At 59.4% G+C, this 139052-nt stretch overlaps 2 protein-coding genes across 6 annotated transcripts in view; one reads left to right on the top strand and one right to left on the bottom strand.

The window, feature by feature from the left end:
- Positions 1-26683: 26683 nt before the first annotated feature.
- PTPRE (protein tyrosine phosphatase receptor type E) lies at positions 26684-127622 on the top strand (the record flags this gene model as incomplete). 5 transcript variants are annotated; one of them, XM_084245763.1, is made up of 20 exons in its annotated part: positions 26684-26736; positions 99444-99562; positions 102819-102918; positions 103158-103231; positions 104595-104731; positions 108006-108096; positions 111228-111304; positions 111929-111965; positions 113066-113163; positions 116161-116280; positions 116804-116964; positions 118833-118968; positions 119229-119378; positions 119691-119784; positions 121835-121911; positions 122530-122664; positions 124214-124339; positions 125184-125350; positions 125878-126013; positions 127548-127622. In XM_084245763.1, 20 exons carry the CDS (start codon positions 26684-26686, stop codon positions 127620-127622), a joined length of 2163 nt encoding a protein of 720 aa, XP_084101889.1. The 5 variants fall into 5 exon arrangements, with proteins under 5 accessions (XP_084101889.1, XP_084101888.1, XP_084101891.1 ...); XM_084245762.1 differs by having other exon boundaries at positions 116801-116964; XM_084245765.1 differs by lacking the exon at positions 26684-26736 and having other exon boundaries at positions 99451-99562; positions 103164-103231; positions 116801-116964.
- Positions 127623-136267: 8645 nt separating this feature from the next.
- Positions 136268-139052, bottom strand: part of MKI67 (marker of proliferation Ki-67) — a gene marked incomplete at both ends in the record, with an annotated part of 20179 nt that continues 17394 nt past the window's right edge. The window contains 2 exons of the mRNA XM_084244525.1: positions 136268-136699; positions 137653-139052. The exon at positions 137653-139052 is cut by the window's right edge and continues 3871 nt beyond it. Coding sequence (XP_084100651.1) covers positions 136268-136699; positions 137653-139052 — 1832 coding nt within the window. The remainder of the gene's footprint in view (positions 136700-137652) is intronic.

Here is a 139052-nt window from a genome sequence, read left to right as displayed (position 1 = left end):
GCAGCATTTTTTTTCCTTACAAAAATTAAACGTCACGCCCCTCAGGCACTAACTAAAGACACATCTGTGGGTGGGGAGGCGGACCCTGGGCGGTGCCCGTGCTTGGCGCTCGTCCGCGAGCCTTTCCTGCTTGGTTTCTGCTGAGCACACGCGTGTGGCTTCTCCGCCTGCAGACACCTGCCGGGAGGCGCCCTTCTCCTCCCGAAAGGTGGAAAGTGGTTTCATGCATCTGATTTCTGTTGAACTGTTTCCTGCAAGGTTATCTGTGAGACACAGATTAAGCCAGTCTGTGCCCTGAAGAAAGCCCAGATGCCAGGCGGGAAGCACAGCCCCCCACTCCCAGCACGCGTCGCCCGAGGCCGCGGGGCGCCCTTCCTAGTCACAGCCTCCTGTGTGGGTTCGCTGCCTCATCGGCTTCCTCTTCATTACTTGAGACTTGTCCACATCAGGACCAAATTCTGACGTAGAAGTCAAGCCTTCAAAGGAGAAGAAGCCTGAGCATCCCATTAAAGCTGCGCGGTTATTCCTTGGGGGGACAGGGTGGGGGCAGGGGCCGGCTGTTCTGAAGCCAGCGCTGGACCGATGAGGGGTTTTCCCGGTGAAAGAGAACCCGGGACGTGGCCACCCCCTTTGTGGTCCCGAAACATTGTGACAAGAAGATAAAGTAACACAGATCACACATGTTTTTAGCTGAAAGAATTTAGAAAAATGTGAGAATCAGATTTTTAATGTGTTCAAAATGTCAAATAAGTTAATTTCTAGGGAAACATTGACTTATAGGACTTCAGGGGAGGCTGTAGAGAACTGGCCTGTCAGAGAGTGGACACGTGTGCAGCGGGACACCCCCTCATGAAATTTAGTAACTGCTTTTCCAACGTCTGCCCTGGCAGCGGGCCAGTCAGCCCCCAGGGCGCAGCGCCAGGCAGGCGACAGAAGCCAGTCGTTCTTGCATGGAAACATCGATTCTGAGCGGACCATCGCAACAGGACAGGTGAGAAGGGGCTGCGAGGGTCTGGCAGGATCCTGCGGCCACTCTCTGCCCACGACGCTGCTGCCCGCCACGGCTCACAGAGGATTCTGCGCCCTGCGACCCCGCTCCCGTCCAGGCCTGGCCGGGATGACCTCCGTGTCCAGCCTGCTTCACTGTGGGGTGACGGCGCCCCGGAAGGACATCCCACCCATCAGAGTCGGCTGGATCTACTCTGGCGCCTCCCCTGGTTTCCCAGGTGGCCCGTGGTTTTCTCGCGAGACCGAGAGCCCAGCATCAGGCCTCTGTTCTTCGAGGGCGCCCGGCCTGTGCCCCACATCCGCCTTGGGCTTGGGGACCCCCGATCAGGGGGCACTAGCCATCTCTTCCTCAGCCACCAGCTGGTCAGACGTCCCCGGGGCGGGACACGCCCTCCTGGCTAAGGTCACCCGCGTCCGCGGCCCGGAGCACGGGCTGGAGATAGGGCCATTGCTCAGGTTACTTTTCCATTTTGCCCGAATGCACCACAGTTCTTTTAAAACAAAAGTAGATTCATCTTCCTCGGCAGCTAGGCCTAGGGGTCTAATTTTTAAGCTTCCACCGTCTTCTCACTTTCTAATCTCTTCCCTATGGGAAAAAAAACAACAACAAGCCTCACCTTGGGCCCTCAGAGAGGAGTCAGCTGCGGACACGCCAGGTGAGAGCTGCGTCCACAGCCGGGTCTGTTGTTGGGCCAGGTCGGGCACTCGACCTGCGGCGTCTAACACCTGGCGTCGGCTACACGCATCTAGGTGGCCTTGTGCCTGGACGGCTCCCAGCACCTTTGGGTGCCATCCCTCTGGCGAGGCGCAGGCACTGAGGAGCCCTGGGCTTCTCCCGGTGAGGCCTCTGTGACAGCCGAGCGTGCGCCGGGAAGAGGAGCCGGGCCCTCGCGCTTCTGGGGGTTTTGGTGCATGGACTGGACGCTTCCCCTGCATCTCCCCACCTCGTGGAAGATCCCGAGTCGGGGGCAGCGGCGACTCAGTGTGGCGGGACACAAGAGGATCAGAGGGACAGTCCCGGGCCGGCCGCTCTGCGCCGGTTGTCCAGAGAGGCGCGGGAAGCAGGCCCGGCGGGAGATGCGGCTGCGCCCTCAGAACAGAATCCCGTCCCTGGGGGCGTGTTCCATGGGCTTCCTCTGCTCCTGCTTCCGCTGGTGTCGCGCCTTCTGGTAGAACACGATGATGACGGAGGCACCTATGTCCAGGCAGATGATGAGCAGCAGCAGCCAGAAGGACACCCCGTAGCTGTGGGTGGTGCCCCGGTGGGTGGAGGCCGGGTAAAACGAGTAGAGCGTCTCGACCAGGGCTTCGGAGAGCCGGTTGGACTGTGTGTTTGCCACGAACAGGATCATGGTCAGCAGCGTGAAGAACGCTGGAGAGAAAACAGAGTCTCTGAGTGATACGGTGACGTTTCCGACGCCACCTTCCGCTTTACGGGACACGTGGCCTGGGCACGCGCTGACCATTCCTTTAGCACTGGGGGAACGTGACAGACCCCGGGCGGATTCCAGGCCTCAGCGCCAGGATGACGTGGAGCAGGGGGACCCACAGTCCCCCAACGCCCCTAAGGAGCCATCGGGCAGCCAGCCGGGGCCTGCGGGCAGGTGTGGGGAGCGCACGAGAGCGCACGAGGCGCGGGAAGTCGTCTGCAGGGCCGGCTGGATGAAGACTCAGGCCGAGGAGGGACGAGCTTTCAGAAGGGGCCGTGCGGTGAACACCCAGAGGGCGGGGAGCCGGGCAGATGAGCCCTGCCGGGGTGGGGAGGCTCCTGAGGACCCCACGCTGGGCACAGAGGAGGTGCCCTGGGGTCCTGACAACTGCCCCAGCGCAGGAGCTTCATTCCGGGCACCGTGGGGTACAGCGATTAGTCAGACTCTCAAGCTCCCTCTCTCCCCCTTTCTCTCTCCTCACGATGCCCCCGCCAGCGGACACGCCTCTGCTGGGCTGGAGGCCACCGTGGCCCAGTTTGGAGAACAGGGTTCTGGGATCTGAGTGAACAGGGTCGGGGCCCAGCCATGAGTCCTGGGAACATGGCAGCTTCTCTGAAGCAGGGTGTCCACTTTCCCAAGAGGTGAAAGAGACAGAAAGCAGACCGGAGGCGGGCTGGGCTGGGCTGGGCTGGGCTGGGGGCTGTGAGGGGGGACAGCCTTGCTAGGGAGCGCGGGTCCTTTTGGAGGTGATGGTGATGTTCTCAATCCCACCAGGCGGCCTGGAACATGGCTGAGGTGCGCACCGGGCCGTTCGTGAGTCACCTCCAAGCCCTGCTGCAGAAGGAGGGGCGGGGGGGCCACAAGCCCCAAATGAGCACTCGGGGCCAGACCCAGCCAGGCGTCCTTGGGGTCCCTGGGACGGATGTCCCTCCGGACGCTCTGCGGCCTCCTCCCACCGACCTTTGCCCAGAGGCGTCCGGCAAGGCCCCGTTGCAACACGCAAGGGGGAACTTTCCAAACAGCTCTAATTAGAGGGTTTTGTGTGGGGAGAGGCTTTGGTGGCCCTGAAGACCCACTTTCATCCTCAGCGTGATGGTTTTATTTCTTCATAATTTGTACGTGCGCAGCCCCCTCCTCGGAAGCCTCACACGTCTTAATGACCCTTCATTATGCTCCTGTGAAGTCGCCTATAAAAGCTTAGTCATAAGAGGCAGGGTGAGGACAGGGTTAAATCCTTTTCTCCAGAGTGGGATGTGCCTCACTTTGATTCATCGGGACAGGGGCCAACGCGAGCTGCGGATGCTGACCGAGTCCTTTGGGAAGGAGACGCCTCCAACTGCGTCTCCTACTTCCTGGCACCCGGCTTTCGCGGGGGGCGGGGGGCCTCCTAGGGCTCAGCACGCTGCCGGCTGCCCCGGCCAGTGACCACAGGGCCGTGTGACCTGCCGCCTCCTCTCTGCTTGAGGGACCAAAGTGATGGAGTGAGCCTACCAGAACCTTCCACTGCAATGTTCCTGGTGGCCAGGATGTGCCCACCGAGTGGGCTGGGGCCCCAGGCCTGGGGAGTGGGCGAAGTCAGGTGATGTGGCCCTTTTTTTCCTCCTCAAAGAAGAATCCCCATCAGAAACAGTCTAGAAAACTAGAGAACCTGCTTCCTCTTCCTGCAGCCCAGGAGAGCTCGCTCCAGCCTAGCCCAGCTGAGACTTAGGGCTGACACGTCCCTCCGGCTCCAGCCCTCCCACCTCAGAGACCCCATCTCTGTACAGGAAATCTGAACTGAGTTTCACTCCAGCCTCCAAGCGCCTGTGGAGAGAGAAGGGAGTCGTCAGCAGGCTCAGGGCACGCGCTGGCTGCACAGGCCTGGGGATCCCGGGACTTTGAGGACCTGCAGGGGGCAGAGCAGAGCAGAGGCAGCGCTAAGCCGGCCCCAGTGCCTGACACGCCAAGGCCCGGCTCCTCTCCCACGCGCCCGAGGGCCTCTCCTGCCAGAGCTTGCCCCAGCCGGGGAGGAATGTGGCAGCACCCGGCTCTGCGCAAACAGTTCTCTGTTGCCGGCGGCGGCCAGTGGGCGGGTGGGGGGCTGGGCCCTGCGCTCGGCTCCTCCACGCACGCCCCGGCCTCGTGGGCAGGTCGGCTCTTACTCCACTCCGGAGCGAGAAGGCCAGATACTCCAGCTGCTCAGAAACCGGGTTTCCCTGAGCCAAGGCCATGGGCTTTGAGCTCTGGAGGCTGCGCCCCGCTGTGTGGGCCGCGCCCACCCCCACTCTGTCCTCCCTGGCTCCAGTGTCTTACCTTCCTCTGGGAGGCCCTGCCCAGCCCCTGCTCACAGGGTGCTGTGTCCTGAGCCAGCGGGTGGCCCACCTGTGACGTCTCCCTTGCAGGCCCCGGGGCAGGGCCCGGGGAGGAGGCGAGTGCAGGGGGCGTCAGGGCCAGCATTTCCCTCTGCCTGGAACCTGCGCCTTTGCTCCCGGGTCGCCGCCATCGCCATCTGCCACGAGCCAAGAGCAGCTGGCAGACACCCCGTCTTTAGGAGGACCAGCCCAGCCCCGAGGGCAGAGGGCCGGAGAGAGCAGAGCTCCAACCGAGGGAGCAGAACTCCCTTTCACTTTTTAACTACACAAGCAAAAATGAATTCCTAAATTTTCAGCCCTGGCGGTGAGTGCCGGCTGCTCTGCCTTTGGCTTGTTTGACTCAACGGTGATCACAGGCGTGTCCTGACAAAGGAGGCCCTTGGGTGACGCTCTGAACTTGTCACCAAGGCCCTCAGCCTGCGTCCCACTGTGGAGGGGGAGCAGGGCACCCCCCACGGGGCTGTTCACTTGCCCACCGTGGGTGTCGGCGAGGTTGGGGTTGGTGTGTTTTAGCCCAGGTGCTGAGGCGCAGAGGGGAAGGAGAGGGAGCCTGCGCGAGGCCAGCCCGACCGCGTCCTGGGCGCCGCCTGCGATGCAACCATCAGTGCAGGTTTGTGGGGGTGCCCGGTGCCCGTCTGCCGGCCCGGCCCGTGGTTAGCAGTGGCGTCTTAAAAGCATCCCTCTTTGATCCACAGGGGCCTGGCCTCCTCGGATCCGTCCTGAGCTGAGCACAGGGCGTGGGCAGCCTCAGCTGGCGCGGGCGGGCGCGCGCCGCAGCCGGTGATGTTTAGCTGACCACGTGCGATCTGTTTAACTCTTACTTCAGGCGTTCCGTGCAGACTGGCTTGGGTCACATAGTTTCACACCCAACACCCCTGCTCACCCCACTCCTGGCCCCTCACCAGGAAAATTTCACCTGAACCGTGTTTCCCAAGATGTTGAACAAATGCTGTCAATTTGCAAAAACAGCCGCCGCCCCCAGCGCGTGCGCCAGGAGCAGGCCCGGCCCTCTGACTCCTGCGTGGTCGCGGGAGAGCAGCAGGGACCGCCACGGGCTCGCTGACCCCACAGGGCTCCTGCTACTCACCGCCAAGGCCGCTCCAGGTGTACACCCCCACGGGCCCCAGGAACGTCTGGTAGGGGTTGCTGACGCTGTTGTAGAAGGTGAACCCGGAGCACAGCAGCGAAGTGAGCAGACTGAGGGCCAGGGTCAGGATGACCACCGAGTGCAGCGTTTTGGTGGAGGACGTGCTCAGTAGGTCTAGGACTGAAATGACGCTTGGTGAGTGCAGGCCACCAAAGGCCAACAGCGTCCCCAGACAGAGTCACACCCCACGCGGGCACAGCTGCCCTCTGTCTCCCACCCCCCCCCTCCAGGACCAGGGCCGGAAATTGCCAGGAGGTTCCCCCGGGCCCCCCAGCATAGCCCGGCTCCTCCCAGCCCCCCAGCATGGCCAGGGGTGCAGGCCTCATGGCTGCAGCCCCCCTCAGGCCGGTCATGGGGTCTGAGCTGGACCAGGGCAGAGCCGCCTCGCCTTTCCCATCCGCTAGGGAAGAGCCTCGCCCTGGGTCAGCCACTGCGGGGCTGAACAGCGCTGAGTGCACTTTGCCCCCAGGTGCTGGTCAGAGGGCGGCGTCGCTGTGTCTCCTGGGAAGGTTCCCTCTTGCTCTGAACCCAACTCAGCACAGCGGGGGACACTTCCTGGGCGTGCCGGCCTGCAAGGCCATGACTGGTCTCTGAGGTCACCGCACTGCAGAGGTCAGAGCAGAGGAGCCAGCAGGGGAGCAGGGCGCCGGGAGCCCGCAGCTGGCCAGAGCCAGACAACGACGAGCCCGCACGAACCGAGGCAGGCCCTGCTGTGGGAGCTGCTTCCTGGCGCCGGAGGGTCCCGCGGCCGGTGGCCGGAAGCAGCAGGGGCCCCGGTGACGCCTCAGGCTGCTTTCCCGCTCCCCTGCTCCGAGTTCCACTGGCGCTTGACAACACTGGCGGATGTCTGAGGTGAAGCGGACCTGCAGGGAGGGGTGTGCCCCGTGGGGAGGAGACGAAGCTGCCCCGGGCATCCGGCCTTCATGCCAGCTTCAGCACCCCCCGCCGCCTGCCCCTCCGTCTTGCTGTCTTGCTGCGGCCCCAGGGGCGCGTCGCCCCGCCCGCGCCTGCAACCTCAGCTGTGCAACATTTTTTAAATCAAATTGTATGAATTCGCCGTTTGTCTCTAAAACTCTGTCATTTCCGGGGTCCGGCCTCGCACCCCAATAGGTTCATATCGTCCCATGTCCCCCGCCAGCGCCCCGGTGCATCGGGCTGCCCGCTGGCCTCTTCCCCCGACCCTCTCCTTCCCTCCACGTTCTTCACAAAGCCTAAGACTTATTTTTGTTGGGTTTTGCCAGTTTGTTTTCTTTCTTCATATCCCGCGTGAGCTTGTCTCCAGCGTCAGGGGCTTGTCTCCCTTTCGGACCGCGCTGAGCGCCCGCTCAAGTCCCAGCCGCTCCGTGGCCAAAGGCGTGACTTCATCTTTTAAAATAGCGCTTATCTCTCATCGTCTCTGAGGGCTGCGGAGGGCCGGGCCCTTCCATCGGCTCCGATGCTACCGTGCAGGCCCGGCCGCTCCCCCCGTGGGGCATCTGCATTCTTCACGTTTTCTGTTTTTCACCAGTTGTCCTTGTGAGGCAGGTACACGGGCTGTCATGCCCACAGTGGTTTGGCGCCAGTCCACACATCGACGTCCCCAGCATGGGTGTCTTGCCACAAAGACCCTCGGACATGGGAGAAGCCTCCCCGAAGGCAGTGTCATGAGGTGGAGTCTGGGTCCACCTCCCATGGGCAGGGAGTGCAGTGGCAGCCCTGGGGACAGTGGCAGCCAGGCTGTGGCCGCAGTGGCAACACCAGGAGCAGAGAGCACAGGGCTGTGAGAGCAAGCGGAACAGATGGAGGTGGGAAGAAACAGCTGGAGAACAGACAGGAGGACGTTGCCTCCTGTCAGCATAGACGCCCACCCCTTGAAAGCCCCTAGAAACTGGGGAGGCCGGAGGGAGGGATGGCAGCGCGGGATATGGAGGCAATGGCTTTACAGACGTTGATGGAGAATTCTTTGCTTCTCTCAGTGACTGACCGCCCTGGGAGCAAACGTCACTTCCCAGAGGTCCATGTGCTCATGCCCAGTGGTTGGTGCACTGTTCACGATTTCTTTGAATGACCCAAAGGTGGGTACATTTTTAATACCTCTCTGTTACGTGTCGTGAATAAGAACTGGAGCAAGGCCCTGCTTCAACTCAGAACCTAGTCCTGCCAGTCTCCTCCTGTTGCCGTGGTGGGGCTAGGTGGGGTCCCTGACTGCCACCCTGTGGGGGGAGGGGGCTGTCAGACCACTCTGGCTAGACCACTCTGGGCCTGCTAGACCATTCTGAAGGTCCTGGCTTTGGTCCAGTCTCTTGTCCCTTCTCCAGCACTTGGTGGTGATGCAGCAGATAGGGGCCCGGGCTGCTTCCCTTTAGCGCATACCTGTTCTGAAAACAGTGGAAGGTGAGGTCAGGGAGGAAGGAAGAGAACAACAGAAAGTGAGCCACACCTGTTCGGCAGGACAGGGTTGGATGCCACAGATATTTGCACATTTAGTCACTGCCTGCGGAACTGCTTCCCGCCCACACACACCCTGCTGCTCCTGAGCACCGCGAGGGAAACTCGGGCATCTCGTCAGAAGTTTGTTGCACTCTGGCCTGAGCCAATTAGAAATAATTTGAAAGGGTTGTTTTGGTAGCTCCTATGCTAAAATTGGAACAATATAGAGAAGGTTAGCATGGCCCTCGTGCAACAGTGACATGCAAATCCATGAAGCATTTCATGTTTTTAGACGGAAAAATACAACCTATGGCACCTGGAGCCCTCAAGGAAACATGTCACCACAAGGAGAGAACAACTTTCCAAAGCGCAAACACAAAGATATGGAAGATCTTTTCCGATTAGCTACAGGCTTCAAAATTTCCGTGGTAAAGAAACTCACAGAAATGGAAGAAAACGCAAAGTCCTCCAATGTATTTTTTAAAACTCTGGAAAGCAAATGAATATCATTAGAAATAAAGTTAATTCACAGAAGCTAGAAATGGAAGCTTCAAATAAGAAAATAACAGAGATACAGGACGTAAAAAGATCACTAAAGGAAATAAAAAATTCTGGAGAAAGCTATGGAAGCAAAACAAACCAATGGAAAACTAAATCAGTCACCTTAGAGACAGTAAGGCACAAAGAATCCAGGTGGGAGAAGAAAGAAAAACACAAATAAAAAAATGAAAAAAAAAAAAAACCACTTTGAGAATTACCTAACTCAATTAGGACAGGCAATATAAGAATAATGGGTTTTCTAGCAAGGGGACAGAGAGAAAATGGAGCAGAGAACTTTTTCAAAGAAATAATTGAATGAAACTTCCCAAACCTGGGGGAGGAACTAAATATACAAATCTGTGCAGCTGAAATCTGGTTATCTAAATGTAATGTGACTTACATCAAGGCACATAGTTGAGAAACTTCTGAGAGTTCAAGACAAAGAAATAATACTGAAGGTGGCGAGGGGAAAAAGCAGAGAGCCTATAAAAGTACAGGCTCACATCTGACTTCTCCCAGGAAACCTGACAAACAAGGAGAGAATATTCAAAATACTTAAAGAGTGGCAGCCAATAATACTATTTCTTGCAAGACTTTCCTTCAGATATGAGGGAGAAATAAAGGCCTTCCCAGACAAACAGAAGTTGAAGGAACTTGCAAACACTAAACTTCTCCTACAAGAAGTGCAGAAAGCAACTAATTGGAAAGAATAACATCCACAAAAAAAAAGCTGAACAAGGAAATATAACCAGAAAAGTAAAAAAAAAAAAAAGTCAGTATCAGATCCTCATATATCAATAATCACCCTAAATGTAAATGGACTAAATTCGCTCTCACCAGCACAGAGTGACTCATTGGATCAAAAAACAAAGCCCCACTTTTGTGTGTCCCCAGAAGACCCAGCTAAGCTCCAAAGATAAAAATAGACTCATAGTAAATGACAGGAAAACAATCATACAAGCAAATGGGGCCATACTCTTGTATGGACGGCCATACTCTTGTCAGATAAAGTAAACTTCCAACTAAAAAGAGGCAGTGATGGGCATTATGATTAAGGAAATAATAATCAGGATGACATATATATGTGTGTGTGTATGTTTGTATATATGTATGTATATATTATATGTATATATATAAAAGAATTAAATACCTAGAAGTAATCTTAACAAAGGAGGTAAAGGACCTATACAACATCAAAAATAAGACGTTGTTAAAAGAAATAGAAGACACACACCAAAAAATGGAAAGATATTCCCTGCTCGTGGTTAGAAAAATTAACATTATTAAAATGATTATCTTACCCAAAGCAATATATAGGTTCAGTACAATCTCTATCAAAGTTTCAATGACATTCCTTGAAGAAATAGAACAAACACTACTGAAATTCATAGTGGAACTATAAGACTGTGAATAGCCGAAGCAATCCTGACAACAAAGAATGGTGGTATCACACTCCCATACTTCAAATTATACTACAAAACTATAGTAATCAAAGCAGTATAGCATGACACACAGACCAATGGAATAGAATAGAGAGACCAGAATTAAACCCACACTTATAGGAACACTTATATGAACGTGACAAAGGAGCCAAGTGTTTTCATTGGAGAAAGGAAAGTATCTGCAACAAATGATGTTGGAAAACCCGGAGAATCACGTGCAAAAGAATGAAACTAGACCACTCTTTCACACCATACATAAACATTAAATCAAAATGGATTAAAGACTTGAATGTAAGACCTGAATATGCAGAAGAAAATATGCAGAAGAAAACACAGGCAAAACACTTCACTTTGACATTGGTTTCAAAGATGTCTGTAGATTTATCTCCAATAGCAAGAGAAACAAGTAGCTTAAAAGCTTCTGCATAGTAAAAGAAACTATCATTAAAACAAAACAACACCCTGCTGAAAGGGAGAAAATATTTGCTCACCATATATCTTACAAGGGGCTAATATCCAAGATCTATAAAGAATTCATAAAACTCAACAAAAAGAAAACAAATAGCTCAATCTCAACACTGGCAGAAGACCTAAATAGACACTTCTCCAAAGAAGACACACAGATGGCCAATAAGTACACAGGAGAAAAAATGTTCATCACCACTTAACATCAGGGAAATACAAATCAAAACCACATCTTTCAGAATAACCCATATCAAAAATACCAGAGGCCATAAGCGTGCTGAGGATGTGCAGGAAAAGGATCTCCAGTACACCATTGGAGGGAGTACAGTCCCCGTGGAACACAGCCTGGAGGTTCTCAAAATAGTAAAAGTAGATCTGCCATATGATCTATCGACTCCACTCCAAGGACCCATGAGGGGATTAAGATGCGGTATACTTAGACAATGGAATACGACTCAATTCCGAAAAAGGAGCGGACCAACTCTTGCCATTTGAGACAACATGGATGGAACTGGAGGGGATGGTGCTAAGTGAAATAAGTCAAAAGGAAAAAGAGAAAAATACCTGGTGCTTTCACTTTTGTGGGCAATATAGAGAAAGAAAACAAAGTGTCAGACAAACCCAAACCAATAATAAACCCCCGAAGTCTGTAGAATTGAGGCTGCCTGATGGGGGACAGGAGGAGAGAGCTAAGTGTGAAGTGGGCCCAGGGACTGTGGTGGAGACTGTAGGTGCCCTGGCGGTGGTGTGGTGGGGTCGACATACACCTGCTGGGTGAGAAGCTAAATCTCTGAGTCACATACAGTGTTGGAAAGCAGTGTTACTGCAATTTAAGAAAGAATTGAAGAATTGAAGAAAACAGAAATTTGCATGTGAGAAAACCTGTGTCTAAGGCACCTGACGAGCCCTGGGGAATTTCTGTGTCTATACACCTGAAGTCACAGAGGGATGTTTATTCGTAAGTGACTAGTCTTCCACTTTTTCAGGGTGACTTAGAAAGTGAATCAAGTTGAGCTTCACCTTCATCTTGCTCTAAGACTGACTAGACTTGATATTCCAGAAGGGAGTCAGTTGGAGCCTGTCGGCTCGTGCTGACGTGTACATTAAGTGACCATGTATCTCCATTTCCACTGCCATATTTAAACACCGTATTTCAGCATCCTGAATCCCTTGCCTCACAGGTGCAGCAGCCGCCTCCCGCAGCCGCCCTCCTGGCTCAGAACTCAGGCGATGGGTATGGGAACTCAGAAAAGTTCCCAGGATGAAAGAACAATAAGCCCCACGCATCTGACAGCTGCTCTCTGCCTGCAAAATTAGCAAATACACTGTGTTCTTTTTTCTTCCTTTTAGGGGCCAAGCATCAGAATCAGGAAAGCCACATCACAATTAGAACTGATTGCCTGGATCCTGGCAGCCCCAGTTAGGAGACCAGTGAAGCCCACAGCTGGGAAGCAGGAGCGTTTGGGGGTGGCTGTGGGCAGTGTGCAGAAAGAAGGTCAGCCTTTCATCCAGGCCCTCTGTGTGCTCTGTATGGAGATTTAATCCTCCACACCCCACCGCTCCCTTCTTGTTCTGGTTCTGAAAGTCCTCGGAACGGAGGGACAGCCAGAGACGTGGTGGGTGTGTTGGGGGGAACTTCCTACCCTCTCTAGTCGCGTGGAGCCTGACCCAGGGCAGTCCTCAACCTGTTGACCACAGCAGCCCTGACAGAGTGTGGTGAGTCTGTGAGGTTGGTGAGTGGCCTGGGCCTCTCCCAGGAAGTGGAGCTGAAGTCCCAGCCTCTGGGCAATCCAGCCGGGGGCCTGGGGAGAGGGGTGGGGCATGGATACCTTTTTGCTCCCTGTGCTCCGCCCGCCTTCCAGCCTGGTCATGTGTCAGGGGCTAATGAGAAGCTCTGTCCCTGGGAAAGTGCTCCATGCGAGAGATGTGTGAGGTGGGGGCGGGTGGAAGTAGTAAGGAAGGGGCTATTTGTAAGTTCTGGAGAAATAAGCAACATTTATTCTCTTCTTTGCAATTAATTGATTTTGCAGGAGATTCTCTTCCAAGTTATTTTTAGCTTGCACTAATAGTACAATTGTGAGTTCCCTGAGAACAAAAGAGGCAGGTGGCAAAGAGATGGGTGGGCAGAGTGGGGGCGAAGCTGGACTGGGGTAAAATTCTCCATGGCAGGTAGATGATCGTTAACTCAAAGGTCGGTGGGCTGGGGCTTTCTCTCATTCTGGTCCAGAATGAGACCAGACCAGCTGGTCTTCATTCACGTCCAGAGAGTTCTCCAAGAGATTAATCCAACTTCAAGCAGGCCACATCCAAGGGATGTAAAAATGGTTCCCAATATAGCACATCTTCCTGTCAGTCTAGTCCCTGCGTGGCGGATGCTGGTGCTCTTGGGGTGAGTTAGAATCACTTACCCCGGGAGGATGCTTTAACTCGGCAGGTCAGTCCCTGCACCTGAGATTTGAATTCAGCTGGTCTGTCTGGGGAGGGTCCAGCATGTTCTTGCCAGCACTGAAGAAATTCTGCCTCCAGCCCAAGATTCACAGTCACAGATATGACTGCTGAGAGTTCCTCTTCCTACAAACCCCATGTTCTAAGAGCCAGAACAAAAAGGCCCCATGGCACATGCACAGAAATATCCTAATTACAACTTCCCCTGCCGAGCCGATTCTGTGACACTCTCTGTTGTGGTCAGCATGTAGGCTGAGTAATACTTGAGATGCCATTCACGAAGCCCAGCCCCGGTAGGAGTGACGTGTTGGCTACTAGTGCCAGTGCAAGGAAGGCCATATTATGCTCTTTGGACTCTGATTTCACTTTCAAAAAAATAAAGTTAAATAAAGGAGGATCTTCACTTCGAGGTCCCTGTTTACACTGCATCCAAGATCCAAAGCAAAGAAGGTGAATTATGCCAAGAACATGAATCAGTGTGCTCTGCCACCTCATTTTTCAGGAACTGTCTCCTGCTGACATGGCCTCCCTGGTTCCCACAGTGACCGCCACACATCTCTGCCCCAAACTAGTGCAGGGTGTCAGCTTTAACGATGGTGGCCTTCCTCTGGAAAGGCTGGCTGGGGGGTCCACTAAGCACAGTAGCCACGGGCAATTCCGCTCATCGTCCAAGCCCCTCGTGCACATGCCAGGGGCTCAGGAAAGGATATTTGAATGGAAAGTTAAATATCCAGAACTTGTGGCCTAGCAAAGTGCCAACCAGTGGAAGCAAATGACTGTTCATCTGGATGCTGGACAAACCCAGGGGTCTGTGGGTGAGACCAGCAGGTTCTTGGTCAGTCTGAGGTGCCAAGGTTATTAGTTGCATGCTGGAGATTTCCTTACCAGGGCCAGCTGCTTATTTCTCTCATCAGTTGATCGATTGTTGGCTGAATTCTCTTGGCACTTTGAAATCAGCCATCATCGTTTCGTTCTGATCTTCCATTCAAAATCTCCAGTCCAAATTGGTGCCATGTGGTCACTCTCTGCCAAACAGCACAGCTTTGCCATATTCATCACTCAGGAAATTTTCAGTGGGGCCTCACTCCCAGCCAAAGCCAACATGGTTCTCCTCTCAAATGGAAAAGCCAGTTGCCACTGCTGGGCAGGGTGGTGGCGTTTAAACAGATCACGTAGTGCTGCCCGTGCCGCTCCCTGGAGGAGGTTGGCCCCGCATGCCACCAGGCCCCATGGGACAGCGGTGGGATCACACTGTGGGGTTGTGGCTCTGTATCTGTGGATCTGCAGTGGCCAGGCCCCACCGGATGTGTTCTAATAATGTGACGTTTCCCCCCAGAGAGGTGTTGACAGATGTTCCCTGTGAAACCATCCCTGAAACCACCCCGGGCCCGGCGGGTGCCCAGCAGATGTGCACAGAGCCCTGGAGATCCCTCTCTGACTGGGTGGCATTTATCCTCGGAGCACCTGGAGGCTGGTAGTGACGTGGGGAGGTGGCTCCCGAGTGACAAAGAACAAGTAGAGTCACAAAGCAGCGGAAGTTTCCCCCTCCCCCCTGCTCCCTGGGGGCTGCAGGGCCTCCGTGGGCACCTGGGCTGGGCTGTGGCCCACTGGCGCTCTCACCACCACCGCTTCCCGCCTCATACCGCACAGGGCAGCAGAGGCTGCCCGCGCCACCCCCTGGGCTCCCCTGGGTGCGGGGAGTGGAGGCTCTTCTTGAAGCTGTTGACCTCAAGTTGGAACCCACTGGTTTCAAACAGACACGATAGGAAAGCCCAGCACTTCCCGGGGTTTGGCTAGCTCATGTTTCAAACATTCAAATGTGTCTGGAGAAGCAGTGCGCTTGCCCGTCCCGAACATGCGATCCACATAACTACCAGCGGGACTGACTCTCCGAGCATCTCAGTTCCTAGCTGCTGCGAGGCGCGGACTGACTGCACGTTTCTCTGAGGAGCGGAGGCTGAGCCCTGAGGGCGTGCGGCTGCCCTGCGTCCCCAGGAGACAGGTTCTCTTGCTAATGTCCCAACGACACAGGTAACGTGACTTGAGCCATATTGGTCTGGGTGGAAGGAAATCATGTCACTGGTAACGCTGGCGCTCCAACCCAGAGCTCGTGCCCCAGGCCCAGCCGTGAGGCAGGAGGCCCGAACACGGGAGTGCAGAGAGGTCACGACGCACCCGGCCAGGGTAACACCGCTGTGTGATGCCCTTTACAGAAAATGATCATTTATGGTTCTAAATAATCTGTAAACGTTGCTTTTAAAACAATGGCATAAAACATAATGGCATCTACTGAAACTTCAAAATTCAGATAAGTAGCTATATTCAACTGAGCGTCCTCAGTGAATTCGCACTTGCCACCTGTTGAAACTAGGGTGCTCTTATGCAAGAAAAGAGAAAAAATATTAACAGACAATTAATAGAATTAATAGAAATTTAATATCATGCCCAACAACAATCAGCTCTCTTGGAGGTAAGAGTGCACTGTTAAGTCAGCTAGAGAAATGAACCTGAGATAGAGGAATAGGAAATTAATTTTATTTTCTGCGTTTATGCTGCCACGAATGAGGTTCTGAGCAGAGGCTGTGCCTCCAAGCAGAATTCCACGGTCAATACAGTGAAAAGCGCTGCTCCTGCCAACCATTGCAACAGATGGCTGGTGCATACTTTTACTTAATTATTTACTCGTCACTAAGCTTAGTAGGTTGGCATGGAACACAGCCTCTGCTAGAATGATCTAGACTGTTGTGGAAATAGCCACATGAACCGAAGAAGCGCAAATAAGGGATTTTCAAAATTATACTGTCTTCTCCCATCTACAAGCAGCCTGAAACCTACAAGAAACCTACTCTGAATGGGCCTGTGGTCCGAACAGGAGATGCCATAAGTCTCACCCAGTTAATTCGATGTCAAATCAGTTTATCATTTACCTCTAAATTCCTTGTCGTCTTGTCCAATTCCGTGACTCAGTTGCTGGTTGCTGAGGCCGCCGAAGAGTCCGTAGGTGACGATAATGCTGCCGTTTGAGGAGTGGTCGCTGACGGAGACGGTGCTGCGCACCCACCCCTGAGTCCCCAGCACATAGCAAATCATAACGAGAGAGGCGAGGCTCAAGGCAAAGCTTGATAAAAACATCAACGTTTTCCTCGTCGTAGGCATCTTCTCAGAAAATTCGTGTCCCAGGGAGCAGAAACAACAGCGATTTCCTTGTAGTCGTTTTAGACCTTATCATTTGGAGCCCAATGGTTGGAAATAAGAGTCTGCTGCTTTGTCGTAAAATATAAAACCTCACGCTTCACAGAAAGGGCTAGACCATTGAACGTTGAACCGTGGTCATAAAGATTTACAGCAGCTGAACTTTGGGCTGGAGGAAGGCGTTGCTATGGTTACAGCTCACCAGCGGGAACCTTGGGCCTGGCTTCCCAAGGACTCCTCAATCGCACGATTAATTTATAACTCATCGATGTCAAGTGTCCTGGAGCGAGCGGAGCCTAGCAGGTCAGCCCGGGACTCGGATTCCTAAGTAACGAGAGAGCGGAGGAGGTGGGGCCCACGACGCCTCAAGGGGTGCTGTCCTGGCCAAGGACGTGACTCTAACGACTATTTCGAGAGGGGATTCCAGGGAGGGGATGCCTTTGAAAAACGGTGTGTGCCGAGAAAAGAGAAGAGCTGCACGTCCTGGCGGGAAAAGTGCACCTCTAGGGCCCTCGTGTTCCTGCACTGTTGACATCCGTCCTTGGAGGCGCATCTTACTTCCCTGGAGGGCTGCGGGGGGCTTCTGAGCAGCAGAGCTGCAGGTGTCTCCCCCTTACCCACCCTCTGTTGGTGGCTAGTGGTGGAGAAACTCGTTTCTGGCCCCAGAGAAGCGCCCCTCTCGTCCCGGAGATGATAACTAAATAGCCACAGCTGCTGGCGTTCCTCTTTTTACAACGTTCCTCGTCTTGTCATGAGGTGGTCCTGAGTCTCCCTTCCACTCCCCTGCTGCTCCCGGCCGGCTCCAGACTCTCTTGGGAGCGGGCCGTCTGCATCCAGAGCAACGGCGAGACTGTCCCATCGGCACAGCCCGGGGCCTCCGCAGAGCGTGGCCCAGAGCAGACACTGGCTGAACCTGGCCGAGTGGGCCGCTGGACAGCCGTGCAGGGCTGTGCCGCCGCCATGGACGTGCAGGGTGTTCTGAGTTCCGAATTAAAATCGAGAAAGGACAATGTGTGAAAGTCCTTCTATGTCCTTCGTGTCTCTGCGCATTTCCTGGCTCAGATTCCTGAAAGTCAAGTCACTGAAATTACCGAAGCTGTGGCTGCACGTTGCACGGGGGCTCCTTAGAAAAGGTCCCTTCGTCTGGCCCGCGGCCCTCACCAGCGAACATGTGCGCCTCCGTGTGCGCCTCCGTGTCTGCACAACATTGCGTGTTACTGGGAAATCACGTTTCCCCCATTGAAGCTTTTCTACTGTTGCTGCTTTTCTGAAATGTGGAACAGAATTTCAGGAGTTTTTTTCCTTTTGGCCACTTGCCAGTGTGAAAATAATTTTGTGCCAGCATGTAAGAAATATATATGATAACTGCAAAAAAATATCAAAGGGAACTACAAAAATAAAAAAAAAGCAAATAAAACTAAAAATTCATCCTAGAAGGAGTAATTCTGCTCTTACTCCAACAAACACTTTTATGCCCGTATCTTTGGCTCATGGACACATTTACATGAAAATCAAGTTTTTCTTCACGTTCTACTTCATAATCTGCTCTTACAAACCTCAGGTTTGCCACAGGCCTCCTTGGATGGTCATGAGGCAGGTTTACCGTCACACAAAGTGGCCATCACTCATTTAATGTGCCTTGACTCCCCCACTGCCCCCTGCGCCAGCCCGCGTGCCATGCTGTTCCGTGTGTGTGCAGTTGGCTCTCCTTTGCAGGTGTTTCTTCGGGATAAATTCTTGAAAGCAGAATTGTGAATCAACAGTTGTGCACACAGACAGTTTGGACCATTTATTTATTTTAAAAGTTCATCTATTTTTGGTTTATTTTTGTGTAGAAGACCTGGGGTATAGACCAGAGGTGTGGGGGGTGAGAGGATTCTCCAGAGCCAGAGTGGGGAGCAGAACAGGCAGACTGACTGAAACACACTGCTGAGGGGAGCAGCGGGCGAGACCTGAGAGATCTGCTGTGCCATGTGGGTTGCTTCCTGGCGAGCGGGGGATTGGACTCGTGCTGCAGAGGCTGCAGGTTGCCTCATAGTGCGTTGCTTAACCCCTGCGCCAACGGGGAGGCCCTCGTTTTTTTAAAGACCATTCTGCCTGTGATGTGGAGTGGTAAAGGTAGGAGAGCCGGTAGAGGAGTAAATTGTTGATGAACTAGGGTTCAGTGGTAGAATGGAAAGAAGGAAAACTCTTGAGAAGGTTTAGGATATTGGAAGCCAAATTTTTTTTTTTTAAGATTTATTTATTTATTTTATATAAGAACCAGGGTACAGGCCAGATGCGCGGGAGGGTGAGAGGATTCACCAGAGACAGAGCGGGGAACAGAACAGGCAGACTGACTGAAACACACTGCTGAGGGGAGCACCGGGGAGACAGGAGAGGTCTGCTGTCCCCTGTGTTTAGCCCCCTGGCCGGGGATTGAACTCAGGCCATTAAGGGGGAAGTGCTGAGATTCAGCCCCTAGGCCCCCAGGGAGGCCCAGTTTGGACAATTGAGAGCCCTATTTTCTCCACAGCACTGTTAACACTTTCCATCTTGCACAAGCTGCCAAAGAAGTGATTGTACATTGGCATTGTTTTCTTGAAATCAGTGAGGGTTAACATTTTAATGCGTTTATTATTCATTGGTGTTTTTATTTTCACTGGCTTTCTGTTTACATTGCTGTCATCCGTCTATCACAAAGAGGGGCTCTTAATGTGTGCATTCTTCTTGCCCATAAGGATATTTGTGAACCCACATTTTGCAGGCAATTATAATCATTGTACATATCCTCATTCTATAATTATATATCTCCATTTTGTTGTTTGCATTTCAACTCTATTTGTAGGTTTTTAAATTTATGTAGATTTTTTGCTGACGAGGGAAGATTTTGTAGTAAACTATTTACAGTCTTATACCCTGTGCTCTGAACCTGGTATCGCGGCTCCAAAATCAGTAAGACCTTTCACATATTGAAAACCAATTCAAGCTGCTTAAGACAGAAAGGTGCTGCCCTGCGGATGGACGCGGGGTCACCTCCCAGTTCCCAAGTTCAGAGTGACCGCGAGAACTCAGGGTTCCTTGAACAAGGGATTTCTATTTTGTTCTCTTCTCTCTCCATATCTTCTAGGTTATTTACATTAACTTCTGGGTTTACCACTATTCTATTGATGTCTTTACACTTCTCTTGCTTTTCTGCTGATTTTCTGAAACAAAAATTTTATTTCCTTCATTATTTGTGGTGAATAATGAATATGTTTAAGGCTGGGAATTTTCCTCTCAATATAGCTTTAGTCAGATCCCACAGCTTTTACACAGTCTCTTGTAAACTGTCACTTAACACCTTGAATTGCAATTTTTATTTCTACCTTGTGGAGGAGCAAGTTTATAAAAAATAGGCATATAATAGCATTGTTTCTGTTTTTATTATTTATTTCTACTTTTCTACAAATTTTCAAAGTGGCCTTATTTACTTTATGTTTTATTAATAACATTTTCTTTGTAGTCAATTCATAATCTATTTTTATAAATGTTTGCAACACTTTACGTCACGATTCCATGTTGTGAATTCGCCAGCACTCATTTAATAATGCTCTGTTTTGGACATTGGTAGGTATTATTAAATTTTTTGTTCACATAAACTTGCTTGAGCAGGTTGTTAACTATAGTCTTAGGATAAATGCCTGGAGAAGAGTCACTGTTTCAGACAGACATTTTTAGGTCGCTGATAGCAAATTTAAGTTGTCCTTCCAATTGGCCGCTAATTCATTATCCCAGCCATAGACGGGCAATCTCTTTTCTGCAGTGCTGGAAAAGGTAGGCTATTACCTTTTTAGGTTGGCTATTTTTATAGGTAATATTGTTACAGTTTTATGATCTGCTTTTCTGAGACTATACTGTTGCCTTTTCTACAATTTCATAGAAATGGAATATAGTCTTGGGCGTGGGATGAGTCTTCTGTTTTGAGATTCACATCGGAATTCATCCATCCAGCGGTCATGGGCACCTGGGTGATCCGAGACACTGAGTGGGGAAAAAAGTGGTTGTGAGCGCTTGAGCACAAGTGCGCGTGGATACGAGCTTTCCTCTCTCGGGAGAATAACAGCAGGGAAAGTGCGTGGCTGTCTGCACGTGAACTTAACTTTAGAAGAAGCTGCGGCAGTGTTTACCCCAAGCCCTTGCATGGAGGTGCATTCCCAAGACACGGCCAGTATTTCCATTGCTCCACGGAGTCACCCAGACCGGCTGTTAATGGTCCTTTGAAATTCAGCTTTATCTTGAGTGCTTAGGTGTCCGCCAGGGCAGGGCCTGTGAGCTTGTTTCGGGTCCAGACCCTCCACCCACTAGGTCTGGGGCTCCGGCAGGGCATGGCATGGAAACTGCCCCTCCCCCACCCGCTGGGCCTGAAAAGAGGTGAGGGACTCCCCTGGAGACTGCATAAGGGGGGCGAGGACAGACACGGCTGCGTGCGGGAGGTGGCGAAGAGGCCACAGCAGGCAGCGCGGCCTGGAGGTGCCTCTGGCTCCCAGGGCCTCCTGTCACTCCAGTTCCAGTGCTGCCATTTTCGTCCTAGACAATTGTCCTTTCTATTTCCTTAATCATTTTGTTTAAATTAGTATTTTCTAAACTAACTGCTCACGATAACTACCTGGCATCTCAAATGATGTACCAGTATATTTTTCTAATACATGAAAACAAATAGGCAATGAGGTAAGACGTAGCCACCGTTGTGGTTCTGCAGTCAGCGACCGGCTGCGCGTGGCTGCCGCGGGAACCTGACTGCGGGAGCCGCGCCCAGCTGGTGCCAGGAGAGAAACTGCGCCCCGATTGCCAGGGAGGTGCTGGGTTTTCTTTTTCACTAGTTTGAGGCTGCTAGTTTGTCTTCTGTTTACCTTCCAGCTTATTAAGTGTCAGGTTTTTAAAATAATAATAACAAACATGCACCTTATCGCACTGGAGCTCTAGAGTATATAATGGGATTTATTTTAATAAATGTATTTATTTTATAAATTTAATTTATTAATTCATATACATTGGTGTTTTTGTTATAACAGGCATGTAGCTTATCTGTACTTGCACAGTGATAGAACAATGGCCTTGATCTGATTATTTCCCACTAAAGAGGCGATTTTTAATAGATAAAATTCTCTCCTAACATTGCAATGCTTCAGGAAATCAAATAATTTAAAAACTGAATCTTTACTCTACTTTGATAACTGATAAGAAATAACTGCCTATGTCTTGTTTACCAACAGAGTTTCTTTAGCATCAAGTACTGTGAGCGATCCTACTACTAACTTTCCCCTCACATCCTAAAGCAAACTGAAAAGACAGACAAGGGCAAAGCCAGGCGAACCATAAGGACAGTTCACGAGGCAAATGGGCTGTGCACCGCAGACGCCGCTTTCGGGACAAGTGAGGAACAGGAGGGCCTCAGAGTCGCACTCGGAGTCACTTGAAAGGTCTCGGAAGCCGCGTTTATGCCATTAATCTGGTGTTCCAGGGGTATCGACGCTAATTTCTAGACATCAGTTTAATTAGAGATTGAATCAAATTTTCTGAATTATACAAAGAGAGAAGCAATTAATAGTCTTGTCAGTACAAAGGGAATGGTCACTTTCTTTCCCACTTACATGCATGAGAACTTGTCTCCAAAGGAATAACACACACACACACACACACGCATGCACTGCAATGCACACAAATACACAAACACATGCACCGCAATGCACATAAACACACATGCATACACCACGTGTGTGTGCAAACACAGACACATGTCAGCTGTGCACATGCACAAATGTGTGTGTGTGCACAAACACGTGTACACGCATGTTCACAATGCATCTTTCGTCTATTCAAGAAAACCGACGGCGTCTGGTAGTAGAATTCTGCCCCCACTCCCTCTTGCAGGGGCGGGCGGCACGGGAACAAGGACACTCCTCACAGGAAACCCCCAGACCACCCCATGGCCCACGGCAGAGCATTGCTAAGTGGGGTTGGTGCATCCACATTTTGACATCGGAGGCTACAATGAACGAGTCACTCGGTGAGTACCAGTGTGGAAAGATACTCGGACAGGGCCGTGCAGGAGCAGGAAGCCCAGACGTAGATGTGCTTGCAAGTGTCTGAGGTTCCCCGGGCAGTTTGAGAAGACGCAGTACCTGTGTCTCAGAAAAGGCAGGCTGCTTGGGAGACAAGGAAGGAGGCAAGACTTAAGTTCTCATTTTGCATTTAGAACCATGTATAAGTCCCCCCTCTTGAAAAATAGTATAACTTAGCTAACTACCATTTAAGTAACAAACCCACATAATAATTTTACTAGGCGCACCAATCACAATGCCGAACAGCGCGTATCTTGAATTCTTATTTTGTTTATAATGTATATAATATGAGTTAATTCATTCAAAAATCACTCCATGGCAGGTGCAAAAATGACAGACTCAGCCTCCGAGGAAGGGATTCGCACAGGTAGTTACAAACTAATGAGTATTTGAAGTAAAGTTGGGGGGCCCAGCGATAGTCTCAGAGTAATGAGCACCACACTCACGCTGCGCCCATCAAAACATGTAAAAGCAGAAAAAATCTGTGTGTGGGGTGGGAGGAGGTGAGGAGGCCTCGACCCCTAAGAGAAAGGGAACAGCTGAGATGGTCACAGCCTTAACCCCAGCTTGTGTGGAGGGCAGTGAAGGGGGCCCCAGAGCAGCTTTGCCCCCGAGTGAGGGCGTGGACGTGCCAGCATGCAGCTATGGGGGACAGGGACGTGGGGGCGGGGGCTCCACCATAGAGCGCCAGGGGCTTTCGGGGGTCCCCAGGTCTCCCGTCTAGCGCTAGGCTGTGCACATAGGCAGCGGCGCTGTGCGCCATCTCTGCACTTCTACAGGGGGCCGGAGCTTCCAGGACATTCCGGAGGCGTTGGTGTCTGGGAAAGAATCGAGTTCTATCAGCCCGAGTGGGAAGAGCTCAACAAATGGCTTACGTGTCCAGCGCAGAGCACAAAGAGACTGCGCCTTTCACGGCTGTCCTGGCCCGAGTAAGGGTTTCTACAGACACAGCCCCACAGAAGCGAAACCCCTTGTAGACCCTCGAGAATGATGCACCCAACAGATGCTAAACAGAATGAGACATGCAAAGAACAGGAAAACAACCAGGACCAAAGTCAGCAGAGTCACCTGCATCCATGATACAGATATTAGAACGAACAAGGAACGCAAGTGTCATCCATACACTCAGGAATGTAAAGGAAAAGATGAAGAGACATGTAAGGAAACTTGGTAGGGGAGAAAAATGATTTTTAAAATAACCAATGGGGCCTCCCTGGCGGCCTAGAGGCCGAGTCTCAGCGCTGTCACCCCTACAGCCTGTCACCCCTATGATCCCCGGCCAGGGCGCTGACCCACAGGGCCCAGCAGACCTCTCCTGTCTCCTGCTGCTCCCCTCAGCAGCGTCTCTCACTGCTGCTCCTGCCCTCCTGACGGTCATTCCCCAGACCCCAGTGTATCTTCTAAAGTTGAGTAATTTTAGGTGATGTGTCTGTATGAGAAAATATGACCTAAGTGGAGCCATTTTTAAAATGGAGCCGGGCAGCCGTTACAGAGACACAGCGGGACCGATCTTGTCTGAACCGAGCCCAAAGCAATGGTTTTAAGAACCATCAGCCAACAATTGCCTGCCAGCCATCGGGGTTCGGGAGACTGATGATTATGGACTTCTTGCCGGAGTACAGAGCCCCTAGGCCATGTGGACAGCCAGGAAGAGCTGGAGCTTGGTGATGTAATTAGCTCTTTTCTTTAACCACTTATCTCATCTTCCCATAAAAAAATCCAACATTTATCCCTTATGGAGGTACCTTTTAGGTTTCTGTCTCAATCAGTGCACCCCAAATTGCCCTTCTTTGGTTCCAAATAAACACTTTGCCTTTTCCGATGGCCCCCTGAGTCTTTCAGGCTGACATGCATGTTTAAAAGCGAAGTCTGATTTGCCGCCTGCATAGCTGGTCTCCCTCTTTGGCCAGACCTCTAGAGAGCATTTCTGGCCTCAGCGTTTTCATTTACATGGACATATGTTGAGCCCGAGAGCAGGACCAGCATCATCTGGGTTCCGCAGAGAAATCCCAGCGACCAGGCCTCCAGCGAAGTAGAAGACAAGACACCAAACCACAGCTGCTGGTGGTGGTGCCAGGGCAGCGCCCCGAGCTCTGTGGTAGAGGAAGGGGCTGCAGGCCTGGCGAGGAGGGTGAGGGCATGGCCAGCGGGCAAAGGCCCAAGTGGGGCCCAAGGCGGACTGGACGGGAAGTGCCTCAGGGAGCAGAAGACGAAGCTGGAGCAGCAGGCTGGGTCCTGGGGCCTCAACCATCCAGGGGCCTGGGTGTTCGGGCGGCAGGAGGCTGGGGAAGTTCTGGAAGCCGAGGGTGAGGACGGGGAAGTGGACGTGGAGCTCCAGACAGGCAGGACGGAGAGGGATAAGACGGGCCCGGGGCACAAGCCTGTTACCACTGCCTCCGACGACATGCTTCTCGCGACCGTGATGTCTGTCTTTGGATGACAGAAGAGTTTGAGGGGGATTGCTTAGTTCCTGGAAGAGTCTTTGGGACCCAACAGAGAAGATATTACGGGGAGAGAAGAGCCATCTGCCCCTCATCCTGTTCGCAGGCTGTTGGCTTTCCAGGAGCAGATGTCTGACAAAGGCTCCGTGTTTCTCTGCCACATCACCGTCCTGCCTCCACGGCCTGCCGAGCGGGTCAGCAGCCGGCTCTGCCCTGACGGCCTCTGTGTGCAGGAACCGGGCTCCGAGGTCACCGCGGTGGTGAAAGCTCCCGCTCCAGCCACCCAGCCCCGGCCGCTGCAGGAGAGTGTGCTGGGGGAGCCGCCGCCTGGGCCTGCCCGCGGGCCCACCGCCTCTCTCCTGCAGGCCGCCGGGGTGATTGGGAAACTGGTGATGGCTTTGTGCGGGAGCGCAAGACGGAAAGGAGCTCGGGGGACCGCCGTGGGCCCGAGAGGCTGCCAGTCAGAAGGGGGGCGCAGGCCGGGGCGCTGGCAGGAGCCGGGGGACGGTGGCAGCTGTGCCAGCAGGTTGGGGCTCAGGGCCAGGACCCCTGCGTGCTCCTGGCGGCGGGTCTGGGAAGCGCAGGCCTGAAGCTGGGGACCATCACCCGGGAGGGGAAGGCGTCGGGAGATGAGGTGCAGCCAGGGGGACAGGGTGGGGGTGGGATGATAGAGGGGTGCGGGTGGAGGCAGGGACGCTGGGTCTCCCTTCTGTCCTTCCCATGGGGTCTCTGGACTCCGGAGCCTCCTTAGAGCGTAGAGGCTGCCTGGGAAGCAGCAGGCCCGGTGCGGCCTCCCGGCCTCTGCCCGCGTGAGGGCTGCCAGGTGCTGCCAGGTGCCCACCAGGCGGCGGAACACCCGCCATCGGCCCCGGCGGCCCTTGCAGGGCAAATGGTTTTCAGGCTTTTCTGCCCCGGCCATTAGGCTTCCCTGCCCCGGGGCGCCTGCTGTTGTCAGGGTCTGGGGCTGGGTTGTGTGTTCTGCGGGCCAGGCGGGTGCTGAGATGCAGGGGCCCCAAAGCCGAGGCAGGGGAGGGCAGGGGAGAGAAGCAGAGGCAGGGGAGGCGCAGGGGAGAGAAGGGCAGAGAAGCCCAGAGCGGACACCTGCTGGGGGCTTGGGGTCCTGCTGCCTGCCCGCCCCGCCCGCCCGCCGTGCACCTGCTGCCACGCGCCCTGGAAAGCCCCATAAAAGCCCGAGAAAGCCCCGGGGGCTCCAGGACTCCCCTCTACTGTCTCCTGGGAGCCTCGGAGCCTGCCCCGGGCCTTCCCACCCCCCCAGCCCTCGCTGCAGCGGTGCCCGGGCCTGCGCCGGGGGCGCGGGTGTCCCGGCGGGGGCGCGCGCCTGTGCCCGTCCCCCCTGCAGCCCCGCCCCGGAGCCCCCGCCCTGGGGCGCGCGGGCGGGCGCGGGGCAGGGCCGGGCCAGGCGCGGGAGGCCGGCCGGCCTGGGGTTGGGGGGGACCGGGCGCCCCGGTGCGCTCCCCGCGCCGGACACCAGGCGTCGCCCCGCGCCTCGCCGCGCCGCCCCCGCGCGGAGCCGGAGCCGGAGCCGGGCCCGGAGCCCGCGGAGCCGGAGCCGAGCCGAGCCGCGAGCGGAGCCGAGCCGGGCGGCGGGACCGGCCGCGGCGGCTGCGGCGGGGCGGGAGGCGGCGCCAGGCCCGGCCGAGCCCCCCGCGCCCCCGCGCGCGCCGGCGGACAGGGACAGGGCAGGCCCCCGGGCGCGAGCGGAGCGGGAGATGCGGAGCCGCCGCGGGGGCGCGACCGGCGCGGCAGGACCGGCGCCCCCGAGGTGAGCGCGCGCGGGCGGGCGCCCTCGGGTGGGGCGCGCCCCGGGGGGCGCCGGGAGGGCCGGGGGCTGGGCGGGCGGGACCGGCCTCTCCGGGCCGCCGGCGAACCGGGTCGGCCGCCGGGACCGCCGAGCCAGGCCCGCCGCCCGGCCCGGCCCGGCCCGGCCCGGCCCGAGGTGGCGACGCGGGCGGCGCGCGGGTCGCGGCCGCGGGGAGCGCGGAGGCCGGGGGCGCCGGGGTGGGGGCTGCGCGCCCGGGAGACCGGAGCCTTTTTGGAAAGTGCCTGGAGTTGCACCAACTCGGGGAGGGGGCGGCGCTCCGGGTGCGCCCCAGGAGCCGCCGCGGGGGCTCCCGGGGCGGGGAGGGGCGCGGGGTGCAGCGGGCTGGGATGCGGCCGGGCGGGCCGGGCCGGGCTCGGGAGCCCCGGGACTGGAGGTCGGAACCTGTCAGCCGGGCCAGAGGTCACTTAGCACCGTGCCAAGCTCCAAGCTCCGCTCCCGGCGCCCGGGAGGCTCCACAGCCCCGGAGCCCGCGCACTCCTGCCCAGGGCTGCACTGGACCGCAGTCCCCGGCTGGCAAGGCGGATCTTTCCAGAAAGGTGAAAGGGGTGCGCGTGCAGAGTGCGGTGTGGACGGTCTGGGCTCGGACCACTGCGTCCAGGTCAGCCCAGCAAGCTCGGGGCAAGAGGCGGGTGGCGCTGCGCTGCTGGTCGGGGTGCAGGAGGGCTGAGCAGGAAGAACCCTGATGGACGGCCACTACCCACAAGCCACTGCATGGGCGCCCCAGTCCCAACCCGGGGTACCCCAAGGCCTTTGTTCCCCAGGAGCTGGGAATCTGCAGCATAAAGACCCATCCCCATTTAAACCGGGGGACCCGGGGAGCGGTGCTGACGGAAGGGAGGGCAGGCACCTCTCCACAGCCGGTGCACTGAGCCAAGGAGGGCTTGACGTGTTGGGGTGACGTGGCCAAGGCCAGCCCCTGAGCACCGCTCGGCCTGACGGCGTGCATGGGGCAGAGCCCCAGTGCAAGCAGGCCGGGGTCTGGGCTTTCTGAGCAGGGGCTCCAGGCTTTCAGGGGGCAGCGGTCCAGGTGGTGGCATGGAACAGATTCAAGAGGTCCAGGCTGTGCTCTCAATCAGGGGGTCCTGTTGCAGCACCCCAGCCCTTCCCAGATGTGGCTCTGCCTCTGGGAGCAACCTCGGGGGCAGAGGTTTCTGGTCAGTGGTCTTACTGACGTCTGTGCACACACCCCCTCAAAAAACCAAAAACCTGGGACTTTCCATGTGTGCTCACAAGCTCAGGGCTTGGTGACTTGTCCCGCAGAAGGCAGCTCTCGGTGGTGTGGTGGAGACACCCGCGGATAGATCGCCGGTGGCCCCCAGGACCGAGTTCCTGTTGCTTGACTCCAGGCCGCAGAGGCACGGAGTGGGGTGCTGACTGATGGCACGGCTGATGGACAGCCATGGCCACCGGCCCCGGCGGAGGTCGCCGCTCCCTTCTGTGCAGGGCCGCGGGCCACAGGGATGTGCGCCGGTAGCTGCTCCCTCTGAGGGGCTGTCCTGGGGCCTGTGGGCCAGGAATGATGCTCCCCCAATCCCCGGGGTCACAGCCTGTGCAAATCCAGCTGGAGCTTGGAGACACGAGAGGGCCCCCTGGGGCGCCACCGGCTCTGGGCCTGCCGAGCACGCGGGCTACTGTGACTGTGAGACCAGAGAGCCCGGGTGAGCCCCAGGAGGCAGGTTGGGGAGCAGTGAGGGAAGGGGGGTGGGAGAGCTCTCTCCTTCCTTCACTTGATGCTGCTTCCATCCCAGCTTCCATCCGCAGCCCAGAGGGTCTGCAGGCTTGGATGTGTCCTTGAGGGAGAGGCTGGCCCTCTGAGCCTGAGCGTCTCACCAGGGGGAGCCTGGGTGTCAGGGGCACTCTCGTCCTTGGCCGGCTCCCTTCTGCCTGATGACGCCCCCGCCCTGCACCTCCTTCCCCTTCATCACGTGTTGGGCACCCCACTTGTGCTTCCAGGGCTCCGGTCTGCACCGCCTCCAGTGTCGCAGGCTCCGGGCCCCACTTGGCCGCAGGGGTCTGTCTGTTAACCAAGGCCCGTGCTTCTGGCGAGCGACATGTGTCTACATGTGGATCCGAGTCCGGATGTCAATCCTGGTTCTGGTGCCGCCTGAGTTCGCGGGTCAGGCCTCTGCGCTCCCTTCCCTGGAAGGGGCTGGTGTCACCTCCTGGCCCCGCTGGTGAGAGACAGATGCATCGGGAGGCTGGTGCCCAGGAAATGGCGGTCCCTGTTCCCCGAGCGTGTGCGGGCTCTGGGTGGCGGGGCCGCTGGCGTCACGTGGCCCACGGTGATGGGCGCCCGGCGGTGGCTGCGCGGAAGTGCCCGGCCGGTCAGTGTGGCGGCGTGCCTGCGTCGGCATGTTTTGCATGTTGGTTTGATCGTGTCAGTTGGTGTGATTAAGTATTTTAATCTCAGACCATCACCACTCGCCTGCCCCGGGAACACCCCCCCTCACGAGTGCGCTCTCTCCGGGGGTGAAGTTGCCCGTGAGGCAGGGATGTGGCCTTTGATGCTATTACCCGAGGCTCGGGGACTGAATTAAGGGGGCTGTAGGGACAGGGTGCCCTTGAGTGAGCCCAGCACCAAGAGGCCGTGGGGCTGGAACTGGGCGTGGAGACCGGGGTCAGGAGAACAGCTCCCAGGCTCCCCCAGAAAAGCCTGCAAGCCAAGCATGGCCCATGGTGCCCTCAAAGCCAGAGAGAGCGGGTGACAGGAACTGTCCCCGTCTCTCTGCACCCCCCACACCCTCTTCCTGGCTGCTCCAGGCACCACCCACAGCTCACCCAGGGGCCTGTCTCCCTCATCACTTGGGCCGCACCTGTCTCTGCTCTGGTGCTGGGCCTGCCTGGAGGAGGGAGACCCAGGGCAGGCTGTTTATTTTCACCCCATTTATTTGGAGGGTTAACTTTTCATTATTTTGTCCTTGCAGTTTCCAGAAGCAGAGGGTTTTAGAGCAGCTGCACACGTGGTGACAGAGGTTCCTTGAATCCTTGAATTTTACTAGAGTCCAGGTGCGCCGTGTGTGTGTGTGTGTGGGGCGGGGGGGGGGGGGTCCTTCTGCCGGATGCAGGCTGGGAGAGCCCTGGTTGGGGATTACCCAGCCAGCTCCTCTTTCTTCTCTCCGTTTGCGTGCTGCTCCTCGGTGCCCCCGTCAGGCCCGCCCCGCCAGGTGCTGTGCCCACGAGTTTTGATGTGGTTCTCAGCCTCTTTGAACTGAGCCCGGCTCAAGGCCAGCGCGGGGCCTCGTGTCTTGCTCCGAACTACGCAGACTTCAAAGGCGCTGACTCAGCTTCTGAAATGAAAAAACTCTTAACAATATGTTTCAGAAAAACAAGTAAATACACCCTTTCATATCGATTCCCAGGGAAGGAGTCACTGAATAAATTTTTGCTCCGGCGCCCGGCAGGCTGGCAGGACCCCTGGCCCGCGTGACCGATGGCTGCGGTGATTTAGCCGCTGCCAACCCACCGGGTCCTCTCCAATATTTAAGCTAAATACTCTGTTTTCAAATGCTTCTAGATACAGCCAGAGTGCATTTTCTCCCCGCATTTTCTATCCCTCTGGCCCCTGCTCCCTGCCTCCAAATAAATATTTTTAAAGGAAAGGAGATCCCTTTTGAAAATACGTTTTAAACACAACCAAGAATGTCCAGGGAGTATGGCCTGGCAAGGCGCAGTGCGTCAGATTGTCAAGACAGTGAGCAGGTCCCGTTTCTTCTAGAAACAAATACAAGCTCTGTCCGGCACAGGGGACAGCGGGGAGCATGCGCTGAAACCCTGACGTGCTGTTGGTGGGGCCTGCTCAGTGGGTGAAAATGAAAACTTGCTGGACCCCAGGCCTCCTGCCCGCACCACTGAATCTGGCCCCCCGCAGGCATGTGGCTGCGCCTCTCTCTGGACGTGGAGGGCGCTGGCTGGGGCGAGGCCGTGGAGGCAGGGACTTCGGGCGCCCCTAAGTGCGCTGGAGGAAGGATGGACCCACAGACCCCGGGGGTGTCTTGGAGGTGCCTTGGAGGCCGAGGAGGCTGCGTGCGTGCGCTCAGCCCTGGCTGTTCTCTCTGGCCACCAGGAGCGAATCGCATCCACGGGGCCTTGTTCTCCGCAGACGGCGCCCAGCACGGGGCTCCAGGGCAGAGGGACGGGGCCAGAGGGAGCCTCAGGACACCGAGGCTCTGGGTGTCACTTGCCCTTCCCATGTGTGCCACCTCCGCCTGATGACATCCCCCAACCCCACAGACGGCGGCGTGGGCCTGGACAGCGTCCTGTGGGAGAGACTGGCCTCCCTGACCCCTGGGCGCTGGGGCTCATAGGCCTGGCTCTCACAAGGAGTCTCGGGCAGCCTCTCGCACCCGGCCGAGCCCTGGGCCGAGCCCCGTCACCTGCTTTGTCCCCCAGGCAAGTCACTTAATTTCCGTTCTGTACATGCAGACGTAATTTCTGGTCATTAATGTCCTTAGCTCTCTTTGGACATTTCCAGCTGAACATTAGTCACCGATTTCTGCACCAGGGAGCTCGCTAAGTCCATTTTTCTTTTCAGCCACGAGTTTCGAGTGTCCGGTCACGGAGCTGCTTGATTGCGGTGTGTTATCCGAAGTGACCTTGGTGCTCAGTCTTTTTATCTTGTCTCTCTCCAAAAGGACGGGGTGTCTTCTGGGCTGAGTCGCTGCCGTGAGTCTCTCACAGGACAGCCAGGCAGAGTTCAGCTCTGGCCAGACCTGGCCCTGACCCCTGCCAGCACACCCAGTGCCCTCGGAGGATGGGGCACACGTGGGGGCTGAGCCCAGCAACGGGAAGCTCTGGTTCTAGCACATTCCTCCTGAGACCCCAAGAGCCCTGGCCTTGCTTTCTTGTCCAGTTCAAAAGGGCCAGCTTCAAAAGTGGCACCAACGTTCATGATCTGCCCCCACCCGTCTCCCTCCAGCTTGTCCGGTCGTGTCACGTCTGAAGTGTGGCCTGGTGGGGGTCAGCCTTCGAGAAGCACAGTGCCCCTGGTGGGCGCGCGCTGGTGTGGGCCCCTCGCTGGGGGGCGGGGCTGGGGGTGAAGGGGACAAGGAGGCAGGAGGCCAGCTCCTCTCATGTCCTGTGTTTGCCAGCCCTCTGGCTCCGAACCCTTCTGCACTGACCAGACGCGACAGCTCATGCTCTTGGGCTGAACTGACCTGAGGGAGGAAGGCTGGGTCCTGGACGCGAGAGAGGCCATCCTGTGGCGAGAGAGGGAATCCTCCCGGCGGAAAGCTCTGACCTTCTGCAGTGGTGAATTCACTCGAGAGGCTGGTATTCAGCGCAGAACCCTTCCTGCAGGTGTCCACTCCTGGCCTTTCCTACCTTCAGCACGCTGGCCCTCTGCTCTGCGTGTCAAAGAGGAAACGAGAAAATGAGAGAGAGAGAGACAGAGACAGAGACAGAGACTGAGAGAGATACGCCTCTGGAATACGGGACCTCTGGCTCACGCCGGTCACCTGCGAGGCCCCAGCTGTCCCTTCCACCCCAAGTGGGACCCCGGCTCCTGGGGGTGGCCCCGGGAACTCAGGCCTGGGTGGCAGGAGGTAGCTTAGGTCAGGGCACGAGCGAGCGTGACTCAAAGCCCGAGTCGAGTCTCTGAAGCAGAAACTCACAATGACGGGCGCCAAATCAGTATGAATTTTAAAAAGTCAGAATGTCTGCGTCTTTGTTTTATCGCTAAGGATTTACTGTAGCTCACCCCGGGCTCCTGCTTCGGCGACTTGAAACCATGGCAGTGTTTTTCTGAAGAGAAGAAAATATTTTAGCTTCTTAAAGATGCACAATAACCCCCGTCCAATCTTAGAGGAGCTGGCTGATCAGAAAGGAGCTTCGTTGACAGCCATGTCACGCCAGGTCATCTCAGAACTGCCTGTCACCAGTAAGGCTGTTCCTTGGAATTCGTGCTTTTTGTCAACAGAAGGTTGCTCTGGCCGAGTGTGGGTGGCCTCGGTTTCATAGGCCGTTGAATGAGTCGGCACTGGACAGGAGACACTGAGTTGGCCGTACCCCCTTCCTGCTCCCCCCCCACCCCCGACCCAGGCACCTGCTCTACCTCTCGGGCAGCCAGCGATCGGCCATTCGAGAAGCTGCTCTCTGCCAGGGCCGTGACGTCTGCTCCGGCCAGTCACCTGCGGGAGGGGGTCAGTCTGCCCGTTTAAATTCCTTTAAGCAAGTCCTGACTTTGGGCCAATGCAATGTAAAGTGCAAGTGCCAGAAATTTGATAATCTTGCACGGCCTTGTGCCAAGCCAGGCCTATTCTTAGCCGGCCAGCATTATTCTTTCAAAGGATAGTTCTTGGACAAAATGTGGAGAGTATTTTAGTCTGGAAGATCATTTAGAAGGGACGCTGGGGAATGTTAAGCTCTGACTGAGCACCTGTGGTGTGCCCACGCTGGAGTTGGCGCTGCAGTTACAAAGAAATCAAGACACTTGTCCTGGGGGGGGGGGGGGATCTGGGGTTGGTGGGGGAGGCTGGGCACACAGGGTGCTCGCTGGGTGCAGCAGTGGGATGGAGCTGCTGAGATTGGGTGGGGTCGGCGGGGGGACTGGCAGGACTTCACCCAATAGAGCATGTTGTTTTGGGGGGATGTTTCCTTGGCAGCCAGTGGGGCTGGGACATTCCAGGGGGGCTTCCGTGAGCTTCTGCAGCAGCGAGGGGTTGCCTGGGTTCGGGCACAGCAGGTGCGTGAGTGAGCTGCATGCGTGGGGCCAAGTGGAGAGATCGGCCGGGCGAGGAGCGAGAGCTCGGGGTCCTCAGCACTCCTGGCGTCTGGATCCGCCTGCGGGACCAGCAGTTCCTGCTCCCCGCCAGCCCCTCGTCCCCTTGGGCCCTCGCTCCCTGCCCCTCTGTCTCAGCCCCCGGAGCCGCGTTTCTCCTGTGAGTGCGCTGGCTGCTCTCATCCTGCTTTCTCATGGGCTGTGCCGCCTCGGGTTTCCTCTGGCACATGGAAATAGCCAACGTTTGTCCTCAGTGTCCTTTCTGACTTGCTTTCCTGCGCACAATTCCCTCAGCTCCTTCTGTTTTGTTGTAAGTGGCAGCATTTTGTGTGTGACAGCCGCGTTCCAGGGTGCGGACCTGCCCCTCTCTTCCGCGCAGCCCTCCGCCCTGGGCGTCGAGGCCACGTGCCCCAGCGGTTGTCACAGCGCCCCAGTAACACCGGGGAGCGCAGGCTTGTTTGAGCTGATGGTTTCATGTCCTTGGGATCGATGCCCCAGGTGGGGTGGGGTGTCTGAGCTGTGTGTGTTTCTACTTCCAGTTTTTAAAGATGATTCTAGATCGTTTTCCAAAATGACTGCTTGCGCTGGGTTCGCCTTCCCAGCAGCGGTGAGCACGCCCCGCTTCCTCCTTGTCCTCTCGAGCGCCGCGGGGTCTCCTCAGCATGTGCCGTTCCCGCGGCCGTGAGGTGCATCTCACTGTGGTGGGGAACGTTTTCCCTGTATCCGTTGGCCTCTGCTCCTCTTCTCTGGAGAAGTGTCTGCTCGCGTCGGCTGCCGGTGCGGTGGCGGCCGGGTGTGGACAGCAGTTGCTGACGGCGTGAGGTCACAGCTGCCTCTGGCCTCTGGGAACACCTGCGCGCAGATTCAGTGTCCGGCGCGACCCACCTGGTGAGGGGTGAGGGATGCCACCTGCACCTCCCCAGGCGGGTTTAGGAGATGACGATGATGAGCCCCAGTTCTGGGTTTGAGGCGCATTTGGGGGCACCAGGAATCCCCAGGGTAGACGGTTCGCGCCACAAAGGCGGGGGCCAAGGCTTTTCCTCTTGAAACCGATGCGCCTGCGCTTCCCTGTGCGTCCTTTCTTTGTTAAAAATCTGATCACGCTGTGCACTTGGGGGGTTGGGACACGCTCCCTAATAATACGGACTCGCCTGCGTGGTGGAGGCTGTGCTCTGCCGTGGGCTGGGGTCTCTGACCAGCACAGCCTGGAGCCGCCTGCCTGCCTGGAGCCGCCTGCCTGCCTGGCACCTGGAGACTGGCCTGAAGACCTTCCTCTAGCTCGGGCCCCACCCTGAAGTGACCTTTTCAAGCGGGGACAATCCATAGGGAGCAGCGGCGGCCGGCAACCGTAGGAGGCGAGCACCGGGGTGAGGAGGAGGCCGAGGACGGTGCGGTCACTCGCGCAAACCAAGGCTGCGGGGCGGCCGGTGCTGCTGGCCAAGCCCAGCCCGTGCGTCCTGGAAGCCAGCTGGCGCCGGGCAGAGGGAGGCAGGATGCCCGGGGAGGGCTTCCACCCAAGAGCCAGCTCTCCCGAGTGTGTTCGCTGATTTCTCAGCTCGCTTTTAAGAGCCTTTCCTGGGGGTTCAGGGACCCGGCGGCCGGGAGGCCCAGGGCCCGTGTTCCGTTTGGGGTGGGGGAGCTCGACACGGCCCCTTGGGCTGGAACGCATCCCCAGAGCCACGTGGGCAGAGTTCCCAGTTGCATTAAAAATCCACTCGCTCCTTCTGTTAAAAAACTGAGCGCTGGCCCGAGACTGGGCTCAGCTCGACCGCACATCTGCGCCCGGGCACCGGCCCAGGCACACGCCGCCCTCGCGTCCCGTTCCCAGGAAACGCTTCCCTCCTGCCTGGTGATGTGCTCGACCGTGCGCGTCTTGGCCAGAGAGGAGGTTTCCGTGCGTGTGCTTCAGTTTACCGGACGCCGACGCCCGTCCGTCGACACTTTGCTCCCGGCGTGAGCCCTGTGGGCATCTTGGGGACCATGTGCTCCTCTTGCTGAGTCGGGGCTGCTGCCCGCTGCCACCGCGGGCTGAGACTCACTGGTCACTCGGTGGAGCCTGGCGTGGCCCCTTCCTCCACCCTCGCTGCGCCTGCTGCCCGGCCGGGCCCGCCCTCCCGCCCTCCCGCCGGCAGCTGAGGCACTGCTGGCGCCCAGGCCTCAGGCAGAGGAGCCCGTCGCCTGCTGCGGCCACCAGAGAGCCCCGTGCATCTGTCTGGGTGGAAGTGCAGGGCCCCGAGGCCAGGGGTGTCACCTCTCGCTGCGCCCCCTCCTCCGTGGTGGGGGCAGCCACAGGGAGGCTTCTGCAGAGAGGGAGATGCAGACGGCTAGGCAGTGGAAGGGGGTCTGGCATGGGGGCCAGGGCCGGGGGAGGCAGGGCAGGTCCACTCAGGCCAGGCGGCAGCCATGGGGACCCCGCCTCTGCCTGGGAACATGTGTCCAGGGGAGGGCCTGGGCCCCAGCTCGGGGCTGGGAGGCAGCGGAGGGTTCTGGGGAAGGGAGGTGCCACTGGAAGGAGATCTGACAGGGGAGGGTCTGGGGGTGCAGAGCTGGGGCCACGGGGTTCCCTGTGCTGCCCTCCTTGGGCATGGTGACTGCTCCCTGAGATCCTGGAGCTCCCCTGCATGCCGCAAGGTCAGGGAGCAGCACTTACTACCAACCCCCCAGGAAATGCCGGTGTGGCCTGCTGGAGAATGTTGGGGGCTTTTTCAGGGCCCGGGAATGAGATCTGGGCTTTCCCCTGTGGGGGAGCCTGGAGTGGTGGGGGGGGGGCGGTGTGGCAGCCGACTCGGTGTTGATGCTGGACGGTGCTGGACAGTGCTGGACGGTACTGGATGTACCAGCTCTCAGGAAGGGGATGAGGCCATCGGGAGGTGCTGGGCTCGGGTGCCGTAGCCACGGGCCACCCCTTCCTCGCTAGCCCAGGCCTCTGAGCCCTTTCAGAGCCTGCTCTGGCCCCTGGCGCCCAAGCGAAGCCTGGGGGAGGGCTGTCCGCACGCTGTGCTGGTGACTTGATGAGGCCACTTAAGAGGGGTGAGTTTTCAAACACTGGGGAGGACAAGGTGATGGTTTCAGGCTTCCGTGGGCTGGGGGTCACCCGGCTGCCAGCAACCCCCTGGTCCTCACGCGTGTGTGGGCCGGCTGACAGGTTTCAGCGCCAGACCCACTGTGTGCTGAGGCTGCAGCGTGGACATCGGGCAGCTGTGTCCTTTGGGGGCCCAATTTCCACTTGGGCGTTTGTGGCTGAGCCGACGGCCCCGGAGCCACAGCTGCTGCGTGTGATGAGCTCGCGTCTGGGCGCTTGGCCAGGTGTCCCCGGAGCCCCCCCTTGGGAGCCGTGCTCAGTGACGGTCCCCGCGTGTGCGTGGAGGATGGACTGCGAGACCCTGGGCTTGGCCCGGCCTTTCCCCCCTCACCTTCCCCATCTCTCGTGCTCCCCAGCCTCAGCTTCACCAAAAGGCCTTCTGCCTCCAGCCCCAGACCCCACTGGGCCCACCTCCCGCAGGCGTCGCGGAGGCAGGGACCCAGGAGCGGGGGCATGGGGTTCCGACCCCAGACACCAGCCCCCGTAGGGGCGACGGCCCTGTCAGCAGCCATGGCCGCCCCCTGGGCTGGCAGCTTGCCCGCCTGCACACTGCCCAGGCCGAGGCCTTGCGCGCGGGCCCCGCCCCTCAGCGAGGCTGGCGTGCCATTCTTCTGAGATGAGTAATAGCTCAGCCGCTCCAAGAAACATCCAGTGTTTTCTCCCTGTCGTGGCCCCAGGGCGCAGAGATGATCCATCCCCCTTGTCACATGAGGAGGCCCAGGGCACAGGCTTCCGGAGCCAGCGCTGCCCGAGACCAGGGCGGGGGCGTCAGCGCTGCCAGCCAGGGAGGAAGCCAGTCTGGAGAGCCTTGATTCGCTCCTGACCTGAAAATCATGTCTCCATGGAGAGTTTCTGCTTCAGAGACATCCCATTACGACACCCCACGTTGGAGACGCGGCCTTCTTGAATGCAATGTCCCAGCCACACACTGAGGCCCCTTCCTCCTAGCTTTGGCTCTCTGGCAGGATGGGGACGGATCTGGTGTTGGGGTAACCGTCGGAAGGGGTGCCTGCCTCCTGCTCTGCTGTCCCCCAGCCTGATTTCTAGTTGGTGGAAGCTCAGCTCTTGAACCAGCAGATCTGAGTGAAAATGGGGTGACTGCTGGGCTGTCTTGGCTGCCCAGAGGGTGACTTCCATGCAGGAGGCTTAAGCTGATGAGTGCAAGGTGCATTCGGGTGGAAACTTCAACGTGTGTCAAGGTGTGTAAAAACTGTATTAGCCGGTGTGAGGTGCAGGAGGTCTCAGGGAAACAGTGTCTGAGTCAATCTAAGGAAAACGAACTTCCCTGTTTTTGCAGCACTTCTCAGGCATCTCCATCCCGGGGAACGGACCTCGTGGTGGACGGTTTATAGTCTGCCCGTGGAGGGAACACTGACTTACACCCCTGTGTGTGTCTCGGGGTACAGTCACCCCTCTGCAAATGTGTGTTACCACCGACAGCCCCACCGCCAAAGCTCAGTAACCCCCACATCGTCCACTGGCCTGGCCCCTTGGCTCCTCACCCCCCACCTTCCCTCTTTGGTACCCTCAGTTCTAGGTTAGTTTTGGTTTAGTTTGACCTGCTGCTTTATTTTGCTCTTTATATTCTGAAACACCTGAGTGAAATCCTCTGGCATTTGTTTTTCTTCTTCTGACTTCTTGTGTTTAGCTTAATCATTTCAAATCCCATCCATGTTGTTGAAAATGGTAAGATTTTATCTTTTTTTTTTTTTTAATAAATACAGGCAAGCCTGAAGAACCCTCACAGGCAGTCTGTCAGTCTTTTATTTATTTATTTATTGATATTTATTTATTTATTTATTTATATATGCACTGGGTACAGTCAGAAGCGCGGGAGGGTGAGAGGATCCACCAGAGACAGAGCGGGGAGCAGAGCAGGCAGAAGGACCGAAGGACACTGCTGAGGGGAGCAGCGGGCGGCAGGAGAGGTCTGTGCGCCATGTGGGACCCTCCTCTGGTGGCCGGGGAGCAGCTGGGGATCGAACCGGCGCCGCAGAGGCCGCGGGCAGCTTCGCAACCCAGCGCTCAACTGCTGCGCCACCGGGGAGGCCCAAGATTTTATCTTTTTAATAGCTGAGTCGTATTCCATTGTGCCCCTCTTAGCCCACCCATCTGTCGAGGGGCGCTCAGGTTGTTTCATAACTTGCCTATTGTAAATAGTGCTGCGGTGAACACAGGAGTACAGATGCCCCTTCAGGTTAAGATTTCGGTATGCTCGATCGATACCTGGGAGAGGGATTACTGGATCATACGGCAGCTCTTGGCACTTTGCTGAGAATCCCATATATTGGCCCTATATTGCTTTTGGAGAGATGGCCATTTTAGCAAAGTTAAATTCTTCCTGTCATGGCTCATGGCATAACTTTCATTTCCTTAAGTTTTCTTTTAACGCTCTTTGAGCTTTTCTTGTCTAGATCTTTATCTCCTTTTAAGTTAATTCTTAAGCACTTAGCTTTTCTGGGTGCTGTTGTCAGTGGGACTGTGTACTTGACTCCTAGTTCATCATTGCACGTAGGACATATGGTTTTATTATTTCTGATAGTTTCTCAGTGGAGTCGTTGAGATTTGTTTGTTTGCAAGTAGCGACTTTTACATTTTTTCCACCTCGGATTCCTATTACTCCTCTCTTTTGCGTAATTGCTCTAGCGAGGATTGCCAATATTATGTTGAAGACTCGTCGTGGCAGTGAGTGTCCTTGTTGGTGCCTGACCTGAGAGATCGTTCGGTGTTTCACCACTGAGTATGATGTCAGCTGTGGGTTTGTCGTACATGGCCTTTATTATGTTGAGTTTGTTCCTTCTAGACCCATTTTACTGGTTTTTTAAAAATATAAATGGATGTTGGGTTGTGTCAGATGCTTCCTCGGCATCTGTCAGTATGGTCATATGATTTGTAAATTTCCTCTTGTTGATGTGGTGAATTACATTGATTTGTGCAGGTTGAACCATCCTGACACCCCTGGAATAAGTCCCACGTTGTTGTTGTAGATGATCCTTTTAATGTATTACTGGATTCGCTTGGGGAGGCTGCGTGATTCTGAGGATTAGTCCATTTCTTCTAGATTTTCCAAGTTTGGGGCATAAAGATGTTCATCCTGGTCTCTTATGTTCCTTTGTATTTCTGTGATGTTGTAACTTTTTTTCTTTCATTTATAACTTTCTCCCCTTTTTGTCTTAGTGAGCTAGCTAGAGGTTTGTCCATTTTGTATATCTTTTCAAAGAACCAGCTCTTGTTTTCCTTAAATTTTTGGACTACTTGATTTCTATTCTGTTTATATCCGCACTGATTTTTGGGATTTCCTTCCTTCTACTTACTTTTGGTTTCATTTTTTCTTCTTTTTCTGGTTCCTTAAGGTGTAGGCTAGATTGTTTATTTGAGATCCTTCTTGTTTCTTGATACGGGTTCGTATTGCTCTATACATCCTGCCTAGTACCACTTTTGCTGCACCCCATAGGTGCTGACGGCTGGTGTCCTCATTTTTAGTTCTTTAAGGAATTTTTAAATTTCTTCTTTGATTTCCTCATTAACCCAGTAGTTATTCAGTATTGTATTGTTTAGTCCTCTTGGATTTGAGGTTTTCCCCTCTTCATTTTTGTGGTTGATTTCTAATGTGTTGCCATTGTAATCAGAGAAGATACTTGATATGATTTCAATATTTTTAAATTTATTGACAATTGGTTTTTGACCCAAAGTGTTTTCCTTCCTCAAGAATGTTCCATGTGCCCTTGAGAAGAACATGTACTCAGCCTTTTAGTGGTCGAGTACCCTATAAATGTCTTTTAAGTCCAGTTGTCCTAATTTTTCATTTAATAATGTTGCTTCCTTGTTTTTTCTGTCAGGTTACTCTCCCCATCGATGTAAGTGGGATGTTGAATTTCTTACTACTAGTGCGTAGCTGTCGATAGTTCTTTGTAAGTCTGTTAACACTTGCTTTGCGTATTTTATTGTTCCTTCATTTGGTGCAATTTTTCAGTGAGTATTAATGTCTTCTTGGTGTATTTATCTGTTAATCATTATATTATGTCCACCCCCATCTCTTTCACTGGCTTCAGCTGGAAGTCTATTTTATCTGATGCAAGTATGGCTGTCCCTGACTTTTTCAGAGTACCATTTGCTTGTAGGACTGTTTGTCAACTTTTTATTTTGAGCCTCTGTTTACTTTTGAAACCCAGATGGGCCTACTAAAGTCGGCAGGAAGTTGGGTTTTGGTTGATGATCCAATCAGTCACTCTGTGCCTTTGATATTTAGGAAAACTATGCATCGATAAGTATTTATTGCCATTTTGTTATTTATTTTCTTGTTGTTTTTGCAGTTTGTCTCTGGAGAACAAACTCTTAGGTGTTTATTTCTTTAATAAAGAAGGAGCATGTACTCTGCGTGAGGCGTTACGGAGTCACAGACATGGCTGATTGTCAGGAAGAACTAGAGAAAGGGAGTGAGATGTTTTTAAGAAGCCACATCAGACAGATGTGTGATTGTCAGCAGGATTTCAACATCAACCTATGGTTGGTATATCCTCCCCTCTGACCGCCATACCTCCCTGTATACACGGAATATTTAATGACCCAAGCAATAAAAACTGAAAATTCACCAGGACAATCTGGATAAATATTCAGTGGGAAAAAGTGGCATGGACCCACACTTAGCACTTTTGTCTTTGCTGAAAGTTCTTCATAATGTTTAAATTTTAAGTGTAGAGGTTATGAAGCATTGATATGACAGTTGCTGAACTTGCTAGAAAGTCGTTATGATAATAAAAAGGAAAGCAAGAACACTCTGACGTTGATGCCATCTCGGTTCTAAGCAGGCATTTGCAGGGGCTCCTGGGATACTTGGAGGTGCACATAGGCCGGCTCGCGTGAACTGTGCTAACTCGCGTGAGGTGTGCAGCACACACCTCTTCTGGAAGCTCTAAAGCAGAGTGGCACCTGTGTCCCAGCACACCTGTCTGAAACCAGCACACTTGATGGCTTGACTGGGACTGGACGATCTGTTTTCACGGCTGCAAGCTGTGGGCGAGAGCCTGGTCCTTCCCACGTGAACCCAGCCACGGGACTGCTTGAGCTTGAGCATTGCCATGGCCTGGAGGCTGGCCTTCCCCAGAAAGAGTGACCCCAGAGAAAGCAAGGGAGAGCTGTAGCATGTTTCAGGACCATAAGCCATGCCGTCCTTTCTGTGATAGCCTGAGGGTCACATGGTTTAGCCCTTCTCATGCAGAGAGAAACCACCAGCCCTTCCAGACAGTAGATTGGTTGTGGTTTTAGCTGTGTGCTCTGCATCTGACTCTGGTTAGCTTAATAAGAGGAAGAACTTAACAGAAAGTGAGTGCATAGTTATCAGAATCAACTGGAAGGCTGGCGAACCAGGTTCAGAAAAGGGGCAGGAGCCCCAAAGTGTGGCAGCTGAACCACAGTCAAGGCGGGCCCCAGGAAGCTTTTTGTGAGGATGTGGCCTGTGGTCCGTGGCTGCTGATGCTGCTGGTCACTGCTGTGCCGGGATGCTCACCACGGTGGCCTCTGCAAGAGTTCCATGGTGCTCCTGGTCCGGGTCTCGCCCCGAAGGGTCGCAGTCTTGGGAAGCCTGGATTGCTGGTCTCTGTCACCTCCCTGCAAACTCTGACAGCAGGTGTGGGGTATGGGCCCCCAGTGGGGAGAGGGGGAGCCCTTTGAACCACAGCGGTACCTGGTGGGGGTGGGGCCGGGGGTGGAAAGGCAGATGGCGGGGTTCAGGCGCTGAGGGCAGCCTCATTAGCACATTGTCTCAAGGGGTGTTTTGCTCCAGAAATGCCCGCTATAATAGTGTGAAGATTTTCCTGAAGAGTTTTCATTTTGAATCATGGTTTATATACACGGGCTAAGCCCCGTACCTTTTCAAAGTCTGTGGATAATCCTTTCATAAAGCAGCTAGTCATTTTAGAGAAGAAACGATCACTTCTTAACCTTTTTTTTTTTTAAGGTCAGGCCTCTAGATTGCGTTTTCCCAAGGCAGGACCTCTGATATTTAGGCTTCCTCCCCTGCTCAGAGTGGAAAGTGTTACAGCTCCGTAGATAACGCCTCGCCTGGGCTCCTACTGTGTGGGGGGAAAACACTGAAGATTTTCATTTTTCTTCCTCCACTGTAATTGATTGTTTTCGAGAAGGAAATACAAGCTATTAAAAATCTTAAAGAGCTTCTATTTATTTTATCTTACATACAAGGCTGTTGTGAGGGCACATTGAAGAACACAGAATGGGAGCAATTGCGTGAGTGAGCAGCAGGCAATCTGAGCTCTTATACCTGCTAAGTCACATTTGGAAAATTCACCTTTAACACTATTTTTTTTTTTTTCATTAAGAGGCTTTCACATTAGAGCAGAAATATTTTGTTCCGTTTCCTAGCATTGCTTTCACGTTTCCTGGATAACAGAGTGCAGGGAGCCAAGGCTGCTGGGTGCAGCGTGTGCTGAACCGCCGGCGGAGCAGGGGCTGCTGGGGACGGGGCTTCCACCATCCAACAGGGATGCAGGGATGGAGAGACCGAGACAGAGAATCACAGACAGACAGAGACAGACAGAGCTGGCCAGAGACAGAGGCTAACAGTAGCGGCCGTTCAGGTGTCGGCGAGGCAGCCGTGTTCACAGCTCCGTCTGTTGACCCGTGGAGTCGCCACGCCGGGCAGGTTGTCGCACACCTGAGGGAGGTGACCGTCCACTGGGGACCTGGAGTATGTTTCTCAATACGTCAGATTCCCCGACTTTCTCCTGTAGCATGGGAGCCGCAGGCATCTCTGGCTGACCCTGGACGCGGTCGTGGCTTGTATGTTCAGGTCTGTGTTACTCAAAATAAACACTGGACTCAAATGCTCCTCCTCTGAGAGGACGCAGGAGGAAAGGGTGGGCGGACTGTGTGGCCGGGCTATTTTGTTTCATCTGGAATGTTCTGGAATGTTCTGAGATGTTCACATCTTTGAATAAAATATGTGGCTAGAGACAATATCGTAAGTGACATTTCTTGAGTGGGTTATTTTATTTATTTCTATCAGAACTCGAGTGATTCTGAGTCCACGGTGGGGCCTAAAGTGAATTGCTTTGTTGATTTGATTTTACTATCAAGAGAGAATAATAATTTCTTTACCTGGTACATTTGACGCATCGTTTATTGTAGTTACCATCACGTTGCTATTACTGTTTAAATCATGAAACTGCATTCCTTTAAGATTTCTCCCATACTTAGGTGGTATTTGGGTATAAAACAGCAAAAGCCTCATCCTGTCCTGAGAAAACTAACACCCTCTGCAGAGACTTTCAAAGAGAATATTGATCTCCTGGCCCCAGTAATCCTGAGGTGCTTCTCAAGATTCCTAATCTGCGTTCCCAGAAGCCCTTAGATTTATGGTCAAAGCAAAACCTCAAAGAGGCTTTATTTGGGAGATGGTGAACTTTCCAAAATCCCACGTTTGCTGTTCTTCCTCTTCTTTGTCCGGCTTATCTCAGCGGGATCAGAACAAACTTGAAAACCCCTTTATTTTTGCACAGAAACCGCCATCCTCAAGTTGCCCCTGTTTGTTTATCTGGCTGCTTTCCGCGTGCGCCTTCCTGTCCCGCTCTGTCTCTCGGTCAGTCTTGTTTGTTATTGACTGTGTTTGCTTCCTCAGGGCCTGGGATTTCTGAGCAGGGAGGAAGGAGCAGAAACCTAATGCAGACGCCACAGCTCTCTAACTGCCTTGAAATGCACGCACAATCGCCCCCTTGTATTGATTCCCTCCGCCCCGCCTTGGATGCAGTCCGGGGCCATCCATTTCCTCTCTCACGTCTTTAATGGTTTTTCTCTGGACACCTAGAGCCATTTCCCCCGCGCGTGTGACAGATTTACTGCCCTGGCTTGGGTGAGCGTGCTTGTCCGCGCCCGGATCCATCTGGGAGGCCCCGGGAGCGAGCGCCAGCCCCTCGGCCGCCGCGGGGAGGTGTGCGCCGCGGGTGTGCATCTGCCTTTCAACCAGCATCTTGCCGAGCCCGGGGCTGCGCTGATGGTGCCATGTTAGAAAACAACCCCGCGTTTGGTTTCCTTTCGCCCTTCTTTCAGCCCGACTTTCTCACTGAACAAAACCCGGAGAGTGTGTCAGAGGCCAAGGTCTCTGTGAATCAGTTTTCATACTTGCAAAGGAACATGAACGGAACGGCCGCCCCGAGTCACGTGCCCGGGAAGGGCAGAGATGCCGTCGATGTCTGCATCCATTTGCTGGCAGGTGTAAGACCTCGTTCACGGTGCGCCCAGCGCCACTGCTCACCGTCTCACTTTCAGATGACACGCGTGCATTTAGAGCAAGGGTGCACCCTGCGTTGGTGCACAAGGTACAACATTGAGCCGTGTGCTGGGGCAGGGAGTCGAACGTGCATTGTAAGGTCAAATTAGGAGGCACCCCGCATGTGTGGCGGCCTAGGTGGCCACTGTCGTTTTTCAGGCTGATTCCCCCTAAGCTGTATGCTGTGTAAATAAAAATGTTACAGTTCCTTTCATACGTCTAAATTATTCTATAAATCCTTACTAATGCAGTAAGGTATTTTAAGTAAATTACTCAGAAGTGTGGCTTGCATGTAAATTTGATTTTTTTTTTTTTAAATCAGCAAAGATCGATGATCTATTTCTTTAACAAATACAGGTGTGTATCAGGTCTCTACCTGGGTCAGGTGCGGGGACTACACAGGTCTGGAAATCACAGTCCCTGGCCTCACAGACCCGTTGACCTGAACTGACATTTCCAGAGTTTGGGTACACTGTACCCCAGGAGCCTCAGCAGGCACCCCTGAGAAAGTGGGGGACACCAGCCTTTCAAACTGTGTTCCACACGTTCCTGAGCATGCTGGCTAGACCCAGGAGAGTTGGTCTGGGGTGTCTTGATAGATGGGGAGAAATTTGTCCTTATTTCCACAAAACTGGCTTCCTTTTCATTCTGTGGGCCTCAGGCCATGATAACATTTTTAAAGAATTAATGCACATGCAGTACAAGCCACCCGCGGGGTGTTCAGTTCTATGAGCTTCAACAAGAGCCCAAGATGGAAGCCCCTCTCGTCCAGACGCAGGGTCCTCGCCTCTCCGGAGAGAACTGCCCTCCCCAGCCCCCTCGGTCAGACCTGGCGCCTCCGCTGGCCCTCGCGCTGCTGACCTCCACTCAACCCTGCCGCCTGCCTTTTCTAGAATGCCATAGAAATGGGACCCCGCGGGCTCTGGAGCCAGCTCCTTTTACCCGCAGGAGGATTGAAGCAGGGTCCCTGCTGGGGTGTGTCAGCCGTTCTTCCCGCCCTATCGCGGGGTGCTGCTCCTTTGTGGGGTGTCCCCAGTGCGTCACCTCTGCCGGGGGCGCTAGGGCTGTTCCCAGTTAGGGGCACGGGTGAACAGCATGGCCCTGATGTGTGTGTATAGCTCCTGCGTGAGCCTCAGCTTGCCTGAGCCGGTGGCCTCCTGGGTGCTGCTGAGCGTGGTGAGGAGCCCCGCGGCGGAGCCCCCCAGCCGGCTGCCCCTCTGCTTCCTACCAGCGGCAGGGTGCTCCAGCCCCCCTCCACCCGCACTCCACGTGGTATCGTCGGGTATTTTCCCTTCCTAATTTTTTTGCACGCGTGTGGGTGGGGAGTGGTTTGGGTTTGCCTCTCCTGAAGCTGGGTAAGTGTCCCCGGGGGGATTGTGTGTCCGCAGGGCTGGCTTCCTGCCCAGGCTCCGGGAGCAACTTGCTTCCGAAGACCATTCAGCTGGTCCCGTTTCACGCTGGCTGCCGGTGGGGGTGGCCGTGGGGGGGCCCTTCCTCTGTCTTCAGGGCCAGCCTGGGCAGGGGCTCCCCTCATATTGGGAGCACTCCTGTTCCCCTTTGGCCATGTCTCCCTCCCTCCTCTGCTCCTCTCCTGCCTCTAAGGACCCCTGGGACCCTGATTTACCCAGAGAAATCTCCTTTTAAAGTCAGCTGATGGACGTCATTCCTCCACCGAGCCCTCCCGGCGGCACCTCGGCTCACGTTCCATGGGGAAAGCAAGGGCGGAAATCTTGGGGGACAGTTTAAGACTCTGCCCCCCACCCCGGGAAGCACATTAACAGCCAAATAGCAGCGCCCCGTTTGTCCGGCGTGAGCAGTGCAGCCGTCCCTCGGCGCGTGCCGGGCCTGCTGGGACGTCTGCACAGTTGGTGTTGATGCCGCGAGGACTCCTTTATGGAGATCTTTAGGAATGCTCTTTACATAAATTAAGATGATTTTTCTCTTTCCTGTAAACATAGCAACCTGCCACACATTCTGGGTGACAATAAGGAGCTATTTACACCCAGAGCCAAATTAAGACTCTGGCAGGTTCGACACAGAAGAGGCGGCCTCGGTGCTCGGCACTTGGGCCTCCTAAGAGTCTCCCAGCAAGCATCGCCGCAAGTTAATATCTGAAGCTATTTAATTATACCATGAGGAGTGTATCTGAGGTCCCTCGGCACTGGGTGGAGAAAGTAGCCCAGAACCCTCCGCGGGGTGCCCGGGTGACCGCTCGCCTGGAGAGGGGCGCCCCAGTGGTAGCGGAGAGCAGCTGGGGGTGCGGAGCCGGGCCCCTGCCCTCCGGCTGGGCAGTTGTGGCCCCTGTGGTGTGACGATCCCTGCGGGGTCTGAACCTCGACCACACATTCAATGATGTGACGTCTAAGAAAGAATGTGTCACCTCGGAAGAGCTGCACCTGCGGGTTAGAGAAAAGACAGAGAGAGGAAAGACAGATGACTAGTGTCTGGGGATTATAGTTCACTCCACTCTCTCAAACTTGTTCTGGAAAATTCTGGGATCCTAGTAAAGTTGTGAGTTCTGAAATGAAGTTCTCTGGAGGGGATAATCTGGGAATGCAAAGCAAAGAAGCCAGCGGGTCAAGTTCGCCTCCCCTGGCCTCGGCCCCGCATGGCTGCACCCGTGGGCCTGGCTCACTCACCAGCACCAGTCCCTCGCCGATGGTCCCTCGCCGATGGTCCCTCGCTGCTGGTCCCTTGCTGCTCCACTTTGGCGCTCAGGCCATGTGCGACTGTAGAGGATGTTCTAGACCTTTAATGGGCCGGAATATTTATTTGTGGGGGGAAAGAGGCCACACCGCTGCCTGGGGCACGTGTCCTTGAAGTCTACCCCTTGAGAAATAAAATGTCCTTGAGCTTGGCTGTGAACAAACCCGACAAGCCGGTGGCTCGATGGCTCACGTTTGCAAGGGCTGACGTCCCCTCAAGGACGCACGCGTCTCTCGGGGTGATGGGTGCTGGGGGCCAGGGGTGGGGAATGGAACAAGAGCCCCTGGGTCCCATGTTAGCTTTAAGGGGGCAGGAAAGCCCGGCCCGGCCGGCGGCCTGGTGCTGAGAGGTGGGGCGGCCATTGCTGCTCCTGGGCCTCGCTGGCTCCTGGCCACGGCGTCCACAGTCATGCCTTGGGCTGCTGTGTCCCCCACTCACACCATTGCAGAGAAGGGTGCACGCGGGCCCCGCGATGACCACCCTTCCTAGAGAGACCAGCCCCCACACCCCACCCCTGCTGCCCTGCACCCTGTGGCCCTGGCCCGAGGGCCCGCCCGTCTCCAGGGAGAGGCTGGCAGCCAGGATGCATGACCGAGGGTGCCATCCACTCTGCTGCGGCCCCTGAGGGTGCTGTGGGTGACCCCTGCCCCTGACAGTGGGCGAGACTTCCCACTCCCAGCGTTGGGTGGCCCCCTCACGGCTGGGTGCTGTTTGGTCACGAGTAAGGTGAAGCTTTGGTGACAGAAATCACCCGGGTCATCTCAGGCTCTGGGCTGGCTGGGATGTGCGGTCATCTCAGGCCAACCCACTTCCGAGGCCCATGCCAGGGGGCACCCCGGCCAGCCTCCCGTCCTTCCGCTGCTGGTGATGGACACCAGGATGCAGCCGGCTGCTCTGACAGCTGTTGGTGACACAGGCCCTGCTGGCCTGGGCTGGGTCAGCCCCGCAGCACTGTCTGTCCCTCCTGGCTCTGCCCGGAGCCCCCCGCAGCCACCTCTCCTGACCTGCTAGAGTTCACCCTGCCCTCCCCGGGTCTCGCTGGCAGCCCCTGGCACCAGGTTTCCCTCTAGTGCCAGGACAGAGTTGGCCGAGCCCCCACATCCCCAGGACCCCCCAGGTCCTCTAAGCCAGGGGCTCCTGGTGGGGGCAGGGTGGGGACCCGAGTGGTGTTCCTTCAGACTCACCTCGAAGTGGCGCAAGATTGCTAGATTTTACTACGGCTGCCAGACACCTGAGGGCAAGACCTTTCCTGCTGCCCCCGACGCCGGTCCAGTCACCTTCCACCTGGTGTGCAGGTGGCGGGTCTCAGGCTGCAGCCGCGCGGCCACACGCCTGTGCGACAGGGTGCGCCCGGCCCACCTGACACGGAACACCTTTGCTCTCTTCGCTGCCTGTGGGAATCGCGCTCTTCCTGTGCGATGCCCCGGGGGTGGGGACCCCGCCTTTGACTTCAAAAGAGGAAAGTCACGACCTCGGGGGTCACGGCACCTGGGGGTTTGAGGTTTGTTCTTAAAAATTAAATCACAGCGTTTGAGCTGTTCATTTGACACCGATGGTGTTTAACTAATAGTCCCTGGAGTATATCTATATAATACATATACGCTCATATTTATGCCTGTGTTTTTATATTTACTTATTACGCCCATAACTTTATCCCTGCGCACAGCGCAGCTGCCGCGTCTCTAGGACCTGTCTGTATCACCGCAGCATCTGCGCCTACGTCTCCGTCTATGTCGCTATCTTTTATTTATAAATATATAGTAGATCTCGCCCATATTCATAGCTGCTCCACACCCGTGCCATGTCTCTCTGCCCATATCTTTATATCGGCACATCTATGTCTGTAGCTCAATTCATGCCGCGTGACACCCACAGCCACGCTGCATCCACACCAACGGCACGTCTGCCCGAGGCCTGTGCCGCCTACATGTCGTCCTCTCAGCTCTGTCTCCACGTGAAGCCGGCTTGGCAGGGACCACCAACCCCGCCTCCTCAGGACGGCTGTCCCGACTGCCCCGACGCACCTTCTGGCTGCCCGCTAGCCGGCAACGTCTCACTTAGCCGCTGGGAGGGCTAGTCTCTCCCGCAGGGTGCGTAGTGACTGCCCGGGCAGCACTGCCCGCAGAGATGGCCAGAGGCCTGGACGCCCACACGTCCCACTGCAGGGTGGGCCACGCTCCTGCAGATGGAGCGGGATTCGTGTTCCTGAAAACGCTTGGACGAGAAGCACACGCTGGGGTGAAGGTGCCGACCCCGTGGCCGCCGCACGGCGCTTGGTGAGGCTGTGTGCACACATGGAGGAAGACGACCTCAGTTGAGTCTGCTTACACGACGGTGCTTCTTCAGAAGCCGGACTCCCCGGACTCAGAGAAAAACAAAGAGGCCCCTTGTGAATCAGCTGATCGAGCTTCCTCTCCGGTATCCGGCACCTGCCCGCCTCCCTCCCGGGCTGCCGGGGGACAGGTGATTCACGCTGCGCTCACCGGCTAGCGCGCGCGTGTCGTCGATAATTAGGATCCTGGGTGGGCTGAGTGGAGGGAGGTTCTAGCCATTACCCGAGCCACAAGGGCACGTGTGGATGAGGACGCAGGTTCCGGGCTCCTGACCCAGCTGCACTCAGTGTCTCAGGAGGGAAAAAATGGGGAAGTCCTGGTGTGTGCGTGTGTGTGCATGTGTGTGTGCGCGTGCGTGCGTGTGTGTGTGTGTGTGTGAGAAAGCGAGCAAGCGAGCTCCGTGACCCTTAGCTAAGCATGTGGACAGGCTCTTCGCGGGTGCTCCGCAGGTGCCGGCCCTGGTGCACCTGGATTCAGAGCCCCGCCCGCCGCGCCCCGCCTTCCGCGCAGCGCCAGCCCGTCCTGCTCTCCGCCCGGGGCCGCCACGACTGAAAATCACTTTCTTGCTGGGGACCCAGTTTCTTCCCTGTGAAGGGAACTGACAAAAACAAGTCTCTCGATGAGGTAATGTTGTGAGCCAGCCGGCTTCGCGCCCTCATCGCCGCACGTTCTGTTGAATATTTTTCGCTTCTAATCACAGAACACGGCTCAGCCCTGAGCCCAACTGTTGTCTCAATAGACAGTCGCTAAACTAGCCGTGTTTTCTTCCATTCAGGATCCTTTCAAAATTGATGTTTTCGTTGTATGTATTTAAGATGCGCGGCACGGTGGTTTCACACTTGTACACGTTATGAGATCATGATCACAGCGGCCTAATTAACACTTCCACACCCCCTCCCACCAGCGTGCGTGCGTGCGTGTGTGTGTGTGCGTGTGAACGAGTGGGATCTCTCAGCAAACGCAAGTGTCTGGTACGGTATCGCTGGCTGTGGTCACCACACGGGCTGGCAGCGATGGGGACAGGTGGCCAAAGGCCCCGGATGTTCGGTGAGAAGACGAACGAGCTCAGAGGAGCCGATGTGCCCCCGGCAGCCCGGGAGGGAGGCGGGCAGATACGGATACCGGACAGGAAGCTCCATCGGCTGCTTCACAAGGGGCCTCTTTGTTTTCCTCTGAGTCGGGGGGTACATCGGCTCTGCCCCCCCGCCCCCGACGGGAGGCTGGGTTGCTGCCACCTGCCGGGCCCCACTCCACAGTCACCGGGCCGGAGGTCGGGGCCGCCGGGCCCATGCCCACCAGCAGGGGAGCCTGGTCCTAGAGGCCGGTGGCCGCAGAGCCTGCTCTGCTTCTGAGTGTCCCAGATGTCACGGTCAAGAACTGCAGGTTGCATCTTCCCTCCCGGGGAGACCCGCGCATCCACCTTCCTTGCCAGGACCCCAGCCTTGGTCCCTCTGCGCTCGCGGGAACGACTCACATTCACGGGGCGCCCTGCCCTCCAAGCCGGGCCCGGCGGCCCAGTAGGTCACAGCACAGCGGTCAGCAGGCGAGGACCTGACCCGGGATGGGGTTGGGGGGTGGGGGGCCTGCTCAGCTTCAGCCCAGGCGGCGCCCAGAAAGCAGCGCCCGCGGGGATGGTCTGGGCGTCTAGATTCGTGTGTGTGGAAAGCTACCGCCTAGGTGTGGACAGCTGACCAGAGGAGGAAGCCGCTGTGTCCTGGGCGCCACTGGTCTCTGCGGTCACTCTCCTCCGGCGCCTCCGGTCCCTTCTCCCACACTCATGCCCCTGCTCTCTGCACCCCAGATGGCCTGCGCCGTCCCTGGGGCACCCTGGAAGTCTCAGCCTCTAGGACCAGGCTCCCCTGCTGGTGGGCATGGGCCCGGCGGCCCCGACCTCCGGCCCGGTGACTGTGGAGTGGGGCCCGGCAGGTGGCAGCAACCCAGCCTCCCGTCGGGGGCGGGGGGGCAGAGCCCCAGGGAAGGGGGTGCCCCAGCCTCATCAGCACAGCCCGGGCCGTCACCCAGGAGAAAGCAAAGAAACTAGCAACAGGGCCTCCCTGGTAGCGCAGGGGGTTGAGCGCAGCGCTGGGAAGCTGTCCAAGGCCTTTGCACTGCAAGTTCCATCCCCGGCTGGCCGGGAGCAACCCACAGGGCGCAGCAGACCTCTCCTGCCTCCCCGCTGCTCCCCGCAGCAGTGTGTTTCAGTGGATCCACCTGTTCTGCTCCCCACTCTCTCTGGTGAATCTTCTCGCCCTCCGGGACTCTGGCCTACACCCCAGTTCTTAAAAAAAAAGAAAAATTTAAAAAAGAAAAAGAAAATAGCAGCATGTTGCGTCCTAGCTGCTCAACCCACGGGCCCTTTATAATACTTCGCAGGGGGAACCGGCTGCATCTCCTACAAAGCAGGCGCGTTTTCCTGCAGGCCATCGAGCCGGTCAGCTGTGCCGCCCGCCAGCCGGCGGGGTGGGGGTGGGGGCAGCTGCGGTGTTGGATGTGCCAAGACAGGGGGATGAACACGGAGCCGCCTGCAGGGAGACGGCTTACGCGAGGGGCCGAGGCGTTGTGCCCTCCTGCTGGCACGGGGGCCGCGAGACCATGAGGCGCGGCCAGGATTGGGGGACGAGGGAGTCGGGCCTTGGGGGTGGTGCTGCAGCCGGTCTGAAATGACATTTACGATATAAGAATGTCTGTCTCCACTGAACACTCCCTTTGATTTTGCAGAGCAAATGAAGTAGCAAACCCGGGTCCTGGTGGGTCCCACTTGAGTCTTAGTCTTTAGGAAAGAGTCAGATGACACGGAAGTGCCCCTGGCCAGCGGAGGCCCAGCCGGCACCCCTGCTCCTCCTGCGGGCTGCTGTCCACACTGGTGGCCTTAACGGGGTGACGTCCTGGCGTGCGTCACGCCACAAAGCCGCCAGAGCACCGACCGCTGCCGCGGGACAGCCCCCGCCAGACAGTCCTGGGCGCCAGGTCCGGGTGCCCGAGGCCCCTGGGGAAGAGTCAGGCGGGAGGAAGGTGCTGCCAGGGCTGGAGGGGCAGGCTGTGCTGAGGGGCAGGGAGGGGGAAGGCAGAGGGTTCGGGGGACAGAGCAGTGGGGGGGGGCAGGGGCTGGCCCGAGGCGCCACTGAGACGTGGGCACCCCCTCTTCACCTGCCGGATCCCCGGCACGTTCTGCTCCTCCCTCTGCTCCGGCAGACTCCCAGCCGCCTTCATCTCTCCTCGCTGTGCCGGGCGGAGTCACACCCACCCTGGGGGAAGAATAGGATTCCCGCAGCCCGGGGGAGGTCACTGGGGGGTCCCTTTGCTCCACGAGTTCAGAGCAAAATGTGCTTGTTCATGGGGCTTCTGCACACGCCTGTCTGTCTGTCTGTCTGCCTGTCTGAACAGGGGGTGTGTGCCTTCACCCCCAGCAGCCGGGACATGATGGCGGGGCGGGGGGCGTTTAAAGCACATTTCCGGGAGTGACCTGCCCCCGCCTCTGCCTCTCCGGGGCCCTGCTCCAGGGCAGCCCCGCTCGCCCCTGTGCCTGGGGCTTCCGCGCCTTTCCAGGCCCTCGGACTCCCGAGTTCCCACGCGGAAGGGCAGGGCTGGAGCTTCCTGCCACTCAGCTTGCAGGTCTGGGGGAGCGGCAGGGTCACAGCCCCTCTCCGCACAGTGGACTCTGATTCCGCCCTCTCGGGCCAAGGGCGGTCTCGGAGTTGGTCTCAGAGCTGTGTCTGCCCCCAGATCTCATTCTCCAGGCCTCCCCACCCTCCCTCCACCAGCCCAGGGCAGGCCTGTGTGGTCCTCAGCGTCGGGACAGCGAGCTGGGGGATCGGCGGAGCAGGGTCTGCCTCTGGGTGGGCGGTGTTGGCTGGGGTGGGGGAGGAGGGGCAGATGCCCCCGGGCCTGCAGATGCCAGGAGGAGCACGTGGCTCCCTCCCACGGGGGTGTTGGGGCCTCTTAACACGTTGGGGAACTCAGCACCGTGGAAGCCGAGAGCAGGGGAAGGCGTCTCAGGAAGTGTGTCAACCGGGCCAGCATGGGGAGCAGCAGCAAAGCGGGGTGCAGCTGCCGGGAGAGCTGAGGCCCGGGGTGAGTTAGTGCCGGCCCCGTGAGGCCAGGGCCCGGGCCGGGGAGCAGTGGGGCTGGAGGCCAGAGTAAGAGCAGGCTCTGGCAGAAGTGACCGTGGTGGTCAGGAAGCCAGCAGTTCTGGGGTGCGCAGTAAATGTTGATGGGGTGGCGGGGGATGGACAGGCAGCTGGTGGTCACCTGTGCGCTGAACGGTTGATGAAGGAGTGAAGAGGGCAGCAGGCGGCCGTGGAGCTACCAGGAGGGGCCTGGCTGGGAAAGCTGCTTGGCGCTCGAGCGGGACACGTGGCCCATTCTGCAGGACCGCGCAGACCCGGCATGGAGGCGTGCGGAGGCCGCGGCGTGAGAGGTGCTGGTGGTCTGGATCGGGTGCCTGCGGGGCGGAGAACGCGGCGATTCCACGCGTGTTCAGAGAGCACGCCCCTCAGGAAGCCGCGCCTGGCTGGACACCCGGGCCGAGGGGGGTGCCCAGGACCATCCCGGGGATGGTCTGTCCTGGCCGCCTGTCTGTCCTGGTCGCCGCTGTGCTGCTGGACTAGGGGGCTTTGGGGCTGGGGTGGCACAGCCGGCCCCCCACGGCTGTGCTGCTCTGCGGTGTGGCCTGGGCAGGGCGGCCAGCTGTGGGGGTCTCTGCGGGCTTTGGCCAGCGTCCCGACTCTGGCCGGAGGGCTCCGGCCTCGCGTAAAGCCCGCAGACACGGAAGGGGAGCGCCGTGGCGGGCGTGGCCTGCTCCACAGGAAGGGGGTTGGCAACACACCAAAGACTCACTGTTGCGCACGTCCTGGGGGAAGTGGGTCCCATGTCCTGGCACAGCCCGGGGGAGCTGCGGGGACTGGACGGGGCTGCGTTCTCCCACAGCTCCGCGGGCCGGGGTGGGGCCGTGTTTTCCTGCCGTGATGTGTTTCCTCCCCCTCGCCTGCCCGCCCTGAGGCTGTGGACACACACAGCCACCCTCCCTCCATCCTGCCCGCCCTCTAACTGGCCCCGGGGGCTGCCTGCCAGCTCCCTCCTGGTCCCACAGGGTCACCTGTGTGGACTGTGGCGTGGCCACTGTGGGGAGAGGCCAGTGTCAATGACATTTCAAATTCCACTGTTCCTTGCTAGTATTTAGAAAAACAATGAACTTTTTCCTATCAACTTTGTATCTGCAAACTTGCTGTAGTTGCTTGTTAGTTCCGGGAGATTTTTTGTTTGTTTCTTTTAGATTTTTTGCATAGACCCTGTGACCTATGAAAAAAATTTTTTTTCGTACTTCCCAACTGATGTACCTTTTAATTCCTTTTCTTGTCTTATTGCACTAACTAGAACTTCCAGGGCGAAGTTGGAAAGGCGTGTGCGCGTGAAGGCCTCGCCTTGTTCCTGCTCTAGGTGCGAACACACCTGGTTTCTCACCACCGCGGAGGGTGTTAGCTGTTGGGTTCTTTGTGGAAGTTCTTTATCAGGTTGTGCAATTTCCCCTGTCGTCTCGTCTCCGTTTGCCGGGTGTATTTATCTCAGCGGGGGTTGGAGTTTGTCGGTTGCTGTTTCTCTGCCTCTTAGTCTGATCGTGTGATTTTCTTCCTTACCTTTTGAACTGATGATTGATTTTCAAATGTTGAAACTGCCCGGGGTAAATCTTACTTGGTCCTAATGTATAATCTTCTTACCTATGGTCGGATTTGACTTGCAGATATTTTGTTGAGGATTTTTACGTCTGTGTTCATGAGGGATGGCGGTCTGCAGTTTTCTTTTTTTGTGATGTCTTCATCTGTTTGGTATTGGGACACTTGCTGGCCTCATAGTAGGAGTTAGGAATATATTGCCTCCGTTTCTGTTTTTTGGAAGAGACGGTAGACAGCTGGTGTAATGTCTTCCTTAAATAATTGATGGGATTCTCCCATGAACCCATCACTGAATTCATTGATGATCCCGTTTGTGCCTGGTGCTTTCTGTCTTAGGTTATTAATTATGGATTCAGCTTCTCTAATAGACAGAGTCCTGTTCAACTTGTCTGTTCCTCTATTTTTTTTTTTTTTAAAGAGAAACCCAGATTAACTACAGGTTGGGGCTTGAGGGAAGTGGAGAAAGGCATCCTCGCAGGCTGCCCAGTTCATGCCCTTGCTCACTCGCTTACTCACACACTCGCTCACACACTCACTCACTCATTCATCCACTCACCTGAGCATTAATCCCTCCGCAGCAGCAGCCACCTTCTGGCCCAGCCTGCAGGGGATCCTCTTCCAGGTGCCAGGCCCTGTGTTCCTGGTGCCTTCCTGTGCTTTTCCCTGGACTCTTTATGTTTTTTGTCTTTAAAGTATAACTGCACACCCCCTGTATATAAACCCCATCACTTTCTATTTTGTAATAATGACTGGAATAAGCTTTGCTGCATCTACACAGAAAGGAATAAAGGCATGCCCAGAGCACTGGAAGCTTAAGTCCACCGCAGGAACGCCGCCGTGCTGGAAGGACACGCTTCCCGATGACCTTGAGCCCATGCCCTGCAGTGCCCAGGGTGTGACCCTCCCAGGCCCTGGCTCAGCCCTGGCCAGCAGGGAGGCTGAGGACAGGACGGCTCCTTGTCTCTTTACTCCTCCTTCCTGTCACTTGCAAAATGCAAACTGTAATGCCACCCTGAGGCTCGCGGAGGGGACGAGATGACGCCCAACATGCCCAGCACCAGGCAGGCTCCCGGCGGCGGCTCCGGCACTTGTCCATGCACTCCGAGGGCGGCGTGTGCGTCTCCTCCTGCTGCACGTGGCGCTGGCGGCTGTGCCCCGACAACACCATGTGCCCCGCAGGACACGTGGGGGTGTTGCACAGAAGATGGGAAGTGGCCCAAGACCCAGGAAGTCCCATGTCGCAGGAGTTCCCTGGTCAGCTCCCTGCGGTGCCCCGAGGCGCCGGCCTGATGGGCGAGGCGGGCGGGTGCGCGTGGAAGTCTGGGCCCGCCTGCCCCTCGGCCAGCAGCGCCTCCACTGCACTGGGCACAGAGAGAACAGCTGGAGCCGGGCCTGCAGGGACCCGGGAGGCGCGGGAGGGGCTCACCCAGGCCTGGCCTCGGGCCTCTGCAGGGTGTCTCCGCCTTGCCACTCAGGCCTCGGGGGCTCCCTTGCTCCTCCGCTCCGACCAGCCGTCCTGTGTCCTTGGGACACAAACACACACACACACACCCCTCTTCACAGCCGTAGCTTTGTGTCCCTGGAGCCGGAGGGAAGCCAAGGCCTCCTTGGTCCCGCTCAGCGAGTGAACCGGGCTCGCCCGGACTTGCTGGGATTTGTGAGCCTTCCGAGCCGCCAGCCCACATGCCAGCCCCCTCACCCCGGGGCACGTGCAGCCCGCCGCGCCCCATTCTCCAGACCAGGCTGGGCTCTGCCCCCCCGCCGGGCCAGCATGCATGTGCCTCCTCCGGGGCGCATCAGTGCGTTTTTTCAGCTCACACAAATGAAAGCGACTAGACATTCAGCAAAATGTCCCAGCTGCAGCCTGATTATTTCGTATCGCTATCGGGGACAGCTCTCCCTTTGGAGCAGGCTTGGCGGGAGGGACGGTGGGAACAGAGCTGGCTTGTTGGGCAGTCGGAGCTGTTTGTCAGCACCCGGCCGGGAATTGAAAATACTCTTCAGAGGCTCCTCTCTGGGCGGGGGGACAGGACCCAGAGGGCGCTTGGTAAAGGCCAACAGTGGCCTCGGCATTTCTCTGCAGGAAAATGCCTCCCTGCTCAGGGACTGGGCGCTGGACAGTGGTCAGGTGGGGACACGGTGCTGGACGCTGCGGGGTGCCTGGAACTGGAGAAGGAACCAGGGCCAGGCATGGTGTGGGGACCTGCCTGTTAAGGGGGCTTAGTCTGCTCCTTGATGCCTGCACCTCCAACCTGCCAGATCAGGCCAGAGGAAGCAGGGCCCTGCACAGCCGTCCCTCACGCCTTGAGCTGCATGGATCCCAGCACCTGGCCCCGCCCAGCAGGCCCCGCCTCTGCAGGCTGTCGGCCACGCTCACCGGGGCCTGGTCTGAGACGCCACCCCCGGGCCCGCGGGCACCGGCAGGAGCCTGTGGAGTGAATGAGTGAGCCAGTGGAGAGGACACCCAGGGCCTGCCTGGCCCCTGATACCACTCGGGAAAGCCTTGCTCTGGGGCTGGGGGCTGCTCCTGTATTCCTTTCTGTGTTGTTTGCACATCACTGGGCCATACGCACGGTGCCTTTCGGTTCTAAGAAACAACAGGGAAGCACAGCCGACGCCAGTCCCTCCCCCGGGGCCCGGTGGAGGAAGTCGGCTGGGAGGGAGCAGCCTCTGATACGGCTGCCGCGGCAGGACGAGGACCGGCCTGCTGGTGACACGCGCCTCCCCCAGCAGCTCGTGGCTCCCAAGGCAGGGGTGCCTGGCAGCATCCCCAGCTCACAGGCCCGGGTGAAATGGAGGCCCCTCCTCTTGAGCTTGCATTTCCAAAGCAAACCTGGTTGTAGGCCATGCCCCCTCCCCCATCAGCGTCCCTCCAGCGCGGACCTTCTGGGACAGGCAGTGGTGAGGAAGCGGCCGCTGTGTTGGTTCCAGGTCAGTTCCAGGTAAACACGGGGTGAACCAGCTGGTTTGGAGAAGTCCCGACTGCAGGAGGCCTGGCGTGTCTCAGCGAGGTCATGGCACGACCAGACCAGCGTCAGAAAAAGATCACCCGTGGCCAGGGAGATGAGGCTGCAGCCTGGGCGCCCGCTCCAGGCCCTCGTTGTCCAGCCGTTTGCTCCACACGGCCGACTGTGCGGATGTGCTGGTCCCCGAGCGGGCGAGTCTGGATGGCGACGCATGGAATCGGACACAGAGCAGAACCGAGTCCAGAGCCGGGTGACTTTGCCCCGAGGACGTGTCTGATGGTCACACCCGGGGAGGGATGTCGGTCTTTCTGGAGTCATGTGGTTAGAGACAGGGATGCTGTTAACACCCCACAGTGCACAGGCCAGATCACAACGCACAGCATTATTTAGCCCAAAATGTCGGGGTGCAGGGCCTGAGAAACCGGCTTGCTGACGCCCCGCTGGGCTTGGAGTCTTCTGCTGGGCCGGGCCACCTACTCCGTCGAGACCCTCCTTGCAAAGCTGCTGTGGCTGGAGTTGATGCGGCCCATGTCCACAGTGGGGTCTCTTGTACCTTTTTGAAACTTTTGTAGAGATGGTGCTTCTGGCCACCTGCAAAAATTAATGAACTCGGAGCCCCAGTGTTTCTGCCCTTGGCTAACCGTGGACACTTCTCAGCTTTAGGGACAGATTTGCTTCTTTATTCATGAACCCAAGTGTCTCAGTAACGGTCCACAGGGCGGTAGCACTCGGGAATATTCCCTAGGGAATCAGGCCGAGTTCAGGTGATGGTTGCTTCACAGCAGTGACACCAGCGGCTGCTGGAGCCTCCCCAGCCGGAGAGCACACTGTGGCACGGGGGATTCAGAGCCCGGCCTCCCTGCACCCCTGGGGGCCCTGCATCTAAGGGCACGAGACTGTGTTGGGGTGGGAGACCAGCGGGGACCCCCTCTGCCATGTGGGGGAGCGCTGGCTCTCGGCCTCTCTCCCGATTTCTCAGCGTCCATTCAACGCCTCGAGTTTTGGGCCAAGATAGATTTCCCTAATCAGTCTGCACTGCTTTGTAAGTGGGTTTTCCTTCTGCAGAAGCTTCTTTAATTTGAACTTCCATAATGATATTTTTATAATCCTCAAATGGCAGGAAAGAGAGGCTGGCTCCCTTTACTTCATCATTCTAAATGTCACAAGGATCTTTGGAAGACAAAAGAAGAGCCTCAATTAGTAATTCCCATGGTAACTAATAGCACTGTCTTTCCCCCTTTCTGTGGCTATTTTAGGTACTGAAATTGATTTATATCCCTGTGGAAATGTGGAAAAGGTGTGGATCCCATGTGCTGGCCCTCAGGCCCCCAGGAGTTTTTTGGGGGGGTTCGTTGTAAACCCTCTTCTTCCAGGTCCTCCCCAGGTATTTGCAGTGGAAGGGGAGTCAATCCCCATCAGAAGTGTTACCTTAAATTAGGAAGAAGGCAGGTTGCCCGCTGCACTCCTCTGACAGTTACATCAGCATGTCGACATGGCCGTATCTTAGTGACCAGGCTTAGCTGACGAAGCTGCGTCACTTGAGCTAAGTGTGGGGCTCCTGCTGGCCTGCAGGGGTTGTCTGAGCCCAGAGCCTGTTTCTGCCTGGCCTCCATGGACAACAGTCAGACCCCAGCTGCTCAGGACCTGACAGCTCCCCACTGGCCCTTGGGGATGGTGGCACTGGCCCCTCCTCTGGTTGCTGTGGTTTCTTGTGCTGATGCCATGGCCTTTGCGGTCTTCCTCTGGCCTTGGGGCTGATGTCCTGGGCCCCAGGACACCTCTGCGTGGTTGCTGGCCCCCAAGGTGGTCCCCACAGTGGTCTGCAGGCACCCGAAGAGTGAGGGGGTGTGGCTCCCACATGTGCAGAGCGGGCATCACAGCCACCCTGAGCAGCCAAGGGGCGCCGAGCCCTCGACGCGCAGCGAAAGGGGCTTAGGCCTGTGGGGTCAGCTGCCCCAGCTGCATCCGCTTCCCAGCCAGCGTGTGAAATTCCTCTTCTGGTAGAAAATGCTGCAAGGTAATCAATAAGGGAGCTGAAGGCAGGTCAGAGCTGTGGGAGGGGAGGCGTATATTGGCAGACAGCACCCCAAAACGCCCACAGAGACACTTTCTGAAGACACTGTGGTCACGCTCACCAGACACCCCTTTGCAGGAAGAGTTTCCTGGGACATGGGATTTTCAATATAAAACCGGAAATGCCCAGCAAAGCAGGGCCAGCATCCCACCCCCGCCCGGGGTGAAGGTGGACATGACCTCGTTTAGGAAACGGACACCCCGTGGCTCAGAGAGTGACACTGCCTGCTCGGCGCCTGCACTGGCCCCTGGACCCCATCCCTGTGCTTGCACCACAATGCCCCCCGCACAACCGAAGGCCCAGCCGCATCCTGAAAAGATTTACGTGCAAATTTGAGGTTCCCAACACCCTTTAAGAAAACCAACATGGCGAAAATCAGAAACTCATTTTCAAATGAACCCGCCTCAAGGCCGCAGACTTGTTTGACCAGAATTCAGACGTCTGCACCCAGCACTCCAGGGCAGGGCAGGCCCCCGGCTGCTGCTCTCTGCGGGTCTCCCCGAGTCTGCTCACGTGAGGAGCAGAGGGTGCAGGGACGGTGTCACCTGGCCGTGTTTGCAAACCGAGTGAAGGAAAGTGATTGGACTTGTCGGCATCTTTATAGAGGTTACAAAGCGATGATTCAAAATAGCACACACAGAAACACCACGTACAGAAACACAGACGCGCACGCGGGGTGGCGTGCGGGGGCCCTGGGGCTTTCACTGAGTGAGCCGCGTGTGGCCACACCTGGCTCAGGGACACAGGGCCCTGGCCCCCGCCCAGCTGCTGCGTCCTCTCCCTGGGGTGCCGTCCCACGTGTCTACTGCACTCCGCTGGCTTTGAGCATCATGTGCGTGGAATTTCGGCAAAGTCCTTTCGCAATGTTCACCAGGCACCTGCGGTGCACTGGCCCTTTGGAGTTTTCGGTCTTTGGAGACACCCCAGTGAGTCTGAGGGATGCTCAGAGGCCCCACAGGCCCCAAGGCCCGCAGCTCGCCTGGGACCAGCACGCGCTGTGTGTTCAGGACACGCCGCAGTCAGAAATCAGCCGTGTCAGACCCGGCCTGGCTGGTGCAGCAGGGCTGGAAAGTCTTCTGAAGGCTGAGCCCCAGCTGGCAAGTCAGGGCGTGAGGGGGGCGAGCCGCGATTAGATGGGGTGGTCCGGATGTCGTCTTACCTGTGACACCTGCTGTCCAGGTGGGCGCAGCCGTCTCAGCAGACAGCCCCCAGGGTCTCCCCACAGATGCGCCGGGCCTGCCTCGAAGGTCCTGGGGTTGAGCCAGCGCCCTGGACAGGAAGCGCCCCACATCTGTCCGCAGGTTACAGCCCCTGTCGGTCAGGTGGTCTGCGCTCTGAAACCAAGAAGGGGCAGAGTCCGAAGGCCCCCATCCCGGTGGGTGTGGGTCTGGACGCCTTCCCACCAGTGGAATGATGAGCTCTGGCTTCCCCGGCCCTGCGCCCCAAGGCTGTGAAGTCAGAGCACAGCTGCCATCCGGGAAGCTCGGGGAGGCCCTCCCGGGGGGCTGGCCTTCCCCTCTGGAGGGGAATAGAGGGGCCGTCGTGCCTTCAACCCAGCGCTTAGCTTCCTGGCTGACAAAGCAGGCGAGCCCACCGCGGCTGTATTGTTCTGGTCTGGCTAGAAGAATGTCCCCAGTTTTTCAGGAAACACAAACACTTTCCTGGCAGGGGCCGCTCAGACGGCTTTATCTGAAAGGCTGACTCACCCAGCGCAGGGTTGGCCACGGGGACATCCCCCCCAGAAGTGGGGAGAGGTCGCCCCTCCCCCCAGGCACACACTGACCCCCTAATTGAGAAAATCCCGTTGGAGGCAGTGACGCTAACTTGGCCATGGGAGCTCACGCCTCGGCTAAGCTTCTCCTTGTTTCTTGTCTTCACGGGGGCTTGTGAGGGACGTGGCCTGAGGGCAGCAGCCCGGAGAGCGCCGGAGCCACTGCCGCGTGCAGGGAGGAAGCCACTCCGGGAGGACAGGGCGGGAACACCCCTGCGGCGTCATCTGTGTTCTTGGCATCACATCGTGGCCAGGGTCTCCCTGGGGAGGGTCTCCTTGGGCCCCTTCCTGCTGTGAAGGCTCGAGGGGTCAGCGCGGCTGGCGTGAACCCAGGGTGTGTGGACGTCTCCCTCCAGGACACCGTGAAAGTGCTTGGTCCCTGAGCGTGGGCTCCAGATGTGGGGTCCAGGCCAGGGCCCCTCAGCACACTCCGAGGCCGCCATCCAATGCAGGCACCTCCTGCAGCTCCGTGCTCCTCGCCCAAGCTCTGCGTACAGAGCTCCTGCCTTTCCAGACGCCCCGCCCTGCGCACAGGAGCCAGTCTTGCTCTGACTGTGCTCGTGGATTTTTTTTCTTGATTATTTTTTGTTAATTTGTCAGTTTACGTGGCTCCTTCAGGAGCACAGCCTCACCCCACCGGTGACGTCCACACTCACCCTCCACCACCTCTCCGGGGCTGCCACCCCTGCCGCCTGCCCATCCTCACCCCCTCCCGCTGCCGCCCCACCCTCTGCTGGCTGCTGTATGGTTCACAGACGCTAACAGTTACTTTCGCTGGGCTTTGCCAGCTCGGTCGTCTTTTTCATGGCTGAGTCGTGCTCCGTGGAGTCTGTTCCGCAGCGTCCTGAGCCCATCGTCTGTGGCGGGCAGGCGGGTGGGTGTGTGCCTCGGCCGTGGTGAATGCTGACTCTGCTCGCGAATCTTGGATCTGACTTTGGGATTCGGTGGGAAAACTTTTCAGCCTCCTTGGCTGACACATCAGGAAATGAAGGGCCTTTTAGGGAAGTGGTGCTTCCTGACCACAGGACATCCTGAGCCTGGTGTGCCGTCCAGCCTGACCTTCCTGGGGGGGGTCACCACCCCTCCAGTAGCCACAGTGCGGGGACTGCCCTTCCGTACCAGCTTGTCTCCCAGACGTGGGGTTCTCCTGAAAAGGGTGTTGGCATCCAGAGGCGGGGAAGGGGCAGCCGGCTGGACCCCATGTCAGACTCTCACTGACCGCATGACTGTGTGCCACCTGCTCCGGGTCGCCCCGAGGATGGCAGCAGTCGCTGTATGTGGAGTGTCCGGCACTCGTCCAGCCCAGCAGCGCCTCCTGGATCCCCGTGCATGTGGCCACCCCCACCCCCTCCCGAGGGCCTAGCAGTGGCTATGCTGGCCCTATAGGTCCCTCATCTCTCACTGTCACCCACAAAGCCATGTCACTGGATCGTCATTGAAGTGGCCTCTGACCTCACCTGGGTCACCAACTCAAAGGTCCCTGCCTGCGTACAGCCTGGCAGGGGCAGGGCTCTGGCATGGGCGCGTCCTCGCTGCCTCCTCCTCCCTGGCGCTTGTGTCCTGGGGTGACCTCAGCCCTGCGTGGGTGCCCGTCCACTGCCAGAGCAGCCCCATCGAGTCCCCCCCCACCAGCTTCTCGGTCACTGCCTTGACCCGGACGCTGGGAGCCGGCAGACCTTTGGACGAGGCAGCTCAAGTCTGCGTGCTTTCAAGGTGAATCCCCGAGTCGCCATGAAAGAAAACGACGTTCCTTGTGGAGGGCAGGTGGGCGCCGAGCACGGACGTGCTGGGGGGCAGCAGAAGCTGCCCCTGCTGCGAGGGGAGCTGCGTGCTTCTGTGACAATGCGGTGTTGTTCCCGGTGAATGCTGCAGTGTTCGTTCTGTGGAGGAGGGATTCGGCAGCCTGCACAGAAGCTTCCCGGGCGGGCGGGGGGCCTGTCCCCCGCCAGCCTGGGAGGCGAGTTGCGCTCAGCCACGGGTGACCTCGAAGGCTCATGCGCCGGGGCCCAGTGGTGAGACTGCAGGCCTTTCCCTCCAGCCTGGGGCTCGGGCTGCTCCTGGCTTTAAAGCTTCTCCTCTGCCCCCTAAGAAGCTGGGTTCTCAGCAGTGAGTGGGTTCAGCTGAGTCAGATTAGCCAGAGAGAGAGAGAGCGAGAGAGCGGGGTGGGGGGTGTCTTTAAGCAAAGTATTTGAGGATTTTTGAAAACATAACAGGTGAACGGCAGATCCTCCCGCTATCTGATCCACTAGCTTTCAAAATCCTCCACAGAAACAGTTAACAGACTTCCCTGTTCTAGTTCCGGAAAAGCTTTGTGCTGTTTTCAAAATGCTTTTCTCCTTTCTCGCCGAGCAAGTGCACTTGCCCATGTCTCTGTGGCCTCTCCTGCATCTGGGGGGACGCCAGGCCAGTCACTGCCAGCCCCTGGGCCAGGGCCCGCCGTGATGAGCAGCCTCTACCCAGGCGCAAGGACACCCTGGACGTCACCGCCCCTTCCTTCCCGTTCAGGGACATCCCCGACCCCCCAGACCCAGCCCTGCTGCCCCCAGGTGCAGCCCTGTCCCTCGCTGGGACCATCAGAGGGGCCCCTATCCCTGGGCCCCCAAGGCTCCTCCCTGGGTCCCTCCCACCACCCCGTGGCCTCCAGGTCCTCCCACCTCCCTTCCACTGGGCAGCAAGGGCAGGCCCAGGCCAGCAGCTTCTCGTCTCAGCAGTGGGCCTGGCCCCAAGTAGGACGCTCTTCCTCACGAAGCCGCGGTGACTGGGCTTGTTCTCCCTGCCTGGGCCCCGAGGAATCCAGCCTCAGAAAGGTCAAGCGACTCCTTCCAAGGTCAAAGCTGGGACCCAGCTTACTTGGCCCTTCCAGAATGTTCCCTGCATGCTCTGGTTTCCTTGACTTTGTTCATGCCGTCGGTCTGGGAGTCTTGTTCTTGGGACAGACCCGCTCACTTCTGTCAAACCCGGCTGGGGGGCTGCTCCCTCCTCCCCACCCCGCGGCTGCCTGGACACAAGTGTGAGCCCCGCGCCTGACGGTGCGTGACGAGTTTGCCTTCGAGACTTGGTTAGGGCGGAGGCCGTGAACTTCAGTCCAGGTCTCGTGTCTTCTTTAGTCTGTCTGTCCTCAGTGTGGTGCCTGCACACAGTAGGTGGTCACGCACCGGTCATGGCTGGCCGGGCGTGCTCCTTGATCATCCACCGGGGCGCCCTGGGGTCTGCTCGCGCAGCCTTTTGTATCAGGCAGAAGCTGAGTTAGAGCGAGCAGGGATTGTGTTCGGGAGACCCCTCGGTATCTCCGGGCGAGTCCACACCCGCTGTCCACACCTGTCGTCTGCACGCGCGGGGGGCTGAGAGGACGGCGGCCCCAGGCCTCCTAAATGCCGTCTGTGTGGTGCTGCTCCGGGGTGGGGTGGAGGAAGAAGACAGACAGGCAGGCGAGGGGCCTTTGGAAAGTTCCTGCTCTGGGCACCATTGAATGCAAGCAGGCTGGGCTTCAGGGGGCTGCTGACAAGGGGGTGCGCTTAGAAGGGGATGCCCAGCATCAGAGGGTGCGCTGGCCCCTGTCTCTCCCATCCTGAGACGCTTTCCTGGGAAGGTCCACGGTGTGCTGAGGTCCAGGGGGCTGCCCGCCTCTGCACCCGCTCCGGGGCCCGGCAGGCGATGGGCAGAAACGCTGCGGTCCTGCCCCGCGCTCGCGCACCCGGATACCAGGGAAGCAGCGCGTCTAGCTTGTCCCTTCGCCACTGGCATGGGACGGGCGGCAGCTGGCATTCTAATGAACAGCAAGGATTGATATTTTTAAATGAAGAAACGTGGTATCGTTTCCTCCCACTCGGGGCCATGGGAGTCATGATGGTCCTGAGTAGTTGTTGGCTGCCCCGGCGGCGCCTCCGTCGCGCTGCCTCGGGGACCGCCACGCCGCCCTGGGCCTCTGCAGACGGCGGCTGTTTACAGGGGTGTCGGGCCGCCGCCAGCCCACTCGACCAGCCGCTTAGCAGCCCGGCCCCGGCAGCAGCCACCTGGAGAAAGGTGGGCGTTTCAGGTGGGCGCGCCGGGAAATAGCGCCGCCAACACTGATTCACTCTGGACGCTGGAGCAGCCATGTTCTCTGAGCTCACGGAACATTAATTAATTCCCCCCGAAGTCTTTTGAGTTAAATTTAGTGTTCAGTCGCCATGAGCATTATGCCCCCAGCGAGTCCTGAACGCCTTCCCGGGCCCAAACCCAGCGGGTGTAGCGAGGGCGAGGAGGAGCCAAGGGAGCTCCCTCGAGGCCCCTGGTCTGCCCGCCCCGCGAGCCAGGCAGCAGTCGGGCAAGGTGTGCTCGGGACTCCGGCTGGTTCTCAGGTGAGGTCTCACTCCCACCTTGAGTTGTCCCGGGACCTGAGGAATCCAGCCTCGGAAGGGAACCCCGCCCCGCCTCTCCCGTCTCACCCGACGGGCGGAGACATTCAGGTGTGTTCAGGGATGGTCCCCGGAGCCCTTTCGTCCTCTGCGGGTGCCACATAACACCCGGCCCCGGCGCCCGCCTTCTGGGTCCTGGGGCATCCCCTGGAAGGTGAGAATGGTCTCCAGGCGTTGGGCAGCGGTGCGGGGTCAGGGACTTGGGCTTCCTTCAGAGCCTGTGAAGTCCACCGTCTGTTTAGCAAAGGGCGGCTACGGACACACGGCCCCCCTCCCCCCAGCCAGCCTCTGGGCACATGGGGTGTTTCTTGGCCACTTTACTAGGGGGGACAGAGCCCCGCATCTCTATCATAAAGTCACACCTCAAGCATGGAGGCCCCCCAAATAGGCCGGGAACCTGCCGCGGCTGTGGTGGGCTGGCGCCCAGGGCCCCGGGTACACTGATGTGCCGATGCCCGTCTTCCAGGGGGCGCGTACCAGCCGCGGCCGCGGTGCCGGGAGAGGGAAGTGAGAGGTTGTACCTACTGGTTTTATTTTTCTGCAAACTGAAAATAGATGCTTGATATTTTTAGGCAAAAGTCTTAAGCCGGTGTAAGAAGCTGGGATTCCCTGGGGTGGTGTCCCTTCTGCAGATGCACGCCCCCCGCCCCCCCAAGCAGAGGCCCTTGGCGTGTGAGTGCTCAGAACCTCCAGTTCTGCCCGGGCAGCGAGGACAGGTGCTGGGCCCTGCGGCCTCCCTGCTGCCCTGCCAGGGCCTGTGGCGAGCACCTCTTCCCTGGGCCTGTGCAAAGCAGGTCTGAAGCAGGCGCATCGCGGGAGTCGGGGAGCAGTCAGCGACCCCTGTAAGTGCTCAGCGGGCGGTGGCACACACGCCCATCCCCTGGCGGCCGCTTTCTCTGGGATGCACCTTGACCCTCCCTGCCCGCAGCGGAGCCGCCTGGAGGAGCTGTGCAAGACCTGATGAAAGCTGGCAGCTGCGACTGTCCTACCTGAGAAGTGTTTATGCCAAGGAGAGGCCGGCGGGAGGGCGAGGGAGGGGTGGGCAGGAGGCTGGAGCAGGCCCTGGGGCGCCCTCCTCACACCTTCCTGCAGGGCTGGCTGGTGCTGGCCGCGGGAGGAGCTCGAGTCTGTCTCAGGCTACACAGATGGCAGAGCCAGGCACCCTCTGGGCCCGGAGGGCGCCCCACGCCTCGGAAGGGAGCGGGGAAGTGGTGGCCTAATTCCTCACCACGGGCACTGCCAGGACGCTGGGACACGGCGGCGGGGCTGGCTGGCCGATGGCCCCCAAGGGGTGATCAGAGGGCTGCCCTGCTCGTCGGGGCTGGGGCTGTGCCTCAGAAAGCTCCCTCCAAAGCAGGCAGCCGCGTGCGCTGAGCAGAGGCTGCTGAATATTCTTAAAGGTTGCCCCTTATTTAGTCCAGCCTGTTGGTCATAGGTTGACAAAATGAGGGGGCTGAGAAAATGGAGTTTTCCAGCTTCACAGCTTAGGGTTCACACCCCAGTCTTGCAGGGCGCCTCAGTGGGATGGGCAGGGGAGGATTCTACCACACACCCCTCACTTGGGGAGCTTCCCCCTCCAGCTCGCATCTCCCCCATCCTCTCTCTCAAGCATCAGAAGATCCAGAAACCAACAGCTTTGCTGATCCTGGAAGGTAAACAAGGGAACTGCGAGGCTCAGCAGAGGGTAGCCCCGTGCGGCCCTGGCTGACTCAGGGCGCTGTGAGTCCCCCATCCCCGCTGCCCTGGACCGGGCCGGCGGTGCTCCCGCAGAGGGCAGGCCTCACCCGTTCCCTCGGTCGGCGAGTGGCGGGCCCGGGCGTCCCCGTGCTTCGCAGTCCCTCCAGGTGCAGGCTCCAGGGCTGGCGCTGGCGCGTCCCCGTGACGGGGCTGAGGGTCTCCGGGGTCTCCCGCTGCCGGGTGGCCGGGCGCCCTGGGAGGCCATGGGCAGAGCCAGCCCCTCCGCTCGTGGCCTAGTGGGATTTTTATCCGTGCGCCCTTGACCTGTCCCACCCAGTGCAGCTCTCAGCCCCGCTCGTGGGGACGCCTGTGCTCAGACAGGTGGCAAGATGCTGCCCGTTTTAACCACCAGCCTGAAGACAGCCCGGCGGCAGCAAGCGCCCAGCGCCCAGGGCTGTGGCTTGGCACAGGCATTGGACTTGCCTGCCCTTCTGTCCGCTCCACGCCAGACCACTCAGAATTTTGATTTTTCCCCAAATTGTAGCCCTTCCAGCAGTTCGGTTCTCAATGCTGTGGTTTTCTTTTCTTCTTGGCGAGCCTCGGGTGCAGGAACAAGTGGGGTGTTCCCCTATCTCGGGAGCCATCGGGGCAAGCCCAGCGGCCGCTTCCTGCAGGAGCCCTGCCCGCCGACCGGCCGGCCTCCCTCGGTGGATTTCCCGCTCCCCGGCCTCGCTCAGCCCTCCCCAGGGGCGGCCACGGCCTCGCTCTGCTCCTGGCCGCGGCGGAGGCCAGGCCTCCCAGAGACCGGCGCCCCTCGCAGGGTGTGTGTGGCCAGCTGGGCCTTTCCAGAGCTCCCTGGCTCATAGACCAGGGTGGACCCCCCGTCCAGTTAGGGGATCATAGGAGCTGGCCCGTGTCCGTGCCGTCCTGGGCCCTCCCGGCTGGCCGTTGGTGCCCAGACCCCAGGGGACCAAGGAAAGACCTGCCTGCCTGAAGGGATGGCCTTGGGGCGAGGGCGGGGTGGTGGTGCAGAGAGGAGAAGCCAGCAGCTGCCATGTGCAGCCGAGGGCACAGCTGCCCTTTCAGCATCCCTGAGCACCCCCTTATCCGTGTCACTTGGCTAGGGAGCCCCCCACGCTGCCGTGTCTGCCTCTTTAACTGAGACTCAGCCTGCCTCGTGGGATGGCCTTGGGCTGAGGGCCACCGAGGCACCCAGAGGCCCAGTCCACCCAAAGAGCTGTTCCCCTGCCCTTTCCGGAGGGCGGGCTGCTCCAGGAAGGCCCAGGAAGCCACCCAGCGTGTCCCTCTGCCCACTGTTCTCACTCCTCCGTGACACCCCCGGAGCCGTTTCTCCCGGCACCGGCCTCCCACCCCCTCTCTCTGCCCTCTCCCCTTTGCCTGGCTCCGCTGGGCCCCCCATCAGCCTGAGCCGCGGGGCTCGGGCTGGGGCAGTGCTGGTGGGGGGCGGGGGGGGCCTCTGGAGGACGCAGCTTGGGTTTTGCTCTCATTCCGCCCTAGAGAAACGATAGCTGTGGTTTCGGGCTCGCAGGTGCAGCCCCGACCTCCCACAAGGGAGCTGCTCGTGGGCCCACGGCTCGGTGCATCTTGCTTTGTTGCAAAATAAATAATGAAGGAACTCGAGTGCCAAGTGCGGGGCCAGTGTCGGGGCGCGCTTGACTGGAATTCCATCCGTCGTGCTGACGCCTTCCTTGACGCCTCTGACGAGGGCGCGCCGGGCCTCCCCGGTTCCTCCTCGCGGGTTTGGTCTGGTCACCCTGGAGCCGCCGGCTCTGCTTCCCCGGGTCCTCAGGATTCGTGTTGCGTGGAAGGCCTCAGCACTGCAGCGTGGCTCTGGAAAGTAAATCGATGACTCCAAACACTCAGGGCCTCCCTCCTGGCTCAGGAAAGGGTCACCGTTCACCTTTCCAGCAGCTCCCCAAGTTCTTTTGGGGGATCGGAAGGGGAGAGCCACCAGGGTGCTCCCTCAAGTCCCTGCTCCCTCTACCCCGGGGCACCCCTGGGCCCTGTGAGCTCTGCCCCTTTCTGTGTCACCCAACAAAGGGTCCCCAACTGCCTCTTTGTAGATTCTTCGGAATTTCCTATGCAGACAGTCATGGCCCCTCGGGATAAAGAAGTCTTACTCTCTCTCTTCCAATTTCTGCCTTTTATTTGTCTTCTTGCCTCATTCCCCTCTAGGACACATGCAGTACCAGGTTCAGTAGGAGGGTGGGGCATCCTTGTCCTCTTCCCAGTGGGGGGTGGCATGCGGACCTCCCCATTAAGAATAATGTCAGCTGTCGATTTGCACCGAAACCCCCGAGTATTACAAGAACTGCTGCTTCTGCTTCTTTGGCTTCAAACCTACCGGACAGGTCAGCTTTTTAATTAGAGCAACAACTTGTTACAATTATGTGCTGCAGAGTCTTGATTGTCATTGGTTTAAAATAGCTCACCTGGCCACAGCTAAAAGGAGAAGTAGGCTATTTTGGTGGGAAAACCTTGTACCACATCAGCTATTTAAAAACGGTGGTGATCACAATGCGATTGCACCAGCAGCAGCTCCGGTGACCGCCGACTGGGTCTCCGGCTGCAGGTGGATGCAGCCTGGGCTCCTGTGTGAGGCCCCTTACTGGCCACTTGTATAAGAACAAGAGCCGTGTCTGCCACTGGGGAGTTAAGAGGCAAAAGGTAGTGTGTCTGTGTGAGGGAATAGTATTCAGCCCCGAAAAGGAATGAAATCCTGCTACTGATGCAATGTGGGTGACACGCCAAGGCGACTGGTCATTCACTGTGGATCCCATTTATGGGGAAGGGCCAGCAAGGCAAATCCGTGGACATAAAGTAGGTTAGTGGCTGGCTGGGGCAGGGTTGGCGAGGGGATGGCGGCGTGGAGAACGCGGCTGAGGAGCTAGTAAATGAATGGGCGTGGCGTTTCTTTGAGGGATGATGAAGATGTTCTAAAATCAGGCTATGGTGATGTTGCAAAACCTTGGACTGTGCTAACCCACTGACTTGTCCTGTAAATGCGCGCTCCGTGGCACGCGGGTGAGAGCGCAATAAAACTTTCTTTGAAGAGAAGCACGGGGCTAAAGTAATGGGAAAGGAACACGCTGGAGAACAATCAAGCCGGAAAGTGGGGGAGAGGCGGCCTCACAGGCAGGTTTGAAAAACCTGTCTCTGGAGAGATGGACTGGGGGTCGCGGCGAGGGTCATGGCAGTGACAGCAAGGAGGGCCGAGGGACCGCCTGGGGCGCGGGCGCCAAGCCCTCCGGTCCTGGGCAGCCGCTCCCCAACACCAGCCAGAGCTCCAGGGGCGCTTGGGGGGGACACTGGTGAAAGCTGGTGCTTGGGAGTGAGGTGGACCCGGCACATACACGGACGCGGCAGGGAGGGTGTGGCCAGCGACCCGTCTCCCCGAAAACTGACACCTTTTTCTCTTTCTCTTTCAGACTCTAGCCCCGCGTTCCCTCGGTGAGTACTGTACGGCTCTTTTTCTATATTCCGGGTCTTTCGCGAGCTGAACAACAGCGCGTGGGATTGTGTTGTGAGAGGAGCGTTGTCTTCCAGAGACGGGAGGCCAGATGGCCAGCGTGTTACGCTCGGATCTTATGCCTCGACTTGCGCGCGCGGCTGGTATCGCGCTCTTGGTTACGCCATTGCACACCATGTCGTTCCCCCGCATAGAGCCTGGCCCAGCTGTTGAGTGTCCTCAGATGTAACGTGGAGCTCGCGGCCTCCACACGCTCCCCTCCCTGGGACTCGCCCCCCTGTCCGAGGACCCCCCTCGCCTCCCTGGGGTGGGGTGACGAGCAGGGAGCGGGGACCGTGGAGCTGTTTCTGGACTCGGTCAGCTGACAAGGGGCTTTTCCAAACTGCGCTGTTGTGAAAGATGGTGTCTTTGGGGCCGACTCACGTGCCTTTTGAGGCCCAGCCAACTTTGATGGCCTCGAGGTCCTGGTGAAAAAGGAAGCTCCGCCGCCTGCATGTTCTGTTTATCAACCTAATGGCGGGAAGTGTCCCGAAAAAACAGGGGAGGAGATCTAAGAACATTGAAGTGGCTGCAGTGTGGGCAGGTAGCGCGTGTGCGTGTGTGCGTGCTTGTGCGTGTGTGCGTCCGTGTGCTCACCTGTAGTGAGTGGCCAGGATGCAGGTAACTAGGAAGCTGTTTCCTAAATGCATCACCTTGTTTGAAACACCTGGACTCTGTCCTGAGTTATTTAAGGTCCATTCTTTTGCCCGGGCTGGCCTCTCCCGGGGGGTATGCCCTTCGGGTCGCTGTCTCCTTTGGGCACAGCTGTCCCTGGCGTGGCCAATGCATGCCTACTGCAGGACTGCTGCCCTGTCTGAGGGCGCACGGGCCACTGTCAGCTGGAGGGTAGGAGCGCCCCGGGCACCGCTGAGCTGCCCGTGTGTCCATGTCCCTGCTGGTGTCTCCATCGGCTGCAGCCCATCCCGAGTGGCTCACTCTGCTCGAGCAAATGTCAACGGTGGCATCAAAGAGAAGGGTCACTCAGCGGGACAGACGTCATTACAGCAGTCTGCAAGCCCGCACTGCTCGGAGGCACTGGTGTCTGTGTCAGCAGGGAGGGAGGTTCCACCGGCTGCCCAGTCAGAACTGGGGTCCCACTCGTGGGCTCAGGCCCCATGGACGCATCTCCTTCCCGAACAGAAGGCGCATCCAGGACACATTGAAAGTGGGTGACCCCGGTCTCTTGCCTCTCTGCCCATCACTCTCCCCTCCACACCCAGCCTCACCACCCATGGGGTCTGGGATGGCCCAGGCTCAGGGTTGGCCGGTTGCTGCCCAGTCGAGAGCGGGTCTGCAGGCTCCGGGGAGATCCATGCTCCCGGGACATGATCTCAGAGCCAGCCGCAGAGCCAGGAGCCAGCACCCACCCAGGACGGCTCCCTCCCTGTTTGTCCCGACATACAGGAGCCCGGCAACTCTGGGCCGCCCCGTCCCAGACCCATCCTCTGCCTCCCTTTGGACATCAGGGAAGTCCTGCCTGCTTCGGGCAGCTGGGGGCTTTGAGATTCAAAGTGCTCCTGATTTCAGGGTCTTCCTCCCTGCAGGAGGGGAGGGGTTGGATACATGAACCCCGTCTTACCTACTGCCCATGTGGATCTCCTGGCGGGGTGCACAGGAGGACCCCAGTTCACCCTTTCAGCCTGCTGCGCTTTCAGACTCATGCCAGAGCTCCAGCAAGTCAGCTCGGAGAAAGGAATGGCTCTCGTTTGGGGGGTTGCAGATTTTCTTCAGAGTCCATCAGAGCTAAGAAAACAGCCCACCTTTGGGCTGGGCAGCAGAGTGTGAGCGCCCAGGGCCTGGACTTCTAGGCCTCATCCACATGGGGGCCGGCGGCAGGGCGGGGCCCCACGATACCTGCTGGGGAACCTTGTCTCTGCTCTGCCGGCCGCTTCCCAGGATGACAGTGACCTTAAGTCAGGCGACCCAGTGGACGCCTTTCATTACTATTTTACCATCATCGGGACATTGGCCCTGAACAGGGGAGTGTCGCTGACTATCAAAAGCGCGTCCCTTTGCTCGCAGTAGTGCCTGGTCTTCCATTACAAAACCCTCAGTTAACATTTGACTTTTTAAACTGCATGAAGCCAGGTGTTTCCAGCACAGCCGGTTTGCTCTTTGTTTTTCTTTCTTTAGTATTTCAAACTAGCTGGGGGCGCGGGAGCAGGGAGCCCTTTCTGACCGTCAGAGTGAGCCCAGCCCCTCCCGGCGGAGGCCTGGCGCCCGGGGTCTCCTGGCACGGTGTCTGAATAACGCAGCGGAATTCAGGCTTGCAGGCGTGCGGGAGCCTCAGAAGTAGCTTCTCTCTCCCCGGGCTCTGCCAGGCCTTGCATTGTCGCGGCCCTGGGGGCCCGGCTGCCGTCACCTCCACTTTGATTCATGGAGATGCCAAAGGAATAAAAGAAAACGAAACAGAAGGGCTGCTGTTAAGTGACAGGGAAGTTAACTTTTAAATTGACTCCGAAATTCCTTCTCCGGCCCGGGCCTCCTGTGTCAGGCCCTGTGATTTTCTCCTCCGAAGACTTCTTCCTTGGTGTTGGTTTCAATGGCAGGAAAAATAAAAGGAATCTGCTGGTGTTTAAAGTGGGGGGCTCAGGCCGGGGCCCCTCGAACAGTCCCCTCCCCCATGGCTGGGGTGCCGCGTGTTCTTGGGCTTTCGTGGGCGCCCAGGCGTCCCTCCCAGCGAACCCTCGCGCGTCTCCCAGCAGCGAGTTATTCTCCCGCCGACTGAACTCAGAGCCTTTGGCTCTGAGGGTGACACATGGATTCACCCCGCATTTGTTTCCACTTCCCCCAGGAAAGTCTCGACCTTCTTCCAAGAAGTGCCCCCCGGGGAGCTCGGAGGTGGTGCTTCGTCAGGGGCCGCGTCAGCGCTTCCATGCAGGAAATGGGAACACGCTTCCCTACAAAAGCCGCGGGCCCGCCGGCGCTCGGCAGACCCGGCTCGCGCTGGCAGTTCTAGAAATTCTTTCTCAGCCGACAGGAAACATGGCTTCTCCCCGGCCAGCATGGCTCCCCGGTGCTGCTGCCGCCCCAGTCCAGGAGGTAAAGGAAGCTTTAGAAGGGGACCTCCTCGTCCCTTTGGGCTCACGGCGTGGTCGCCGTCCTGCCGTTCCTGGGCTTTTCTGAACTCAGATCCCAGGATCTTACCGGAAGCCTCCGTTAGAGGGAGCGCCGGCAGGCACTGCGGTTAGCTGGGTCCAGCCCCGGGCAGGAAACCTGGGGTTTGTGATGCAGGAAACCATTTTAATCTGCCAAGTGGTGCTCTGCGGGCGGGGGCGCGGGGGTGGGGGTGTTCTGCATGGGGCCTGGGGCCGCTCAGGCTGCCAGGGATGCGAGGTGAGGCTCACCTGTTAGGGAGACAGCCCCCACTGTTGTTGTGAGCTGGCTCGCTGCAGGACACGTGGGGGCTCCGCCCGGAATGTGGGACATTTCCTATTTTTATCACCAGACACCTGATTTCCCGAACCACGAGATTTGGGAAGTGGCATGTTAATTGGAGGTGGCGCGCCGAGATGGGGAGCGGCCGGAGCGGGCTCAGCCTCAGAGCGGGCCCACCAGGAGCCCGGCTTCCTGCTCTGCCGGCGTCGGGCACACGTAGGCAGGCTCAGCAGCCAGGGGTGCCAGGGGTGGCCCCGGGCACGGGGAGAGGACAGAGCTTGTGAGAACTGAGCTGTCCAGGATGCGAGTGCGGCGCAGAGATGGCCAGACCCGTCAGGCGGGGTCCTGGCTGCGGCCCAGCCGGGCCATTCCCCTGGTGGACCAGGACCGGGGCTCACGATTGCAAATCTAAGTGACTTTTGGAAAGTGCTTTTTGTAATGCAGAGTTTGGCATAAAGTGTTTAAGGTGCCGGGGAAGGCACTCCTTGTGGAATTGCTGAGCAAAGTGTGTCCCAGTGGCAGCTTTTCTCCTTATTTGGAATAAAAATGGGCATAGGGTAAAACAAAAACAACAACAACTTAGATCTGTGTTCTTTGATGATGGGGTTGATTAATTGCTCACAACTTTTAGAAAACGTGCTGTTGGCTTTTAACTGATATTAACGACTCGCCGAGGCCGATCTGTCAGCGAGGCCGGGGCTGTGTCCAGGGGCCATATGGAGGCAGAGCTACTGGAGCAGGGATGGAGACCTCCTCTGTTTGAGTTACTGGGTGACCATGTCACTGCTGCGAAATTAAGTTTTTAGATATCTTGTAGATGGAATTATAAAAATAAGACTTGACCTATTTCCTATTAAACGTGTACGCTGATAACATGCATCGTATTTGCGATAACACGTTTGCACGAAGAGCACTTTACAGTTTTCAAAGCATGCTCCAGTTCACGCTGCCGCGGGCCTCGGACACACCTGGCAGGGTGGAGGTGTGCGTCCTGACCTTCACCTTTGAGAGGAGAGGACAGGTCCAGACATGGTGGGACGTGGCTTGGGGAGACAACAGCGGGCAGGGACTCAGGCCCTCGGCACTCGGGCCAGGGCTCTGCTCGCGCCTGCAGGCCACTCGGTGAGGGGCGGCCGAGCCAAACAAAAAGAGTAGCAGCTTCTGCTGTGAAATGTGCTGTTTCAGAGAGCACAGGCCATGGGGCATGTGGACACGGGAGCTTGACCCTCACATTCTGCGAACAGTTTGCTGGGAGGTGACCATATTTTGGAACAACCTAGATCACTTGAGTTGATCTTGGCCAGGGTTCCAGCCCATTTCCGCTTGCTATCTGCTGACCAGATCCAGTTTTCTAATCTCACTGCACACACTGGCTGGGTTTCCTTTGAGCGCGCCCACACTCACCCACCTCAGCACCAGCGTCTTGCGGGTGCCCCAGGCTCGGCACGGCATGGTCTGTCCCACGCGGGTAGATCCACGGCCGGTTTCAGGAAACATGGCGTGGGAGGCTGATGTTCCATCCCGTGCGTGCTGGAGGGGGAGCCTAGAGCAGGGCCGGCGGAAGCAGAGTGGAGTCCTAGAACGCGGGGTGAGCCAGGGCCACCCTCCCCGCCTCGTTTTGGAAGGTCTCGTCCAGGCATAAGGCTCTGTGACCTGCAGGTTTTGGGTCGACAGACACCCCCAGATAGCGTGATGGGTCGGCAGACACCCCCAGATAGCGTGATGCACCCAGTGCGTCTGTCTTGTCCAGCCCTGCCCTCTGGGGTGGGTCGACATCTGCTCTGCCCGGGTTTTTTTCTTTATTTTTAAAGATTGATTTATTTATGTATTCAAGAGCTGGGGTGCAGGCCAGAGATGCGGGGGGTGGGAGGACTCACCAGAGACAGAGCAGGGAGCAGGGCAGACTGACGAAATCCACGGCTGAGGGGAGCAGCGGGGAGACAGGAGGGGTCTGCTGCACCTGTGGGTAGCTCCCTGGCTGGGGATTGAACTCGTGCTGCAGCGTCTGGTGATAGCTTGATGGCTGCTGGCTCTGTGTCTTTAATCCCTGCACCCCCAGGGAGGCCCTGTTCTGCATGTTTTGTAACCTCACCCTGGAAGGGAAGCCACGGTCCCTGTCTCTGAAAGTCACTCTTGTCACCTCTGCCCTCCCTCCCGTCACAAGTAGCGGGGATTTAGCGGGGATTTACGAAGGAGGGTTTTACTTGAGGGAAAAAATGCTTTGAAAAGCAGTCTTCTTCTTTCCATGAAGTGGCTTGTATTTGGGAAGCAAGGCCAGAAGTCTGTGGCTTTGATGTTGAAACGTAAGAAGAAGCATTAGTTCATCGAGAGAAGGTGCTTCCCCACCGGGGGAGTGGCTCTGGGGCCTTGTGACGGTTTATTCCACCTGAGGAGTGACTCACGCCAGGGCGCATCCTCCGTCCTCCAGGAAGCCCTGGCACCCCGCGCCCCCCGCACCCCACACCCGGTCGCGGGCATCTTCAGCGAAGCCTGCCCGGGCCGTGGGGGTCAGCAGCGGGAGCTGGGGCTGGACAGGGTGGGGTCGGAGGCATCTCTGTTTCCCAGACCCACCGTTTGGCTTTCTTCCAGGGGAGCCGGCACTCACCTTCTGTTCAGCTGTTTCCCGTGGTGGGTGGATTTATTTAATTTTTAATGAGTGATTCACTACCTGCCGCGGTATGTTTTCCTCCTGTTTTGCTGAGGATTAAGTCATGTTTCCTTTAAAAACCTATTCTTGATATGATCTGAGTAATAGGGCACTCCAGTATTCAAGAACAGGGGTGTCGTGAAGCCTCTGGACACCCCCCCCCCGGGGAGGCGCTTGACCTCTGCAGCGTGACACGGGAGGACCAGGCACCGTCACCGTGGGCTGGGGGCCCCGTGCCAGCAGCCTGTGCCTCATGCAACACTGAAGTCTGTCTAAAAATTGTTTTTAAAAGTTGTGTCATTTTTTATAGCATTTTTTCACGTGGAAACACACCCGTTCACATGGGGAGCCCCAGGGAGGCCCCCTAAGAGAAAGTATAGTACCGTGTCTACTCGGTGTCTGTCCTGCCTCCTCCTGATGCCCGGTGACACCCGGGGTGCCCAGGGACCCCAGCTGTTAAGTGGGAAAACCCATGTTTTCCTTGTGCATAAAAGCAAAGTAATCAAACTCCAGTGTGTGCAAAGATTTTTAATCAGCAGGAGGGTCAAGGGGAACAGTGAGAGGGAGACCGGGAGCAGGGGCTAGAGGGCTTCAAAGTGGGCCCCCCTCAAACTCTTGACATCAGCCGTCCTGGTGGGCAAACATCAGCCAGGCGGGCAGGGCCCGAAGCCGAGTGGTCTCGGCCCCGAGCAGAGCCCCCTGGACAGCAGAGCCAACCTCCTGGCAGGAAACACAGCGAGAGGTTGTGCGGGGCTCAGAGGGCTGGCAGGAGGAGACGATGTTCCGCCACGGAACGCGGTCTCCACCACGGCCAGGAGGGCGGCTGCCACTCTCCAGAGAGCAGGGCTCTGCGTCTGCCGGCGACCGCAAGTGGGGAAAGCGCTGCGGAGAATGGCAGAGTGCAGAGAGAGCAGCCCGGCCTGCAGCCACCCAGGGCTCCCCAGACTCGGGAGCAGCAGCAGCGTTATCCTGGGATCCTCTGCGAGATCCGAGCGGGGCAGGAGGACAGCGCTCCTGTCACACATCTTTTCTCACCCAACTTTTCTTTCCTTCAGCCACCCAGGCCCCCGCTCCCCTGGGGCTTGCAGGGCGAGACAGCGGCCGGGCAGCCTTAGGGGTGGTGAGCTGCGAGCTGGCAGGCGGGGGAGCTCGGGTCCAGGTGTGCGCCCGGCTCTGTCCACCTCCCTCTGGGTCCTGGAGCCGCCCCAGGGCTGGGCTGCCCGGCCCTGTCGCCTAGTCCTCTGCGGGCCGGGGCCGCACAGCTCACGCGGCCGGCCGTGTGCTGGACCTGAACCTCGGACATTCTTGGTGCATAGAACCTGCCGTGGGGAGCAGGCGCGTCATCGACGGACTTAGGTGGGTGCAAACATGCGTGTCCCTTTCAGGACAGGACTTGAAAAGAGGGTGACTGACCGCTGGGTGTGCCCCCTCGCTCTTGGGAAGGCATCTGAACTGGATGGCGCCACTGTCTCCACCTCAAGCGGAGGAAGCCTGCGCGCCGGGCCACCTCCGGGAAGGCAGAGCGGGCTGTGCCAGAACGTGGCGGCGCGGCCCGGAGACCAAGGTCAAACACCGGCTCTGCCCTCAGCGGGCTGCCTGACAACAAATGGGTCAGGTCCCTTCTACGGCCTCCATTCAGGTCTTAGATGGGGCCCGAGGCCCCCAAGTTCTCAGGGTCTGAGGACCCAGAGCAGCACAGCGGAGTGGCCCAGCTGGTGCCGCAGAGCCTGCCAAGGGGCGTGGAGATGGACGCCTCCCAAGGCTCTCTGTGCTGTTGTAAATAGCTTCGAGCAACAATGGATCGCTCTGAACACCCACGTGCAAACCTTGTTTTCCAAAGACGCCGCAATGTTTGATTCACTCCTCCGGGTGGCAGAGCGGGAAGACAGCTGAAGAGAGCGATGCTTGGGGCGCTGGGGAATTGCCCGGCGCCGAAGGACTGGCCCGGTCGGGCGCCTCACTCGGCATTCAGCCCCGTCCCTGCTCGCTCTACGCACTGGCATCCCCGGCACCTTAGACTAAGCGACTTGCCGGCTCTGTCTAAAATGCATGTCCCGGGAACAGGTGTCTCCTGGGGTTCTGCCAGCCCTCAGCTCCCCCTGCTGCTGTCCTGGCGCCCACCTTTGGTGCTGGAGAGTCGCATTTCCCCGGGAAAATTCATGTCATGGAAACAGCGCGATTCACTTTTCACTTCAGGATGATGCAGGCCCTCGTGCGACCCCCAGCGTGGCCGCGGCCGAGAATGCCGCCTGATCATTTGGAAGGGAGCGAGCTCCTGAAGGACTGGCAGTGCTGGAAGTTTCCGTTGCTTGGCAACTTGGAACTTTACCTGTGTGGCACCAAAGGCAGTTCAGAGACCTGAAGACGCTCGTTTGTATGATGGAACGTGACGGGGAGAGCGCAGGCCTCCCCTGTGAAGTCATTACTTCCACAACAGACCCCAGTGGAACGGGGGACGGGCAGCTGCCCCCACATGCCGGTGGGCACAGTACTCCAGAAGACGTTTTTCCTGCACCCCAATAATTTTGGATTAGGATATATTCACATTGCTGCAGATTCTAACTTAAGAACCCCCTTTAGAGCCTTTGCACCCAAAACTCTCCGTCTTTATGACCGTGGAGCCTCATTCGATGTGGAGTCTGAGTCAGGAAACCCCAGCTGGCAGCACCCCCTACCGTACCTCCAGTCCCCCCAGTCCCCACAGCCCCATGTTCGAATTTCGCCCTCTGCCTCCCGAGACCGAACCCGGAGGCAGGGCCCAGCCGCGCCAGCCCCCGCCCTGCCCCGCCCGGCACCCCCCGCAGGAGCAGTGGCTGCAAATGTCACAACCCTGGTTTCTTCCTGAAGTGGGTGTTGCGAGAGAGCGTCTGTTCTCTGCTGCAGTCGGGGCTCTGAGGCCTCCACAACATTCTTTGCTGTGTGGACAGCGTTTGCTGCCTGTTCTTGACAAACCCTCTCCGGGAGGGGGGGAGCGGAGGGCACAAAAGCCAGGCAAACAGTGGGGGGAGGGGCAGAGAGCAAGCCCAAGTGTGGCGGTGACGTGAGCAAATCCAGGTCACCTTCATGAATTTGGGCCAGGCTTTAGTGGTGTTTGCCTTAGAGCTTGGCTTGAGTAAATCACCTGCCTTATCCAAGCAGCAGCCTCTGAAGCCCCATCTAGGTTGTTTCTCCCTTTCCATGAACACCGTCTTGTTGGGAGTCCAGGCCAGTTTCCAAGACCATTTGCAGTAAGAGCCAAGGACAGCCGAGGGCCCGGGCGTCCTGGCAGGCCCCGCGTTGGCTCAGAGGGTGATGAGGCCCCGAGAGGCTCTGCCTGCCCTCCCAAGGCCGTCCCCCATGGTCTTCTGCTCTGCGGGGCTGTCAAGGGGTGCACAGCCCTCCTGGACTCAGCCGATACCCTGAGTCCCCGTTCTCGAGTTCATGGGGGGTTTCCCAGTTCATCCTTGGGAGACAGGCCATGGAAGAGTAAAAGTGACACCATCTTAAAAAAGCAGACTCCACCAGTGACAGGTCAGGGCTGGAGATCACTCTGTGAGTGTGTGTGTGAGTGTGTGTGTGTGTTGTGTGTGTGTGTAACTAGTACATGCTAGTTACAAACAAAAGGCTGGCCAGGAGAGGAAGTAAGCTGTTGCTTGTAAATGTGCAGGCCAGAGCAAAACTGATGGGCGCCCCAACAGTTAACAACCAGCCCCTCATTTCTAGTCAGATCACTTTTGCTTTTGGAGAATCATCTGGAGCTAGTGAGAACCCCTCCCACATCCACGGTGCGGGCCAGATGGGGTGTGAGAGGCCCTTCTCGTGCAAACTCCTGCTGTCGGTGTGACCGTGGCTGGGGGCTCGTGCCCTGTCCTGTCCCCTGCCTGGGGGAGGAGGCTGAGGTCCAGCTAACTAAGTTTTACGTAGCCAGGTTTTCCGAAAAACTTGCCCCATGAAGCCAATGGATGATTTAAGAGTGTGATGTGCCTGCTGCGGCCCACACGGCAGCCATCCTGCAGCGTCGCCATGGCAACCGGTAGAAACCCTGGCCCCTTTGGGAATAGAAAGAGCTCAGCTCCTGTGGCAGGCGAGTGGCATTGCCGTCTGCAGCAGACATGGATTCCATGGCCGTTCAGAAATTCCTTCTCAACAGCAAATAGATGAGACGCGGCATTTTCAGAAAATAAATGGCTCTGCAGGCAGGTGATGGGGTCATCTGCACCCCCAGGGACCCGGGTGGGGCGCCAGGGCACTGCCTGCTGGGGCTGCGCCACCTGCTCTTGGCCGGTTCCCCTTCCCAGCATGCACACGTCCACCAGGGCTGCCATGTGCTCGCCTCGCTGTCTGGTTTCTGTCTGCAGCTTCTCCGCCGGAGGCAGATACCCGGGAACTATGGAATGAGCAGATACTGTCAAGCATGCGTGGCTGGCATAGGGTGGGCGATTGGCCGTCCAGGTCTGCTCCTTGAGGCAAACTGAAAGTGACCACAGGGGCAGCGACGGGAACCGTGTCACAGCGCAAGGCAGGCCGGGAACCTGTGCGTCTGCGGGGCTGCATGTCTGTGCCCTTCCCTCAGAGAGACTAGCACCCCAGGAGCCTCTGCCTCTGCCCCTCCTGAGCCAGTGGCCACTTTTGGGGGGAGGGGGCTTTCTCGAGGGAGCTGCCACTCTCCCCGGGAGGTGGCTCCACCCCTCCGTGAGAAAGTCAAGAAGCCCCATAAAAACCTCCTGCCCCACAGAAGACACAGGCAGCAGCACTGGCTGCAGTTTTTCAGAGGAACAGACTAGAGAGCAAAACTTGGGGGACACTCTTCCCTTTTTATGGGGAATCAAGTAGAAGAAAGCATGTTTCTGACATGGGAAGTTCTCCCTTCAAAGCCAGGTCATGCTGGAAATAGGATTGTCCTTTAAGTCCAGTGGAAAGCTCCAGAATGAAAGCATTTGCAGCCCCTTTGGGCAAGGGTGCCCACAGAGACCCCGGGTGTGCTGAGGCCTCTCTCCCCTGGGTGTCTGGTGCTTTAGGCTGCGTTTCTATCTAGTTTTGCTTGAAGAGTCCTGTTGAAAGTGTCACATCAGTGGTAACTTTTTTTTTAGTAATTTCTTTTTTTTTAAGATTTATTTATTCATACATACAAGAACCAGAGTACAGGTCAGACATGTGGGAGGGTGAGAGGATTCACCAAGACAGAGTGGGGAGCAGAACAGGCAGACTGACGAAGTACACTGCTGAGGGGAGCAGCGGGCACGACAGGAGAGGTCTGCCGCGCCATGTGGGATTCTCACTGGCCGGCCGGGATTGAACCCGTGCTGCAGAGGCTGCGGACAGCTTCACAGCACGGCGCTCAATCACCTCCCATACCAGGGGATGCCCAAGGCTGTGCCTTCCCTCCCCATGAGCTGGCAGACACCCACTCTCATGTGGGGTGCACTGCCTCCAGCCCAGCGGGATCTTACACCATCTTTCTTACTGAATTTTTTTAAAAGATTGATTTATTTTTTGCATACAAGAGCTGGGGTACAGGCCAGAGGTGTGGGGGGTGAGAGGATTCACCAGAGACAGAGTGGGGAGCAGAACAGGCAGATCCTCTGAAACACACTGCTGAGGAGGGTAGCGGGGAGACAGGAGAGGTCTGCTGTGCCCTTTGGTAGCTCCCTGACCGGGGATAGAACTCGTGCTGCAGAGACTGTGGACAGCCTCAGTGCTGAGACTTGACCCCTGCGCCGCCAGGGAGGCCCTCTTTCTGACTTATTTTAATCTTGAAAAAGGTCACATGTCTGGGAATGACACCTTTCTTCCTGGGCTTTTCTTTCTCCCAGAGATGCGCCATCTCTCCAGTGTCTGCACCCTGGGGTGCTGGGCTCCGGTTGCCGGCAGTACAGCCTGCGGGGCACTAGCTGCAGGAGAACTGCAGGGAGACCCATGCCCCGCAGTCGGGTTGGGGGTGCTCACGTGGCTGGCCAGGGAGACCCCAGTGGGCGGCTTGGAGAGCAGTGTTCTCGAAGCGCCCATGGGTGCAGAACACAGAGGTGGAAGGGATTTCCCGAACGTTCCTTCTGTGGCTAGAGTAGGCTGTGAGAAAATGCATTTTCTAACAGCCTTTAAAATGTCCTCGCGAATGTCGCTCCTCCCTGGTCCTCAGGCAGGAGCAGGTGCGCGTCTCCGGCGAGTTTGCGGAGCTTACTCCACGCGTGGGTGGTGGCTTCACGCTTCCTGCCGGTGATGCAGAGAGCCGCTGTGTCTTCTGCTCCTCTGCACTGCTGCTTACACAGGCTCCCCCGGCCGCACGAAACAGAACAACTCCAAGTCCTTTAAGCAGAGAGCATGCTGGAATTTTGGGACCTGGATCTCTCAAGGAAACATCTAGGACGGCCTTTTAGGAAGGACCCAACAGGAAGGCACGCGCGTTATCGGGGCAGCGCACCAGAAAATTGGAGGAAGAGATTCCTGCCGCAGCGTGCTGCTCGCTCTTGTTTTCTTAAAGCCTGCTGCCGGGGGAAGCTGTGATCACACGGGCTAGCATATGTTTTCCCAGAAACTGTATATCTGGTAAACGCTCAAATTGCTTTTAAATTGCTAATGCTGCTATGTGGGTAAACTCAGATACAGCTCACCTGTGAATTCTCTTTGATATGTTTGGCGAGAACAGGCTTCCTGCAGAGAATGAATATTAGGTTGCATTCTCGGGGCGGTTCACTTAAATCCCTTATCCTGGCACATGGGTTCTCTCCCTGCAAAGCACAGGCGACCCCAGGGGTTGACCCACAGCTCCCTACTACCGTGCAAAGGTCACCAGGCCCCCGGCTGCCCCAAATGCCCAGCAGTGTGGAGATACCGCCGGTCTCTGCGGTGCCCGAGCACTGGCCGGGGCTGCCCCACGCAGGCCACTCAGGGCACGGCAGAGGCATCCTGCTGTGCCTGGGCCGCCACGTAGGACACCACGAGGGGTCTCCAGCTCACTTTAAGTTGTTGCTTTATTCTGTTTGCACTAAAAGAAAATAGTGGTGTCTCCCAAGTCGGAAAGGCTAAGAGGAAAACTTCCTCATGCTCACCTGTGGTGTGGAAGGGCCTCCTTGCCTCCAGCTAACTGCTGTGCCCCCAGGTGTGCCTGTTAAAGAGAAACCTGATGTGTGCAGAGTGCATGTCTGTGCATGTGTGTGCACACATGCACAGTGCACATGCAAATGTGTGTGCATGGGTGCATAGTGTGTGTGCAGCTGTGCGTGAGTGGGCACACAGGGTGTGTGCACGCTGTGGGTGTGTGCACGTGGGTGCACGTGGGTACTGCGTATGGGATGGTGTAGAGACAAAAGTGCAGGGTTGCCCCATAGGCAGACGCTCCGAGCGAGCACGGGGCTTCAACCCACCTTCCAGGGCAGGGCTGGCCGCAGGGCTGCTGGTGCGCTGTGAGGGACCAACCAGGCTACCCCTGCAGAGCTGGGGTTCTTGCAGCGTCCCCTCACCATCATGCACAGCGGCAGTTCTGGGGCATTTCGTATGACTTTGCTTCTTTTGGATGTGATTTAAATACTTGAACCCTGGGGTGTGAGGTGGCCAGTGGGGGTTCCCACTCTGCACCCCTGAGACCCCAGATACTGGGCTGGCCTCTGGCTCAGAACCCACTCCCCTGAGAAAGTCACTTTGTTAACAAAGGCTGCAGGAGAGTGAGCTGCACCCAGGACCTGGGCTGCTGGGGTGCACTTGTGCAGCGAGCTCACAGGTCTTAGGAAAGCTAGGGAGCCCTCGAGGGACTTGGGGCTAAGGGTGTTTGCGGGAAGTTTGCGTCAAGGAGTCCACCTGCCGGGAAAGTATGGGTAACAAAGCACTCGCAGTAGAAAACGGGGGATCACCCTCTCATTCCAGGGATTCCAGCGATGGCAAACAGGTGTGAAGGAGGGAAAAGGCGACAGTGGACGGGTGGCGGGGAGTATTAGAGTCCAGGAAGGCGGGGCGGTGCCTGCTTTTGCCCACCTCCCTTTGCCCAGCTCCAGGAGGGCCAGGCAGTCCTTCCTGGACGACGATGAACCATGGCCACGGTGTGGGGGGATCTGCGTGACGTGTTCTATCCCCACCTAGCTGTGGAGTTTGAAGTATGAAAACGCATGTGGGCTCTGCCTCGCCTCCCAGCTCAAGTCCTGGCTCGTCCCGTCCTCGCCGCGGGCCCTGGGGAGGGCCGCCTGGGTGACGGCAGCGTCTTCGCTCGGTGACGGCGGGGAGCAGGTGCGCTCAGAGGCGCTCGGCCCACAGCCACGCCGGGCAGAGCACAGGGGCGCTGTGGCCAGTGTCAGGTCTTCCTTCGCCTCCCTGGACAGAAGTCCGTTTTTTATTTTATTCTCCTGGGAAACACTGACAACGTCATTCCTGCCCGGGGAGGCAGACTTCTCAAGCCGCCCGCTGCCGCGTGATAAAGCCTCAGCCCGCGGGCCAGAGGCCGCTGCAGCGCCCTAGTTTAAAGCTACTCGGCTACATCCATCCTGACAAGGGCGTTGGGAAAAAAGAGGAAAAACAGAACGCAGCAAAACAGTGTCCGTAAGCGTGTCTGCGTGTGGGGTGATCCCGGGAAGCCGGAGCCGCCGCGTCGCCGCCACGCTCACGGCGGACGCACGCTGGAGCCCTGCCAGCGCTGGAAAATGAGAGCTAAGAAATGAGACCCAACTTAATTAGTATCAATGCTGCCGTGTAACTTCTAATAATGAGTATAATTTGCAGTACACGCTCACCATGTAATTTAGCACAATGGGAGCCGGGAAAGCAGGGCTAGTGTTTAATCAGGAGAAGTGATTCAGACAGGAGGGATGAGGTTCCGCGCTGAGCGCCTCTGCAGGAGCCCCGCGACGTGCGTCTGCACCCCATTTGCTGCGCCCTGTCTGTGCTCACCCCAGAGCGCGGCCCTGCCCACCAGGGAAGCCGTGTCACCCGCTAGGGGGCCCCTGGCAAGTCACCCAGTCTCTGTGCCTCAGTTTCCCCGTCCGTACGGGGTGGGGGTCATCATGGCCCTGGTCGCAGCGTGGCGGGAACCAAGAGTCTCGACAGAGAGCTCTGGCCGCAGCCCCCCAGCGTGGGGTGGCTCCGACTCGGAGCGGGGTGGCCTTGCTCTTCCTCCCACCACACCGGGTCCGTCTCCTTCCGAAGACTCATGTTTGAGATTTTTAGAAAAATACGGAATGAGCGGCCACGCCCGTGAGTGGCGTGTGAGGACACGCACAAGGGTGGAGGGCGACGGAGGCCCGACGGGAAGGGCAGTGGCCATCGCTGACCCCAGCGCCCCGCATTGTCTCTCACCCCTCAGGCGCCCGGCGCAGCGAGGCTGGACCATCGGGGTGAAGGTGCACTTGGCAGGGAACGCCCGAAGCAGGGTCCTGGCGGGTAGGGGGAGGGGGTCATGGGGACCCCCGGCCCCCAAGTGGGAGGGGGTGGCCGGGGGCTGGAGGCATTCTCCAAGCCTCCTCGCAGCTGTCTGCGCTGCTGGGAAACACAGACACGAGCCACAGAAGCAGCGTCTCCCGGGCCTGGCAGCTGCAGGTCTGACCCAGGACTGGGCCACCCCCACCTCGGTGCCGCCACCCTCGTCCCTCCCGGCTGCGGCTGCTTCACTCCGCTCCGGGGCTTTTGGGGGAAGCAGGGCCCCCATGGGCTCCTGTCTGCACCTGACGCTTCCCTGAGCCCTGTCATGGCTCTCCACCGTGCTGGGAGCCCCACAACTTACTTGATTTTGACACTAGAAACAGCATCAGGCCCCGCACTGAGGGCTCTGCCCCTCAGACCGTGCCCCCACTTCAGACGTCAGTTGCCAGCCTGGCCACCCCACCAGGGAAGCTCCCGAGCTCGGGACATTTGCTGGCTTTCCAGCTACTGTGCACTGAGGGTGGACAGAGGACGCAGATGGACAGCCAGTGAGGGGACACTGTGGGTGGGGGCTGGGAGGAGCCCCGGTGCCCCCCGAACTCTGTCCCTGGACCTGGGGTGCGTCACCCTCCTGGCATGTGGGTGTGTTTGACCAGGGGAGGCTCTCCAAACCCCATCTTATGGGATTTCTCCAGAGGCCTCCCCACGTAGACAGGATCAATCATTAACTCCTCCAGCCCCTGACCCCTCTCTGGATAATGGGGGGCGGGGCTGGAAATTCCAGGCTCCTAATCCCAGCTTGGTCTTCCTGGGGGCCGGCCCCCACCCAGGCCACCTGGGAACCCACCCATTAGAACGGAAAACGCCCCTGTCCCGCCGCCCCAAACCCAGTGAAATGACAAGGGTCTCAGGAGCTCTGGGTTAGAAACTGGGGTCAAAGAGCAAATACTAGAACAACAGATGCTCAGGGTGCTCCTGTCGCCTAGGAGCTTCCGGGGGTTTCAGGGGCTCGAGCCAGAAACCAGGACACAATCAAAGCCGAGTTTCTTCTTATAAACCACTGACCCAACATGGCCGCCTCCTCTGCGTCTCTCGCCTGCTCCTCCTCTCATAAGGCCGCTTGTCCCTGGCTCCAAGGACCCCTAATCAAGTATGGGCTCATCTTGGCAAACCACACCTGCAGAGATCTGGTCCCAGACAGGTCACACTCTGAGGTTCCAGGTAGGCGTGAACTTGGGGGGACACAGTGGAACCCAGCACAGCATCAGCCACAGGTGGCTCTGCCCTGCTCTCCTGCTGAAGTTTGGGGGTGGGGAGAATGATGCTGTTGGGTTTCCTGCCATTACCTGCTCCCGGGAGGGTGGAACCCAGATGCCGCCAGTGTCCCCCGGATTCTGGGTGCAATTTCACAGCCAAGGAGAAAGCAGATTTGCATGGGCAAGCTCAAAGCAGAGGGAGAATTTTACAGACGCAATATCCTGTCAGGCTTCACTCGGACTTGAAAATCACCACTTAATCTAAATCTCTGTCCTCCTGTTTGAACCAGAGACATCAGGAGGTCGTGGGCCTCCCAGCTCCCGATGGTGCTTTATGTAGTTTCTAGAAAACGGTGAGAACCCAAGCAAGAATGGCCTCTGCCAGCAGGGGGCTGGGAGGTGGGGGGACCCCTGACCAGGCTCAGGTCCCGGCTTTCTGTTGGCTTGGCATCGCCAGCGCCCAGATAGTCCAGGGCCTCCCTGGCGTGCCCAGCCTGTGTCCTGTCCCAAAGGCATTTCCAGGACAGCTCTGCCCCGTGGGTTCCCTGCCCCGCCGCGCGGTGTCCGGGGATTGCAATAAAAGGCTGTTGTTCGCTCGAAGGGCCTCCAAAGCCGGAGCTCACCCCTGGGTCCGCTTTCTCAAAGAGGCCGCCCTTCTCCACCGGAACATCCTCAACCCTATGTTTGGAGAAGGACAAATCCGCTGGCCCGTTCCCTGGCCGGCCGGCACCCGACGGCGCCCACGAGTTTGTTTCTCTTCTCCCTCCGGGGTCGCGGGCTCTCGTGGGCATCTGTGCTGACGGGGAGTGGAGCAGACACAGCCGGGCACCACTGGACGGTGCTGGGGGCCGGGGTGAGCCGCCTCTGACAGTCTCTGGGTAAACCTTTTGGGCATTTCATCCACTCACTGAGCACATATTTTTTAGCTCCCATGTAATGATGCTGCCGTTTTGCAGGCTCAACAGACATGAGGCGAGTGCTGAGAGCTTTGACGGCCCCACCCCAGAGTCCCACCATCTGTTAGTGCCAAAACAGCTCATCGAGGGGGTGGGGAGGGGCCAAAGTAAATATTTTTTAGTGGGTTTTTGGAATTTACAGAATGTCGTTTGTGCAGAGAGGAAATGGTCAGTTTGGAGGCCCCAGCCCCCACGCCTGTCCTGATAACACCCCGCGGGGTGGGAGCCGCCGCCAGCTGTGACGAGCTGATGTGGGGACGCGGCTGTCCAACGTCTGCTTGTCTTCCCACTGTCTGGGTTTGAGTCCGGCTCTGCCATTTGACAGCTGTGCGGTCTTGGGCAGGTTACTTAACTCCTCTCATCCTCGAGTCCTCCACACGAGGCAGTGCATGGGCCCCGTCTGTCTCCGAGCTGCCCGTGAGGGCCGGGGCTCTGGCTAGTGTCTGTGCCCAGGCAAGTGTGGAGTTTCCGGAAGGTCGGGGTGGACGAGGGGTAGAAGAGCTTCTCTGTGCCTAAAACAGCTTCATTTCAGGAAGGAGAAATCCTTGAGATTCTTAGCAAGTTCAAGAGTCAGGGGTCAGTTTAAAGATGCTAAGGCCTCCAGACCCACTCCTTGTGCCTTCTGCCCCAGTAGGCCAGGGGATTCAGGAAGGGGCTGCAGCCCTGCCCCCACCGTCTCAGCGTGGGAAGGCCCCTGCCCCCATCTGGCCTCTCTCAGGTGGTGCCAGCAGAAGCCACATCTTCACAGGGTTTTCTGCCCGACACCTCCACGGCCTGGAGAGATTGGTGTGAGAGAGGCAGGGAGTCGGAGGAGACCGAGCAGTGTCTAGAAGATGCCAGGTCTTCCTCTGAAGCGGAGTAGATGGGTGCCTGGCTCCAAAGGCACAAGGCCAGCAGGCTGTGTCCCACCCTCCCCGCCCCCCAAGACACCATGCCCAGCCGGCCAGTCTCTCAGCGCCCTCTCCCTGTGCTGAGCCAGAGGGGCAGCGAGACAGCAGGGACCCTGCTGGCGCTGGGACACCTGGTGTACCCTGAAGATCTTCCCGGGACACACCTGCTGGGTCTGGGGGGGCTAGTGGCCCATAGTGGCCCACTGGGGTCTCAGGCCCGTGCGTGTCGTGGGTGGGTGGGCCCGGCCGCTCGCTCATCCTGAGTGCCTCCTGCTGGGGGCTGTGTCCCCAGATGCAGCGCGGCGCCCCCTCGGCCTCTGTTGGGCTGGTTGAACAGACTCGGAGAGGGAACCGGGCCCAGGCGCTGCCCCGGGGCCTGCTGCGGGGGACGTAGCTGTGGTTTGAAGGATGCTGGAAAGGATTTTAAAAGTGCAAGTTTGGACACTTGGGGCGCCCCAGCTCCTTTATAGCCTACATGCCACAGTCAGGCCTGGATATCGCTTAGCGCATTTTGCCAGGTCAGATCTCCCCAGTTCGTCTCCTTGAAAACCAGCACCAGGCCTGGCAGCTGTCACTTGCTCTGTCGAGGAGATGATGCTGCTTTTAAATGAAAAGCGAGCACATTCCGGAGGCTCCTGTGAGTGAATCGCCACCTCGGCCACGGCAGCGCTGTGTTTGTAGGACTGGAGTTACAGTGCTCGGGGTAATTCATTCTGCATGAGCAGGAGGATCTGGGCTCGGGAAGAGCGCCAGCCCCCAGCGTGGCGGCCGGCGGATTTATGGAGCCTCGCTGCGGGCGAGGGGAACCGTGCAATCATTACATTTCTTGACTGCAGCAGAGCTGGTGGATGCACAGATGATGAAATAAAATCCCGCATCCAAGGAGGCTCTTGTCCTGGAGAATCCCATGCACCATGCCATGCACCATGCCATGCACCATGCCATGCACCATGCCATGCACCATGCCATGCACCATGCCATGCACCATGCTATGCGGGTTGTCCAGCCCTTTAGCGCAGTGAGCAGGGAGACACTGGGAGGACAAGGTCTGACCTGGCGGGGACGGGTGATCACTGGAGCGGGAGCCAGAGGCACCTGGAAGATCCCCGGGGGTTCTGAGCCTGACCTTGCAGGCCCAGCGGGGCGAGGAGCCCGGGCAGGTGCTGGGGGCGGACGCCGGTCCCGGGCTTTCCAACGGCGCCACCTGCTGGCCGTCTCCGGCATCGCACGCGGGTTCCAGCAACTGCGCGTGCGTGGGGGCGGGGCCTGCCCCCACCCTCCCCACCCTCACCCCCCCACCTCCCCCACCCCCTCCACCCCCCCCCCCCCGCCCCAGCGCATCCCGCGCGCTCAGGACCCCCCGCTAGTGCAGCTCCTAAAACCAAATGTGGGGCTAGAATTCCTACGTCACCTGAGGGTGGCGCGGCCAGTGTCCAGCCCAAGGGCAGGCTGGGCAGCCCTGGGTGCCCCTGGCTGCCAGTGCAGGGGCGCAGCCCTGGACTCCTGGGGTGTGACTGTCCCTGCCCAGAGCAGAACCTGGGTCAGGGGCTCTGCAGACTGAGGGGCACCTGGGGACCCCCAAACCTGCACACTCTAAAGGGTCCTGCCTCCGCCGCGTAAAGACAAAGTGTGCTCTTCCTGGGGTCAGAAGAACCTAACGGAATAGTGTGCAAAGAGAGAAGAGAAAAAAGGTCGCGTTTCCCCAATAAAACGCCCTCAGCTCCCCATTCCCGTCGGGGCACATGCCCAGCCAAACAGGGTCGGCTCCAAGCAGGGCCGCCGAGGCCTGAAAACTTGCCACAAGTCCACGGCGCCTCCTGTGAGGGGGCAGACGGGGCCAGGCGAGTGTGGGGCAAAGGAGCAAAATCAAAGTCCATCTCAAGTTGATGGCTGCAGTGTCAGCGCCCCCCTCAGAGCTCTCGCCCTGCAATTCCTTCGTCCCCCGAGTCCCGGTGCAGGCCCGAGGCTGAGGAGCAAGCGGAGCTGCTTCTTCACATGTCTCTGCTCCACGTGCCTCCAAGGCTTCTCCAACTTCCCTTTGCCGCTCAGCTCCACCCTTCCCCAGGGGGACGGGGACATGGGACCTCCCTTTTGCATGGAGACCCCCCTCTCTAGCAGGTGCACTGTGACCCCGTGGACCCCGGGAGGCAGGCCTCAGATTCCAGAGACAATCGACCGGCCTAGAGACAGGTGGAGGGGCCCAGGGGTCCCGCTCCCCCGGGTCTGTGTCGGGGCTGATTTCACTGCCCCCCGGAGCTCCCGGCGTCACGTGAACTACTTCAGGACAAGACACGGTCCCTAGGGAGCTGCCTTCATGGCCACCCTGGAGCCCCGCAGCCTCCTGGCCAGTGAACCAGAGCTCCCCGTGACCTCTGCCCATGAGTGCAGACGCAGCTCCCGGGGAACCCCACCTATTAAGCTATCGCTGATTGATCCCTTCCCACCTGCTTTGTTAAAGACCCGCAGGCGGCTCCTCACCAGGCAGAGCAGCGCGAGATCCAGCGACGGGCCCAGCCCAGCCGTGACCGCAGCCGAGGGCGCGCCTCTGGGCTCCTGCACAGTCCGTGGCGCACCTGCTGTGGCGGGCTTGGGTGAGGCCTGACTCCCTGCTGGGGAGCATCCCGCAGGCAGCAGTGGGGCCTGAGTCCTGAGGCACCTCCAGCCCCAGCACCGCTGCGCGGAGGCCAAGGCAGCAGACCATCGGGTGGGTTGGTGCCAGCCCCGCCCACCTGAGCCCACCGAGGCTCTTCCGCAGGGGCTGTCTGCCCAGCAGTGTAGAGGCCCCTTGGGGCACATGCACGTCTGATCTCGTTGCCTTACCACCCCCCAATGTTCTGTCCTGAAGACACCCAGTAAATATTCATTGAATAAGTAAACAAATAACCAAATCTCCATCACGGGCTCCTGGTCTGCTAAAATCAGTGTTTCTTTAAAAATTCATGAGTGCCATAATGTTTCCCAGTGTGAGAGCAAACAATTTTATGAAACAGGCAGAATTTTCTATTAAAGAGAAGAGTGTCCATTAATATTCCCAAAGGGAAACATTTTTGGTTCACTGCTGCGCTGCTGTTATAATTTTCCACAATTATATGGTGTTGATCGTAGTTTGCTGTCAGAGCATCAATAAAGAAAAGTGTCACCAGTAAAGAAAAGTGTCACCCTGGAGTCTTCCCAGGTGGACACTGGTCAGCTAGCTGGGGCAGAGATGGCAGAGACAAGTCCCCCCCAAAGTTGCACGTGGAGGAAGCAGAGTCTCCCTGAGGGTGTGGGCTCATGCAGCAGCTGGAGGAGCCGGGCGGTCTCTCGAGGGGCGGCAGAAATGGAGGGAGAGTCTATTTCTGAAGGCCATGGGACTGGGGTGGACAGGATTTGTAGACGTGAGCATGAAGAGGCTGCTGGGAAAAGCAACCCATAAAGAACAGTGTCCGGGTAGACAGAGAGGTGAGCAGGGCACCGTTGTCCAGCAGGTGCCAGCCAGCAGTTGAGTGAGTGGTTGCATGAGGACAGACATACATGAATGAGAAAATGAGTAAATGAATAAGTGATTGAGTAGATGACTGATTGGATAAAGAAATGGGTGAATGAGGCGAGAAATGAATGAGCAGGTGAGTAAATGAGTGAGTCAATGAGCGAGTGAGTGCCCGCGTGACTGCATGAAGCCACCACGGACGTACTTTGATAAGGCCTGGAAAGACCCGCGCTGTCCACTCTCTCTCCTCGTGACTTGGGTTGCGGCACCTTGACCTGTGGGTGGGTATGTCAGAGGCCAAGGGTCCTGACACACTCCTGTGTAATGTACATGGCACCCTTAGGTCCCAGGATGCCCATGTGCAAGGTGATCTGGAGTCATCCAGGCCAGATGTCAGCGGTGCCCTCACCCATCCCAGACTGGCCAAAAACCTTGAGGCACTGAGGTGTGCCCAGCTGCAGAGGGGACCGGCCCTGGCCCCCCAGCCCTCTGGCCCCGCCACCTGGCCCCAGGCCCCCGGAAACAGCAGAGCCGCAAGGAGGGTGCCCGCTCAGGCCTGCAGCTCTGGGGGCGTCTGAAGCAGCCTGAGTCACTGAGTGTGGACATTCTTCTCTTACTTCTTCTCTTACTTGCAAGTTGGGGGCAAGTTTTCTCCCAGATAACCGGACATGCGGTTGCAGATGAGCCAAGCTCACCCTTCAGCCGATCACATTCTCCGGAAGGCGTGGGCAGCTCTTGGAGCTGGTTCCTCCCCGGGTGACGGTGACACACCCCCGGTGGGCCAGGCTAAGTCTCTGCCCTAATTAGATATTTACACAGGAGACCCAAGCCAGGAGGGTGGATTTATTTTTAATAAAAGAAGATTAAACCGTGTATCTGAGGCATATTAAGGAAGACAAGCCGAAAGAACACCCTCCCACAGTGGGGGGCACGGTGGCCTGGGAGGGGCGTGCTTCGAAATCACCACGCCTCTTCTTTGGGGCAGGGTCTCCCCCAGCGGGAGGCCCACGTAGGGGGTGGGGGAGGCCGCTCGGGCAGCACCGGGCTGTCCAGCCATGGAGTGGGGAAGGGGTGGTGGGGCTGGAGTGGGCGGCCCCGGCCCCACAGCCACAGGGGAAGGCTCCGGGTCTGGTTTTCCCAGGAGAAGCCACGTCTCCAGGCTTTCCCCACATTCTCCCTTTGAAAACTATTTCAAGTTAATGTAAAATTAACATAATTCCTCACCTACCCCTTGAGCCCAGCGATTCCACCGACAACGTTAACCCCAAGGAGTGAAAAACACCTGCGAGGCCCCAAGCTCACAGCAGTGTGTTCACAGCAGCAAGACCAGGGGACCCTGCCCAACGCGGGTCAGGAGACTCCAGGCGCTCTTTGTGGGGGCCCCTGGGGGGTGGTGCCCCCTCCCATGGCAGCGGGATGGGCTCAGCGACCTCCGGTGGAGGAGACCAGATGCACAGGAGTCTATGCTGTGTGGGCAGAAACAGGGCAGGGCCTCTGCAGGTGGGCACAGCGCGGAAGAGGGAAGTTTCTCGAAATGGCAGCAGCTCTTGTCTTGGCGGGGCCTGGCTGTCCTGGGCCGTGCTTCTCCTTCTCTCTGTGAGGGTTTGAAAATGTGGACAGTGAGGCGCGTCTGAGGAAGAGGGGCACCTTCATGCACATGCATTGAGCACCTACTGTATGCTCTTCAGACTACAGAGCTGGGGGCGCAGATGCAGGGAAGCAGACAAGCAGCGAGGAGGTAGCCTGGAACCGGGCTCCCGTGCCCTGTGGAGCCTGCTGCACCTGGGTATGGGTCCCTGGAGAGGTTGGCGTGGCTCAGAGGTGACGGGCCAAGGCATTTGCCTGGCAAGCAAGGGGAGGGTGCTCGGCACACTGGGAGCCAGAAGCCATGCGCTTAAGGGTAGGAAGTCCGGCCTGTGCTGGATGGGGTCAGCGGCACGTGGCGGGGTGGGGTGGAGGGCGCTGGCCACTCAGGCCAACCAGCCTAGGCGCATGGGCTCAGCCAGGAGCAGCGAAAGCCTCTGAAGAGGAAGCTGTGCTGTGGTGAGATTGTCATTTGATGAAAATCACTCACTATGGGGGGGGGGGTGCGGGGGGAGGCTGGGCTGGGGGGGACAAGACCCAGGAGCAGCAGGGCCTTTGGAATCGGGCGGTCTGGCTTCAAGCCGCAGCTCCTCACCACTGCAGGGCCTGGGGCTCTGCCTGGCCTGTCCGGGCCCCTCCGGCCTTGGTGCTGCTGAGGACAAAACCAGAGCTCAGGGGTGTCAGAGGAGGCCTGGTCACTGCGTGGCCCACCCCTGCCGCCGGCCCTCTGCTGGACTGTGTGTCCAGGGAGGCAGGATCAGACTCAGCCGCAGGCTCTTCCAGCCTCCCTGCAATGCCCAGGGTCCTCGTTGGGATTTGTCTGGAGTCATCCGTGTTCAGACGGGCAGCGAAGGCTCCGTCCCCACCTCTGCCTCTCGGGAGCCCCGCGTGGGAGCGGAGAGAGCGGCTTACGGGGCCCCCAGCGTCCTTCCTTGTTGTGTCACATGAAGGGCTGATTTCCCTCAGCGGGAACAAGACTGGGCCTCAGAGCCCGGCTGTGGGGCGCGGCCATCGTCGGGCTCGGCTGCGGGAGCACCGCAGGTGTCTGTGATGTTCTCGTGGGGAATCGGGCGGCGGCTGGCTGGCGATCAAGTGAGTTCCAGCTCGGCTTTCGGTCCTGAACATGTGCTCTTCAGCCATCCGGCTTCTGCTGTGTTTATTGGAATGTGGAAAGGCTTAATTCTTATCACATAAGCTCTTCACTTTTTCTTCATCTTTAAGAGGGCAAGATGTGTATAATTGGAATTATGCAAATGCGCGCGTGGAGCATAGGATATTGAAATCATCCCCGAACGGATTAACCAAGAGGGCAGCTCTGGGCTGCGTCCCTGGGGGCCTCGCTGCACCGGCCCAGGCCCCAGTGCCTGGCCCTGCTCCGGGGCCGGCCGGAAGCCAGAATGGACAGAACGTCCGAAGTCGGGGCTTTGCATTGCTCTTGTGAATTTTTAAAGCTCTTTGATGGAATTAGTCTCAGCGCGTGACCCCCAAGTGCCCCGCGGTCTTTCGCAGTGTGGCTGTCCTGAAGCACTGGCCTGTAAAGGGGGGAGTGTCCTCCCCCGGACACCATGGACTTTCTGAATTCTTTGAAAAGTGGCTGCTGAGTTCTGTCAGCAGCAGGGAGCGGGAGCAGCATAACTCCCAGCAGGACACGTGCCTTGGGGTTCCTTCCCGCCCTTCCCAGTTCCCCCATGTGCAGGGAACCCCGTCTCCACCAGCTGCACAAGGAGCCAAGTTTAGCACCAGCCCCTGGGGGTCGGACGACACCTGACCTCACCCCCCCACAGACGAGTAAACTGCGTCACTGCACCCCCGTCACTGCAACCCCCATCACATCACCCCCGTCACTGTACCCACCGTCACTGCACCCACTGTCACATCACCCCCGTCACATCACCCCCGTCACATCACCCCCGTCACATCACCCCCCATCACTGCACCCCCCATCACTGCACCCCCGTCACTGCACCCCCGTCACTGCAACCCCCATCACATCACCCCCGTCACTGTACCCACCGTCACTGCACCCACTGTCACATCACCCCCGTCACATCACCCCATCACTGCACCCCCCATCACTGCACCCCCGTTACTGCACCCCCGTCACTGCAACCCCCATCACATCACCCCCCACCCCCAGTAACTTGAGTTTCCAAGAGCCAGTGAAATCTTGGTGGCGGCTGAGCTTACAGGCCCCGCACCCTCGCGTGTTCTGTCCTTCTCCCCACACCGGCCGTCACTCAACGAGTCGCTCTCGCTCCTGCCTGGAAAATCTAAACCAGGCCAGTCTCCCATCACAGTCAGACGGGGTGGGCCGCTGGCCCTTTCCCTGCCCCTGCCCTGCCGGCCGCTGCCCACAGCCTCACCTGCACGTCTGCCCAGTCCCCCAAAGCCTCACGGACGAGAGGAGAGATGACGTGACACAGCAAGAGAGAAAGCGAAAATAAACGTCTGGCAGCCGCGGCCCCGTCGCGGAGGACGAGCTGCCTCGTTGTTAGGGGAAGGCAAGTGGACACGACCTGTGCCCGGGCCAGTGGACATGCTCCTGTGCCCAGGCCCGTGTCAAGCCCCGCCACCGCCTGAGCAGAGAGGGGTCCCCCGCGAGGCCTCGGGGCTGTTGCGCAGTCTCCAAGCCAAGCCTGGGATGCCTCGAACTCCCGGATCCGCAGGGAGTGTCGGCCCAGGCCTGGCCGCCCCTGCCTCCCTGTGGCAGCTGGGCCGGGCCAGGGCGAGGCAGGACCAGGGCCCGGCCCGAGAGTCCGTGTGGCGGCGATGGTGGTAACAAACTTGAGCTCCGTCTCCTTGTGCAGACATTTGGGCCCTTTTGCACCTCAAAGCAGGCAGCTCTGGAAGGGCCTTTGTCATTTCAAAATACGTTTCCAGACGCTCTTTCTTCAGCTGGTTTTATTTTGCTTCCCCCAATTAAAAGGAAGAGTAATGAGCCGAAGAACCATTTCTCCTAATCCGTTGAGAGCTAATAGCCTTGAATTTTAAAAAATCCTGTGGATCCGAGATCACCTTCCCGGCGTGACCTGGCATCTCCCGAGAGCCCCAGGTCTACCCGAGGGCCACAGGCCCAGGAAGCCGGGAGGGGCCGTGGCCTGGCCCAGAACTGCCTCCTCCGCCCCCCTACACTGGGCCTAGGCTTCCCCTCTCCGTCTCTACTTGACCAGGCGTCCTTGGGGTGGGGCTCTGTCCCGCAGGGACCCGGACCGCGCCAGGGCTCCCTGGGACAGGGGCTGTGCACGGGGCGGGAGGGACCGGGCGCCGGCAGGGGAGAGCGACTCCGGAGGACCAGGCCAGGCGGGACACGGTTTTATCCAGGTGCTCTTCATGGAGACGCTCTAAAATATGAAGTGCCTGTCCTTCTCTCCTGCCCAGCTGTGCCCAGGGGTGCGGGCACCCGCCCACGTGAACAATTTCCATCTCGCCTCCCTCAAGGAAAGCTGTCCCTGGGCACATAGGTCAGAGAGTGCTTGTCGTGCCCCGGCCGGCCTGGGCCCTTCTCTGTGCAACCTCTGCTGCCCCGGGAGCCAGGGCCGCTCCCCGCCCGGTGCTGAGGCCAGGTCAGCTGCTTGCCGCTGAGCTGCGCGGGCCGGGCCTGGTCCCCGCAGGCTCCCGCGGGCCCCCGCACCTGCAGCTGGCGCCATCGAGCCAAAGCCCAGCGCAGCCCTCACCTCGGTCCCGGAGCCTTCATGGCCTGTGGGGGGTTCACGGACGCCCACCTGGCCTGTTCAGAGCTGAGTCACTTTCCAAGCGCAGGTGTCCACTGTGGTAAAGCTCACCCTCCCTCGCCCAAATTGGCGAAACCCCCACCCAGCGCCCACTGTCTCCCCAGCCCACCCTGTTTCTGGCCCCAGGGACCGCCTGTGACTGCTGTGGGCCCCCCCTGGCGGGGTCAGCCGGCCCGGGCGTGGGCGAGCGCCCTCTGACACCGTCTCTGCCCTTCCAGGTTGGCCATGGAGCCCTTCTGTCCGCTCCTGCTGGCGGGCTTTAGCTTCCCGCTGGCCAGGGCCCTCCACAGCAACGAGACCACCGCAGCCAACAGCAACTGGACCTTCACCACCTCAGGTAAGGCCGCTTCTTCCTCACCTGCCACTCCCCTCCCCCCCAGCCACCGATGGGTTCTCGGGACCCCTGGTGTGGTGGAGACTGTCAGGCGGGAGAAGACAATCTCTGCCTCTCCCAGTTTGCCGGCCATCTTTCACGCCGAAGGCAGCAGCCCGGCCCCGGCCTGTTGCTCAGTGTTGGCTGCAGCCCCCGGGCTGAAAAGTGGCAACGGCTCCCGGGGGCAGAGAGCACAGGGTTAAAAGCCCTAACCCGTGTGCAAACCCGGCTCACACCAGCCCCGAGCTGCCACCAGCGGTGGGGGTGTTGAATGTGGGCGGGACAATTGAAGAGTTAAGAGGTTGCTGGTGGTATTTGTAGGTCAGATCGGTGTAGCCGTGAGCCCCTTTAGGCCTCTCCGGCCTCTTAGGGCTGCAGGCTGAAGTGCTTACAAGAGAGACGGTCGGCTGTCGGGGTGACTCGGGAAAGAGCAGGTGGGGTGCAGGAGGCGGTGGTTCTATAGACCTCGCCTGGGCTCGTCGGAAAAGAAAGCAGGGGCAGCTTCCCTGGCGCGTTGCTCTGGTCTCCCTTGTTAGGGCTTGAACGCTGAGGAGGGGGGAGGGAGCCCGGGGCTCTTGGCCCAGTCCAGTGACGCAGGAGATTAAGCACCACACTTGGTCATCACGAGACTTGGGGAGACAGGCACGACCAACTTCCCTCCAGAACAATCTGGGTCAAGGTGGTCAGAGTTGGTGCCGTGACTCCCTAAGCCTGGACAAACGTCCTGTAAACACACAGTCCCCAGAAGAGGGAAGAGCGTGTCTCTGTCGTGTGCCAACTCCAGCCCCCGACCCCGGCCCCAGCTAGGACAGCTGCTCGGGGTGCCTGTCCACCCTTTACAACCTCAGCACCCCCTGCGCATTAAACCCAGGGCAATGCAGAACCACAGAAAGGGGCGAGCGGCAGCCCCGGCAACTGAACCTGCGTTTGTGCAGCCGCCTCCCGGGCAGCCGGCCTGCTGTGCTGCTGGACTTCGCGGTGTCCCAGCATGGACCCTGCAGACCACCCCAAGGGCAGCATGTCCCGTGCTTGTAGAAAGAGGGTCTGCTCAGCGCTCTGCTGCCCCCGCCAGCACTAGCCACGTCCACGCGGGTCCTCCAGCAGACCCCAGCACCTGCCCTCACGCAGGAAGAAGCGGCCGTGCGCTTGCTCCCAGGGGGCGCCGAGGGCTCGCCGAGGTGCACCTCTAGGTGCACCCCGGCTGCCTTCAGGTTCATCGAAAACAAAGTGGTCGGCCTCGTCCTGCCTGGATCGAGTGTGAAGGCCACAGCTCCCGCGGCTGCTGCGGGGACGAGACACACTGCGGGTCACTCAGCGGGGCCGAGGCTGAGACTCTGCAAGGCTCGCTGGGAGGGGCAGCGGGTCCCGCTGGCCCGGGGTCCTGCGGGTGACGGCCCTTTCCGCTGGAGGAAGGAGATGGCCGCCATGGTCCGCGCAGGCCCAAGGTGCGAGCAACGAGGAGACACTTGTCTGGAAATTAGAGAAGGGGGTCAAGGTGAGCGCAGACCGGAGACTGCAGCGCTTCGCGCGGGCCCAGGCTGCAGCCGCTCCCCGGAGGAATCTACCCAAACACCCCAGGCGCAGACACAGACAGGCGCTGAGGGCAGCAGCGAGAGCGGGGGCGCGACGTGAGCGCCCTCCCGGGTCCAGGAGCTGCTGCAGCCTGGATCCAGCTGAGCAGAGTGAGGGGGAGGCGCGTGCGAGCACGGAGGGGAACCCCCAGGGCCCACCGCGCGGGGCGGCAGCGCTCAGGGTATAATTAGCACCCGTGGTTTCTCTGAGCGGTTCCAAAAATAGCAGCACCTCTAGGTGCACGGAGCTCAGAGCCACTGGGGGAGTGTGACCCCGATCTCTCACCAGCCTCTGGTACTGGGGACGTGAGCGCGTGGCAGACAGTGCTGGGAGATGCCCCAGTGCCGCCGAGAGCGGGCGAAGCCTCGGGCCACCCCGGTCGCCTCGTGTTTGGGTTGGACTCTCCCCAGCAGCCCCGGGTCCTCGTGGGTGCACCAGCCCTCTGCTCAGCCCTGGGGACGCACTCTGGGAAGCGCACCCCGGGCCACTTCACCCACCTCTGCAGACCTCCAGAGTGGGGGGCACGGGCCTAATCGCCAGCCTTCCCCACCTGGGCTCCGGCTCCCCCTCAGGACCACGGTGGTGCTGGTGCGTGTCCTTGAAACTATCACACTGTCAGCGCCAGGCCCCAGGACACAGAGCAGGCCTGGGGCACAGCTGGGGGCCGCAAGCTCCCCCAGGCAGAGAAGGGAATTTGAGTCTGAAGAGTGGGAGGAACCTACTGGGGCAGCCTTGGCCGCTCATCACAGCTCTAGTTCACTAAGGGCACCTCTCGGGGGCCTGGCACCACAGAGGCGGGTTCTCACCTCTCCCGCCCCTCGGGGAGCTGCTTCTTCCTGCTTCGTGGGTGGTCTTTCTGGGGTGACATGGACGCTGGATGTTGGCGGCGGGGTCGGGGGCCGGGGGTCACGCGTGTCTCTGTCCCGCCAGGAGGACAGGCTGTGTGTGCATCACGAGTGATGCGGACTCGAGGGAGACCGGGCGCTGGCCCTCTCCCGGGGCTGGCTGCCGATGGCCACCGGCCTAGGGCCGCGTCCGCACAGGATGGACTCACCCTGGCTTTCCTGCCTCGGAGAACGACCCTCGTCCAGCACACTTTGCTGGGAGCAGTGGGGTCCTCAGGAGCGTGGCTCCCCAGAACACAGCTCTCCCGCTGTGTCCCCTCCTCCTGCCTCCACCCCTAAGCCTCTCTCTTACGGAGCCCCCCAAAGCAGAGCTTGCTCCTGGGGGAACGTGGTCCCGAGCCCTGGCTGCAGACAGGGGTGGCCAGAGGGAGGGCAGCTCAGCAGCCGGCTGCGAGCTCCCTGGGCCTGAGACGGGAATGGAGGGCATTCTCCCCGCCGCTGCCGCACCCTGGGGCTGGCACAGAGCGCCGCCGCCCTGGGTTAGTGTGAGGCGCGCGGCTGTTGTCCGACTCACACTCAAGCCCGTGACTGCCCGTCCAGGGCCAGGCATCCGGGGTGAAGGGCTGATGGCCCCGGGGGGGTCCCCAGACTCCGCGGTGGCCTGGTGCCAGGGAGAAGGGCTGCGGGCAGGGCTGGCTTGGAAACTGCCGGGTGCCTCTGGCGTTGTGAATCTTCCTGCCTAGACCCCGCTCTCCCCTGGCCTCCTGCCCCAGATCACGACGGCGACTTCTCTGTCCCCCCAGGTCCCCCGGGCCCTGGCTCACCCCAGCCCCTGCTGGCCTGGCTGCTGCTGCCGCTGCTGCTGTCCCTCCTCCTCCTGCTCCTGGCCGCCTACTTCTTCAGGTAGGAGTGTCCGGGTGACGCGCCTCGGCAGGCTCGGGAGGAAATGAGCACCCGCGAGGCGAGGCTGTGGGGTGTGGGCCCGGGCGGGCGGCGGGCGGCGGGCTGAGGACCCGGCAGCTCCCGGCTCAGCCATGAGCAGCAGGAAGAGCTTCTCCCGGATCACCTGGTGGGTACCGGCCGCGCCAAGGCCCGGGCCTGGGACGCCGGCCCCACTGACCCCAACCCTCTGTGTCCCCAAGGTTCAGGAAGCAGAGGAAAGCGGTGGTCAGCGCCAGCGACAAGAAGATGCCCAACGGGATCCTAGAAGAGCAAGGTAGGACCCTGCGGGGGGAGGGCGCCGAGCCCCCCACCACCCCCCGGCCGCCTTGCCTCTGTCCCTGGTGTCTGGGATGTCGCCATCGCGACCTCGCACGGATTGTTTCCTCTCGGGGGTGAAACGGGTGCTTGATCTGTTTCAGTTGGTGGCTTTTTGGAAAGACTGTTCACTTCCTGCCCCTACAGGCTGTGTCACGTAGCGTTTCTCAGTGGGTCCCAAGATCTCCCCGGATGAGACTGGCCATGAGGCCCGCACACTCGCTTCTGGGGTGGAGCTAGGAGGGGGGACCCGCTGGAGAGGCTCGGGGCGCTGGTCCGGAGTCAGCCCCTGACTTGTCTCTCTCCTAACAAGGCCACGGTTTTTCTTTCTGCACGTTGAGATGACTGTGCGAGGTATGCGAGGCAGGCGCCTTCACAATGCTGGTTCACACCAGCCACTGCCACTTCCTCTGCGGGGCTGCTGAGCCGTGCCGGGGTCTGGGGGAGCAAACTGCTCTGGGACTTCACAGGGAACTTTAAAACCCACCATAAGCCCCCAGAACTCATGGAGACACCGGAGATGTGTTGGCAGCGCTGGGGAGGGGGCATGACCTTGTTGGACGATCATTTGGCCTCCGGGTGCCGCCTTCCTGCCCCCTCCCCGCCCTGCATGTACCCGGGGGTGGAGGGGAAGAGAGGGTGTGGCTGCTGAGTGGCAACTGGTCACACTCGCTGGCAGGCTTCCTGGAAGAGGGGGCCTCGGGGCAGGTCTTGGGAGGCTCCAGAACAGCTCTGCGAGGGGGGACGGGCCCTTTGCCAGCGCGCTAGCAAAGTGATTCTGCTGGCCTCGTCAGCAGCCTCTGGTCTTCACCCACTCACTCTGCCTTGGAAGCATTTGCCCCAAGTCCCTTGCAGCCTGCAGCCCAGCTGCAGCCCCGCCCTGCCCCTGACAGGCGGGCTTCTCCTCTTCCCCTCGGAGGCGGAGGCGCATGTGGTGTGAGAGGCAGGGCCTCCTGTCCCAAAGGCTGCGCAAAGGAGACTCCTGCCCTCCTTGGTTTCCAGTCCACTCCGAGCTTGCACCTAAAAACCTATAATCACGCTTCTCTGGCTCCACACCTTGAAACTTGAGCGGGTGGTGAATCTGCCCAAATCCTTGGCAGAATCAGCAGGAGCTGGGCTGAGGCGGGCGGGCGGGCGGAGCGGGGGCGCTTGCTGGGGCAGCCCATCTCCCACAGGGACGGGTGTTTCCAGGGGCCTGTCGGCTGCCGCTGCCGGCCCGGGCCTGCCCCTCGGCTGTGTCTTTCCAGGGCCCTCGGTCTGGTTCCTGAGCCACCCATCGGGCGTCTGACTAAGCGGCCCCCATCTTTTTTTGGCCCCCACAGAGCAGCAGAGAGTGATGCTACTCAGCAGGTCCCCCTCGGGGCCCAAGAAGTACTTCCCGATCCCGGCGGTGCACCTGGAGGAGGAGGTCCGCGTGCGCTCGGCCGACGACTGCAAGCGCTTCCGAGAGGAGTTCAACGTGAGTGGCCCCGAGGCGCCCAGGGCCAGGACCTGGCCTCGGTTGTGACTCTCCCGAAGGGGGTGCGAGCACGGCTGTCGCCCCGTCCTCGTGGTCACCGGGAGAGGCCGGCGGAGCGAGGCTGCAGGGGGGCCTGTGCGGACGCGCCCCACATGGTGTGAAGGCCGGGCCTGGCAGCCTCCGCCCTTTCTCCTTGAAAGCACGGGAGCCCCCAAACCAGCCTCTCCCAGCCTGCCCAGAGCAGGAGTGCCCCTCCCTCGCCCCCGCGGGGCTCCGGCTTGGGCGCCCGCTCAGCCTCCGAAGACCCTTGACTCGGCTGTGTCCGCGCCGCACGGGCCCTGCTCTCTCCCATCCTGCTGCCTGGGGCACAGGGGGCGGGGGGCGGGGGGCCGGGAGGGCCTCCGTCAACTCAGCAAGGGCAGCGGCCACCCGAGAAGGGATTGACCGCAGGGAACCGTGCCCCAGGCCGCAAACAGTTTCTTTTAACTCGGAACAAAAATCTGAAATGTGATTAGTGACGCGGTGGCCCAGCCCTTCCATCCCGCCTCTTGGGAGCTGTGACTGCGACGGGCGGGCGGGCGGCGGGATGGGCAGATGGCCAGACAGACACAGGGGCAGGGAGACAGGTAGACAGGCAGGCAGACGGACGGGGTGGGTGATGCTCGGACGCCGGGGTGGGTGGGCAGTTATTCGCCGGGGTTCTGCTGCTCGGGGTTCAGCCCGAGGCTGCGCTTCCCTTTGCACCTTCCTCATTTCGCGCGGCCACGTGCTGCGCCGCCCCGGGAGAGCACAGGTGCCTGCGGGGACCGCCTGCCCTGCTGCGGCCCGGCGCCCGCTTCCGCCACCTGGGAAGGGGGGGGCCCGGCCTGTCTTCACTGCCTGTCGCCCCCCACCCCGGGGGCGCAGCCGGGGGGCAGGTGAACCCTGCAATCCCGCATCTAGACTCCTGCGGGTCTCGCCCAGACACGGGCCTCCAAAGGTGGGCAGAGGCGCGTCTACGCTGCTTCTTAGCCCAGGCCCCGCCCGCCTCTCCTTGCTTCCTTTTAATTGTTTCCTTTTTTTGAGAAATGTGTCTCCTTTTTTTGAGAAATGTGTCTCCTTTTTTTGAGAAATTAGGTCACATTGAAAGACAGCGCCAGGCAGGTTGTGCAATCGCTCAGCCACACAAGGGAAGTGGACTCTGTCTTCAAAATAACTCTCCCGCTTACAGCTCCCGGACCTTTTCCTCTGCCCTCTGTCCCGTTCTCCTTGGGCTGGAGTTTCTCCCCGGAGACCGTGGCCCGCTGGGGAGGGCGGGCTCGGCGCTCTGAGTCAGAACCAGCTGGTTCTGCGCCACCCCAGGCGGGGCAGGGAACAGGCGCGCTGGCCCACGTGTGAATTTTAAAGAGGCACAAACACAGGGCTCAGGACCAAATTTGAATGGAACATGAAAAAATAGTGGGACGATGCAGCCGTCCAGGTGAAGGTGAAGGTCCTGCTGCCCCAGGAAAGCCCAGCGGTCACCGCGCCGTCCTAATCTGCTGCTGCCTAAAAGTTTGACATTTGGTCATCGCAGATTTTGGGGGCACTCATTTATTTTCTAAGTTGCATTTGCCTGTTATTTCATCTTGATTCCTGAGTGCCCGGGGTGCCCCTTTAAATTGGGCCTCCAAAGCAAAGGCCTCGCTCTCCTCCCCCCTCCTGCCCCTGCACCCAGGGAGAGTGGGGTGGAGATTTGGGGGGCCCTGGACTTGGCCCCCAAGGGTGGCCGTGTCCCTGTTCCAGGAGCACCCGCCCTCTCCTCCGAGCTCCGGCCTCTCCTCGCTCACCCGCTGTGCCATGCGCCTCTCCTGGAGACAGGAGGGAGGATGATGCATCTCCAAGGAGCACAGCCAGAGGAGTCTGGATCTCTGTGTGCCACGGAGCAGCAGCTCAGTGCACTGACTCCAGGGGGACGGCTTGGACTGAGCCAGGTCATGGGCGCTGCAGGTGTGGGTGTGCCACCCGCCTCGGCACCCGCCCCTGCCTCTCACAGCCTGGACAGGCGACTGACTCACCTTCGTGTGTCTGTTCCTTGCTGGGGTGATGAGGACACCCCCTGGCCCCTAGATTGCCCTAACCTGAGAGAGGTGCGGGGTGCCCAGCTTAGCCCGTGTCTGCCTGGAGCTGTGTCCATCCCCAGCGGGACCCCATGAAAGTCAGGTCCTGGCATCTCATCCACTCGGGCAGAGGCTGCTCTAACAACGTCATCCCCAGGCCCCCAGTTAAATCCCCACAAATGAGGGCCATTCGGCTCCTGCCCCCCTGTCCCGCAGCACCACCCTCCCATACCATCGAAGCAGGAGGAGAGTCTCCAGGAGCCCCAGCCCCCGTGCAGAGCCAGCCCTGTCCCCCATGCTGGCTGGAGCAGCCTCAGGCTCCTGGTCCACCCAGCAGGGAGCGGGAGGTCAGGAACGTGACTGGAGCGTCCCTGAAGTGCTGTCCACCGGGCAAGCATGGCCCTCCCGCCTCCCACCCGCTTCCTAAGCAGACACGCACCCACCTGCGTCCACGGACCCACTGGGGCCTGCTGGCGGCGCCCTCCCCGGGCTCTCATCTCCTGGCCGCCCAAGTAGCGCAGGGACGTGAGTCCAGGTGACGGACAGCAGGAGCAAGCGCTGGACAGCTTGGCGGAGGGCCACTCCCCTATGCACGGCAGGGGCCATGTGGGGCAGCTCCTCGGGTCAGAGTGGCCAGCTGCTGCAGCCACCACAGAGCAACCCCCGTGGTCCCAGCAGAGCCTCCACACCCTCATCTAGATGGAGGGAGACGGGGGTGGGAGCCCCTGGTGCTGGTCGGGGTCGGGCCGCGGGTCCACATACATGGAGTCTACAGTGGATGGGTTCCAGCCTGTGCCCCAGCACCCACCCGGCGCCCCCACGCCCAGGTCTACGCCCCCTTCTTGATCCTGAGCTGGCGGGTCAGTGTGTACATAAAGGTGCGGGACCCCCCAGGGCTTGGTGGCCACCCATGGCCAAGGCTCTGCCCTCATGCAGCGTGGGACACAGCCTTGTCCTCGCTGGCCCCACAGACTGGGCACGCAGAAAGCCAGTTTCTACTCTCCCCACCCCTGCGCGGCACCCAAGCAGGGTGTGGATAGGAGGGCAGAGGCGGGGGATGGACAGGAGGACAGGCAGGAACAGACAGGAGGACAGGCAGGGGCGGGGCTGGGAGGCAGTTTGCCCACGGGGCGCTGTCCACAGTGGGCAGCTGACATGGGCCCGGCCTTTGTTGCTGACTGTGTCTTCTCTTCCAGTCGTTACCATCTGGACACATACAGGGAACTTTCGAACTGGCCAACAAAGAAGAAAACAGAGAAAAAAACAGATACCCCAACATCCTTCCCAGTAAGATTTTCATTCTCTGCCTGGCGGGTGGCGTTTCAACAAAGCTCGGCCTGGCCTACGGCTCCCAAGCACGTGGCCGTGGAGGGGCTCCGAGTGGGGGCCTGCCTCAGCATGGGGCCCCCAGCCTGTGCTCTGGGGGGGGGTCTGGCTGCTGGGCCTTTGCTCAGTGGGGCCACTGAGACGGGATCAGGACTGGACCCCAGCTGGTGGCCCTGGTGTCTCTGCTCTTGACCTGTGCTCTTGGCCACCAGCAGCAAGTCCCCTGCCTGAGGGGAGAAACGGAGCTTTCGCGGTGTTGGGCGGCTCAGCATCAGCCCGACTTTAACCCCAACGACGAAGGTGGCCGTGGGCTGGGAAATGCAAGCCCAGGGAGGTGGCCGGGCCAGGGAGCAGGCTGGCCAGTCCAGGAGCATCACTGGGGGGGACTGTGCCCGGGGGTGGCCTTGGAGCCAAGACAAACTGCTAGTTTGGAGCTGGCCCCATGTGAGCTGACTGTGTGAGGCTTCCTCCCCAGCCTGGACCCTCCTGGGGCTTTGCCCACCAGGATGCAGGACGCAGCCTCGAGGCTCCACCAAGGTGAGGTGTGAACCCTGAACGCAAGGCCTCCCCAGCTCCGGGAAAGCCCCTTCTTGCGGGGTGGCTCCATGCGCCCAAGGAAGCCAGCCCATGTGCTGGACGGGCGTCCGGGTCGGCTCTGGTGGCCTTGTCAGGGCTAGCATGGAGGCCACCTGCTCTGTGGGTAAGAGAAGCTGGGGTCCCCTGCGTGTGTGGACCCTGGTTTTCAGCACTGGGTCGAGACCATTCCCGCCTTGCTTGCAGAGGGTTGAATCTGGAATACACCCGGCCAGGCCAGCGTCCTCGGGGTTCCCGAGCTCGGTTCTCTCTTGGTGGCTCTTGCTCTGTAAAGGCGACCTTCCATTATTACTAACAGGACTTGAGGTGGGGCGTCGACGGGAGCAGAGCCAGTGCCAGGTGCAGGAATTACCTGCACAGGTCCCTGACCCAGGCGTGAAGGTTCCCTCCCCCCGCCCCAGGGATGTCAACCTGCACCAGCAGGGCCTGCCTCCGGCCACCTTCCCCAGGCTCTTTTCTCACTTATGCCACAAAAGGAAGGAAAGAGGTCTTTTCTGCAGTGCAGGGCGTGGTGGGAACAGCATAGGCTGCCCGCACTCCCCCGAGTTCCTCCCCCCCGCCCCCCAGGCACAGGAGCATCACACCAGAGAAACTCTAAGGTCCACGAGGGTCTGGGGGCCTTGCCAGGATGTGATGCATTCCACATTGGTGGGACATGGGGGGAGGGTGGCCGGAGACAGCCAACCGGTGGCACCAGTGAGACGCAGCTGAAGGGCAGGAGAGGCTGATGGAGCCGGAGGTGCTAGGCAGACAGGCTGGCCTGCATTCTGGATGATTGTGGGGTTCCTCGGGCCTGCTCCCCAGGCCAGGCTACTCCCCAAGAAGGTAGTGCCTGCAGGAGGAAAGTCTCCAGCCAGCTCCCCACTCCCTGAACCCTCCCTCCAGCTGGAAGTCAGGTAAACAGATGTGCAGGGAGGTCCAGGCACCGTGGGTGGTGCTGGGGGTCCCCACCCCCCCGAGAGGCCTGCGTGTCCCTGAAGTGGCACCTTTGCTTCTGCAGAGGCTCTGTAGCTGTGATGAGAGAGCAGCCTCCTTTCTGGAAAAGTGCCAAAAGCTGATAATTTTAGGAAATAATGCTTTGAAAGTCGAAGTGTGACTTTTTAGAATGAAAAGACAGGAAGCTGCAAGATTCTAAATCTAACCGGCAGGCTATTTTCCACCCTCTGTTTTCTATAGCTGTCCTCGGAGCGTTAATTGCTCCAAATTATTTCCACTAGTTTTACATGCTCAGCCAGAGCTATTTCTGCCTCGGCCTCATCAGCCCCTGAGCTGGGGGGTCTCATGGCAAAGTCCATGGGGTGGGTTTGGGTGTGGCGCCGAGCGGCCCCTCTGCCATGCTGGTGGGTCTCCGCAGCAGCAGGACAGATCTGGCCTTGGCCCGTGAAGTCCAGGCCACCCGGATGCATGGTGGCCATGGGGACAAATAGCCGTGATCCGGGGTCTTTGCCCAGATCCACACCCCAAAGCAACCCTCTGGTTCGTGTCAGGCTGTGGGACCAGCATGCGGGGTGACGCGCCTGCAACGGCTGGAGCACATGCCCAGCATGGTGTTACCGTCCCGGAGAGCCGGCCTGGGCAGGCAAGTGGCAGTTGGTGCTGGGCCAGCAGTCTCGGCCGGGCCAAGCTCTGCCTCTCCTAGGCCCATGGAAATGCCAAGGCCGATTCTTGTGAAATTAGAAAACTGCATGCATGCCCATCATCCAGCCCCGATACCTTTGTCGTGGCGCTGCTCACAAAGTCCAGCGATGAAATGTTTGACATTTTATGGAGAAAGGGTCTCACAAAGGCCACAGTGACAGACACCCACACAGACACCCACAGCAGCCATGACGGGCCCCCACACGGAACCTCCCGGCAAGTCACACAGCCCAGAAGACACAGTCCACACGCAGCCCACACGCCCCTCACCCCCACACACAGGCACACACACAGCGCACACTCACATGCAGCGGTTCACAGCACACCCGGCCACACTGTACTCACCCTCACCCCGCTAGGCCCTGCTCCGGAACCCGCCCGTACAGAGGCACACGCCCAGGGCTTCTGCTCACTGTCCAGCCGAGGTGGGCCTGAAGCAGGAGGGTCAGGAGCGCAGCCCCAAGCCCCACACCCTGAGGCCCATGGTCCCAGCGGCACCAGGACCTGTCCCTGGACCTGGGATGGCGGCACCGTCCTGCCCCGGGGACGCTGCACCAGGCAACATGGGCTCCAGCTTGGGCTCAGAGACAGCCTCGCCCTACAGGGCCCCGCCTTGTCCCATCTCTGGCGAGGATTCCCGCTGCCCTGCTCGGCGACATCGGTCCCTTCGGCGCCACTTGGCCCCATGCGGGGCCCAGGCCCGTCCCAGACACTCTTCAGCGAGGCAGACCGCCCGCCCTCCCGGTGCCGAGGGCCTCGGCGGGGCTGTCGTGGGGACGGGGATGCTTGGGGTGTCTGCCGACCAGAGGTGTGAGCGGCACAGGGGGCTCCTCATCCTGCGTCCTGGCTGTTTCTTGCAGACGACCATTCCCGGGTGATCCTGAGCCAAGTGGACAGCACCCCCTGTTCTGACTACATCAACGCCTCCTACATAGACGTAAGTCCGCGTCGCCTGTCCCTGGGCCAGCGGGACGCGCTGGTCTTGACTGCGAGTCATGACGTGCCTCTTCCTCCTCTGGGGCCAGGAGCGTCCGTCTCCTGGCGGTTTGGCCCCAAGTGCAGACAGCAGATAAGCACGCGTCGTTCCAGTAGCCGAGCCCCAGATCCGCTGTCAGGACAGAGCTAGGCCCAGGGTGCTGGTCCCGGTGTTCATGCTACTGTCAGAGCAGGGCCCGAGGGGACCAGCCCCATCACCTGCGGGGAAGTCACACGCAGTGGACTATGAGGAATCCTAGTAATGGGATCTTAAAAGAGCATCTCTGGTAAATATGAAACTGTGAAAACATAACATAAAAGAATCTACATGTTAACAAGTCACACCAATGCCCGCCCGCGAGTCTGCTGGTGGGTAGGTCAGGGAAGGCATAACAGAAAACCCTGGACAGGACATACGAGTAGCTTTTATTTTTGCCATTACTGTGAAATGAATTTCTGAACTTATTTTTTCTGTGTTTTCAAAGTTCCCCGTGATGAATAGGCATTGCTTTCCTAACCAAACAGCAAAAATCCTTCCAGCAAAGCTAATTGCGGAAGTTGAGAAGTCTGCGTTTGTTTTTTCTAGGGTTACAAAGAGAAGAATAAATTCATAGCTGCTCAAGGTAAGCATTGCCTTAAGTGACTTTCTGAATGAAATTTTTGTAAAATAAGGTGAATGACCCTGCTTCCTGCCGAGGCTGCAGAGCTCGCCAGGGTGTGTGGGTGCCGCAGGGGGGCGTTGCAGAGGGGGCAAGCATTTCCCTGGCAGGTGCCCCCAGCAGACCTCCTGAACACGCCGTAGCAGGCAGCACATGGAGGCTGGGGACTCGGAGCTGGGGAGGGCGGATGTGGGGTCCCCCCTCCAGCTGCGTCAGCGTGAGCCTCTCGGCAACACCAGCCGGTTACCCCACATTTGCATTTGAGAATCTGCAGGCTTTGCAATGTGACGCTCCTGTGAACAACGCAGACCTCTAGGGAGCACCTGGGTCACCTGCCACTAGAGCACAGGTGTGACCAGCAGGTTAGGTTGCAGGCACACAGCGCACACCTGCTTCCACTCCTGCCTGCAACACAGGGCGCTCGAGGCCCGCCGTGGCTGGTTGTGTGTTGATAACCACATCCAGTGACCTTGAGTTTCTCTCTGTGGCTTCCACAGTGCTTTGTGGAGTGGGGGTCGGGTGCCTGCGCCAGGGGAACGTGCCCTTAATCCACCTGGAATTTCTGGGATTTTCCATGCAGTGTGCCATCCCGTTCCAGCCTCCAGGAATAGGGGCTGGGCCAGTTAGGTATGGACAGGGTCCTGACACCTTCCCTCCCAGGCAAGAGTCTTCGCAACAGTGATCCCCAAATTCAGTGTACATCAAACTCACCAGGGAACTTGTTCAAAGTCAGATTCCCTGAAAAATAGGGGCTGTCATGCGGGGCTGTGGATGCAGCAGCTATGCCAGGCCGGCTCTGGCGCCCTGGGGATGTGCCAGCTCTCGGGCAGCTTGAAGGTGGCAGAACGGGACAGGGTGGGGAAGCTGAAATACGCTGACTCCCTCCAGCCCTGCTCTTCTGGGATTCTCTAAGGAAATGAGGCATCAATCCATTTCCTGTGTGTTTCAGAGAAGTGGGCAGCTCTCCCCGGGCCTACTAGGAGGAGGAGGGGCTGGTGACCGGCTGGATCTTGGGGACGGGCCGGGACCCACGGGGGTGCCCCCTGTGTCTCCCCCACATGCAGGCCCCAAGCAGGAAACCGTCAACGACTTCTGGAGGATGGTCTGGGAGCAGAAGTCGGCGACCATCGTCATGCTAACCAACCTGAAGGAGAGGAAAGAGGTAGCGGCTGACTCGAGGCCTTTCCCGGGTCTGCGGGCAGGCGGGGGTGGGGGTGGGGGGCGCAGGGGTTACCACTTCCTGTTCCTGCTCAGAAAAGAAAAGAAGAAAGAAAACTCCCCGCTTTCTTTGCAGAAGAAAGAAAAACTCCCCGCTGACTCCCCCAGGCCCCTCGCAGTCCAGACCCGCCCGCAGGGACTCTGGCTGCGGTCCCCCGTGGCGCCGGCCCGCCGTGGTGGGGGGGGCAGCGGGTTCAGGATTTAGGGGGTTAGAGTGTGGGGATGAACACGCCGGGCCTCAGATCCTGCCAAAAGGATTTCCTGGTTTTCAACACATTTGACAAACAAGGTAGACTGAGGCGTGTTGACCCCCGGAGCATGCGCGGGCTGCCGTGTGTGCCGTGGCGTGGGCGCGCGCGGGCTCCTGTACAGAGGAAAAGGGAAGCGCCACTGCGGGATGGGGTGCCAGGAGGGGTGCGTGGGTGAGCCCCAGGCAGCCCAAGTCCACTGCAGGGCAGGCCCCGGACAATAGGGCCCGGAGGTGCTGGCCGGGAGGCGCCCCAGTGCCCGGCCCAGGCCTGCCTTGTGCGGGGGCTCGGGACGGGGCTCGGGCCGGCTCACAGCATCACCAGCGCCTTCGGGGCCCTCACTGTCAGCTGCGGGGACACAGGCCACCCCCCCCCCCGCAGAATAGACCAGAACAGAGCCATGAAGGAGGGGTCCCAGAGGTGGGAGCCGCCCCCAGACCACAGTCCAGGCCGGGGGCAGGGGCTGCTCCAGGGATGCCGGTGGTGCCGGCGGGGATTCCACCAAACCCAGCTGGAGGGAGGAGGCGGGCAGGTGGCGTGTGGGCACCAGGGGAGACTGGCGGCACCTCAGGGAACCGCTGGTGTCCGTGCCCAGTTGGGGGCACCACAGGGCGCTCGGCGGCGAGCAGACACGCGTGTCTGGAAGTTCACGACCCCCGATGAAGGAAGAGTCGGGCTAGAGGGAGCGGGCTCGGGGGCCGGGCCTCCTTCCCGGCCTCCACCGCCCGGTGCTCTGCGGGGCTTCCGTGGTCCACGCTCACGCCCAGGGCCTGCCCCCGTGTGGGACTTGGGCTGCTGGAGGCGCCGTCGCCCGGGGTCACTCTGGCTGCTAACCTGAGGGTCAGGGCAACGGTGGCGCAGGCAGGCGCGGGCCGGGGCGGCAGCCTCTGTCCTGCCACGCGGCCTGGCCCTGGCGGTCTCCCCGCTGACGCGTCATCTCCCCGTGGGGACCCGCCGGCGGCCCCGCCCGAGCCTGGGCCCTCGGCGGGCGGGCGGGCGAGGGGCTCCAGCCCCGTGGCGCGGGCACTGAGTCACTCCACGAGGAGGCGCAGGAAAAGCCGCCCCCGCCCTTTCCGGCCGAGGCTCCGTGGGGCCTGCGTTCCGCCACCACCGCTGCTTCCCCGGCGCCCGCGTGCCCGTTCGCTCGGATGTGTTCCCCGGGGCGCCGTTGTTTCAGATTTTCTTCTCGATGCCTCTGCTCCCGCCTTTGTTTTGTGGTTGGCACGTGGGTGTTACCCGTCCTCCTGCGCCGAAAGCGGCCTCTTGCTCGGGCCGGCGCTGCCTGTGTCATCAGCTCGTTGGCCCAGGGGGCGGCTCTCCCTTTGCGAGGGTGGTTTTGTATTTGGAGGAGCTGGGACAGGGCCTCCCAGCTGTGCTCGGGTCTCTGGAAACAGACAGGACTAGCGGGGGCCTTGGGGGGACGCCTACCCCTTTCTGTGCTGGAGGGGTGCAGCGGAGGCCCCCAGGGCTGAGCAGAAGCCAGGCCGCTCAGCCCCCCACCCACTGCCCGGGGACGGGGGGCTGAGGCCTCTCCGGGAGCGTTGGGTCCCCTGGGACCAGCCTTTCTGGGTCTTGTGAACGACGTGAAGCGTGAGGCCGGGACGGAAGCAGGGGTAGGACAGCCCCCGCCCCGAGCGTGCCGCGGGCCCGTCCTCGCTGCTCTCCCTCCGCGCCCTGCCGGCCCTTCCATGTCTGTGACTGGCGCTGCCTGCTCCTGCCCTGCCTGTCCCTGTGCCGATGGGCTCATTTCTCAGGAGGTTCCCTTTTCTTCGCCGCTGTGGGCGCGCCTGCAGCATCCTGGCTGCGTTGTGAAACACGGGCACCGCCTCTGCCCTCTACCCCGAGAGGCGGGGGTGTCCCACAGCCCCCACGTGAGCGGGGCAGGGGGTCAGAACCAGCCCCAGCGGCCTTGGGAAAGCCTCTCAAGGCGAGACTCTCGGGGTGTCACAGCGTCTCTAGGGGGCAGAGACTGGCCCAAAGCAGGGCCTACGGAGGGGCAACTTCAGGAGGCGCCAGGGCCGGGATGGGGCGTCTGTCCTGAGGGTGTGGGCGTCACTCAGGACGCCGCTCCGTAACCTGCAGGCCGCCTTTGCTCATAAGACCTTCCCCCAGCTGGACCCTGTGGCCGCGCAGCTCCTGGTCCGAGTTCAGGCTGAGCTGTCCGGTGCTGGCAGGACTGCTGACCCTCAGTGTCAGCCCAGGGCGAGGGAGGAGGGTCCCCCGGAGTTCACAAGCCCCCGCTCACGGAGGACCCTCCTCAGCGTGGGGCCTGGAGCACCGCCCCGGCCTGGGAGGTCGTGGGGGCAGCTGGTCCACGCCACCGCCCCCTGCCGGTCTCAGGTCAGCATCCGGCCCAGAGGGCCCATCCCCCCTCAGCACCTGGCTGGGCCAGTGAGCTAACCTGTCTCTGGTTGCCGAGCAGGGACACTCCTGCCAGATCCAGCAGGAAGTGTCAGGGGACACCAGGCTGACTTGGGGCCGCCCAAGGCCCCAACTCTGAAGGGCAGCAGACCCATCGCCACTGCTGAAGTCAGAGCAGGCTCCGGTGGCCATGTCCAGGCTGCAGGTGGCGCGGCAGGAGGCCGCCCCATTGTCGCGGGGCCCGGGACTCTGCCCTGGGCTCAATAGGCCGTGGGGATGCAGGCAGCGAGGGTGAGCCCCCACCAACCCAGCACCCCTGAATGCCCTCACAGGAGAAATGCTACCAGTACTGGCCGGACCAGGGCTGCTGGACGTACGGGAGCATCCGGGTGAGCGTGGAGGACTGCGTGGTTCTGGTGGACTACACCATCCGCAAGTTCTGCGTCCAGTCGGTAAGTGTCCCCAGCGCTGGCCTCCGGCCAAGGGAGTCCCCAAGAGCACCAGGCCGCGGGAGAGCCAGCGCACACCAGGCCCGCTCTCCCGGAGCTGTCCAGCTGCCCCTGGGCCGGGCACAGAGCCGAGGGCCGGGCCTGGTAACAAATTCTGGGCGGCCCTGAGGGCTCAGGTGTCCTGGGAGCAGGCCGTCATTCTCCCTAAACTGAGACACTTTGGGGGCTGGAAGGTGCTGTTGGTGCTGACAGGGCCAAACCTGCTGCCCCGCGGTCTCCGGACTGCGTCTGGCTGTCCTGGCCTGGTCCTGGGGCCCGTGGACCCTGCTCTGCTGCCCCGGGCGGCCCTGGTGCGGGGTTCAGAGGGGGTGGTAAGCTGGGCTCTGCACGCGGGGCATCCTGCCAGTGCTGGCCCTCCCTGCACATGCACGCACGGCCATGCACGTGTGACGCTGGGTGCTGGCGCCCTTAGAACATGGGGTTGGGGGTGGCGCGTCCTGCCTCACGTCTCCTGTGTCCCCAGCAGCTCCCCGACGGCTGCAAAGCCCCACGGCTGGTCTCCCAGCTGCACTTCACCAGCTGGCCCGACTTTGGGGTGCCTTTCACCCCCATCGGGATGCTGAAGTTCCTGAAAAAAGTGAAGACACTCAACCCCGAGCATGCCGGGCCCATCGTGGTGCATTGCAGGTACGCCCAGGCCGGGCATGGGGTAGGCCCTGACAGGTGCGGGCCGTGCAGGGGGGGGGACTTGCCAGCCCCCGCCTGCCCACCAGGAACACATGTGTCGAAGCAGGTCCTGAAACAATCATTTCTCCAGAATGTGTGCCCTTGCACACCTGGACACCCTCGGGTGTCCACACCAGACAGGGTGAGCCGTAGTGACGGCACCTGCAGCCCCGCTGCGGCTGGGTCTAAACCCCCCTCTGGCTGCAGAGCAGAGTCTCTGGTAGGCCTTGCACCCAGGTCTGTTCTCTGAGATGAGGGCACAGCACCAGGAAAGTCCCGATGCTCAGCTCCCTGCCCCTCAGAGCATGCTCAGCCACCGCAAAGATGCCTGCCATGTCCTCTCTGCCCCGCTTTACCTTACGGGCCAAGGCAGGGAGTCCTGGAGTCCTGGGGAGAGGGCTGGAACCTGGCTCTGCCCCTGGGGACAGGGTATGAAGCAACCATGCAACACGCTTGGGTCCAGCTCCCTCCCCTGGAGAACCTAAGTGCCACCTGCCCAGGAGCAGTCACTGTCACTCGGCCCTGAGACTCCCCCAGCAGCTGCACGGGGGCGTGGCCCAGGCCTGCTCCGTCCCCAGCAGTGGGGTCCTGCGCTCAGACTTGTAGCAGCCGGTGGTCCGCGCCGCCTCTGCCAACACCTGTGTGGCAGGAGTACCTGCAGCTCTGTGTGGGGTCCTGAGGTCCCTGGCGGGGCCGTGATCCTCGGGAGGCACCCGTCTGTAACCCCTGCATATCCAGGGGTGAATCCAAGTGGTGTCCACTTTGTCGGGGGAGAGCCTGGATGGAAAGCCCAGGTGGGGTTCCCCTGAACCCCTCAGAGAAGGGCCCCCGTGGCCAAGACAGCAGGGCCAACCACTGCCGAAATATGGTGGCAGTGCAGGAGATGGAGCTGCTCCGCATGGGCCGGGGTGCTGCGGGGAGCCCCGTTCTGATTGGTTCTGATTCTCCAGATCTGTGATGTACGTGAAACCCTCCTGGACGCCTGCCCCTCTCCCTGCACCCCATGGCCCGCCCCCTCCCGGCCCCTCCCGGGGAAGCTCAGCCCCGGCTCTTCACAAAGCGGCCTCGCCAAGGTCGTGTGTGGCCGAGCGCCGGGCGCCCCTGCCTTCTCCCGCGGTCTGTTTGCCGCCGGCTTTAGGACTGGGCAGTGGAGGAGCCAGACCCGCTAGGGAGTTGTTCATTCAAGGGGCGTTCGCTGAGCCCGGCGTGTGCCCGAGTGCTGGGAGCTGGGGTTGAACACCCTGTCTGGTGCAGAGCCAGGGGGACGGCAGGCCACGCGGGGGTCAGCGTCCAGGCGGACAGCGGGGAGTGCGTGGGAGGAAGGAAACCCAACCCGGGGTGGAATCAAGGCAGCATCGAGGCGGCGTCCTCTCAGCAGACACCCCGAGGACCAGCTGGCCTCAGCCAGCCCAGGGGTGAGGCTGGGGCGCCAGAGCGCAAGCTGGTGCCTCCCGTCCCCTTGAGGACCTTGGCGTGCGGGCCAGCAGGCCTCTGCCCGCGGGACCCCTGACTTAAACAGGGGCTTTAGAAAAGCTACTGCGTGACACTCTGCGTCACCCAATTGCACGGTGGTGGCGCTGGAGGAAAAGTGGCGGCCGGGCTCCCACGCGGCCCCCAGAGCTCAGGGAGCCTTTCCGCGGGGCCCTTGGCAGAGGCTCCAGGTCACTTTCCCGAGGTCGGGGCGCCCTCTGGCCGCGGCGTGTGGAATTGCTCCCGGGCGGAGGCCAAGTCCCAGGAGGGGGCGTTTCCTCCAGCCCCAGGCGGTTCCGAGGCCCCATCCCTCACTTCAGAGGACGTGACTCAGGCCTGGCTCTCTCTTTGTCCCGAAGCGCGGGCGTGGGCCGGACGGGCACCTTCATAGTGATCGACGCCATGATAGACATGATGCACGCCGAGCAGAAGGTGGACGTCTTTGAGTTTGTGTCAAAAATCCGCAATCAGCGCCCACAGATGGTTCAGACGGACGTGAGTAACAGCCCCCAAACACCCTCCCCCGAGTCCAGCCGCCGTGCCGGCGCGAGCTGGACAGAGCAGCCCTCCGCTCCCGGCACGGTGGCCTCTCCCCAGGGCCTGCGGCAGGGGGAGCACCCTTGGCAAGGCCGCTGCCCGGTTACCGGGACACGTGGTCTACCAGCCCCGGCCCGGCTCGCCCCGAGGCCTCCCTGCCGGGACAGGAGGAGGAGAGGGGCCTGGGCCCGCTGACTGGCCTGCGCTCTGTCTCCCAGATGCAGTACACGTTCATCTACCAAGCCCTGCTGGAGTACTTCCTCTACGGCGACACCGAGCTGGACGTGTCCTCCCTGGAGAAGCACCTGCAGACCCTGCAGGGCCCCACCACCCCTTTCGACAAGATCGGGCTGGAGGAGGAGTTCAGGGTGAGCCTTGCCCCTCAGTGGGAAGGGAAACGGGTCCCTGCAAGGCGAGCGTCCCTCTTGATCGGCCCCCAGGGCCCAAAGCTTCCCAGAGGAGGAAGAGCCGAGGGCGGCCAGAGCTCAGCAGCAGCCCACAAAAACCAGGGTGTCCTGCGGACGTTGTTGTCCAAGATTCGGGGGAGGGCTCAGGAGAGGGCTGGAACTGGGACCCAGGCTTGCTCTTGTCAGGTGCCCTTGACAGTCGTTCGGTTATAGGGTTGAGGGTTTGCTCAGGAGTATCAGGGCCTCAACTGCATGATTTTGTCCTTAACCCAGAAACTGACCAATGTCCGGATCATGAAGGAGAACATGAGGACGGGCAACCTGCCGGCAAACATGAAGAAGGCCAGAGTGATCCAGATCATTCCCTGTAAGGACACCCAGGGCCGTGTGGAGCAGCCTGGGGCTGTGAGGGGGAGCCTGGGGCCGTGGGGCAGCCTGGGGCTGTGTGGTCCACCCGGTAGGACACAGGAGGGTCAGGCCAGCATCACCCTGTACTGCAGGGATCAGAGCAGGGCACTACCTAGCCCAGACTGGGGCCTTCAGGGGGCTGCATCAGGCTGCTGGGCAGGGGAGACCGGCCTGTGAGCAAGGCATGAGCCAGCTGGCCCTGTGTGGCACTGCTAGGGACCTGGGCTTAGAGGTAGCAGAGGGAAAACTTCCTGGAAGCAGAGAGATTTGCTTCAAGCATGGCTATGCCTCCTGAGCCAACTCTCCTTCAGCCCCCACTGCACCTCCAGGGCTTACACAGAGAGGGCTCAGGCCACGCAGCAGGGCCTGCCAGTGCTACCCACTGGGGCAGTGTGGAGTAGCCTGGGGCTGTGAGCAACCTGGGGCCGTTTAAAGCAGTCTGGGGCCGTGTGGAGCAGCCTGGAGCCGTGTAGAATATAGCCTAGGGCTTTGTGGAGCAGCCTGGGGCCGTGTGGAGTAGGCTGGGGCTGTGTGGAGCAGCCTGGGGCCGTGTGAAGTAGCTTGGGGCCACATGGAGCAGCCTGGGGCCGTGTGGAGTAGCCTGGGGCCGTGTGGAATATAGCCTGGGGCCATGCAGAGCAGCCTGGGGCCATGTGGAGCAGCCTGGGGCCATGTAGAATATAGCCTAGGGCCACGTGGAGCAGCCTGGGGCCATGTAGAATATAGCCTGGGGCCACGTGGAGCAGCCTGGGGCCACATGGAGCAGCCTGGGGCCGTATGGAGTAGCCTGGGGCCGTGTGGAATATAGCCTGGGGCCATGCAGAGCAGCCTGGGGCCACATGGAGCAGCCTGGGGCCTTGTGGCGCAGCCTGGGGCCGTGTGGAGCAGCCTGGGGCCGTGTGGAGTAGCCTGGGGCTGTGTGGAGCAGCCTGGGGCTGTATGAAGTAGCTTGGGGCCGTGTAAGCAGCCTGGGGCCCTGTAGTATATAGCCTGGGGCCGTGTGGAGCAGCCTGGGGCCGTGTGGAGTAGCCTGGGGCTGTGTGGAGCAGCCTGGGGCTGTGTGAAGTAGCTTGGGGCCGTGTAAGCAGCCTGGGGCCCTGTAGTATATAGCCTGGGGCCCTGTAGTACATAGCCTGGGGCCCTGTAGTATATAGCCTGGGGCCCTGTAGTACATAGCCTGGGGCCCTGTAGTATATAGCCTGGGGCCGTGTGGAGCAGCCTGGGGCCGTGTGGAGCAGCCTGGGGCCTCGTGGAGCAGCCTGGGGCCATGTGGAGTAGCCTGGGGCCATGTAGAATATAGCCTGGGGCCGCATGGAGCAGCCTGGGGCCTTGTGGCGCAGCCTGGGGCCGTGTGGAGCAGCCTGGGGCTGTGAGGGCCCAGAGGACAAAGCCTCTGGCTGTGGGGCTGGCAAGGAATGGGCGGGAGTGGAGTCTGGACACTGGCCTGCCTGAGGTCCTGCGTGAGGTAGGGTGTGGGTAGGGGGCAGTGGAGACAAATGCCCACAAGCAGCAAGCAGGGGTACACTTGCTCCCCAGGAAAGAGGCAGAGCCAAGGAAACTGCCAGGAAATGGCGTCTCGGGCAGGGGAGCCTGGAGGGTGAGGACAGAGCCTTGAGGCGGACGCAGACCCCTGAGGAAGCCGCGGGCTGCTCTCACCTCAGGCTCCGGGGTAGACCGTGTGCAGGGCTGTGGCACCTCCCGCAGCCCCCAACCCCGGAGACCCCAGGAAAGCCCCCTCCCGGCTGGCCACGCCCCTTCTCTCCTTAATGTGGCGTCTGTTCATGCATCAGCTCCCGTCCTGAGAAATGAAAGGGTAACTGGGGGGTTTCCAGAGCTTTCCTAACAAAGCACAACTCCCCTGGGCCACTTTCTACCCCAGCTGACAAAGCGAACCTTCGGAGAGTTGACTGACTTAGCGACTTTATTAGCAAGTGTTCTGTGCCAGAAGCCCCGGGAGCGTCGCGCGCAGGGTGGGGTGTCCTGCTAACGCGGGGCGCGCTGCCTTGCAGATGACTTCAACCGCGTGATCCTGTCCATGAAGCGGGGCCAGGAGTACACGGACTACATCAACGCGTCCTTCATCGACGTGAGTGCCAGCTCATCGCCCGCTCAGAACCCCCACCAGAGACCCCCATTTCACGAGCAGAATCACGTGCTTAAAACGTAACAGTGAGCTTCGGAAACAGGGCAGAGGCCTGCGGAGTGTTAGCTGTTCCCATTCTGCTCTTAACGTACGCTTTGCTTCTCCCCTCCGGTAGCGCCAGGTACCTATGGGTGCTCCCGCATGCTTTCCTGGCCCCTGCAACACGTCCCACGCGGACGTCCAGGACACACGGTCTGGGCTGGCTGAGGAGGGGGTGGTGTCGGAACACGCAGATGAGAAGGCTGTGCCCGAGGTCATTTGGGCCCTAGCAGAGGAGCCGGATTCAAGCCTCTCCCACTAGCTGCACGCCCAGGCCTGCCCGCCCTGCCGCTGGCTGGCTGTAAGCAGCAGAAACAGGGTTGCAGCTCCCGGTGCTTTGGCAGGTGGACACCAGCAAGTGGGCATCCCTAACCTCCACTCAGATGCCCTGGCACTAAGGTGGGGCGCCTTCTCCTGTGCCCTGAGTGCCTGCAGGGGGGCTTGTGCCCTCCCAGAGTCCTAATATCCGTCCTGTCAGGGTTGGGGTGCGGGCGGCATCTCATCCTCTGCTCCCCCCCGCAGGGCTACCGACAGAAGGACTACTTCATCGCCACCCAGGGGCCGCTGGCGCACACGGTGGAGGACTTCTGGAGGATGGTCTGGGAGTGGAGGTGCCACACGATCGTGATGCTGACGGAGGTCCAGGAGAGAGAGCAGGTCAGGGCCTCCTCCGAGAGCAGCTGGGCACTCAGGGGCCCGGTGCAGCCCACGTGGCCACAGCTTCTCACCGTGTACACCTTGCTGCCGACTGTCCGCAGGCCAGCTGCTTGCCGGAGAGTCTGGCGGGAAAAGGCTTCATTTCATTTCCTTGGGGGTTTCTGTTGTGAACCCTAACTGCCCCCGGCCTGTGTTCTTAACCTGTCTTGAAATCCCACCATTTTTGTATTGTCTACAGACGCAAATCTGACCCCTTCAGACAAAGGCCCTGATACATGTGCCTGTTTCATTCACATATTGTCCTGGTGGAATTGCGTGAGTTAGATCTCCCCCTTCACCAGGGCTCCAGCACAGCCTTTTGCACTTTATTTAGTGACGTAGTAAATGCTGGTGAACCCACATCCAGCTGAAAACCAGCCTCCCCTCAATAATGCCCATCTCTCCAGGAGCTTCCCCCAGAGGGGGCCGCAGGCCTGCGTTTGCGTCTCAACTCCTTGCAGCTTTAGTTGAGCTCACACAGACTCACATAATTCATCTTTCTCAAGGGCCCATTACGGTGGTTTTAGCATATTCAGAGCTGCGCAACATCATCGCTACCTAATCCAGGAAATTTGCATCGCCCCAAAAAAGAAACCCCATTCCCATTAGCAGTCACTCCTTGTTCCTCCCCCCACACACCCCTGCCACTGCGAATACACTTTCAGTCCCTGGGGCTGTGCCTGCTCTGGACACTCCTGTCCGCGGGGTCCTATCACAAGTGGTCTATGGCAATGAGGACATTCACTTGGCAGAGTCCCCAGGTCCCTCCACGCCTTGGCGTGAATCAGTTCTTCATTCTTTACATAGACAAGATTCCACTATATGATACATCATGTTTTGCTTATCGTTCATCAGGTGATGGGCAGTTGGGCTGTTCCCACTTCGGGGAGATTAGGAATGATGTCACGAGCACGTGTGTTTGGGTGTGACTCCATGGCTCCAGGCAGATGCCAAGGAGCGGGGCCTCCGGCCGCGTCACAGCTGCCGTGCAAGCTCACGTCACTTGACGTTCGGAGGCTTGGCCAGCGGCTTTCCAAAGCAGCTGCCCTGTTTTACATGCCCACCAGCAGGGCACGGCGGTTCTGATTTCCCCCGGCTTGTTACTATTTGTCTTTTTGATTAAAGTCATCCTGGCAAGACGCATTCCTTGCTTTTTAAAAATGCTTTTAAAATGATTTTTATTTTATTAAGCTTCAAGACTGTCGGCCACAGCACACGGCCCGTGCCCGAGGGTGGGCCGGGGGCATGTCAGCCCTGGCAGGACACAGGTTAGGGACCCAGGTTCATGTTTCCCATAATGAAATCAATTTTCCCAGCTCCTCTTTGTGATGACTCCTCTTCCTGTCTGTCATGTACCTCAGCTCCAGGGAACTATGTGTGTTTCCGGAATCCGTTCTGTCCCCTCTGCAACAGGCATTGGAAAAACACGTTTAGTAACTGGAGAGAAATTCTGCATCGTGTGGAAAGGGCTAGAAGCGCAAGAGGCTGACGTTTGTATTTTCTCCCCAAGGATAAGTGCTACCAGTACTGGCCAGCAGAGGGCGCCGTGACTCACGGCGAAATCACCATCGAAATCAAGAGCGACACCCTCTCGGAGGCCATCAGCGTCCGGGACTTCCTGGTCACCTTCAGCCAGGTATGGAGCCAGCCCAGGAGCTCGGCACCGCGGCCAGGCGGCACCGCGGCCAGGCGGCACCGCGGCCTCGCTCGGCGCGTCACCTGTCTTGTCCCGGACATCACCCCTCCAGCCTTCCCGGGGGGCCACGTCCAGAACGGTCAGCGGGAGCTCCACAAAAGTGGACCTCCGTGTGGCCGCCTCCCTGCTGGAGGGAGAGGCTGGGGGCAGGGTGGCCAGCTCCCAGAGCCAACCTCTGTCCCCAGCCCCCACCCAGGGATGTCAGGCAGGAGGACATTACCCATCCAGGGCTCCCGCCATCACCCATGCCCTGGGTTCTGGATCGTGCTCCCTAGCACCGAGTGGGAGCTCTGGGGACCCCAGAGCCTGTGGTTGTCCCGTGGTTGAGGGGACCTGTGGTTGTCCTGAGTTCTGCATGGTCAGCACAGCGTAACCCCATCTGCCCAAGAGCAGGGTTCTCCTCCCGCCCCCCCGGGAACGGGATGGCCCAGGGTCACCAGACTCGGAAAACTGCACATCTCCAGCCTCCTTTTAGAAGAACTGAGCCCGTTTCTTAAGAAAAGCTGACCAGGGTCCCATAAAGGGGTCCACTGGGGACTGGTGGGGTCTGTTGGAACCTGGTGGGGCCCCAGGGGGCGTCCCCTGGCTACCCTGCCCCACCCGCACTCAGCGGGAAGGCTGCTCCCTCCTCAGGGGAGCACAGCCCTCAGAACACCTGATCCGGACCTCAGGCCAGCCGGGTGGACCTGTCAGGCACCAAAGGCCCCGGGAGGGGTGGCCCGGGTCTGCCCCAGGTGGGCAGGGGCGTGTGCCCAGGCGCACTGACCGCCCTGTTCCGCCACAGCCCCTGGCCCGCCAGGAGGAGCAGAGCCGGCTGGTGCGCCAGTTCCACTTCCACGGCTGGCCGGAAATCGGGATCCCGGCCGAGGGCAAAGGCATGATCGACCTCATCGCCGCGGTGCAGAAGCAGCAGCAGCAGACGGGCAACCACCCCATCACTGTGCACTGCAGGTACGCGGCGGCACCCCGGGGGGCCCAGAGCAGCCCCGCCGCCTCCTTAGGCTGCTCCCTGGGGAGCATCAGTCCTCAAGCCAGCGCCTGTCTTGAGTGTAGGCCCGGCTCCTCGTTCCCGGGAAGGGCTGCCGTCTGACCACCCCCGACAGAAAGACCCTGTGTCTAAACACCCCTTCCAGTCCACGTCATGCTTCCCGGAAGCACCAAGCCCAGCGGCAGGGGCTGGGCCTGGACCACCCTCCCAAACCTGAACCTGGGGGGAGAGTTTGCGCTTCTGACAAGTTCCCGGGGGTACCAACGCTGGCTCCCGGACCCCGCTTGAGCACCCCCAGAAGGAAGGGAACGTGTTCGCCAGCTGGTCCTGGCGCCCCACGAGCCAGCTGGTAGCAGGAACCAGGCCAGGGTGTTAGGAATTCGGCACCTGCCGGCCTCTGCAAGCCGCACAGAAGCGCTCTCGGCGCCGTGCTCTCGGGGCGGGCTCCCCGGCGGGCCCGGCTGCTGCATCGAGCGTGTTCTCTCCGCAGTGCCGGGGCAGGGCGGACAGGTACGTTCATCGCCCTCAGCAACATTTTGGAACGAGTGAAAGCTGAGGGGCTCTTAGACGTGTTCCAAGCTGTGAAGAGTTTACGACTTCAGAGGCCACACATGGTGCAAACCCTGGTAAGGAGCTGAGCGGTGCTCCCGCGGGTCGGGACTGCTGTCTCGGGTGTGATGCGTGTGCATTGGGGGCTCCGCTGTGTGAGGAGGGCGGAAGGTGAAACTTGCAGGGGAAAGAGTCAACTGGAACTTTTCACAGCAAAGCTGTGCAGACCTCCTGGGGTCTGTCCCTAAGACGCCCCAGACCCGGTGGGCAGAGCCCCCGACAGCGGCTTCTGTGTCCGTGTGAACAATTCTGCGGCACCCGGTGTCCATAGGAACGTGCCCCTGCCCAGCTCCAGGGCAGCGGCCACTCCCGTCCCGCCCCGTGGCCCCCCTCGCTGCTGTGACCAGGCAGTGGCTCTGCCCACAGCGCCCGAAAGCGAGACCCCCCGGCGGGGTTGAGAAGAGACTTCAGCTCATTTGCAAGCTGACTGGCGAAGAGGTCGGAGAGAAATCAAACCTACTCCAGTTCCGACAGGGAATGAGGTTGGGGTGACACAGGCTTCGGGAGTTAAATTTACAAGTTGAGAAAAGGAAGTTAAATTTACAAGTTGAGAAGCTGGTTCGGGCTGCAGGACGTGACTTGGGTGCACGTGCCGTGCCAGGAGAAGGCCGCGCTCTCCTCGTGGTCCAGGGGAGGCCCCGGACGGCGTCGGTGCTGCAGACTCGCATCAGGGGCTCGTGCCCAGCGGGCCTGGGTGGTCGGCGGCAGCACGTGTGCGTGGTCAGGTTTAAATTTCCCTCCCAAAATTCACTCTTCCTCCTGAGGACTGGCTGGCCAGGCGGATGCATCCGTGGCTGGAAGTGGGGATCTGTTATTTGCTCCCCAGCAACCTTTCCGCCCTCTCGGGACCAGCTTCTAGCTGAGACGCAGGCTGCACCTCGGGGTCCTCCCCCTGCCCCCGGGACACTTTGTGCTCAGGTTGCGGAGACTCCCAGGGGCCTCTTTAAAAAGCCCCTCAAAGTGCTTCCCGCCTCTTTCATTGCTTCTTGTGGAGCCCGTGGCTGGTGGGGTCACTGCCCCCCGCAACGTACACGGGCGCCCCCACCCCGGAGAGCGCCCAGGAGTGACATGACCCGCCAGCGTCCGGGAGTTGGGTGTCTGTACAGGGAAGCCTTTGTCCTTTTGAACTCTAGTGAATTTTGCATAAAACAATGTCATCTTCGTAGATTACATTTAGGCTTAAATCTCTATTTTTAGGTTAGTTAACTTCTGTAGACTGCTTTTTGTGACATGAGGACGTCTATCTGAGCTTAAACACTCTGTGTTTTTTCAGTTTGAATATAGTTGTTTTCTCATTGAAATATGAGAACCAGAGGCCTTTTCTCAGTGTTCTACAATATACTGGTATTTTCTATGTAGAAAAACATCTTTATTTGGAAATTTCTATGTGCCTGCTAACTAAAGTACATAGCAGGTGCCGACATGTGCAAGCGTGTATGGTATTTTAATACGTAACAGATAGTTTATGTCTTCTTTTTGAATGCATCTCCTCAGTTAATGAGTCAAATGTTTTTAATATAATTTTAATGTCCTCTTGGTTTTCTTTTGCAGGAACAGTATGAATTCTGCTACAAAGTGGTACAAGATTTTATTGATATATTTTCTGATTATGCTAATTTCAAATGAAAATTCCTGCCTTAAACTATTTTTTAATTTAATGGTCAGTGTATTTTGTAAAAATCATGTTAATTTATTTCATAGTTCACATTAATATCCTTCCTAATTTCTTTGTATATATTTTGTTATGCTTTAAAGTCTACCTACTGTAAAGTTATTAAATTTAATGACTCCTTTTAAAAACTGGAATAATGTATTAAGGTCACATAATATCCCACAAATGATCTATTTCTGCTAACATCGTAAATACCTTAAAGTTTCATTAGATTCAAGTCGTTTAATTTCTCACATTCAGCGCCTCTCCACGCGATAGCTCTTAAAGTGCCAAGTGTGCTCAGGCTGGATACGAAACACCACGTTCATTAGGCGAGAATCAGAAATTGCTGGAAACTCCCTTTCCTGACACCAACTCACAGCCCTGGCCAGCGGCGTGTGGTGAAGTCCAGCCCTTCGGGGGCTTCAAGGCAGAGAGGCTGGACGCATCCTCAGCCCCATGCGCTTCATCCTTACACTTCAAAGGCCCGAGTCTGACGGCCTGAGCCCAGTGGAAGCACAACAGAGCAGGTGGCCACGTGGAGAGGCGCTGGGGCCGCCAGGCAGGGCGTCGCAACTGCCAGTGGTCAGGTTGCCCGTGGCCTTGGGGACAGCAAAGCCAGCCTCAGAGCTGTGGCCCCCTAGCGCCACTTGCTCTCCGTCTGGCTGGCTGGCTGTGAGGAGCAGGCCTTCTGTGTCCTCCACCCTGCCCGTCCTGCCCCTGAGCCCCTGCTCGCCGCAGCTCTGCCCAGCGCCTTGGCCCAGACCTCCTGCCCCGCAAAAGGCTGGCACGGCCTGGGTCCGAGGCCGGAAGCTAGGAGCACAGGCCTGGCACAAACAGCAGGGCCAGTCCCCAGACCGGACGTTTCCTGAGAAGTGTTTGGTACTAAAAATCTCTTGTAAAAGCTGATTGTTTATAAGAAATCAAAAAATCTAGATTTATACAGTTTTTTAAGTCCCACTCCTGAATACTTAGTAAAAAGAAAGCGTGCTTGTCCCCCGAAGGCTGGCCTGATGTGATGGGCAAATGCAGAGAGGCCTTGGCACTGGGGAGGTGGCCGACAGGCCGGGCCCAGTGAGGGTGAAGCCTAGCATCACAGCGGGGCGCCCTCCGTGCCCGGCAACCTGCCACAGGCACACTATGACTCCGCTGCCGGCCAACCACTCGCACTTGGTGTGTGCGTTCAGGACACACTTTGCTTTGCAGCAGGGACAGAAAGGCCTCATCTGACAGCCCCGTGGCTGCTGCGCCCTCCCGTCGCCCCGCTTGTCCGGCCCTCGCCCCGCACCCAGAGGCAGCCCCGGCCAGCCCCTCCCGTTACGGATGCACAGGGCAGCGGGCGCTGCTCTCCCTCAGCCTGGCCAGCCAGGCGGAGGCACAGCTGGGAGGACAAAGCACAACGTGTGACCAGCGTCCACGCTGCCCGCACCCGAGGGCCCTCTGCTCGGTGCGGGATGTGCGTTGGGGTGCAGAGGACGCTCCGTATGAGGAGCTTTGCAGGACGCGCCAGTGGGCTCCGTTCATTCTCGCCGGCCGAGCCAGGCCCCAGGCCTTCCTTTGACTAGAGAAGAGCGCCAGGCTTTCGGGCAGCACAACCCAGAAGCCGCCAGATGCCTGCTCGTGAGGAAGGCGACCAGCGGTTTGCTGAGCGGCCAGCGGGAAGGGGCAGGGTCTGGGCCCAAACCTGGGAGACCCGCTCGGCTTGGAGCCCTCAGACCCTGGACGGGTCTAACGGGCGTCTCTGTATCCAGACTCAGGCAGACCTTCGCGGGCCCTCGGCACCTGCCAGCTGTGTCTTCAGTCCCCTGGGCTGTCCTCCTGCGCTGGCGGCCTCCCGGCACCCGGCTCAGCCTTCCCCATCCCAGAAACGAAACAGCAGCCACCGTCCCTTGCACCAGGCGCCTCCCAGCACCAGCCCTCGGGGGTCTCCCTCTCTGCCAAGGCCCCCGCCCCAGCAGTCGGGGAGGGCGCGGGACCCGGCGTGCAGTCTGGAAGGCCGAGCCCTCCTTCCCCTGGGCTCACAGAAAGTGTGTCCGAGCCCTCCCCGCCGGGTTCTCTGTTGCATGAAGTCGCGTCCAGATGCCAAACAGCGACTGGAGGACAGCTCCAGCCGCTGCGCTTCCTCGGTCACTGTGTGACTGCTTTAGTCTCGGCGAGCAGGCCAGCCAGAGTGCACACCAGTGTTTGCAAAGGTATTTTTATGTATTTTTAAAAACTTTTTAAACGAGCCTGACACGTCTGTTTCAGCATTTGGGGAAATGTCCGTGACATTTTTTAACATGATGACTGATTGTTCTGTTGACTAAGTCGTGTTAATTTAGATGCATCTTCCTAGTCCGTGTTCCCGCCTCAGCTCTCCCGGGCTTTCCTTTGCCACCTCCATGCCCTGATCTTGCGCTGAATAGAATGCCAGTGAGTGTTGCTGAATTCTTTGTATATGCAAATTGCAAGATCTGAACCCTCCTGAGGTGAGGCTCCACCTGTGACTTCCGCCTGCATCTTTCTTCAGTGGCGTCTTCGCCTCGTTCCTGTGCCTTAGGTCCTGTTGGACAACACGGTCATGGGAGGCACGCACTGATCTGTACGCACAGCTCGCTTTAGAACTTCGGAAGTGAGCCCAGGCCCGACGGGCGTCCGCCCCTACAGCGTGAGCAGCGCAGGCCCGGCAGCCCCTGGTCTCGCGGGTCTAGGAGGCACAGCCGGCGTGAAGCCTGGAGACACCCGCTCGGGGAGCCCCTGTTGCTTCCAAACTCCACACAGGGCTCTGAGCTACGGGTAGCAGCTTCCCCGATGACCCAGGAAGGGACCTGATGCTTGACGTCCACACCAGGTGAAGTAGAAAGTCCTGCTGACGTGGCTTGTCCGCAACCTACAGCCTTCCTGCCGCAGCCCTCCGGCCTCTCCGCAGCCCTGCCGGAAGCTCCTCCCTCTGCTCACACCGGCTTCCTCTCTCAGATCCCGGCCTCATGTGGAAGTTAAGCATTTTCTTTTTATTATTTGTCATATTTATTTAATAAATTTCATGAGCCTTGTTCTGTTGGTTACAGTGCGTGACTCGAAACCTTCCATTCCCGACACGCCCCTGGAGAATCACCTCGGGGCCTCTTGCCGTGGGTTTTCCCAGTGGGTCTGTCCACCTGTCCGCAAGTCCCTCATCAGCCAAGGTGTGGGGGGCTCCCCGCGGGCGGGGCAGACACGTGGCCTCACTTGGGGGTCATCCGAAGGGAATGCCTCAACCAAGGACTTGGGTGCAGATGGTTTGATTGGGGGGAGACCCCACGACTCTAGAGTGAAGGGGCAGGTGGATGAGGCGGGAGAGAGGATGAGCCATTGGAAGGTGAGAACTGAGAATCCCAGGGGTTCCATCTGCCGGACACCGAGGGGCCACCCCAAATCATCATCTGCAGGGCAGGATGCTGGGGACTGCCCGTGGCCCCCCACGCCTGGTGAGAGTCCGTCTGTAGCCATGGAGTTCATGAGCCTGGGGTCGCAGGCCCAGGGGCCTTTCTGCTCAGAGTCCCGCTTCTGTGCCCCCGGCCACAGCCAGAGGCCCCGGCCCCAGCCTGCTGCTGAGGGCGGGCCTTGACCTCCTCCCACCGGAGCTACGTGGGGTAGGGTCGTCCCAACGTCTGAATTCCCAGCCCCTTCCTAGGGGGGCGTGAGGGAGGAAAACGTCAGGTGCTCCGGCTTTGGCCACAAGCCATCCGAGTGCGCGGAGCCGAGCCCGCAGCCTGTCTCCAGGCCAGAGAAAGGCAGCAGCGGGGCTTCTCCAGGGTCCCCTGGGGAGGTCCCCAAGCGCAGGTGACTGTGCTTGGTCCCCAGGAGTCCCGGGACCCGGTGTCAGGCTCGGACCCTCCAGCTCAGGCCCCACGTCCCCAGGAGGCTTCAGCCCAGAGCACCTGTGACGACCGGGCGGGACCACGGCGCAGCCCCCCGCGGACTGCCAGGAGCCAGACGAGGACCTGCAGCAGATGTTCTGCCTCTGGGGGGTCCGCCGTGAGGAGGGGCAGCCCTGAGAACCCACTGTGGGGCTCAAGCATGAAAGCGAAGGGCCAGGCCAGACCACGGAGAGCTCAGGGGACCCTCGGGGGGCCTCTCTGGGGGCAGCCCCTCCCCTCTGGCCTGGCGAGGCGCTGTGGGAACACAGGTGTAGAAGCTGACCCCCAGCCCGCCTCCCGCCCCCACGCTCCAGCGGGTCCTTGGGTCTCTGACAGCCCCGGCCCCCCGAGTGGCACGGGTGCCCCTTCTGCGTTCAGGGAGGCGGTCTCCAGGGGGCCTCTGGGCATGCGGATCTGGGGCACCCACAGAACTTGTCTGGGAAGCCAGTTTGCTTTGACCCAGCAGGTGAGGAGCACGCGCCCGCCGGGACGGCACCAGGAGTGCAGCTTCCTCCTCCTCTCCTTGCCCAGGGGCTTCCAGCGGCGAGACGGGCGGGCGGGATCAGCCCTGCAGGGTCCTTGGCCTCTCGGGACTGCAGTCTCTGCTCCTGGGCGCCCCGCTTCTCACAGCAGAGCGTTCCAGAGGACGAAGAGCAGCACCCAGCGGTGATGTCCGGGGCTGGTCATTTCAGATCTTTCATCTGTAAAAGATGAGAGGAACCCCTCCGGCGGGGACCGGGGCCGCCCCTCCGGCTGCTCTGGGAGCAAGATCACACGGACACTGCGTTCAGAGGCGCGTCTCTCTTCCTGAGAAAAATGTGAGCGGATCGCCATCGTGGGGGGAGAGGGAACAGCTGACCGAAAAAGGCGCCGACGCGAATGCCGCCCTGCCCGGGGTGACCCTGGACGGACGTGAAAGCGTGTCCAGTGTGTGACAGTGACAAGCCGCCTGTCAGCGGCTCAGGACAGTGAGCGTCCCAGGTGCAGACCCTCTTCACAAAGCTTCGTGATTTGTATTTTACAGATCGGAGCAAAAGGGAAGCACCTGGTCACGATAAAATCTTAGCAGTTACACCTGAAGGGGAAGAAAGTCATCATAAAGCGCGCGGCGCGCAGCCCCTCCCCACACGGAGAGCTGCCCCTCCATTTGGCTCTCCGGGGCCGAGTCAACAAGATCAAATGCCTCCTGGGTCGTGGCTCCCGGAACCCCAGGAACCCCAGTAACGGGCCCTGCCGCGTGCCATGTCCCACAAAGGAGAGCATCTGATTTCCCCGATGCTGATGGGGCACAGCTCTCCCCGCAGCCAACAAAAGTTAAAGGGAAAAGACTCGATTTTGAAAGGCGGAAAAGGAAGCGGCCAGCCTGCGGGGAAACAGGTGCGGGGCCTGGGTGAACAGGCGGGTGTGGGACACGCTCAGGTCAGTGTCTCAGATCCATCGCCCCGGATCTGCTCACGCTCGGGAGGTGTCCCGTGGTCCCGGCTCTCGCCTCTCAGGAGGGGCCACGGGAATCTGCCCGCCCAGGAGGCTCCTGCCCCCCCCAACAGTGTATCCTGACATGACTTGGGGAAGGTGATGGCAGAGACGCCGGGCTTCGGGACATCTTCCCAGGACACTGCAGGGACACGGGCTGGAACCCGCTGACCTTCCACCCACATCAGAGGGGCACCACCTGCAGGAAGCCTTCCAGGATTTAGGGACCTTCCCAGGATTTAGGGACCAGACTCCTGGTTTCCACAGGGCTCTGCACACCGTGGCCTGAGTCCTTGTGTGCTCTGGGAAGCCTCTGGGGGGCTTGTCTCAGGAAGGGGAGTGTCCCTTCCCACACAATCAGCGCGTAGGCAAATGAATTGATCAGGCTTTTTGCGCCTCTAGCCTCTGTGGCCATCACCTGTGGCCTTGATCGAGCTGATGCAGAGGCGCTTGGGAGGTGGGCGCGCTCGCGGGTCTGATGGTGGACACGTGGGGCGTGGTGTGGGCGTGCATGAGTGCGCACCTGCGCCTGAGGCCAGGCTAGAAGGCCGCGTCACTCCGAGGACGGCTACAGAGGAGGCAAGGCTGTGAGACGCGAGAACGCCAGAGCCCGGAGAAGAGGAAAGGGCAAAAGGTTCGCTAGGGACTGGGTTGTTGCCAGCCCCCCCGCCCCATGACTGCCCCCTGGCCGCCCTGCCTTTGCTGCCTCTGCAGCACCAAGAACGCCGGGGAGGCCATGGCAGCGACTGCAGCGCCCGCCCAAGCGCCCACGCCCAGGGGGCTGCTCCTCGCCGGGACCCGAGGATCGCCCAGGGGGTGAGTTTGCTCCTTCACCCCTGTTCTTACACCGGCCTGTGGGACGCTCACACCCTGTTGCTCGTGAGGGCGTGTGCTGCGGACACGGGGGTTCCGTGAACACTGCAGCGGCCAGCGGCGAGCTCACCACCCGGCCCTGCAGCCTGCAGCGGGACCTCACCCTCGGGCGTGCAAACCCTGCACTCCGGAGGGTGAAGAGACATGCTGGTAAATTCCAGTGAAGTTGTGGTTAGAGTTGAACCCCAAAGGGCTTTGGATTAATCAGTATATTCCATCCCCCAGGTAGGGAGCTAATTGAAATCTTCCCGCGCGAGGGTCATAATTACTAAAACTGAAGTGTTGGCAGAATCACTTAATCAGAGCAAGGGCCTGGGACTGTCTTGAGTCCCGCCTCCCCGGGTGGTGTTCTGACCCCGGCCAAGCTGCCAGGCCCGGCCCTCGGGGCCCACCTGTGCCCTGCCCCGGCAGCCTCTGGGTGCCCCTCCCCGCGCCATCTCGAGGCTCTCGCCCACTGCCCAGGACCCCACAGGGCAGCACACGCGCCCCCACTGATTCAGACACACCCAGTTCACAATTCCTTAGCAAATATTTATTTCTTTGCATCCCTGGCCGCACGCCAGACACGGGGTACAAACTCTTCCAGCTCAGTCTCAGGACGGTGACCTTGTCCTCTGTCCTTCCCCCGGCCAGTGCGCGGCAGCCAGAGGGAAGGGCTCTGCTTGCGGATTCGGAGCAGAGGAATAGGGCCGAGTGGACATGAAAAGGGCGCCTGGCAGGCAGGGAATTGGGGCTGAGACTGGAGCCCGCAGCCCACCACAGGGATGTGGGCACCGTCGGGCACAGAACGGTGGGGAATTGTGGAGGGGCCGCGCTGTCGCCGTCAGGAAGGCCCCGCCTCTGGAGGACGGTCATGTTGCCTCCTGTACGGAGGGAAGCCGGGCACACAGGGAAGGAACGGGTGGGACAGGTGCCCAGGAAATGGAAATGACAGAGAAGCGCAGACGCCGAGGGCTGAGTGGACTGTGGGGCACCTGGGGACGGCCTTGAGGCCTAGTGAGTGGACGCCTTCTCGGCCGAGAGCAATCGCAGCGAGACGGACACTCTCGATGTGAAGACGCAGGTCAGACCTGGAACACAGCCACAGCTGCTCCGACCGGCTCGCGCGCCCGCTCGGATCCACAGTCCACGCCGCCAGGGTAAGGCACGGATGGACTGTCCAGGTGACTGACGGCCCCAGCGGGGAGCAAATGCCACCCCCGTAGAGGTGCAAACTGCCAGGTCCCTGAACGCCCCCCCTCACCAGTCCTTCACGTCTCCTGAGTAGCTGCCTGGCAGGACCAAGGACAGAGCCCTGCCCGTCACATTCCGTGGAGGACACAGATGACACACAAGCATTTACAAGGCAAGTGCTTTGCTCGCCGGGGCTGTGAGGAGCCCACGGCTTCATTTCCCAAAGCGGAGGCCCCCCCCAGACCCAAACCACCCCCCCACACCCGTTACATTTTTATCATTTTGTGAAAAACAGCAGCCCCCTCCAGACCCTGGTGGGGCTTTCAAGATCATTCCCAGCAAGAAAATTAGAAGCTTTCTTCCCTTCAGCACCCGGGTAGACTATTTACAGGATTCGCGCTCAGCTGTACGGCAGTCGTGTGTCTGGACTTAACACTGAAGCAAGTCGGTCACCTTTCTGCTCCGTTTCAACTTCTAATCTCTGTGGTCCCGGCAACTTCTTGTGCGCATCTTGCGGGCACTCACGTTCTTGCCCTTCTGTTGGGGAAGAAAATGGTCACTCTTGTCATTTAAAACAATGTTCACAGCCAGCTCTGTTCTCCCAAACCCAACTCCGACTCCCGGGAGGCAGCTCCAGAAAGTGAATCTGGAGATTTGAAACGAGCCTCAAAATCCTGCTAATGCTGCTCTTGTTCTTTAAGCTGTTCTTACTTCTTAGTTTTTGAAAATTAAATGTTGTGTCTGTTGAAAGGAAGGTTTGGGACCGATTTCTAAGACATTCAAAAAGAGAAAATCCGCACACAATACACAACTCGTCGCCAATTAAAGATATGGAAAAGTTTAGAATTGTAGGGGTGCCCACTCAGGAAGTCCTTTGGGTCTTAAAAACAGTGTGTGCGGGGCCCCACTGACCCCCAAGAGGACCCGGGCCAGCTGAGCCCAGGGTGTCCCTGTGAACCCCCCCAGGAGACCAAGCCGGCAGGTACCCGGGATCCAGCCTCTGCCGACCCCCACCCTCAGCCCAGCGGAGAAGGAATCACGACGCGGACGTACATCAGAAGCAGCCACCACGACCCCATCAAGGGAACTTTCACCCCAGAGAGACAGAGGAGCAAAAGGCCTGACAGAGTCTGAGGACGAGCCAGCGGCCCCGCCTGCAGCGGGCGTGTGGTCACTGTGCGTGTTTGCCTTTGCGCCCCGGGACAAGTGTCCACACTCAACACTCAGACAAAGAGCCAAGGACTTGCCTCTGTCGCCTCCGCGGCGCCCGTCTTGGTGCCCCGAGTCGCCCGCGGTGGGGGCTCCCTCTGCCGGGCCGGCCCCGCCGCGTTGCTCGCCGGCCTTCTGGGCCTCAGGCTGCCGGGGGCTGGCTTGTCCACCGCGGCCTCTTTCCGCACCTCCCCGGCGCTCTCCTCGGCCGCACCAGGCAGGGGCTTCTCATTCCGCCTCCCGGATCTCAGGCTGCGTGGGCTCCCGCGGGCCTTGCCCCGCGCCGTGGCCGCGCCCACCACGCGCCGAGGCTCCGTCTCCGGGGCGGTCTTCACGGGCCGCTTCTCATTCCTCTTTAGTGTCACCTTCTCAGCAGGTGTAAGACACTCGGGGCTCCGGGCTTCTGCGTCGCTCTTATCTGGCCGTCTGGCGCGCAGGGACCGCCCCTAGACAGTTCACAAGACAACCACAAAGAGCCCAGCGTGAGCGCTGCAGACCTCAAAAGCCCGCGTGGAGAAAACAAGCAAAGTGAATGCCAGGGGAAGCTCAGCTTGCACTGGGGGCCTCCCTGGTGGCGCAAGGGGTCAAGCACCGCACTGTGAAGCTGTCTGCAGCCTCTGCAGCATGAGTTCGATCCCCGGCCGGCCAGGGAGCAACCCACACGGCGCGGCAGACCTCTCCTGTCTCCCCGCTGCTCCCCTCACAGTGTACTTCAGTCAGTCTGCCTGTTCTGTTCCCCACTCTGTCTCTGGTGAATCCTCTCACCCCCCGCATCTCTGGCCTGTACCCCAGCTCTTATATGCATAAATAAATAAACCTTTAAAAGAAATAACAAAGTCTTGGGCTGGCTACTTTTCCTGGGTGCCGCTGCATCCCCATGGAGAACTCGTCCTCTCTGGCCTAAACCATAAATAGGAACGGGTGTGAAGTTCAGCCACAGCGTCTGAGTGTCAGATGTGTCAAAGCTGATTATCACGAGCAGCAAAGGCATATTTTCAAATAGCCCCTTTATTCGGCGGTGAATGGAGCCTAACTCCTCCAGAATATCGCTAAGGCTGCACAGGAAAAGCCGTTTCTGCACCATACTTTCTTCTGGGGCAGGCACCTTCAGCGCAGTCCTCTGGCCACACCCCAGAGGTGGTTCTAACACCACCTGCTGCCCCCGCCCCGGCACTGCTGGTCGAGGTCTCAGAACACCCACTATAGGACCCCCCAGCCTGTAGTGCTCATCCTGGCTGGTCACCCCAGTCCCCTCCTCTGCCTAAGTCCCCGTGGTGACCCCGGATGAAGCAGACACCTGCTTAGCAGCCAGGCACCGGTTACACCGAGCCATTTGCCAAAACAGAGCCAGCAGGCAGCTGCCCACTGCCGATGGCGCTCCAGCCCCGCCATCCCTCACCTTATCTGCACTGGGGGCAGCGTGGCCCCCGCGGGGTCCGGCCGTCTGGGTCTCCACGCTGGGCGGGTCTTGCGCAGGCGCCGTCCTTTTCCCCACAGTCCGCTGACTTTTCTTTGCTGCCGGGGCCTGGGGAGGCTCGTCTGCCTCTCTGGGAGCTGTGCGGCGCTTCTTGGGGTCTGGCTTCTCCCCCATAGCCCCTGGCGGAGGGGTCCCTGAGCGCAGCCGCTTCGTGCCAGCCAGGCGTCCAGCTGCCCTGCCGTCTTCCTGGGGGGCCAGGGAGGGCATCCCCCCTCTCTGTGAATCCCCAGAGTTCCTGGTGCGTGCCAGCTCCTCCCTGGGTGGCCCTTTAGGGGCCCTCAGCGCTCTTCTGGGTATCCCGACATCGGGCATTTGCTGGGGGGTCTTGCTCACCTCCTCACCAGCGCTGCCCAGTGCCTGGGCCTGACCCGGCCCCTGGAGGCCCTCCTTACCGGTGGCCGCTGCAGCGAAAGGCCGCGTCTTTGCCTTGCTTGCCCTTGGCTGCCTCTTGCTGCCTGTCACGCTCTCCACACAGTCTACTTCCTGCATGGAGGCGACCCTCGCCGGTGCCAGGCCCGTGCCAGTGCCTTCGGGCTCGCTGGGGGTGTGCGTGCCTCTGCCTGCCGTCCGCGAGGACTTCCTGGGAGCTGGGGGCGCCATCTGCACATGCTCCTCTGCAGGGGGCGCCCTGGCCCTACCCTTCTTGCTCGCTGGCATGCTTGGTTCCGCTGGTAGGGACTCGCAGGGCATCTCGGGGATTCTGTCAACAGCAACTGGCTCCTGGAAGAGCTCCGTGGAGTCAGCAGAGCCTCCTGGGGCCTGGGCCTTCCTCCTGGAGCTTCTCAGTGGCTTCTGGCCTCCCACGACAGTGCCCTCAGCGCCCTGCTTCTGCTGCGCGGTCTCCTTTGGTGGAGCCATGCTCTCGTCACCCTCTCCTGGCTCTCTCTGTGTGCACCTGGCTGCCGTGGCCGCCCGCGTGGGCTTCCTGGAAGCGTGGTGCTCTTCCTCCACACCCTCTGTCTTCGGAGGCGCCCTGAGCCGTCGGGGTCTAGCTGTAGGCACCGCAGGTTCTGGCAGTGGGGATGTGCGGGGGATTTGGGTGGTCCTGACTGCAGCCCCCGCGTCCCGGGCGCGGCGTGGGGGCTGGGAGAGCTCCGTGGACCTGGCCAGGTCCTCCGAGGGCTGGGCCTTGGCCCTGGCTGCCCTTGGCTGCCTCTTACCACCTGTTAGATTCTCTGCCTTGTCCGGTTTCTGCTCCGCTATTTCCTGAGACAATTTGATGCGTTCATCATTGCCCAGGGGCTCCTGGTGCCCTCGCGTGGTTTTCCTCACTGTCCGCGTGGACTTCCTGGGGGCCGGGGGCTCCCCTTCTACACCCACAC

The sequence above is a fragment of the Talpa europaea genome (genome assembly GCF_964194135.1).
Source record: "Talpa europaea genome assembly, chromosome: 10".
NCBI lineage: Eukaryota > Metazoa > Chordata > Mammalia > Eulipotyphla > Talpidae > Talpa > Talpa europaea.
This window is presented reverse-complemented; position numbering and strand designations above follow the sequence as displayed.